Here is a 144,179-nt window from a genome sequence, read left to right on the forward strand (position 1 = left end):
TATTCTACACTTTAATTTTCCTTTAAAATGTAAGTATAAAATACTACAGCGTTTACATTATTTACCTTTTAAAGTGATTCTTCTACTTAAATGAGACTTAAAGGTCTTACTTTTAGAAGAGATCAACCCCGTTCTTGGATTCAGAATTTCAAGTCTAGTTTTTCCCCGTTTATGGTTTTTAGGTCACTTTCCTGGAAGTTCTGTCTATTGTACAATTAAGTGCCAATTAACCATACAATGTTTCTGATTCTATGAGAATAGGTCGCAAGTCATAAGTGCTTTAGTTAGTAGAGAGGAAAACTCAGTCTCTCACAAATGGATTACGAATTCTTTTTAGTTGGAGCACACAAAATCTAGTTCAAGTGCGTGAACTTTACAATCCCATCACCCCGTACAACTTTATCACACAAAATGTAATAATCACAGTAAGTGGAACACTGATTCTTGAGTCAAATTTCTGAAAAAAAGTGTACCGCGGACAGGGTTTCCACCTCTTGATTTAACATTTTTCTTGGCAATTAGATCTAAAGGTAATAGGCAGAGATGTCTCTCAGTTGGCAAAACACACGCATAAAACATGAACATTTTCCTCCCCAGGATGACAGCAAGATATCAAGGATGCCAAAGAGCATAGGAGTGTTAACCTAATCCAAAGAGTGAAAGATTTTAAATTAAGGTATAACTAAAATGTTCCAAGAAAAAAAATACTCGCTGAGATTCACTATTTTAAAAATGTTGGCAAATGTTGATGGGCTTTTTCAGATGTTTTACTTGTTACCAAGACGATCCAGAAGCAGGGAATAATGTTTGTGCAGCAAAATGATTATGTGACTGGATTTTTTTATAAAAAGGATTCTGCACTTTTGAATATAGTATATACACGCCACGTATTAAATTAAATATACTTTAAGTGCCTGTTCTTCTTCTGTGCCACTGGCCAGAAGGAAAGCTCTCCTCCTAGATGTGAGGTGAATTGAGATTTTTTTGTTTTTGTTTTTAATGCCTGCCTCCAGGGTACGTAAAAGCGGGAGATGGATTGGAAACCGGGGGCTAAGGGGGATGGGACCGACATGGCTCAGACAGAGTGAATCTATGAGCTCAAAGTGAGAAAATCCTCCTCCAGCTACGGAGGGGGTGTCTCCCCCAATACCAGCTCCCTCCCTCCGGGCTCGTGGGGCGGGTCTGGTTTGCTCTGTAGCAGCGGCGGCCGCAGCAGCAGCCCTGGGGCTGAGCGGCGGCGGCCTCCAGGCACTGCAGGAAAGCGGCGGCTCTGAGAGCGCAAGGCCCTGGGGAGATCCGGCTGAGGCTGCCACCAGGATGGAGGAAGCGTCGAGTGGAGCCGAGCCACTGGGGACGGATTTCCTCCCCAGCTCAGCTCCCCTACAGCTTGACGGGGCCTGTTCCGAGCGCCTGCGAGGTGGAAGAGGCCTGCGCCTCGGATCTGGCAGCGGCAGCCGGCGAGCGAACCGGGCACAGCGGGGTAACTGGCGAGCCGTAGCCGCTTTCGGGAACCTACGCCGCCACGGCCGCTCATTGTCTCTCCCCTTCCACCCGGGGCAAACAGGAAGCGCGCCGCCTGGCCGAGCGACGGACGGGCGTCCTGGCCAATGAGCACTGCCAACGTAGAGCGTGGTGGCGAATGAGCGTGGAGAAGAGGGGCGGGATTTCCGGGCGGGCTGTCACCCTCTTCCCCCCTTTTGGGCTGGAGGCTCCACCTTTTGTGTTTCCCGCACAGTCAATCAAAATAGGAAAAAAAAATCCCCGGACCGCTCCGGCCGTGTCCGCCGCCGCTTCCCGCATCCTCTCCCGCCGCCGCCGCCTTCGCTCCTCACCATGTGTAAGGCGGCGGGGAGCCCCGCCTGAGGTGCCCTAAACACACTATGACCGGTACGTAAAGCCGAGAGAGAGCAACCCTTGCTGCTGCTGCCGCCGCCGCTGCCGCCGACCACAGCCAGCCCCGGGCCGCCGCTGGCGGCTCCCGGCCCCGTGTGTGCGACCGAGTGTCTGTGAGAGGCAGAAAGCCGCACTCCCCTCCGCCTCCTTCCCCTCCCCGCCAGCTATCGTCCACCCCTCAAGCCCCAGCAACGCCGTGTCCCCGCCGGGCCCGGGGCGGGCGGCCCGGTCCGCCGGGAGCGCATCCCCCTGTGTGCGGGCGCGGGCGGCGGGCGTGTGAGTGACTGACGGTGCGAGAGGAGCAAGCGCGAGTGAGAGCGAGCGGCGCGAAGGGAAAGGGGAGGAGAGGAGAGGGGGCAGGGGCAGCGCGGGGAGGAGGAGGAGGAGGGAAAGAGGAGGAGGAGGAGGGTTACAGGCAGTGGCGGGCGGGGGCAGCAGCAGGAGGGGAGGAGGGAGCCGCCGCCGCCGCCGCCGCCGCCGCCGGGGGGCGGGTGGGGGAGGGGAAGGGGACTCGGTCCGGGCTTTCGGAATAATTTCGCCACGGCCCGCGGGCCCCCTCCCTCTCCTCCACCCGCCTTCCTCCCCACCCCCACCCCCCCGCGCTGTGCCTGCAGCTCCCGAAAAGCCTGTGAAACAAGAGGAAATGGCTGCCTTGGACGTGGACAGCGGCGGCGGCCACGGCGAGTATCTGCAGCAGCAGCAGCAGCAGCAGCAGCACGGAAACGGCGCGGTGGCGGCGGCGGCGGCCCAGGTGAGGAGCGGCTGAGCCCCGGCCCGGCTCCCCCCTCGCGCCGCTTTCTCCTCCCCTCGCCTCTCCCCTCCCTCCGCGCCTCTCTCCTCCCCTCCCCCCGCCCGGGGAGCTGCCCGCCGGAGGCGCCAACGCTCCGACCCCGCCCGCGCTCCCCCTCCCGCCGCTTTTGTGTGTATGAGTGTGTGTGTGTGTGTGCGTGTGTGTATGTGTGTGAGCGAGCGAGAGTGTGTGTGTGTGTGTGTGTGTCCGTGTCCGCGCGCGACCGCGCGCGCGCGCGCCCTCGCCCTCGCCCTCCCGGGGGTGGGTTCCGGGCGGAAAGTGGAGGCTGGGCGCGCAGCCCGCCGCCCGCTTTCCCGGGGACGGCGGAGCTGGTGTGCGTGCTAGCGGGAGGACGCGAGCCGGACTCTAGGAGGAAGAGGAGGAGGAGGAGAGCGCGGACTGGCGCTCGCCGGGGCGCAGCCTGCGAGGAGCGAGTCGCACTTCCTGTGCGAGCGGCGGCCCGGCCCTAACCGCCACCCCTCCCCCTGTCTCCCTCTCTGAACCCGCCCATCGGGGGTAGGACACTCAGCCGTCACCGCTCGCTCTGCTGGCCGCTACCTGCAGCAAGATAGGGCCGCCATCGCCGGGCGACGACGAGGAGGAGGCGGCCGCCGCAGCCGGGGCCCCCGCCGCCGGAGCGGTAAGTCTCGCGCGCGCGGCCCGCCCCCGCCGAGGCCCAGCGCCCGCCATCCCGGGCCTGCAGCGCGCCGGCCCAAAAGGCCTCCCGGGCGCTCGCGCCTTCCCGGATTCGGACGGATCGCGCAGCCAGGGCGCCCTTTCCTGCTCATCCGCCTGCCTGTTTAGATCAGGAGCCAGCCCAGGCTTTCTCTAAATTGTCACTGCGGAACCTCGATCCAAATTCACTACAAAATGAAGTCTAAGAGGGCGGGGGGTAGAGGACTCCAAAATGGATGTTTGAGCAATTCATATCACTGTTGAAAACTCCTTCGCTGAACACTACAAAATTTTCAAGCACAGCCTATCGGCCATAGATAGTATCAACTACAGAGGCAGTGACTTGAGTTTTAGTGTTTTTGAACCTGGAGCTTATTTTGCTGGAAGTTACTAGATCTTACTGATTTAAACCGTAAATCGTTAAAAGGAATGGTTTACTCTTCGAATTATCCTTTTGTATGTAGGAGTGGGCACTTTTTGAATGCTTTTTCAGTGGCCATTCTAAATTGTTGAATTTTAGTTTTTGCAGACTCCTTAATTTTGCAGTCATTTTTCATAAGTAGAGTAAGTGAAACGTTTAATTAGCGACCGTTGAAATCGGTGAAGTTACTTAGATAATACTTTGGCTTTTGAAATTGAGTATGAATACCAGTGTTAGAAGTAAAGTACATGTAAGGAATTGGCAGAGCTGTATTTTCATTTTATTATGATTGCTAGTTTGATAGGGTGGGTGGGATTCTTTTTGTAGTGTTTTTAGTGTGCCTAGGGCAGGGGGAGGAGCTGGCCTGTGTTGTGTGAGGGCTTACTACAAATGATCTAGGAACAGTTTTTAGGACTGCTGTGAATTTTATATTTGTTTGAATCATCGATGTTGCATTAGTTTTACATGTAGATGTGTTTGCTTATTAAAATGAAACTTTTCCCCATTCCGTTTTTTGAGGTGGATTATAGGAATTGATTTGTGGAGTGATTTTTGAATAGTCACTATAGACTAAGTTTGGTATTTGATTTGATATAGTATGCAGGAAATTGTTAGTATATTTAGACTTTAAACGCGAAGCTAAAGTTATGTTGTTAAATGTATTTTAATTTTAGTGCTTCGAATTATACTGTAGAGGGATGTGAATGATTTTAGTGTCTTAAAAGTATGATTTTAGGTTTTGTAAGCAGGTTAAAATGTAAAAGTATAAAATTATGTTTGTGTGAGGCATTGCTACTTTTAAACAACTTACAGATTGGTAAGCCTTTTTTATGAACTATATATATCCCTCTAGGCTCACAATGCCAAAACAAATTGAAACCACTGCATAAGTAAAATTGCAAAGCAGATTGTTTCCACTTACCTTTTTAATATTTTTCAACTGGAACAAAAACTTCTTGTAACTGCAACTTACCAAGTTTAGGTATCAGCTCACTGATGGGGGAGGGGAGAAATGAAAGAGGAAGTAATGGGTGAAAAATAGGTGTTATACATGTATATGTGAATCTCAGCCCCAGGAATGGAGTATTACCTCCAACTTTAGCCTGCTGTGGCTGTTCATCATTTGTAGGAAAGTTACTTTCATGCCTTTTCCCCTCCTCCTCTGAACTACCAGATCTCTACTGACATCACATTGTTCTCCAGATAAATTTGAACTAGAATCAGTTGGAGAATTTTTTTCCTTTGTGTGTTTGATACCTGTGCATAAAACTTTTCACTGAGTAAAATTGGTAAGACTAGCTTGAATGTTTGCCTTAGCAAATGGGAAAATTATTTCCAGTTTAAATGAATTTCAGACATGTATATCTCAAAAAATGAGAGAATTTTAGTGATTTTATGGGCATTTTTTTCCACTTAAAAACGTGCTTAGATAATCTTATTCAAATTACTGGGAATCATGAGAAGTCTATAGTGAGTTTTTTTTTGTAGCTGTGTTTTTTTAAAAATTTTATTTTGGAAGAATTTTATATTTACAGAAAAGTTGCAGAGCTAGAACTGAATTACCTTATACCCTTCACCCAGCTTCCCCTAATGTTAATATAACCATGCTATGTTTTTCAAAACTGGGAAATTAACCAATGATACAGTATTATTAACTACAGATTTTATTCTGATTTCACCAGTTTTTTCACTAATGCTCATTTTCTGTTCCAGGATCCAATCCAGGCTACCACATTGTATATAATACTGTTGTATTTAAAATCAAGTGAAATACACACAGTTCAACTTTATGCCAGCTTAGTTTGGTATTTTTAAGGTTAAAAGGTCATTGAAAAGCCAATTTGCTTTAAATATTTTGAGTTTAGAATTTGTTATAATAGGATATGGGTTCATCCTGGATCCTGGCCAAGAATGTTTGGTTACTCTCAGTACAGTACTGAATAGTTCTAATCACAAGGCATCCTCACTTCTATTGCCCTATAACACGGACTTCCAAGATTGATTTGATGGCAAGGCTTTTTTGTACTTTATTATTAAAAGTTGCATAGTTACATTTTGTAATAAATCAGGAAATGGAATAAAGTAGACCTTTATGCGGTATTAACTTGTCCATTTTGCCTTTGTGTGAAGTTGTGGATTATGAACCTATAAGTAAGGAATAACAACTTATTTAAAAAAAATAAGGTTATTTTTACTCTTACTTAAAATAAGACCTACATTGTCATTGTAATGAATTCATTGGGTAATTGTTTTTATTTGAAGTCTGTTTGAGTTCTTTAGTGTTCCTTGATGATTTTAAGAAATTTGAGTACATACTTGCCTAAGAATGGTTTTTAGTTTATTTCTACCTAGCTTCACACTTGTTCTTCTTTACAGTTATACTCCTTCCTTGCCTGTTTTTGGCTTTCATAAAGTCATTTGTGGGAACTTGAGAAATTACTATCCTTTTAAAATGCTATGCAGTAAGTGGTATGACTCCCCCCCCCCCATTCACAGGTATTATCTGAGAAGACAACCTCTTTTTTTCTTTCCTTGCACCCCTCCCCCCCCATTTTTGTGCCTGGTTGTAGTGAATTCCCTTGTAATGAATTGCTGTAGCAACATCCCAGGGCTACTCTTGGTGGTGGTCCTTTTCACTGTGTGATTGTGTTTATACGCAGAGGGAGACTTAGAGTAGCTTCAGTTACAACTTTTTACAGTAACGCCAATTTCCATGTTAAATGGTATTTTGCTTGTTAGTTGTTCAATGAGAATGTTAGAGTTACTGAGAGAAACTGGTGGATTTTTCTTTTAGTGTGAAACTTCTGTAAAGGGTCATCTTGAACCTATGCCAAATACTAGTTCATGCCTGGGTTATGTGTTTTTATGTCTGTTTTCCTTTTGCTTGTATATATAGTGTTTCCAAATAGCCTAACTGCAAACATTTTTACAACTTTTTGGTTTCAGATGATTTACTCATTTATCCCTTTCCCATTTTGTATTTAGTATACAAATACAAATCTTTTAGTGGCATGCTGCTGGTGAAATTTCTCTTACAAATGAATGGGCTTAGTAGGCTTTGTTATTTGAAATATTTGGGGCTTATTCCTTGAATTATGGAAATAAATAGGTTTAAAATTGGTGTAGAGTTTTTCATAGAAGACTCATTTCTCCGGGTTAGTTTTATTGATACATTCTATCATTTTCTTTGCAATGATTTTAAAGTATAACACCTGTAACTATTCATTCAGTTGAGTACTGTGTTTCCCCAAAAATAAGGCCTAGCTGGACAATGAGCTCTAATGTGTCTTTTGGAGCAAAAATTAATATAAGACCCGGTCTTATTTTAGTACAGTATAGGACCGGGTCTTATATGATGTAATATAATATAAGACTGGTCTTATATAACATAATATTAGGCTGGCTCTTAATATTAATTTTTGCTCCAAAAGACGCATTAGAGTTGATTGTCCGGCTAGGTCTTATTTTTGGGGAAACACGGTATTTACTGATCTCTGTGTCAGGAATTGTGGTAGGCATCTAATGGATTCTTTCAAATCTGTCCTTATAATCTTAGTAATAATGATATTTTAGGATTCTACAGTGCTTTATAGTTTATAAAACTTAACACTTGGTTTTCATAACCCTGCAAGGCGATATTTTTCCCATTTCAACATAAAGAAATTGAATCCTGCTCTAAATCACACACAATTCTACAGTTCTACCTAGGATCAAAACTCAGTTCTGAGAGTTCTTTCCTTTCTAGTGTAATATGTGTGCTTTCCCCAAGCATAGTCTTAGCTTAAGTCATGAAAGTCTAGTAGTTTTCTGATTGTGTTTTTTCCCCTTTTAAAAAAAATTAACACTTAATAAATCTTTTAAACCTGTGAATTTATTTCGTTAAAGAAAAATCTTTTTTGTTGCCTGGTTTGTTTTTTTCCCCTTAAATTATCTCTTGCTGTTCCCAGTCTCCCCCTCCCCCAGGCTTGTGCTTCATAAATATTTTTTGTATATGCTTTTCACCTTAGGTTTATTCAAAAAAGTTCAAACACATCATTTTGTCCTAGGATTTCCTTTCAATTAATGACTTGCATTGTTGGAAAAAGTGATGCTACAGTTTATTTTTATTTAGTTTCTGGAGAGGGAGGGGCATGCTTGGGTGGTATTTACTCAGACTTGTCATTTGAGAAGTTGTATTTATTTTCAAGGAATTTCTTGATTAGAAAACTGTTCACCAATGGTTGAATATCTGTCTTTATTACTATTTTGTAAAAAAAAATACTTTAGATGCCATAAATTAACCTTTTTTAAAGATAAAAATGGGACAAAATGCTAGTATTGTAAAACTAATTTGTATCTGAGACACTATTTGTTGATATGAGTGGAATAATTGTAAATTTAATGCTGGTCAGAAACAAATTCAACAGTTGATTCTTTAAACGTGATCCGTAACCTTAAGAAGATAAGGAGTAGATTTTAGACATTGTAGTTTACTGTAGATTTCAGTATGAAGTATAAATTTAAATGTCTTTAGTTTATTTAAAATGCCCGGAGACTGACATGAATATTGTTACTCTAATATTGGGAAAGATGATTTAAGCTTGTAACTTCCATATCAGCTAGAAGTTGAAGAGTGGTATGTGACTTCAATGTCCAGTGCTTCATTTTAATAGTTTAAGTTCGATAAATTTAAAAGATTGTATTTAAAGTGTTATTATTTTAGTTCAGACTTAGATTTTTTTTACCGGGTCCCATAGTTGGTCTGCCGTAAGTCTCTTCCGCCTTTCTTTCAGTCTCCTTAACTGGGCCTTAGTTTATCTTTATAAAGCACAGATCTGATTGCACCACTCACTTGCTTAAAAAGCTTTTATAGCTTCATTCACTATCTGCAGGATAAAGTCCAAACTCCTTAGCAGGATCTACAAAGCCATTTACTACACGCCCTGATAAAAATATCTAGTCTTGTTCACCATTACTTTATGAATGTGAACCTTTTCTAGATCCCCTCTTAAATACCAACTACATATTAATTTTTAGAGTTTCTTTTTGTCTGTGACTTTATTGTTTCTATACCTTTATTAATGCCTCTGTCTCTATTTCCTAATTGCCCACAGTGAAATCTTAAATTTTATTATAAGATTATTTTAAATATCGCCTATGTGAAATCATTTTTTTTCAGTCTTCTATGTTCCCAAGTAGGGTTTTGATCGTAGGGCTAGTGTATACCACTATTCACACAGTAGTAGCATGTATGTGTCTGTCTACTGGGATAGATTGTGAACCATTTGTGGAGAAAGATTGTGTATCTTATGGGCTTACTCATGTGCTTATTGCATCTTGGCAGATATGTGTAAATATCTTTTGAGTCATTAAGGGTTTATCCATTGAAATATATACTTTTAAACTGCATCTACATGAAAATTAGGTAACGAGTTTCTTTAAGAAACTTTTAAGATCTTCTGGTTCCACAGTATTTATATTAAAAATGTGGAATGGTTTACGTTGAGATAACAGTATTTGTCTTAATCTTTTTCTGTGGTCATGAACCCCCTTTGAGAATATGATGAACTGCTCCTCACCCCCCGCCCCCCCCACAATTGCACTTTCTCAGAAAGTTGAAACACTGGTTTTAGAGGATTCAAAGATCCTTTGAAGCCCAGGAGAGGATTCAAAGATCCTTTGAAGCCCAGGCGTGGGTCCTAGGTTGAGAATGCTGGGCTAGATATACATATGCTCTCATTGTCTACGGATATGTGGAGTTTTAGGAAATCACATACACATCAAGAAGGAGTAGAATAGGAATGTTTTTATTTTGATGGTGTGTAATTAAGGTAGGGTCTCATTTCCCATGTCTTTAACCTTTGGTCTTAGTAGGAGACAAGTATGGTATAGTATTTAAGGGCCTGGGTTCTAGAGTTAGACTTGGCCTAGTTTTAAATCTTGACATTGGATATCTGTGATTTTTGTCTCTCAATTTTCTCATCTGTGAAATGGGGATAATAGCAGTACGTACCTCCTAGGATTATTGTAAGGAGTAGAAGATAAAATCTTATAAACCCCTAACATCGTACTTGACATATAAAAGAACAGCTCAAATGTTAGACATTATTGTTCTTATTTCCTTAAAAAGAATCTACCCTTTGACATTGACATACAGGGTTTTATTGCTGTCTGCTTTCCTACATTGGTATTTTTCCAGTCTTGCTTAATCTATAAAATATGGGGATACTGGAGATTCTAGCAGGTCACAGAATGCAAAATGTATATGCCTGGCACTCAACCACAGACTTAAGTAGAATAGTAGGTAAAGCCACAGTCTGTATCCTTTAGCTTTTAGATTCTAGAAAAACTTTTCAGGATTTGCCATATGGTCACAGGGCATAATATTTCGTCATTAAATTTTTAGAGGTCTGGTATTTTTTAAATTAGTTCATGGGAAAAGTAAAGAATTGCTAATGGAATAGCCCTAACCATGAATTTGGTCTGGAGTACATTAATACATGCCATAGAAGAGTAGCTTTTAATTGTTTGATTTAAGGTTTATACCAATAATACGCAAATCTCCGCTTTTCTAATTCAGATGACTTGATAACACTACACTAATGGTTTTTTTCCCCTCAAATATAATGCACCTGGTTTAGTGATACATTTTTAGTGAGTTGTATACTTTCTGAAGTCTCTTCAGTGTTTGAGGTATGTTTGGTTTGAGCTATCCATAATCTTTTCTAGCCACTTCTACTTTATTTTTAATTGTATACCATTAGAGATCATAGATGAGGGATTAGGAGATCAATTTGTGGTCATAAAACAGACTATAGTGATTGAAGTCTTTTTTTCCTTCTCAAATAGCATGGGTTATCTTTGCAATAACAAAATGGGAAATGATAATTATTGTAGTTTGTATAGTACTGTATTTGAACTCTTGTGTTATTAAGAGAATTTTTATTTCACGTAGTAGGATATATATCAGTTTTCAGAGTTTTTTGACGATTGGTTTAAATATACCACAAATACATATCACATAGTATTTTTTGTTTTCTTCATTCAGACAGGTGATTTGGCTTCTGCACAGTTAGGAGGAGCACCAAACCGATGGGAAGTTTTGTCAGCCACAGCTACAACGATAAAAGATGAAGCTGGTAATCTAGTACAGATTCCAAGTGCTGCTACTTCGAGTGGGCAGTATGTTCTTCCCCTTCAGAATCTGCAAAATCAACAAATATTTTCAGTTGCACCAGGATCAGATTCATCAAATGGTACAGTGTCCAGTGTTCAATATCAAGTAATACCACAGATTCAGGCAACAGATGGTCAGCAGGTTCAGATTGGTTTCACAGGCTCTTCAGATAATGGAGGTATAAATCAAGAAAGTGGTCAAATTCAGATCATTCCTGGCTCTAATCAAACCTTGCTTGCCTCTGGAACACCTCCTGCTAATATCCAGAATCTCATACCACAAACTGGTCAAGTCCAGGTTCAGGGAGTTGCAATTGGTGGTTCATCTTTTCCTGGCCAAACCCAAGTAGTTACTAATGTGCCTCTTGGTCTGCCAGGAAATATTACCTTTGTACCAATCAATAGTGTTGATCTAGATTCTTTGGGACTCTCGGGCAGTTCTCAGACAATGACTGCAGGCATTAATGCCGATGGACATTTGATAAATACAGGACAAGCTATGGATAGTTCAGACAATTCAGAAAGGACTGGTGAGCGGGTTTCTCCTGATATTAATGAAACTAATACCGATACAGATTTATTTGTGCCAACATCCTCTTCATCACAGTTGCCTGTTACTATAGATAGTACAGGTATATTACAACAAAACACAAATAACTTGACTACTTCTAGTGGGCAAGTCCATTCTTCAGATCTTCAGGGAAATTATATCCAGTCGCCTGTTTCTGAAGAGACACAGGCTCAGAATATTCAGGTTTCTACAGCACAGCCTGTTGTACAACATCTACAACTTCAAGAGTCTCAGCAGCCAACCAGTCAAGCCCAAATTGTGCAAGGTATTACACCACAGACAATCCATGGTGTGCAAACCAGTGGTCAAAATATATCACAACAGGCTTTGCAAAATCTTCAGTTGCAGCTGAATCCTGGAACCTTTTTAATTCAGGCACAGACAGTGACCCCTTCTGGACAGATAACTTGGCAAACATTTCAAGTACAAGGGGTCCAGAACTTGCAGAATTTGCAAATACAGAATACTGCTGCCCAACAAATAACTTTGACGCCTGTTCAGACACTCACGCTTGGTCAAGTTGCAGCAGCAGGTGGAGCCTTGACTTCAACTCCAGTTAGTCTAAGCACTGGTCAGTTGCCAAATCTACAGACAGTTACAGTCAACTCTATAGATTCTACTGGTATACAGCTACACCCAGGAGAGAATGCTGACAGTCCTGCAGGTGAGTTTTAAGTCCTGTCATACCATAGACAGATAAGTTCAGGGATTTGTTAATACGTAGGGAAATTTTTTTGTTTTAGGTGTTTATCAGTATCTAGCTATCTTTAAAGCCTTGTTTATATGAAAAGTAGACATCAAAGAGTCTTCTAAATTGTTCTTCATTGAAAGTTAATAGTTTTTGAAGTCAAGGATTCATTTCTCCATTATGCCAGTTACATTCGTAGTTTTTCCTTACTCAGTTATATATTTGTTTTCACATCTGATTGGTATTGTCAAGCATTACAGAATTTTTATTTGGCAGGCAAGGTGTCTTGGTCATCTTTGGTGTGATGTAAATGAAATGTTTTATGCATTGTATTTGGTTGGGGAATCTGCTTGGCATAGTGAAAACATGGTACTGGGAGTAAAGACTATTTATACTGTCTCAGCCAGTAGTACCTAACTGTGTGATTTTGGCCAAGTTACTTTTTTTCCTCACAAACTCAGTTTCCTCATCATGTAACATGGGGTTTGTTGGACTAGGTAACTATATCTACAGTAACTTCCAGACCTAAAATTCTTTGATTCTGTGAGTTGTTTTTTTTTTTTAATTCATTGCGGTGACATTGGTTAGTAGAATTATATAGGTTTCAAGTGTACAGTTCTATAGTACATCATCTATATGTTGCATTGTGTGTTCACCACCCAGAGTCAGTTTTCCAACTATTGCCATATATTTGATCCTCTTTTCCCGCTTCTACCATCCCCATCCCCCTTACCCTCTGGTAACCACTAAACTGTTGTCTGTGTCTATGAGTTTTTGTTTCTTTGTCTGGTTCTTTGTTGCTTTCAGTTTTATATCCCACGTATGAGTGAAATTATATGGTTCTAAGTCAGACAGAAAAGGTCAGGATAATTTATTCTTATAGGTGTGTAGTGGGCATTGAACTTAGCTGTGCTAGATGTATTTATGTTATTTATTTATTTAGATAACATTTTATTGAATGTTTTGTTGTGTATTAAATCCTTTTCTCCTTTTATTTGGGTTTTTGTGGAGATTGTACTATTTTAACATTCCAGTAAACCAGTGATTCTAAACTTTTAAATTGGGACACTTGAATTTATTGAAATAATTTCTATCACAGTAAAGACTACCTTTTTTCTCTTGAGAAATTTGTGATATTCAAGGTGTGATCAAACAATACAGTGAATGTTTAAATTAAAAAAATTATTACAGTAAAAGACACATTGCCATTAATCCCCCTCAGAATATTCCCTCTCGCTTTGAACACACTTAATCCCATCGTTCTTGCCACTTTCTGAAGTAGTTCTGGAAGTCCTCTTTCGTGAGTGTCTAGTTGTGCTGTCGTGGCTGCCTCGATGTCCTGAATCATTTCGACTTGGGCAAAGAGCCAAAAGTCACAGGGTGCTAGATCCAGTGAATAAGGTGGATGAGGACACACTGTAATGTTTTTATTTGACAGAAATTGCTGTATACCAGAAGCGATGTGTGACACGGAGCCTTGTCATGATGGAGGACGATTTACGGCGCACTTTAAAAACACACCTTCTCTCAACCATAGTTCACACTAGACTGATTGCACTGAACAAGTTGAAACTTGTCACACACTGTTGTTACTAAGGTTCGACACCCTGCTTCCCATTTTGAAGATCCCTGCCTTCCCGTTGGATGGCACTTGGCAGCTGAATTCATTGTATTTTGTGATCACAACAGGAAAGGCTCCGTGTCACACATCACTTCTGATAATACGGCAATTTCTGTCAAATGAAAACATTACAGTGTGTCCTTATCCACCTTACTTACCAGATCTGGCACCATGTGATTTCTGGCTCTTCCCCAAAGTCAAAATGACCATGAAAGGTAAACGTTTTGTATCAATTCAGGACATCGAGGCAGCTGCAACAGCATAGCTAAAAAGAGGACTTCCAGAACTGCTTCAGAAAGTGGCAAGGACAATGGGATAAATGTGTTTGAAGAGAGTGGGAGTATTTTGAGGGGGATTAATGGCAATGTATCTTTTACTGTAATAAATTTCTTAATTTAAACATTCACCATATATTTTGGTCACACTTCGTATGCTAAGAAAATTGAAATTGTCTTGAAGCCTCAGGTCTGTCCTTGGAAAGGCTTTAATTGCATTTGAGTCTTCTACAGCTATGGTTTAGAACAGCAGTTCTCAAAAAGTGTGGTCTGTGGATCCCTGGGGTATCTCTGAGACTTTCAGAGGTCCTTGATGTCAAACTACTTTTCATAATAATGCTGAAGTTACCTGCCTTTTTCATTGTGTTGACATTTTCACTGAAGGTGGCTGAAACTGCTTCAGTCTTAGCACAAATCAAAGCAGTTGCACAAAACTACTAGTAGTTGTATTTTTCTTGACATTGCACTTGAAATTAAAGAAAAAAGCATTTCATTGAAGAGTGATCTTGATAAACCAGTCAAAAATAGTTGTTTTTACTCAATTTTGACTTTTTTTTAAAAAAGATTTTATTGGGGAAGGAGAACAGGACTTTATTGGGGAACAGTGTGTACTTCCAGGACTTTTTTTTTTTCCCCCAAGTCAAGTTGTCCTTTCAATCATAGTTTAGCTTCAAGTTGTTGTCCTTTCAATCTTAGTTGTGGAGGGCGCAGCTCGGCTCCAGGTCCAGTTGCCGTTGCTAGTTGCAGGGGGCGCAGCCCACCATCCCTTGCTGCACTCGAGGAGTTGAACCAACAGTCTTGTGGTTGAGAGCCCACTGGCCCATGTGGGAATTGAACCAGCAGCCTTTGGAGTTAGGAGCACGGAGCTCTAACTGCCTGAGCCACCCGGACGGCCAACTCAATCTTGACTCTTGATTGCTGCATGTTTTAAAAAAACAACAACAGGTTTATTGAAATATAGTTCACATACCATAAAATTCACCCTTTAAAGTATATGACTCTGATTTTTTAAATAAAGTCACAGACTTATGCAACCATCACCATGATCTAATTGTAGATAGTTTTCATCAATCTTCTCCAGGAAACCCATACCTTTAGTAGTCACTCCTCATATCCACGCCCACCTTGGCCCCTGGTCACCACTAATCTATTTTTTTTGTCTCTCTGGATTTGCCTTTCATATCAATAGAATTTTATGTCATATCAATGGAATTACATAATTAATGGCTTTTTTTGCATCTGACTTTTATTTAGCATAATATTTTCAAGATCTTATTGTAGCCTGTATCTGTATTTCATTTCTATTTGTGGTTGAATAATATTCCATTGTATGGATATACCACATTTTATTCAATCATTTGTTGATGGGCAAAGTTTCCACCTTTTTGGCTATTATACATAATGCTGCTGTGAGCATTCTGTGTACAATTTTTTTGTGTGGACATGTTTTCATTTCTTTTGGGTATATATTTAGGAGTGGATTTGCTGCATTGCATGGTAACTCTGTGTTTAACATTTGAGGAACTGCCAAATTGTTTTTCTGAAGTTACTGCACCTTTTACATTCTCACCAGCAATGTATGAGGGTTCCAATTTCTCTACATCCCTACCAACACTTAACCATTGTCCTTTTTGATTATAGCCATCCTAATGGGTACAAAGTGGTGTTTTTGATTTGCAGTTCCTGCTGCATGTCTTTAAATATTTTTTTGTGTGTGACAAAAAGTATGCTTTAGTAAAGCATTTTAAGATGATTACATTTGAAAAAAATGCTTCCCCTCCAATTTTGTAGTTGTGTGAGCTGTAAGCTGAACTAGATGCTATTTTAATGAAACACGTTTTACTTGAAGGAATGATTGACAGACTATGGTTATTGAGAGATTCATGTATTTAAGTGACAGATATTTTCTAAAAAAAAAAAAAATGAATTGAGCATTACTTAAAGGAAAGAAACCTGGTGTTATTTGCTACCAATGATAAAATTTGGGCTTTGCAGTGAAAATTAGAGTTTTGGAAAGCTTGAATCTACTACTATGAACTTGACAACTTATTAATAATTAAGTATGTTTCTGATGAGATGGGTAGTGATATTAATAAATAGGATTTTTTTTGGATACTGTTATAATAAAATGTGCCAACATTTGAGGTTGGTGTGATTGGAAGATTGGTATGATTGCTTAGTGAACCAGTAGTTTTCAAATGACCAACTAATGTTACAAAATCATGCATGGGTAAAAGATCCAGTCAGAGTTAAAGGTAGACCATTAACAAACGTATGGAACATTTACCAATATGGTTTCAGATGCTACGCTGTAACAGACTTTTAAGAAACTGCTCCTTGTCAAGTTTGGTGTAGTATCAAAAAAAGAATACCCGCAGTTGGCTGAAAGGCTATCAAATTACTCCTTCCTTTTCCAGCCACATATCTTTGTGGGACTAGATATATTTCATATGCTTTTTAAAAATAACATTGATCTTTTACATATTTATCTTTTTTTTTTTTTAAATTTTATTGGGGAATATTAGGGAACAATGTGTTTTTCCAGGGCCCATTAGCTCCAAGTCGTTGCCCTTCAATCTAGTTGTGGAGGGCACAGCTGAACTCCAAGTCTAGTTGCCCGTTTACAGTCTTTAGTTGCAGGGGGCACCGCCAACCATCCCATGTGGGAATTGAACCGGCAACCTTGTTGTTCAACAAGCTGAGCCATCCGGCCACCCTATTTCATATGCTTTAGCACAGATCACATATTGCAACAGAATGAATGTAGAAGCAATATTAGACTCCAGCTGTTTTTCAACCTAGACATTAAAGAGATTTGCAGAAATTTAAAAAAAATGGCTTTCTATTGAAATTTTATTTATATTTTTGGAAAATAGTTGTTTTTTATTAAATGCTAATTTGTGTTAACACAATTTACTATTTTTAAATGAATTAAAATTTAAATTTTCCTTATAATTTCTAATACAGTAAATATCCAAATCTATGCCCTATATGAACGAAAGCTTTTTGGGGACCTCAGTAATACTCGTATTTTAAGAGTTTAGAAGGTGTCCGAGACCAAAAAGTTTGAGAACTGCTGGTAGATTGACAGACTTCTGAAGACATAGCAGATAGTTTTTAGAAACCAGTTTTTAAAGCTTGTACAAAGTTAAGGTTATGGCGTTCTATATATGTTAGAAAAGCATTTCTAGAGAATTTGTGATTTTGTGGATTTACGTTGGTCATGACATTAGAGTGGTATAGAGCACCAAATGTTTCAGTACAGTAATTTCTAAAATACTATCAGTATAGCAATACTGTATGAATTAAATACAAAAGGGAATTTAAAAAGTGGTAATTTAAATTACTGAATGTGGCAAGGAAGGATAAAATAAAGAAGCACTCCAGAAGGCCATTACATTTGAATTTTGTCCTAATTTTAAGGAATTGGGAAAGAATTTGAGAAAATGAAAGGTAAAGTAAATAGAATAAAAATGCTGCAGTGTACACAGCAGCATATTTAGCAATAAACACCAGGAAATTTTAATTTTGGGGATATTTGGTAATAGGAAAACTATCTCTTGGTGCACTGTCTTTTTAATTGGCAAGACGAAACATAAATTATCTTAGGATTTATCAGAGTAAAAAAAATATTTTTAAAATCTATTAGGGCATAGTGTACCCAGATGAAATGCTTTTTAAAACTTTGACCTCTTTTTTTTTTTTTTTTGGTAAATATGGAATTAATGTAACAATTTTCCAAGATACATGGGAACACTTTTATTTTTAACCTGGACTCTGGAATTTCTTTGACTTCTAAGCTCCCCTTTAATAAAAATGACCTCTACTTAGCCTGTTTTAAGCAGTGAATCTGACTCTGAGCTCCTCCTCATGAAGGGTATGTTAAGTGCCTCTTATCCTTAGAAATTCAACCCCATCTTTCTTGCAACATAGAGCTCATCAGGCCCCAAACTGCAGCCCTGCTCACTGCGTTTTTTTCTCTTTCTTGCCCACTGAGAAATGCATGCTGTTTTAGAGAACTTGTTTTTGAAGTTTTATTTTTACTTTTGTCATTGCTCTGTATTTGACGCTGGGAGGGAGGAGACAATATGAATTTACATATCCTTCCAATGTGTTTTCTAGTTAGAAGATTTTCCCCAAATTCAAGCCAACACTTATTCTCTCAAATTTTAGTCTTCTACCAGAATTTGATCTAAATACAGAGTTACCCTTCAAGACTGGCAAGGTTTAAAATGCAGTCAGGTATTTGAGGTAGGAAGAAAGATTTACAGAAGTCATTACTTATTTAAAACAAAAACCTAATGTTTAGAATTCCCATTATCCATGAAAACTGCATAGTTGTGGACTACTTGGTAGCTGTGCTTTTTAAAATTACTGAGAGAATAGAAGCACTACAAAAAATTGTATTTTAGAAATTTTATTTAAATATTGAAGGACAAAAAGGAGAGATCTCTTAATGTACTACTGTGTCAGGTTCTATTTAGTTTTTAGAAATATCATCTTACATAATTCTTTCTTGTAATAATCCTATTACTATTCTGACATTTGGGTAGGGAAGGAAACTGTCCCAAGGCTTCACAACTAGTCTTAGTTTTTTTGTTTTTCACTATATTACACTGACTCGGTGTTCTATTTAATTTACATCAATAGTGTGTTTTTCTTCCTTTTTTGTTTTGTTTTGCTTCAGTATTTTGCATTTTGGGAGGAAGGATACTAGCCTTATGTATTTATTTTGTTCATGGTAAGTGAAGGAGATGTCTTCTGAAGCATATTGATTGGTGATTCTAATGAAATAAAAGTAATAATCTTTATTGGTTTTACCTAAGGAATCAGATGCCAGAACTGGCTGATCGTAGAAATGTACAACCACTACTAACATGCAAAACCTACTGCATGAAAAGCAGAGTGTATGGTGGAAATAGTCTTTATTTTTATTTTTTTACTTAAAGTTTATTGGGGTGACAGTTGTTAGTAAAGTGACATTGGTTTCAGATGTACAATTCTGTAATACATTATATATCACACTGTATGTTCACTACTCAGAGTCAGTTCTCCTTCTATCACCATGTGATCCCTTTTACCCTCATCTACCACCCCTCCAACCTCCCCCCCAACCATTAAACTATTGTCTGTGTCTATGAGTTTTTGTTATTCCTTATTTTAATTAAATTTATTGGGATGACATTGGTTAACAAAATTAGGTTTCAAGTGTGCAATTCTATAATACATCATCGGTTTTTAGCATTGTGTTCACCACCCAAAGTCAAATCTTCTGTCGCCATATATTTGACCCCCTTTACCCGTTTCTACTCGCCACCCCCTTCCCCTCTGGTAACCACAAAATTGCCTTTGTCTATGAGTTTTTGTTTGTCTTGTTCATTTGTTGCTTTCAAGTTTTATATCCCACATAGGAGTGAAGTACAGTTCTCGACTTTTTTTCTGTCTGACTTATTTCTCTTAGCATGATATTTTCAAGATCCATCCATGTTGTCGCAAATGGCAGTGCGACAACATCTTTTCTTTTGGCTGAGTAATATTTCATTGCATATATGTTACACCTTCTTTATCCAATCATCTATTGAAGGACATTTTGGTTTCCATGTCTCAGCCACTGTAAATAATGCTTCAGTGAACACGGGTACATACATCTTTACTCATAAGTGTTTTCAGATTTTTTTGGGGTAGATAAACCAGAAGAGGGATTGATTGCTGGGTCATATGGTAATTCTATTCAGTTTTTTGAGGAAACTGTATACTGTTTTCCATAGTGGTTGTACCAATTTACATTCTCACCAGTAGTGTATGAGGGTTTGTTTTTCCCCACAACCTCTCTGACACTTGTTATTCTTGTCTTGTTGATACAGCCATTCTATTAAGTAAGTGTGAGGTGATATCTCATTGTGGTTTTGATTTGCATTTCACTAATAGCTAGCTAGTAAAGGTGAGCATCTTTTCACATCTATTGGTTGTTAGTATGTCTTCTTGGGAGAAGTGTCTGTTCAGGTCCTCTCTTTTTACAGCTAAAAAGTGGGGGTAGGGGTGGCTGGTTAGCTCAGTTGGTTAGATCATGGTGCTGGCAGTGCCAAGGTTGCCGGTTGGATCCCCTCACGGGCAACTGTGAGCTGTGTCCTCCTTTTAAAAAAAAAAAAGTGGGGGTAAATATGAATATACCGTGTTTCCCTGAAAATAAGACCTCACTGGAAAATAAGCCCTACCATGATTTTTCAGGGTTACAGTCCCTGAACATAAGCCCTAATGGGTCTTTTGGAGCAAAAATTAAGATGAGACCCGGTCTTATTTTCGGGGAAACACGGTAATCTATACTGATTTAAAGTAACTGGTAGATCTTTTAGCTCTTTTACACAAATGGAGGACCAATGGAACTATTGTTTTACGTAGACTTAAAGTTTTACTGTTAACCATAACCTGAGGACATTTTCGTTAGGTATGGTACAGTGTACGGAGCTTTGTTTCTAATTCTGATCTCTTCATTCGGTAATCCCTATGATGGGGTGCCAAAAAAATGTATACACAAGACTTGTATTCATCTTTTTTATTGAGTATTACAATTTTAATATAGTTTTTTTCTTTCTTAAAACCCATATGGATTTTTTGGCACCCTCTGTATATGCATGCCACCAACATAAGAATTTCAGAAAGAGAATAGTAAGGTGAATGAAGTACTGAAAAAAATAGAGCAATATTTGATGAGATAATCGCTGGCAATTTTCTCGTGTTGAAGAAATATAGTCTACAGATGAAAACTTTACTTCAAGTATTAAGTAATGTAAATAAAAATAAGTCCACCCCTGACTTACAGTAAAATTACAGAGAAAGAGATAATCTTAAATTTTTACATAAAGACAGATTACTAAAAAAGAAATTATAGACCTACAAACTTCTATCAGCCACACATATGCCAGAAGATTGCTTAATAGTATTTTCATAGTACTAAGAGAAAGTAACCAGCATTGAAAATTCTATATGCAATTAAACCCCTAGTCAAAAATTAGGAAATAATGAAAACATTAAAAATATTCAAGGACTGAGAGTTTATTATTCCAAGACCCTTGCTAAACTAACTACTAAAGGATTAAGTAGAAAAATGGATCCAGAGGAAATGAAGAAATAATAGTCATCACAGAAATGGATAAAAAATTAATGATTTAACGGACTGTAAAATACTGGTAACTTTTCAATGTTATAGAAAATTTCAAAATTACACAAAAGCAGAGAAATGTATAATGAACTGTGATGTAATCACCTCCTAGCTTCAGTAGTCACCAACATTCTGCCATTCTTGTTTCCTTTATTACTACCATTTACATTTTTATTTTTGCAGGAGTATTTTAAAGCAGATCCCAGACATTGTATAATTTTACCCAAAATTCTAATGGAGTGGTTTTTTAATGTGTGGTCTGGGAGTCCCTGAGGCTCTTTCATGGGTCTGTAAGGTCAAAGATATTTTCATAATAATACTAAGATGTTATTTGCCTGTTCCATTCTCAGACAATGTACAGGTAATGTACAGTGGAGTTTTCCAGAGGCTACATGTGTGATAACACAACAGATTGAACACAGACAAGCCAGATATTAGAGATTTGCAGAAATGTCAAACTATTCTCACTAACTTTTTAAAAAATACATTTTTCATAAAAAGATGTTACTTATGTTAACATTTAATAAGTTTATTCTAAAATTAATGCACTTTAAAATTTTTCTCAGTTTTGATTTCTAATATTATAAATGTTGATAGATATATGTACTTATATACACAAAGGCCCTTTGAGGTCCTCAAATTTTTGAAAAACAAAATTTTGGCACAGTTATCACCACCACAATCAAGATAGAGTATTATTTCATCACCTCTACGGATTCCCATGCACCACTTCAACCATTCACCCTCATACTGGTTCTCTGGCAAATAGATATAACTCACCTAAACAAAAACTCCTTGAATTCCCAGTAATTTTTAAGAGTTAGAGTGATCCTGATATGAAAAAGTTTGAGAACTGCTACTCTAATGAATAAGGGATTTTTAAAAACAAGCACAGTAACTTTTGTTTTTTTAAACAATTTTCACATTTGTTTACAATATACATTTGTTTTTAAACAATGTATCCAGTGCGTTTCCCCACATCAGTAGTTTTATGACTGGTTTCGTTTCTAAGTATTTTTGTATGGGTGTTCCATGGTTTAATCCTCTACTATTATGTGTTTAGGTTATTTCTCATTTTTTCTTTGCTCACATTTCTAATTATTTCCGTAGGCAAAAGTACTAAAAGGGAATTGTTGAGTAAAGAATGTTACTTTTTAAGGCTTTTATTATATATTGCAAAATGCTCCTTAACCAGCATTGTATGAGAGTATAGGTTATCAAATGGACAAAGTTTTGGGGGTTATAAAGAGAATATAATGCATTCATTTTTTATTAAGGAACTTGAACATTTTTGCATGTTTATTGGCTGTTTGTGTTTCTTTGGTCAGTTGCCTTTCATGTTTTTTGCTTGTTCCCCCCTCCCCCACTACTAATTTGTAAGACATTAAAAAAGGAGAAACAACTTTATATGTTAAGGGCATTAATGTTTTGTCACACACCATAAATATATTCTTCATTTGTTTGTCTTTAAGTTTTGTCATGGTGAATTTTAGTACATGAAGTTCTTACTAGACTATTTTTGAAGCAAAACTGAGTTTAGAAACTTGGAAACATAGTTCTTGAGTTTAGTTTGTATTGATATACAAGTCATCTGATGCAGCTTAACAGTTTGTGGAAGAAATTGGAAATTTCAAGTTATTATGACTAGAAAAATACCTAGAATATATCATGTGCCTTCTAAAATAAAATTTTAACTGTATGTTTTTGGTTACTCTTGTTATTAGTATTCTCTGGAAAAATAGTGCTCACAAATCCCTGAGTAATTCTTTGAGAATAATACTTACTTCTTTGAGAATAATACTTACAACAGTCTCAAATATCTAATTTAACATTGGTAGAAATAATAACTGTTATTCTGACTAGCAATATGATTTCAACCATGGAACCTTGGAGAGGGTCAACTAATTAAACTCATTAGGTGCATCTTCAACAAATGACTGCTCACTGTTTTTAAATAACTTCTTTGTAATTTGTTCTTTTATTTCCCCTCACCTTTTTGTGAATTTATTTTCTGAATTAGTATATTCAGTTTGTGGTTAACCACATTTACTCTACATAATGTACCGTGTTTCCCCAAAAATAAGACCTCGCCGGACAGTCAGCTCTAATGCGTCTTTTGGAGCAAAAATTAATATTATAGTAAAATAAGACTGGGTCTTCTATTAATTTTTGCTCCAAAAGACGCATTAGAGCGGATTGTCTGGCTAGGTCTTATTTTCAGGGAAACAGGGTAGTGAATAATAATGCAAATTAGAATTCTAGATGGAAACAACAAAATGGAAATTACCTAATGTATGATTTTCATTAGAATACTTTCTTTGATACATTGTTCTGTAGTGCCATATTACTACATATAATCTAAAAGAATAACTATTATAAAGCTAGTCTCTAAACTACTTGGTCATTTTAGTGGTTCGTGGGGACATTTCTTGCATCCAACTTTATTTTATAAGGGTACTTGACATATGACACTTTTCATAAGTCTCAAAGTTTTCTTCAGATGAATACTGCCATTACCCTTCCAGCAATCTGGATTAGAGAATTCAGTAATTTATTCAGCCAACAAATGTTTGAGGGTATACTACAGTATTCCAGGAAATGTTTTTTATGATCTTTGCAACAGTGGAAGAGACAAAGTTCCCAATCTCTTGAATTTTGTGTCATAATGGATGGAGACAAATAAGCAAACAGTAATTTTAGAGTGTTAATGAAGAAAATAAAGAATTATGGAGTAGTAAGGAATATGGAAAAACCATGGTGGATGGTAGTTATTTTAGGTAGGATGGTTAGGAAATGCCTCCTCATAGGGAGGTGAAATTGAAGTACAGATCTGAACGCTGAGAAAGGAGCCTGTCATACTGAATTCTGGAGGAAAGAGTATTCCAGGAAGAGAAAATGAGCCAAGGTGGCTGGAGCTTAGTGAAAGAGGGGTGTTAGGAGAGACTGGAAGTAGGCAGGGGCCATGGTAAGGAATTTGAATTTTATTTTCTAATAGGAAAACATTGGAGGGGTTTGAGTAGGGAAATGACATCATTTTATTTATGTTTGAAAAAGATCCCTGTGGCAAATGGGGATGGAGAAGTGGAGGTTGGAATGGCAAGAGTAAGCACAAAGCTCATGCGGAAATCCTGGCAAAAATGGATACTGAGATCAGCTAGGCTAGTGATAAGGGAAGTCTGGGGAAGGTTGGGATGAAGGAAGAATTAAGATTTCTGTTTTGGCTTTGTTAAATTTGAAATGCCTGTTCCCAAGTGGATGGTTCAAACCAACAGTTGGATATCAGAATCTGGAGCTCAGGTTGGGTTAGAGAAAATTTTTGGAGTCATTAATGTAGATAGATGTGACCAGATAAAACTATTTGGGTCATAGCTTTTCAACATTTGGCTGCATTGTAGAATCTCACAGGGAACTATTTATTTATTTATTTATTATATTGGGGGAGCAGTGTGATTCTCCAGGGCCCATCAGCTCCAAGTCATTGTCCTTTAATCTAGTTGTGGAGGGTGCAACTCAGCTCCAAGTCCAGTCGCCGTTTTCAACCTTTAGTTGCAGGGGGTGCAGCCCACCATCCCATGCAGGAATCAGACTGGTAACCCTGTTGTTCAGAACTCGTGCTCTAACCAACTGAGCCATCTGGCCACCCCATCACAAGGAACTTTTAAAAAATGCCAGGAACTTGTGTTCACCCTCCCCCCAGTTCTAATTTTATGGCTTTGCATGAGGCCTAATTAAGATACCTTAAAAGTCCCCATGTGATTTTGAAGTAGGGAAAGAATATAGATACAGATTAGAAAAATAGTAGCATTTTGAGCCTCAAATTATTTTTCTAGGTTTTTCAAATGCAATGTCCAGCGCAAATCAAAGGTAATCAGGCATATGAGGAGATGAGACACCATGAGTGAGAGCCAGCAGAAACAACAGAGAACAGGACTTAACTGTAACTCTAAATACTAGAATTATCAAACATAGACTAAAATAACTGTTGATTGTAGTCTAAAGATAAAAGCCAACCTTGAAAAAAATTTTAATAGAATTGGAGACTATAACAAAAATTACATAAACAGGAAGAGCTCCCAGGAGAGAATGATAATCCTGGAAGCCAAAGGAATAAACTACTTAAGAAAGCAGGATAGAGTTCTTAACTTTTCAGATATTGGGGAGGGTATATAAGATGATAGAGAATGGGATTCTGGTTGTTGGTGAAAAGTGGTTTCAGTGGAGTGCCAGGGAGGAAAGCCTGGGTAGAAAAGGAGACTAAAGGAAGAAGTAGTAACAGTAATTAAAATATTTTAAAATTTTGTTTTTGTTTGTTTTTTTCCTATTAAGAAAAGGAACATTGAAATAGGAGATGATGGTAGCTGGAGGTGTACTTGAGGTTGCGGCAGGGTTTTTCTGGGAATGTCTCCATAAAGTGAGAACTTGGTGATCCAGGAAGAAGGTATACTACAGGAGTTTTTAAGAAGGCAAGCAAGATGAAATAACAGGACACTGGTATAGGGATTGACCACAGGTAAGATTGGGGATCATGTTTTTAATGGGAAGGGCATAGGATAGAGCTTTGCAGATGCAGATATGTTGGTAAGAAGATAAAGTAATTCTTGTCAGATTGCTTCTAATTTCCTTTTGTAGTAAGCAAGCTGAGATAAGTGAGGAGGGCAGGTGTTAGAAGTTTAAGAAGGAAGAAGGTATGAAATGGTCATCTGAGAGAATTGGAAAGTGAAATTACTGTTGAGATGTAGAATTGCAGGTTTGGGTGCCCACTGGAGTACTTAGCACAATTGTGTTTTTGTCTCTGGTTACTTTTAGCTCACTGCTTGGATGCAGGTGCAGGGTTAACTCTTTTCTGTTTCCTGGTAGAAAGTTCCAAGTCCCTTTGGTTTGGTTTTATCTCGGCTATATTTTTGTGATCTTTCTTCCTCTCCGTTCTCATTTTGTTAGTCTGGCTTTTACTGTTCTCCTAGGCTATGGTATTAACATTTAATCTGTTTTTCACGCCTCTCTTTCCTTTTTCCGGTGCATATAAAAATTCTTTTTAAAAAATTTATAGTAGTGTCCCCTTATCTGAAGGGGATGTGTTTCAAGACTCCTAGTGGATACCTGAAACCATGGATAATACCAAAACCCTGATATATATACTATGTTTTTTCCTATACATACATACCTATGATAAAGTTTAATTTATAAATTAGGCACAGTAAGAGATTAACAATAACAATAAAATAGAACAATTTATAACAATATTCTGTAATAAAAGTTATGTGAATGTGGTCTCTTAAAATATCTTATGTTTTGTACTCAACTTTCTTATGATGTGAGATGATAAAATGCTTGTGTAAGGAGATGAAATGAGATGAAGGACATAGGCACTGGAACGTAGCGTTAGGCTACTGTTGACCTCAGGATGTGTCAGAAGGAAGAGCATCTGCTTTGCGTGATCCTAGATCATCAGACGATGATGATGTTGATGGTTGGGGAAATTTAATATTTTCAGACTGCAGTTGACCTCAAGGTAACTGAAACGCAGGAAAGCGAAACTGGGTGGGGAGGGGCTACTATATTTCTTGAATACCTGCACATGGCACAAATTCAGAAGGATAGTCATTAAAAAGTTAGTCTCTTTCCTTCCTTATCTTAATTCCTTAGTTCCCCTCCCTAGAGTTAGTTGTTGTTACCAGGTTTCTTTTGTTTTTTTTAATGTATGGAATATCTGCTGGAAGGATTCATTTACTAACATTACGGTACCTATACTCTGCCATTCCCTGAAATTGTATGATACTGTACCCATTCTTCTGCATTAAACTTTTTTGTTGGTATAGTGCTGTCTCATTCTTAGCAATGGCAATAACAATATTCTTGAACAAATATTTTGCCATTTATTTAATAAGATCCTTATTGATGGGTATTTTCAATTTTATATCAAATGATATTACAGTGAATATCCTTATACACCTATATTTTCCCCCGTTAGAGAAAGTATGTATATCTGAAGGGTGTATATCTAGAAGCAAAATTCCTGGGTTAGAAATTTTAATTTTGGAATATACTGGAAATTGTTACTATAAAACCTTTACATCAATTATCTTCCCTAAACACATTGTTGCCTTTAAATTTTTCACTAGGTCTTACATTTTTAAAAAATTTAAGCCTTAATTTTTCATTTCAGCTTTATTGAGGTTTAATTGAAATATAAAATTGTATTCCATTGTCTTTAACTTATGGTCAGTTGAGTCTACAAATATGTATAGAATTTCTGCTGTAACAGATGCTGGGGATACAAAGATAAATATGGTAGGCTGAAGTTGTTCATAATCTAATGTGAGACATTGAGTGGCATCTGTCACTTTTACCCACGAGATGCCAGTAGCACCCCCTACCCTCCATTTGGGACAATGAAAAATGGCTTTAGACATTGTTAAGTACCCCCTGGATGGCAAAATCCCCCTCTTCCCTTTGAGAGCCATTGGATTAGATAGACATGTAGGATATTCTGATACAGTGTGGTAAATGGTACGCTAACATTGAACCCCGTTGTACTTCAGGAACAAAGAGGAGTAGAGGATTAACCTTGACATCTTTCAAGGCTTAGTTCAGATGTTGTATGTCTCTTCCTGTAGCCTCTCCTGACTCCTGCCTGATATAAATTACTGTTTGTTTAATAGCACCTGTTTCCTTTGTTTTGTGTTTTAGTTAACATGTTTCGTCTCCTTTTGGAATTCAGCAATCATTTCTTATTCATCTTTCTATCTGCTTTTTTTGGAGAATGAATGAAGAAATACAAGTAATGGATAAAAAAGAAACAGATTTGTGTGGTAACATATAATGTAAATTTTGCCTGTTGATTTCTGAAACTATTAACTTTGTTCAGATGTGTGAGATGCATGATACCTGTTTATTTCATGCTACTACCAGTGGTGTGATTGTATTAAATTTGTAGCTTTTTAAAGACTCCTGACACTTAGAATTATGTTTCAGAAACCAATGTATAAACCTGTGTGGGTAAAAAAAAAGTAAGAGAAGCGAAATAAATTTTAGATTTAGTCTTGCCTGTATATGAGGGAATTTAGAATTAAATGATTTCCCCCAAAGTCTTTTTTAGCACTCTAGGTTTCATGAATTTAGTCTAAGAATATCATGATGACAGATTTTTAAAATGTAAGCCCAGTACATACTGAAATATTCGTGGATGAAATGATATGTGTGGGATTTGTTTCAAAATAATATAGAATCTGTGGGATAAAGCTGAAAAAGAATTGTCCCAGAGTTGATTGTTAAAGCTGGGTGATGGGTACATTGGGATTTGTTATATTGTTCTAGTTTTTTATGTATTTGAGGTTTTTCTATAATGAAAAGCTTTTGAAAGTGTAGGTTTTTTTCCGTTTACTGTTTTTGATTATGTGCATTTCTGATTGTTAATTCTTTTAAAAAATTTTAATATACAAGTAAGATTGAACTTTAATTTTGGTGTCAAAATCCTCTGTAATATTTGGGTTAGTGAGCCTTGTTCATAGTTAACAGGTTAAACAGGTGTGAATACTTGGTTGTTTTACAAGTGTCAAGAGGATTTTATGGTTGTATGAAAACCTTGAAGATGGATTTTGACTGCATAGATTACGTATTTCCCTGCTTTATCACCTATAATATGAAGAAGGTAGTTGATAAATCTCAGATCAGAAAATAGGCAGTCACATTAAACTGCAGTGATGTACTCAAATTCTTGGTTTTTCTTGAAGGGGAAAGCTGTGTGTGTGTGTGTGTGTGTGTGTGTGTGTGTGTGTGTGTGTGTGTAATTTTTTTTTTAAAATTTTGTTGGGGAACAGTGTGTTTCTCCAGGGCCCATCAGCTCCAAGTCGTTGTCCTTTAGTCTAGTTGTGGAGGGCGCAGCTCAGCTCCACGTCCAGTTGCCATTTTCAATCTTTAGTTGCAGGAGGCGCAGCCCACCATCCCATGTGGGAATTGAACCGGCAACCTTGTTGTTGAGAGCTTGTGCTCTAACCAACTGAGCCATCTGGCTGCCCCTCGGAAGCTCAGCTGCAGCTCGTTGTCTTCAGTCTAGTTGTGGAGGGTGCAGCTTACTGGCCTATGTGGGAATCAAACCGGCAAAACCCTGTAGCTCAGAGCTCGCCCTCCAACCAACTGAGCCATCTGGCCACCCCTAGATTTTTTATAAATACCCTTGGTGCTTAAATTTTGGCAGCTTTGTTTGGGCAGAGGGATGATAAAAGCTCAAGAACTGGAGAGAGGAGAGTAGTTGAATAAGTTTCTTAGAGTGGAACTATATTTAGTCAAATAAATAAAAGAATTAGCACTTTTTTTGATATTTTATGGTCTGTAAGAGAAGCATGTATATGTTTATATTCCTAAGAAGCTTACAGATTTGTTGGGTGTATTTAAAGCAGACACATGGAGCAGTAATCAACAATATAAAGCAATGTGTAATTGACAGTATATGTAATTGTAATGTTACTAATTGCGTGGTATACAGGTAATTGTGTAGAAGTTCAGAGGAGTGGAAAATCAAAGAGGGCTCCAGTTGTCAGATAAGACTATAGAGAAGGGAGAACTTCAGTGGAGGAATTTAGATTTGTATAGATGGAGAGTTGTTTACTAACAAGGCAAAGAGCAATATAATTGAGAATAGAGGCAGCGTATTCCTCCAAAAACGGTTTTCAAGATATTAATAGGTATTATTAAATATGTTATGAAAATTCTCATTGTATTAAAGTATCTGAGAAACCTCTGACTTTTTAAGGGAAGGAAACAGCATCCTTTTTCTTTTTTATATTGTACATCTCTAGAGATTAGTATTTCATTGGGTTAATTGTAAGAAACCCTTTGGGAGATGCTGTAATACTATGAGTAGAGAGGGCTGGGATGCTGGTTGGGGACTAGGATTAATGGCTGATAGGACACATTTAGGTAAGACAGTGGAGAGCACTGAATACTACTGGTGAGGATTTTAATATTTTTAACTTAAGGAGCCCTTAAGTTTTTTGAACAGATGAATAACGTGAATAAATCAGTGTTTGGAAGATATATATCAGGAATAGATTGAAATGGGACGAAATAGCACTTAAGAAGGTAGGCTGTTTCAATTAAACAGGGATAAAGGAAGTAAGAATGCTATATATCTCAAAAGATGAATCTACAAGATCTGGTGATTAGCTACTGGGAATAAAAGATGAGTCCTTTGTTTTAGAAAAGGTCATGGCATTGGCTGAGTTGGGAAGGGAAATTGATGAAGAGGAGGCAAACGGATACCCGTTTAGTGCCTTGAATTTGTGGAGCTAGGTCGAAATGACTGTTGATAGTAGAGATAGAGGACTGAGCTCAGGACAAAGGACTGAAATTCTGTGGAATAGAGGTGATAGATATAATTGAAGTCATGAGAGTAGATAAACTGAACAAGAGAATTATAATTTTTTATAAAAAGAAATGTTTTAGAAGATTTTGGGGGATGGGGACTATAATTAGCTATCCTGTTAGCATCAATAAGACATGGAGAAAAATGTGTACTTTTTTTTTTTTTTTTACCCTTTTTAAGATATTCTTTTAGGATTGTAAAGTTTTAGTGGGTAACATATTTCTCTGGGTAGCAGGAAAACAGGTATTTTTTTTGTCTTCTGACATCAGGCATGGCAAGTTTAGTTTGGACTTATTAGTTAGTTTTGGTTATGTTTGTTTTATTGGTTGGGATTTAGTTTTGTCTTTATTTTTCTCTCAGAAAAGCATCCAAGTGGATTGCGTATCAGTTTGAGATATTATCATTTCTGCTTTATTTAAAAGAGCTTATTTTATCCTAGAATCATAATAAGTTAGAACACCCAACTTCAAAACAAAGATTTTGTAGAGAGGAATTAACTGCTGTATGAAACCAGCCCACACATATACCAGTACATTTATTCCCTAAGCAAACTTTGCTGTTTTATTTACATAAGCCCCTTCTTGTGAAACTTTTTTTATTGCCTACCACTTATATCTAACTGGGATACTCCTTAATTCCCAATACTTCATGTAATCCAGCCATTATTTTGGGTAATCTAATATGCTAAAATTCTTTGAATGCTTAAGTGAAGGTAGGATAGAATTTAAGCTTTTATTTTTAGAAGAAAGGGGTTTCAGCCTTTGACATGTGAAAGTAAAGCTTTACGCTTTGAAGTATTACCTTATATTTTGGATAACTAAATGGACCATTGATTTTAATTTTACAGTGTTAAATGGCAGAAAGTTAATTTATAAAGGCGGTAAGGAAATCTTTGTGAAAGATGGTAAAAATATCTAGTTTTTTTTTTCCCCCCAAAGATTTTATTGGGAAAGAGGAACAGGACTTTATTGGGGAACAGTGTGTGTGCTTCCAGGACTTTTCCAAGTCAAGTTGTTGTCCTTTCAGTCGTAGTTGTGGAGGGCGCAGCTCAGCTGCAGGTCCAGTTATTTTTGTTAGTTGCAGGGGGCCCTTGCGGGAGTCGAACTGGCAACTTCGTGGTTGAGAGCCCGTGCTCCAACCAGTTGAGCCATCTGGCTACCTGGGAGCTGAGCGGCAGCTCATTGCTTTTATTCTAGTTGCAGAGGGCGCAGCTCACAGGCCGGTGTGGTAATTGAACTGGCTGCCCCATTGTCCAGAGCTCAGGCTCTAACCACCTGAGCCACCCATCCGCCCCAATATCTTTACATTATTAATATTACTTCCCTCTTCATTTTCCTCTATTTTACCCCACTTTTGAGGAATATATTTGCTCTAAACCCCTTCTATTTGATTTTCCTTAAGCCTGTACTTGTTTCAGCAGTCGTAATCCTTGGAAAGACTTGGTAAAAGAAATTAAAGAGGATTTGAAGAACTTGTTTGCTAAAACGAAGTAAAAGGAAAGGTGTTTGAACTCTGTTCACATCTTTTCAATTGCTCTTACCAAATAAATCTTCAGAAACTTTGTTGAAGAAAAAAATTATGTTCCGTAGTAAAGAAACTACACGCGTCTATTAGAGTTCCTATTTCAACTGGTGAGTAGTGGAAGTACAGCTGAACCTTGAGCAATATAGGGGATAGAGACACCCCCCCCCCCAACACCCCTCCCGTGCAGTTGAAATCCATGTATAATTTCTGACTCCCCCAAAATTTAACTACTAATAGCCTACTATTGATCAGAAGCCTTACCAATAACAGTCAATTAACACATATTTTATATGTTATGTGTATTATATACTGTATTTTTACAATAAAATAAGCTAGAGAAAAGAAAATCATAAAGAAACTACATTACAGTATTTGTTGGGGAAAAAACACCACCTGCACATAAGTGGACCCATGCAGTTCAAACCTGTGTTGTTCAAGGGTCAAATGGAATTTACCATTTTATCATTTTGTTTGCTTTTGAAGTAGGTGTATATTGGGGAAAAAAGGAAAATTTAAAAAATATACTACCTTGAAGACATAATTTGAAAGTTTTAAATTGCGATTTAAAAATGGATATGGTAGTCATGATTGCCATCTACCTAATGTTTCTGGTTTTCTTTTTTGGGCAAACCCAGGTTGGGTGTAGCTATGTAGTAGCTTGCTTTGGCCAGTAAACTATGCATAGTGCCTACTCTACCGCCTTGATTCCCTAAGTGAGGAAAGCATGCAGTACACCGCTGCTAACCTATGATGGGCATGAATAAAAAATAAGCCTTTGTTTTAAGCCACTGAGATTTCAGAGGTTGCTTGCTACTGCAGATTAATTTTACACTGCCTGTATGGTCCAATATGGTAGCCACTAACTCCATGATGCTCTTAAGCATTTGAAATGTGGCTAGACTGAATTAAGATGTGATTATGTGTAAAATACAAAGTGGATTTTTAAGATTTAGTATGAAAAAAAGAAAATATCTCAATAATTTCTATATTAATTGCAGGTTGAAATTAATTATTTTGGGTTTATTAGGTTAAATGAAATATATCACTAAAATTAATTTCACTGTTTCTTTTTAATGTGACTGCTAGAAAATAAAAAATTACTCATGTGACTCGCATTATATTTCTCTTGGGCAGTACCTATGTAGCCTATCTTGACTGAAATCAAAATTGATACAAGTTGGGTGCTCTAACAAAAAGCCTTAAATGTGACAATGGCTGGAGGATCAGGCAGCAAGGAAACTGATATTAGAGGGTGGGAAGATGCAATACAGGGAAGCATTTGGCAATAAATTGGAAAGAGAGTAATGTAATGTACCCAATGCATTTGTAACTTTAGAGGATGAGGTTTGAAAACATTGTATTTTAGCTGATAATGATTCCATTTGACAAAATACACAAGTTAAGAAAGAGATGAGCTAGAAAATAATTGGCTGATTTGCAAGTAGGAATGAGAAGCAATAGAGTCCAGAAATTTGGGATTTCTAGGATTGGAAGAAGCAACTTCTTCTCACCTTTGGTCAGTAAGAAATGAAACCGAGAAGCCTTTTGAGTAGGTAATTAAACTCAGTCTCATGGCAAGAATCCAGCCAAGATTATAATGATCACTCATTGTTAAAATATCTGAAGGGATTAAGGTGACTCAGAATAAAGGTCTACTAAGGGAGTGGTACCTTTCAATTTGGTTAGGGAAAAGAGACTAAAGCTTTGGATTCCTTACGAAAGCCAGGTAAGCCCAAGATACTCACAATTTAGTAGAGAGATAGACACACAGTTCTCATGGGGCACGAAAGCAAAGAAATGTAGTAACTCTAAGAGACATATCCAGAAAAAAGCTGTGGTTCTAGATAAGTTACTTGGAACTGGCTAGAATCAAACAGATAAGAAGTCTTCTAAGAAGCCTTCTGCGTTTTTTAGGGAGTTGTGTAACTAAAGAAACCACAAATGGTGGAAAAAGTGTAACTGCTTGAGAATTAATGCCTCCTAACCTTCTACCAGCAGGCTGAGAATTCTGCTTAGCCAAAGGGGCACACACTGTCCACTTCACTTGTGCTGGATGGTAACTAACAGAAGAGGAAAAACCTTCTGGGGGATAGAGCCAAGAGGCACAGAGAACACTGGACTGAGAAACTCCTTTCCGCGATCAGTCAGAGCATCCCCTCGCCCCAGAGCTGAGAGCCCTCGCACTGTGTTCAGCTGGGTTTATGAATTACTGTGAACCACTGACTTACGTCAACCAAACTGTCGTCAACCAAACTGTCGTGTCTCCTGTTCTTCCTCTTTTGAAAGGGAGTGTTCATTTATGTTTATACCTACCTTGTTTTGTCATGGTGGGTTATGTTGTGAAGGGAGATAGATTACTTGTTTTAGAGGCCACATCTGGACCTGATAGGTAATTTCCACGTTACCCATAGATCCTTGCCTTTGAACTTAATGATGTAACTAGATGGGATTTTCGGGTTATCTTCTGCAGGAAGGAGACAGGTATATTTCGCTTGTGGGAAGAAGAGTAAATTGAGTATTTCACTAGCAAGGAGATTCGGGAGTCATGAGTTTTGATAAATAGTCCACTTCTCTTCTTCTAAGCATATGATAGGATTGCCCATTCCTGTCACTTTTGAAGTCAGGCATGGCCATGTGACTTACGGTGGCCAATAGAAAGTGAATGGAAGTTTAAGAGCAGGATGTGATTTACCACATTTCCTTTTATCGTCCTTGGCAAGGCAATCTTGGAAGCATGTGTCAAGCGTAGCCTAGGTTCCTGAGGGACTGTGATGAGCCGCTCTCCCCAGTCAGTCCTAATTGGACATGTAAAATTAGTGAGAAATAAACTTCTGTTTTGTCAAGCCATGGAGATTTTGGGATTGTTTGTTATTGTAGCACAACCTCACTAGTCCTGACTGATGTTTTCATAAGTTATAATTTTAGTCACAGTAGGTGCTCAATAAATATTTGAATTGAATACATTGAAATTTGAGGGCAAAAGAAAATGTACAAATTCTGAAACAGCCAAGATATAACTTTTTGGCTTATACTTCTTAATATAATAGCTAGCCCACACAATGTCTAAGTCCCTTTTATATAGGTAACATGGCAAAGAGATTATGTAGGTAGAAGGCACAGAAGAAATTAGAACACAACGAAACTTGTAACATAACTAGAAGTAACTGTTCAAAGCTGTTCAAAACTGTTCAAACGACACATAGGTGTGGTTTACTGGATCATTGAAAGCACTGTTTCCTGTTTCTAGTGATAGCAACTCTAAGATTGTTGCGAATCCACAGAAAGTGTTGTGAATAATCCTTAGAAAAAATAATATGCATTTCTAACACAGTATTGAGGAAAGGGAATCTTGTTTTAAGGGAGTACTTTTTAAAATGAGGGGGTGGGGAAAAAAACTCCAAACCATTATTTTTTCTAGCCATCGCAGCAGTGGCAGCGACATCAGTTTCAGTCTAGTGCTAGAGTAGAACCCTTTCCTCAAGTGAAGTCTCAGGTAGAAGCCCAGTGTATAAAACTGATCTTATGAGGCTGTTCTGATTTACCTGAGGACCTGGGACCCCATGTAGTTAGTTAGTCATCATCTCTGCTGACACATTGTCCTTTAAGGAAATAGTTTGAAAGTCTCTACGCTGGAAGCAAGTACAGCCATTTGTGGCCATCTTCATTTTTTGGTGTTTGGGTTTCTTAGGAGAAGTCTCAGGTTCTTTTTTTTAGGCCTAATTTATCTACTATTTATATACAGTTTTGATAATCCTGGCTGATTTCCAACTTCAAACTGGCTTGGAAGATACACGTTAGAAGGCACGATAGGTGTGGTGGCCTAAGAGATGGGAGATGGAGAGAGTTGGTATCACCAGGGTTAGGAAGAAGGCGGAAAAACAAGTAGATAAACTAGAATTCTGGATGTTTTTAGTGCAGTGTTTTAGGGCTTGTCTAAATACCATAAATTATTTTTAATAATGCATTGGAGTCATTAGACAAAGATTAAATAATATTCTGAGCTTCCTGTAGGTAAATACGTAATTAATTCTGGAGAGATTTCCATTCAAAATATAGTAACCTGCAGTTAACCATCCTAGAAACAACTCATGCCCTGAAGATTTTGAATTTTCTGATGTATTTTTAAAGTGATATACAAATAACATTGAAGTAATAGATACTATTATTTTCCAATGTGTAGTTTCAAAAAGTTTTTATAATTAAAACTTAAAAGAACCCCAGGTTATTTAAATTTGACAGAATAAGTTTATATTATGCTATTATGCCATTGCCATTGTATTTTTCCCCCTTCTTCTGCACCCCCCACCCACCCGCCCACCCCTATGCCCACTCTGGTTCAAGCTGTTGTTTCTTAAGTCTAGTTGTGTAGGACACAGCTCCCTGGCCCATGCTGGTATTATGAGCCTTGCGCTCCCCCCGGCTGAGGCAGTTGGTCACCAGTCGTTGGCCGGCCACTCACAGCAGCTCACCGTGGTTGCTGGCCACTCACGCTGGCCACCGGCTGCTCGTGGCAGCCCATGGCAGCACACAGCAGCTCATGCCAACCTCTAGCTGCCCACGGCAGCTCAGCTCCAGAGAGAGCTGTTGTTCACAATCTTAGCTGGAGAGGGTGCAGCTCACTGGCCCATGTAGGAATCGAACTGGCGACCACGGCGTTAGGTGCACAGCGCTCCAACCAACTGAGCCACTGGGCTGGCCTGCCATTGTGATGAACTCCTTTAGCTTTTTCTTGCCTGGGAAGCTCTTTATGTCTCCTTCAATCCTAAATGATAGCCTTGCTGAGTAGAGTAATCTTAGTTGTAGGTCATTACTTTTCATCACGTTGAATATTTCGTGCCAGTTCCTTCTAGCCTGCAAAGTTTCTGTTGAGAAATCAGCTGACAGTTATAGGGGAGCTCCCATGTATGTAACTAACTGCTTTTCTCTTGCTGTTTTTAACATTCTTTCTTTGTTTTTAACCTTTGACATTTTAACTATGATGTGTCTTAGTGTGAGCCTCTTGGGATTCATGTTGTTTGGGACTCTCTGCATTTCCTGGACTTGTATGTTTATTTCCGTCACCAGGTTAGGGGAGTATTGTGCCATTGTATTTCAGTAAATTATTTTAAAGAGCGTTTAAAGGCATGAACACCATCCAGTTTTGAAGAGAGTTTTTTTGTAATGTGAAATTTGAATGGATTAGTGATACAATTAATGTAGAGCTATTTTTTGCATTTATGGTAACATAAACGTATGTATGTATGTACGTACGTATGAGGTATGATCAAACAATACAGTGAATATTTAAATTAAAATGTATTATAGTAAAAGACACATTGCCATTAATCCTCTTCAAAATACTCCCCCTCGCTTCTAAGACACTTGTCCCATTGTTCTTGCCATTTTCTGAAGCAGTTCTGGAAGTCCTCTTTCGTGAGTATCTGTAGTTGCACTGCTGTCATGTCTGCTTCGATGTCCTGAATCATTTTGACTTTGGGGAAGAGCCAGAAGTCACACGGTACCAGATCCAGTGAATAAGGTGGATGAGGACACACCGTAATGTTTTAATTTGACAGAAATTGCTGTACCAGAAGCAATGTGTGACACGGAGCCTTGTCATGATGGAGGACGATTTACGGCGCATTTTAAAACACAGCTTCTCTCAATCACAGCTCACACCCGACTACACCGAACAAGTTGAAACTTGTCATTCACTGTTACTCAGATCGACATGTCGCTTCACTGCTTCCTATATTGAAGATCCTTGCCTTTCCATTGGATGGCACTCAGCAGCAGCATTCACTGTACAGTGGTACCTCGGTTTTTGAATGTAATCTGTTCCGGAAGACTGTTCGAGTTCTGAAACGTTCGAAAACAGCCGACAGCTAGGCCTCAGGATCTTGCATTCAGTGGAAACCATGTGACATGTTCGACTTCCGAGGCGTGTTTGAAAACCGAAGCATTTACTTCTGGGTTTACAGCATTTGTAAACTGAAATTGTCATCAACGGAGACGTTCGAAAACCGAGGTACTACTGTATTTTGTGATCACGACAGGAAAGGCTCCGTGTCACATATCGCTTCTGGTATACAGCAATTTCTGTCAAATAAAAACATTATGGTGTGTCCTCATCCACTGGATCTGGCATTATGCGACTTCTGGCTCTTCCCCAAAGTCAAAATGACCATGAAAGGTAAACGTTCTGAATCAATTTGGGGCATCGAGGCAGCTGCCACAGCACAGCTAAAGACACGAAAGAGGACTTCCAGAACTGCTTCAGAAAGTGGCAAGGGCAAGGGGATAAATGTGTTTGAAGTGAGGGAGAATATTTTGAGGGGGATTAATGGCAATGTGTCTTTTACTGTAATAAAAAGTTTTTTAATTGTTTGATCATATCTCGTATACAGACGGTGCCAAAAAACTGTACAGTACTACCTCGGTTTTCGAATGTTTCTTTTGATGAACATTTTGGTTTACAAACGCTGTAAACCCGGAAGTAAATGCTTTGGTTTTCAAACATACCTCAGAAGTTGAACATGTCACGTGGCTTCCGCTGAGTGCAAGATCCAGTGCAAGGCCTGGCTGTTGGCTGTTTCCGAACGTTTCAGAGCTTGAATGGTCTTCCGGAACAGATTACTTTCGAAAACCGAGGTACCACTGTATACACATTTTAAGAAAGGAAAAAACTGAATTAAAATTGTAACAATCAATATATACCGATAACAAAAGATGAATACAAGTCATGTGTATACATTTTTTGTCACCCCTGGTATATGAACCTGGAAGAAGATATGTTTACATAGGGTACATGGTATGAAAACAGAATAGGCTTGTGAGAGGTGAGGTTAAAAAATCATGTATAAGTTATTGCTGTTTTTGTATGTTTCTCCTCCTTGGTTTTTCGTGAAAAATGAAAAACAAAAAAACCCCAACAGTATATTTTGTCCTCAGGTGCTTAAATTAGGGTGTTTGCTTATTCCAGCGATACAATGTTTAGAATATTGGGTGGTGGTGGGGTAAACTACTGTAGGATGCAGTTCATATTATGTTCATAGTTTGTATTGAATCGAGCAATATTCTGTCTCCTGGTTTAAATACTATATGACTTCAGATCGTCTTTAGTTGTCTCTAAAAATTGAATCTACTCTTAGGATGAATGTTTGGTACTGTTAGTATTTGAAAAGTGAGAGTTGTGATAGCTGCTAGTAAGAAATCGATTTCTCGCTGTTTCTTAGATAGCAGTCAGGGAGTATTGGGAACTGGGGAAGTGATGGAAGAAAACAGTATTTTATTTTTTTTTAAAACTTTATAGTAGCTTTAAAGTAGTCTTTTTTAATCTGAAAGAGAGGGAAAAACTAGCTTATGGAGGAAGGTGGGAGCCTTAGGAAACAGTAATGTCTGCAATAATTTTTTATCTTGCTGTGTAGTCTTCGTAGTTATTCTGAACTTCTTACCTGTGACATTGAAGATTTTATATGTGAGGTTCCTAAAATAAGTCCTCTATGGGAATGGGAAGCAACAAGAGAGATTTTCTCCAGATTTTTAAAAAAAATTGCGGTGAAAAACATAACATTAAATTTACCATGTTAACCATTTTAAGTGTATAGTTCAGTGGCGTTAAGTATATTCACACTGTTGTGCAACAGATCTCTGGAACTTTTCATCTTGCAAAACTGAAACTCTACCCATTGCCCCCTTTTCCCTCTCCTTAGCCTTTAGCAATGACCTTTCTACTTTTTGTTCCTATGATTTTGACTGTTTTAGATACTTCATATTGGTAGTCAGACAGCTTTTACCCTTTTATGAATGGCTTATTTCACTTAGCATAATGTTCTCAAAGGTTCTTCCATGTTGTAGCATATGACAGGATTTCCTTTTTAAAGGCTGCACAATATTCCATTCCATCCCATACCAGCATTTTCTTTATCCTCCCCAGATTTTTAAAGTTACATTATTTTGATTTGCTCAAACTACAGTTAAAATCACATGTTCTTATGTAGGGTGGCTAATTTACAGCTGCTATTCCTGGGGACTAGCCCTGGTCGGGGACGGATCTATAGTAATACTTGCAATATGGTTTTGTGTAACTCTTTGTCTTATGTCCTGGCGTCCATTTTCAGTTGTGTGACTTAAGGCAAACTATTTAACTGCTTTGTGTTCTCATCTAGAAAGTAGGGAAAAAATACTACCAACCTTAGGATAGTTGGGAGCATGAAGTAAGTTAATATATGTTAAGTGCTTATAATAGTGTCTGACAAGTAGTAAATCTTATGTGTAAATTATCATCACCATCATCTGATAGAGTAGAAGAACACTGTTCCCTTAACAGGGACTTACCTAGTATTTCAGACTAAAGTGAAGTTAATATTTCACTACTTACAGGGTATTATTGTAAGTCACATAGTCTTTCTCATGTATTTGTGCTATGACTATAAAATGAGATCTTTTATATAAGCCATATTAGAAAATTAGTTGTTTCCAGTTACGTTTATATCTATGTGAGTATTCTATAAATGCTTGTATTGTCTAGATTTAATAGGAAGAATAGTCCTATTAACGTACACAATCTCCAATTGTAGAAAAGCTTTGAAGATAATTTAGAAAACTGCTGTTAAGAAATAGAAGGGGGGATTTGAAAAAGATTAGTAGAGATGAAATTAAAGATTAATTTTAAATGGGGAGAAGGGAGCAGTCATAGATGAGTAATGATCCAATCTAAGGAGATAAGGTTTATAGGAAAGAGATTGCTGAATGTTAACAGAGAGGATAGATATTAGGTTGGTGCAAAAGTAATTGCGATTTAAAAGGTTAAAAATAATTGCAAAAACCACAATTACTTTTGCACCACCTTACTAGATAGATAGATAGATAGATTATATTTGATAAAAGGAATAAAATTTGGTTTTGAAAATTTTTCCCTAAGTGTTTTTTCCCTAACTTTTTTCTAAGTGTTAACATCTTTTGATTAGAGTGGTAAAGTTATATTTTTAGGAATCCATGTCTATAATTTTAGAACTATCCCCTTGAAAGAAAAATTGGAGGGAAAAAGACTTTTGGGAGCTCTGAAATGTCCATGGAAACCTGAATAGTTACGAATGTGAAAATCTAATTAAAATAATATGTGACATCATGTAGGATTATCCTGTTAATTCTGTTTAGGTGATTTGTATGACAGGTAAAACATGAAAGGAAACAGGTAAATAAAATCAACTTTAGAATCAAATGAATTAATTTCATTAATTCTTAAAAAATTGAAGAGACTGAAAGCCTTTGATAAGAACAACAAAATCCTAATGATAAGCTATTGATAAAGGACAATATCTCATTTTATCAACAGTACTGTAACTCATATTGATCTAGTGTTGTTTAAATTAAATATGTACGTTCCAGACTTAATAAACCAGTTACAAATTTATCTTAAATAGTCTATTAACTTTATTGAAAAATAATTAAAAATTAGTTTTAGGAGGAAGCATATAGCATTTTCTTGTAACATTTTTTTTTTACTTTTTTAATTAAATTTTTTTTCAATTACAGTTGCCTTACAATAATAGTATATTTCAGGTGTATAACACAGTGTTTAGGTATTTCTATAATTTATGAAGTTATTTAGAAATTAAGGCATGCTGTGAATTATTAGTGAGTAGCTAATATTGATTATACCGATTGCTGTTGGTGCCCTCACTAATTCCATGTTAGCTGTGTTTGTATTACATATGATATGACCATGTACTCCCTCACTTTTTGTACCCTTGTAGCATGTTGCTACCTATTACTGTTTATATAATTCTTGTATTAAATGGATTACATTTTCTGATTTTAACTGAATAACTCAGAGTAGACAGCTTTAATATTCACGTAAAGAAACCATGGATTGAATGGGGAAAAAAATGCAGGTACCACTGAAACAATAAGAAAATAGTAGACACTTTTCATCTGTTAAGAACATCTAAACTCAGCCTAAATATTTTGTTGTGATGTGTTATCTAATATTGAGTTATTGCAATTAGTAATAGTTAACATTGTTTCTTATATATTTATTTGTGTTTTATAATATTTCATAATCAATTAGAATAATGTTACATACGTGTTTAATTAATAAACACATTTACTCATGGGGTCCATGTTTAAAACTTTATTACTGGTGTTGAGCAGTCAGGAAGATTTGGAGATCAGTGGCTTCATCCTCTTCCTAGTCCACAAAAGTAGCCAAACGCTGTGACGTGAGCAGTGCTGTTTAGTGGTGACTCTGGGAAGTTGGTTCCATCTGAACCCTCACCACCACACTTATACCCCAGGAGATGGTGCTTCTATCACAGCCTCCTTTTTTTGATATTTCTCTCCTTAAAGTGTTCTAGAATATGTTAAGCTATATATCTTTTTACAATTTTGTGTTTGTCCATTAGCTATATAAGAACATTAGTCTTCTTAACCATATTGTGTGTGTGTGTGTGTGTGTGTGTGTGTGTCTGTGTGTGTGTGTGTTCTCATCGTTTAAACTTTGTTTCCCTCTCTTTTCTTAAACTCTTGCCCAGGCATGCAGGAAATTTTTAAAATTTTTATATATCTTCCCAAACTTGTTTTATTGGGGGTAGGTCTTGAAAACAACCATAATCATACTGTCATATACCAGGGCAGATGAAAAGGAAATTTAAACATTTTGACATAGAGAGTTGACATAATAAAAAACAAGTGCTGTTAGTTTATAAAGTTCTTAAATGTGTACACAAATCTCCTTGAGGATTTGTATTTCCATTGCTTACTTTTTTTGCATTTAAACTCATTTTTTCCTTAAGTCAAATAAGGATGTTCATTTTTCATATTGCTAGTGTATGTTATTCTGGTATTGCTACTGAATGTAAAGGTTAGTTTACACTATTTCAGGTACTGTTTTGTGTTAAATCGACCTTTGTGGTCTAGCTTAGGAACTTTAGTGCCATATTTATAATACTTGCTTTCCCAACGAAACTCTTGGAAATAGTTGTATATACTTGTTTCCATTTCATCTCCTTCGGTTTTCTTGAATCTACTCTAGGCAGGGTTCTGTCCTCATTTCTCTACTGAAACAGCTCTTGTCAAGATCACCAGTGATTACCACATTGTTACGTCCAAAAGTCACTTCTCAGTCCTCATTTTACTTGACTTACAAGCTTTTGACACCTATAATTATGTTCTTGAAGGGACTTCCTCACTTGGCTTCTTGACACCAGTTTTCTCCTATCTCACTGGCTGGTTCTTTTAATATTCTCTGCTTGTTCATTTGAGGTGCCCCAGTGTTCCTGCCCATACCCCCCATTCCGGTTGACTCTCCGTACCAATTACTTGGATACATGCTGACGATGCCCAGATTTATATTTGCAACCCATACTTCTGCGTGAACTCCAGACCCATCAAACTGCCTATTCCGCATCATCATGTGGTATTTCATAGGCACTTCAATAGTTCACGTCTCAAAATGCGCCCCTGATTGGCACCCTCCTCCCATAATCTTTTCAACCTGCAGCCTATCCTGTCCCTGGTTCATGGCAACTTCTTCTTTGTAGTTGTTGTTCAGGACGAAAACCTTGGAATTGTCTGTTATCAAATCTGTTATCAAACATCTGGCTCTACCTACAAAATATTTCCTGACTCTGACCATCCCTTATCACTTCCTCATCAACACCCTAGTTTTAGGCCACTGTCGTCTTTGTTTTGGTAATTGTAGTAGCCTCCTAATTTAATTAGTCGCCCTACCTCTCTGCCCTTGCCTTCCCGCAGTCTCTTTAATACAGCAACCAGAGAGATCTTGGATTTATTTTAATAAAATATAATTTAAATTATATCACCCCTTTACTCTTAATCCTTCAGTGGCTTCCCTCACTCCGAATAAAATGTAAAACCCTTATTATACTGGTTTATGAGCACCCTTCTTCCTGCGATCTTATTACTGTTCTTCCTCCAGATTCATTCCTTTCTAGCCACACAGGCCTTCTTGCTTTTTCCCTTAACCCACCAAGCGTACATCAGACTAGCTTTTCCTTTTGCTTGGAATACTTTCCCCCACCTTCTTGCTCCTTTACCTCCTTAGGAGTCAGTTGTCAACATACTGCCACAGTTTTCTCTGACTGCTCTATTTAAAATAGCAAGTACTTCCCTGCTTTGACTTCTTGTCCCTCCTTACCCTGCTTTTTCCCCTTAACACTTAATCACCGCAAAAACACTGTGTATTTACTTGTTTATCTTCCCCCAACTAAAAAGTAAACTTACTAAGGCATGAACTTAACTCTTAACTGTTTTATCGTTAGAACCTAGAACAGAGACCCACACATCGTAATCATTCACATATTTGCTGAGTGAGTAATATATATTCTGAACTTCAAATTATGGACATAATTTTTGGAGCACACTCATCTTGTTATTTTTTCGTTTTAAATTCCTATGGTGGGAGGAAGGTGCTAGTTGATTATATAGGAACTAGAGATGAAGCCACAACAAAAGAAGATGATGGTCTTTAATAGAACCTAAGTAATTTCTTATAGATTACTTAAAATTTTCTTCATTAGAATAATCTTTGTATTAATGTATAATATACATTCAGAAAAATGTATCAGTCATACGTGTATAACTTGATGAATTTTTACGAAATGAGCACAAAGGAAAAATTAGCACCCAGATCAAGAACGGATATATTGACCAGTAACCCAGTCAATTACCTTCTTAAAGGTAGGCAGTCACCATAGAGTAGTTTTGCCCATTTTGAGATTTATATAAACGGAATTTGTATCTCTGTATCTATATATGGTGTGTATGTGGCTTCTTTTGTTTAAAATTAGGTTTGTGACATTCATTCCTGTTGCCTATAAGTTGTTAATTTTCATTGTTTTAGCATATTCCATTGTACAAATGAATATATCACGATTTGTTTTCCATTTCAATACTAGTGGATATATGAGTTGTTTCCTGTTTAGGGTGAAATTTTGTACTTTTTGGTGTCATGTGTACGCATTTCTCTTAGAGTGAAATTGCTTAGGTTATAGGGTATGCATGGATTCAGCTTTAGAAGATACAGTCAAAAGATTTTCCAAAGTTGTTATACCAATTAACACACCCACCTGCAGTGTGGGAGAGTTTTCACTGCCCTGCCAACAATTGGCCAGGTTTGTTTTTAAAATTTTAGCCATTTTGGTGGGTGTGGAGGATAATCTCATTGTGATTTTAATTTTTTCCCCTAATATCTAATAACATTGAGTACCATTTAATACTCTTATGAGGTTTTGATGGATTATTACTTCCCTTTCTGCTGAGCCTTAGTAAATTTCTAAGAATAACTAGGGACCACATTGGATACTAATACAGCACAGTAAAAAGTATTTTCTTATCATCTGTGCTGAGATGTTGAGGAAGATGTAAGCTTGACTGTCTAATAAAGACTTACTTTTAAGGTGTTTGTAATAAATTGGTATGCAGTTGACAAAGGGGAATTATTTAGAATTTACGAGATTAATGGATTTCATAATTAAGATTGTAAAATATCCCAGATGTGTATGAACAAGTGAAATGATTAAAAATTCGGTATAACACTTGCTGGACAATTAATTTATTGTCTTTAGTGAGCAACTTTGTAGTTCTATGCATATGAACTAACTTAATCTCATAAAAATCTTGTCTTTATGTATTATTTGCAGATAGAAGGAGCGTAGAAAAATAGAGGGCAAAGGTTTTTTTGTATTTTTTGTGTTTTTTTTTTTTTTTTTTAAAGATTTTATTGGGGAACAGTGTGTACTTCCAGGACTTTTTTTTTTCCCAAGTCAAGTTGTTGTCCTTTCAGTCTTAGTTGTGGAGGGCGCAGCTCAGCCCCAGGTCCAGTTGCTGTTGCTAGTTACAGGGGGCACAGCCCACCATCCCTTGCAGGAGTCGAACTGGCAACCTTGTGGTTGAGAGGACGCGCTCCAACCAACCGAGCCATTCGGGAGCTCAGCGGCAGCTCAGCTCAAGGTGCTGTGTTCAGTCTTAGTTGCAGGGGGCACTGCCCACCATCCCTTGCGGGAGTTGAGGGATTGAACTGGCAACCTTGTGCTTGAGAGCCCACTGGCCCATGTGGGAATCGAACCGGCAGCCTTCAGAGTTAGGAGCATGGAGCTCTAACCACCTGAGTCACCGGGCCGGCCTGAGGGCAAAGTCTTTTCATGTAGATTATTACCTATATTGGAAGCTCTTCCTTAGGAAAGGTTTGTTCATTTAGATAGGTTGTATTTTCTAAGCACTTTTGAGTGGAAGCATTTATTATCTAAAGGGACGTATGGGCCAATAAATATAGTTAATTCTTTCATAGGCATGTATAAAGGAAATGACGTTTGAACTAGTCTTAAAGGATAAATCAGAGGTTAGTTAGATGAAAAAGGAAAGTGTTAGGAAACAGTCTAGGAAAAAGGCACATACGGGAAAGAACCTGTGGGGGCGGCCAGATAGGTGCTCTTAACAACAAGGTTATGAGTTCGATCCCCACATGGGCCACTGTGAGCTGCACCCTCCACAACTAGATTGAAACAACTACTTGACTTGGAGCTGATGAGTCCTGGAAAAATACACTTAAATAAATAAAAGTTAAGAAAAAAAAAAGAAAAGTCCTGTGTTCTGAAAATTATGAGAATGTGAGTGTATTAATACACAAGTTGGAAGAGCAGGTTGGGGCCAGGTTTGAGAATGTTCTTGAATACCAAGTCAATGAGTTTAGACTTATACTATAGAAAATAGGGAATTAGTGCAAGTATTGAATCAAGAAAGTGATGCCATTGAATTTTTACTTACGAAGAAAATTCTGGAACCTGTATAGAAGACAGATTGGCAGAAGAGAGATTAGAGACTGGGAATGGACTGACAGGACTCACCTGAAGTAGCTAGTTTGAGCAGTTAGGTGGCTTGTGATGCTATTAACTGAGGGTGATACAAGAAGTTTTGACAGGTGGAGAAGATGTGTTCAATTTAGACATATTCTATGAGCCTATGTTGTATTTGTATTCAATAAGAAAGAAAACTAATTTGTAAGGATCCATATCCATGACATATTCTTTAAACATATTTTGTAGGTTCCAGTTAGAGAATTAGCAATAGGAGCAGGAATGTCCTCCAGTATCTTCATCCCCTGTTTAAGGTTGCCCTCTCTCAATTGCTTTTTTTGTTGTCTTTAAATCTTCTCTTTTTCTATATAACTTTCTCCATTCTTGATATTAGTATTTTGTCCTTTTTTTACCTGCTACCTTGTTACAAATAATGTAAGGTGAGCAGCTTTAAAAACATTTGATAAAATTCCTCATTTTATGGACTTAAAATCAGCCAACTCTGGATATGTGATATCCACATGCTGTGTCTTTTGTTTAGATTGTAAAAGCTAATACTGTAATATTTGTGCAAGTATGTAAATGTTTTGTGATAATGATTATAAACAGAGGTTAGCACTCATTTATGTTGTCTGTCTGAAGGAATTTTACATATATCTGATTCTAATGTCATTATTTCACTGAGGAAGTAGAAACCAGTTTCTTCTTAATTACCAACCATCACAATCCCTCTCTATTTGGGGTCGAGCAAAATTCCTGGCACACGTAGCCCTTCCTTGTGTAACAGGAAGGAAGAGGTAGGTGGCTGCTCCGTCAGCTAAACCTGTAAGTGATTTGGGTCATCTTCTTGTCCTGATTTCTTAGGCCTTCACACCAGTGTTTTCACTTTCTTCCTCTGTAATCGATCTTTCTCATAAGTATTTAAACACGTGCAAGTCTTTTCTATTTTTCAAAACAAAACACTCCTTCCCTCCAACTCGCTTCCTTGGTCCCCTTTAGCCTCTGCCATGTTAGCCGCTGCCATGTTTCTGTCTCTTTCCTCAAGCCAGATTTCTTGGAAAACTATGATACTTGTTAAATACTTTCTTCTTGTCTACTTTCTTAAGTCGTTTTCTTTCTTTTTTTAAACATTCCTGACTTAGATGCCTCTTTTTTTTTTTTAATTGGTGAATATTGGGGAACAGTGCGTTTCTCCAGGGCCCATCAGCTCCAAGTCGTCCTTCAATCTAGTTGTGGAGGGCACAGCTCAGCTCCAAGTCCAGTCGCCGTTTTCAATCTTTAGTTGCAGGGGGCGCAGCCCACCATCCCATGTGGGAATTGAACCGGCAACCTTGTTGAGAGCCTCACGCTCTAACCAACTGAGCCATCCGGCCGCGCCAGTCATTTTCTTTCTTGATTTGTCTGCAGGATTTGATGTTGACCACTTTTTCTTGAAACACATTCATTCCTTTCTTTAATTTAGCACATTTTCCTGGCTGCACCAATCCTTTGCGGGTCCTCCTGATCTGCCTGTTCCTTAAATATTGGGCTACTCGGCCACTTGCTCTTCTCATTCTACTCATAATCCTTGAGTGATTTAACCTCCTTCTTTGGATGGACTCTTATCACTTGTGTATGTACTGATAACTTCTATATCTCTAGCATATGCCTCTTTCTGAGATCCAGACCTGTAGGTCTAGCTCATTTTTCTTGTGTGTCTCACAAAGAGTTTAGACTCCATGACCTTCAACCTTGAACTCATTAACTGTCCTTGTTTACCTCCACCTGGATCTCCTCCATTATTTCCTATGTCAGTGAGTGCCACCACCATCTACCCTGTTGCCCAGGCCAGAGTCCCCTTTCCCCACATTTCCCCCGATTCTTGGTTGTGATTATTCTAATAAGCTAGTTTTAAACTGTTTGAGCCATTTTTCTTGATTGTTGGTTATACAGTCTAGTTTGACCAACATTCAGGAGTTATTAGGTACATTTGATATTTTTAGGCTATTTGTGTCCCAATTATTAGTGACTGATATAGATCTAAAATAATAAATTTTCATTACGACTTTTAGTTTACATAAATCAGAATAAAAATTTGTGGGAATTTGTTTTACCCAAAGATTTTTTTATATTCATTGTTTGTTGTAAATCATGTATTGTTACTTTAAAAAAGAATCCGTTTCTGAGATTTAAAAAAAAAGCCCTCTTAGTTTCTAGTAGAAAATGATGTTGTATCATTACTCATATAAATAAAGATGTTTAGCTCTGCTGAGATAATGACATAACTTTCTGCCATATTCACTCTTCCTCACCATTGTTCATTTTGTTTCTCAGCCTGGTTAATAATAAAACTCCTTGAAAACAGAAACTGTCTCTCATATTTCTACACCATGTACAGTGATGTTGTGACCAGTCTAGATATTTTTGTAATGATTGACTTTAAAGCTTATGTTTGTGACAGTTTTAAGTGAATGGCAGCTTTATTTTTGCATTCACATAGTACCTGTAGACAGGCATAATTGATACAGGTTGTGAAAGAGAGGTTTAAGGTATTAGTATTTGTTCCAGTCTGAATTGACTATTGGACTTATTGATTAATCGAACAATTATAATTATAATTGAAGTTTCAAGTTGTTTATGACTCAACTTGCTCAAAAGAAGTTACTTGTTTTTCTGTTGAATTTTTTAAAAAGCAACCCTTTGTGCCAGCTTTATTCCCTTTTTGGCTTAATCTCTGATATTTACAATAAAATAGAATTGTTTTGAAAGAATAAGCCACAATAAGGAGCAGTGATTATGCTTCACAAACAGATAATTTTTGACTTTTACACAGTATTCACTTTAGTGAGGCTTAGATCTCCTGCTGCTTTTTTGGGCCAATGGGCTGCTTCTCATCTGTATTTGTTTTTTTTTTCTTTAGATATTAGGATCAAGGAAGAAGAACCTGATCCTGAAGAGTGGCAGCTCAGTGGTGATTCTACTTTGAATACCAATGATCTAACACACTTAAGAGTACAGGTGGTAGATGAAGAAGGGGACCAACAACATCAAGAAGGAAAAAGACTTCGGAGGGTAGCTTGTACCTGTCCCAACTGTAAAGAAGGTGGTGGGAGGTATGCACACATGAAACATATTCTTATTTTTTTAAGACTGCTAATATCATTACTCTAATTTTTGAAAGATTGCATGCCATGTCACTTAATGGGATATTTTTCATTACATGATCATTTTGTTTGTATGCCTGTATGAGTGTGGCAGAAAAAGTTAAGAGAACAAAATATATGGAAACAAAACTTTCAGGTCTAAACACCCTTTTTAAAACTAAAATTGTTTAGTTTGCTTTAAAAACAACAACAATATAACAGGTGCCATTTAACAAGCCCATATCAGAAATTAGCCTATTTGCAAACTAGCCATGGGATTTGCCTAAATACAAATAAAAAGTTGATTCTTAGCTTGAGAATAACAGTTGTACAAACATAAGAAGTTCAGAAATAGTTGATAAGCATAAGCATGTCCATTTTTAACAGAAATGAATAATAAGCCTTAATGGTGGAATTAAAAAAAAAAAGAACTGTAATATTTCAATTCAGTGTTTCTAAAAACAAACATTAAGATATTAACATGATAGGAATAAATTCAAAACAGATGGATAATTAAATGGGGTTGGATTAAGTTTAATAATTAAGGGACTGAGACTCAGGTTGTATTTCAAAAACGTAGAATCCAACCTTATGTTGATTATAAGGAACACCTCAAATAAATTGGTACAGGAATGTTCAAGATAAAAGCATAGAAAAAAATTTATTACACAAATGTTAGCAAAGAAGAAAACTTGGATAGCAATGTTACTATCAGGCAAAGTAGAATAAAAGTAAAAATCATCAAATGGGTAGATACATATTTCTTAGTAATACGAATTTTTCATCAAGAAGTTTTAATAGTTGTCGTACCTTTCCCCACACTTTGAAATTAGAGAACTCTAAAGACATACTAACTAAATCCCTAGTCATAGTGAAAGGCCTTAATGTACCTCTCTCAGAAATGCACTATTTAAATAGACAAAAATGCTATTAATATAGTTAATGAGCTTGATCTATTAGAGACCTTCTACCTGCCTTTGAGTTGATCTTATTAGTTGGTTTGCGTATTGGTCAGCCCGTTCGCAATAACAGCAATGAATAATAACTGCCAGCATTGAGAGCTCTAGACAGTCTTATAGGTGAAACGTAGAGAGGTGAGTGGTTCATAAGAGCGCACACAACAGGGATTTGGACCCAGTTTCCTACTCCAGAGCTTTACCACTATACTGTACTGTGTCCCAACTGGATTTACTCCTGCATCTGATAACTTAGGTACTTGTATTTACGAGTAATTATTCAGTTGTTTGAAATTTTATTATTTGAAATGTTTTGGTCAATTTATATAAGTAAGTGGAATTCTAGTTAGGCAATAACTTCTGAAATTTACTCTCATTTTTAGAGGAACTTTGAAGATAATTGTTTATGAAAGTCAGATCTAATTGAGGATCAAGGTCTGGCCTGTTTTATCTACTCTTTAAAGTCAAAATCTTAAAAATACATATTTAGTAAACTAATGCATGTTCATAAAAATTCAGAAATATAGAAGAGTATTATAGAATACCAAAATTCTATCCCACTTCAGGATAACCATTGTGACACTTTACATGTATTTTAAAGTAGAATCATCTTATTCTCACTGTTTTACATATCTGCTCTTTGAAAATTTTTGTGACCATATTTCCAGGTCTGTGTAAAGTCTGCATCATTTTTTTTAAATGGCTGTATAGTAGTCTGTTGTATGGATGCATAACAGTTTAACATCTTTTTTGTGTTTTTTTTGGAGTTTATTGTTGTCATTGTAATCCTTATACATACATTTTTTGCACATTTGTCTGATTATTTCATCAGTGTAAGTTGGTAGAGTGGGATTCTTAGATCAAAGGGAATTGTCTGCTAGAAAGGCTGCACCAATTTTTACTTCCATCATTGGTGTATGAGAGTATCTGCTTTCCCACACCCTTGCCAATAATGGTTTTTATCATTTTTTCAAACCTTTTTAAGTCTGACATATGAAACATAATACCTCAATATTGTTTTATTTCATGTTTTTTTAAATTACTTTACAAGATTGAAGACATTTTTGGTATTTTTTTTACCATTTTAAAATTTGTGAATTGTTTGTCTTTTTGATCTGTTAATTTGTGTGTTTAACTGTCATATATGCAGATGTTTTTTCTGGTTTTACATTGCCTTTCAACTTTTCTGTCAGCAAAATGCATTGTTACACAAGTAAAGAATGAGTTTCATCATTTAAAGTTTGTAGCCTTTTCTAAGCACAGAATTTTTTAGTTGGTCAGTCTTTATAAGATGCCTTGTTATCATGCTATTAAAAATCTTCCCTATCCTGAGGATTATAAAAATACCTAAATTTATTTCTAGAAGTTTCATGAGAATTTTAAAATAACTTATTGTAAGCAATCAAAATTGAAGTTCTTTAGAATAAAAACTATTATTTCTTCGCTCTCATTTGAACAGAATTCAGCTAGTATATATATATATAGTAGACACAATTGTATCATTGAAGATGGCTGCGTCTAATTAATAAAAGTATAACACATATAGTAAATCCAAGATATTCCAAAGTATTTTGCAAAGGTGACATAGGTGGTACCTTAAAAATATTAGAATATTGGCCTTTTTTTCTCGGCCATAGTCTTAAAAAATATATATGTATAAGGTGGCATCTTTAGAGAACTAAATTTCATTTTTTTACTCTTTTGAGCACAGTATAAGATATAATTAATGTAAAAAATTATTCATTTGGGCTTTTAGCCAACAATATTAAACAGAACTAGCCTTCAGAAACTTTTTACTCTAGTGGGAAGAGACAAATAACTTTAATACAGTAAAATTCTAAAGGCATTATTGTAGGTTTTGTGTGGATTATACATCAATCCATATTTTAAAAATTAAATTATTTCGCAAAATCTGTTTTCTTTGTCAGTATTTCAGTTTGTGTCCCGTTTCTCCCATCCCAAGCAAAAGAAAGACTTGATTTATTTAACTTCTTAATTCCTCTACTTTTCGTATTTATTTTGTGTCTTGTCATTATAAAATTATTTGCAACATGTTTAGGCACTCAAGAATAGCAGAAACGGAAAATTGTTAGTTTTTGCAGGATATATAATAAGTATTAGTGGAATGATTATGAAAATCAAGAAGAATACTTATAGCTAAATCTTTTAATACCTGAAGTTTTTTGAGAAATTCAGTTCTTTTCCTTTTTTTATATGACGTCGTAAATTTGCATCTAGCATGTCTGGATCTAGAATAAAATTTCCCTTTTAAATGGAAACTTGGATCTGAGTATTGAGCTTTTCCCTTGAATTATATATATGTGTGCCCCCCGTCTCCATTTTTTCCTTTCTTAGATGCCTCTCGTATTTCCAAACAATCATCAGTTCTCATTTCCTTATAATGAGGAATATCTTTAATTTTCCCTGGCTTCTTGGTTTTTTGAGAACCCAGATTTGTTGCTGTAATATTTTACATTCTTATGCTTTGTCAGTGTTCTCAAGTTAAATGTTGCTAAGTTAGTAAAATAGCACTTTTGACTTTATAAAAGCACATTGATTCACCTGAGTGGTAGGCTTAGAAGAGAGGCAAGAAGTCAGAGTACAACAGTGCACTGAATTGGGTTCTTTGTGAAATTGCTATGGTGAACACAATATGTAAAATTGGATTGTACACGAGTGGCCAATAAGCATTTCTCTTTTTATTAGGACTATTTAAGAATAAAATAAATTTAAAAAGCTAAATTAAATGGAAAGGATATTGGCTTTGGTTAAGACTTTGGCATTGCAGGTGAGCCAGAAACACCTGTTTCACTCAACTCAGCTCTTTGAAGAGAGTTGTAGAAATTGGGGGTGGACTGGAGCAGAAACTAGAATTGTGTTAGATTATGACATCCTTGCCCTTGAGACAACAGCATGACTCCTCCTTGTCTTTGCTTATGCTATTCCTCTGCCTGGAATGCCTTCCCTCCTTTCTATCTAAATCCTACCCACCTCCTCCACGAAGCCTTCTCTAACTACTGGAGCCCACATTGATGTCTCCCTGTTCAGAACACCTATGGCATCTAACAGCCAGCACTGCACCGTTTAGCACTGTTTGTCCTATGGCAATTTCACATGCTACTGAGTGTGAGTACATTAAAATATAAATGTGGGGAAATATGCATTTTTCCAGTAAAATTTGAAAAACAATAGGTGTATTATATACAAGAGGATTTTCAGGCTTATGGAAGGTCTATAGGCTATAACTAGACTGAGATTGGGGGAGGCGGGGAAGTTGGAGGGGGTCTTAAATGTACTTTTTCTAATCTCAGAGAAACATTGCAAAATTTATGATGATTTTGACAATTATTGAATCTAAAATGTCTTTTTTTTTAACTCTCTTTTATTCAGTAACTAGCCTATTTTTTTTTAAGCTTGAGTATTAACATTTTCAGAAGTGTTTAATACTATTTGAATATCAGTTCTGGAATCAAAAAAATTTTCTTCTTGCTTAGGCTAAGATACCTCTTTGACCCATCTAAGCACATACTTCCCAAACCCTGTTCGTGGTATCAAATACTGAAATGTAACAAGTGTCAAATTTTGCGATGTGGAGAACCTGTATTTTATTATGTTTCTGATGTATAATTTGGGGGTATCTTTGCATGGTTAATATGAAGAGAATTTTAACGGGCAAGATAATTTTGATTTATATGTATTTCATATAGGCTAAGGGAGCTAAGATAATAACTTTGTCCCGATTTTTTTCTTTGACTCCAGTGTATATTCAGGATGTGGCCATACAAGTATATGAATAAATATGCTTAAATCATGTTAATTAAAGTCTGCTTAAGGTGCCTATCTGCCTTTTAATTGTACCTGTGATTAATTATGCCTTCATGCTTGGTTTATTTACTTTTTAAATTAGCTGGCATCATGATTTGGAGTAGAGCATATAGTTTCCCATACCACTAAATTGGATTGGACCTATGCATAGAATTTGTGAATGGTTCTGACAGAATAATAAATAGCTTTATTATACATTACATATGACATGTCCTTTTAAATTATTTAATACTTGAGCATACTTATATTTGGACAGCAATTGCATTAATTCTGGAGTAAAATTATGTAAAACTTCTATGTTTGAGATATACAAATTTTTACTTAAATTGATTTTAAATGATCTTGGTTTCTGACCTCATGGTGATGATGTTCTTCTGTTTGAAATTCAGTGTGGGGATATATAAGTGGTAATGTCCATTTGAATATTTTCATGTAAGTGTATATTATTCTGTGTGTGTTTTTTAGAGGTACCAATCTTGGGAAAAAGAAGCAACACATTTGTCATATACCAGGATGTGGTAAAGTCTATGGGAAGACCTCACATCTGAGAGCGCATCTGCGTTGGCATTCTGGGGAACGCCCTTTTGTTTGTAACTGGATGTTCTGTGGTAAAAGATTTACTCGAAGTGATGAATTACAGAGGCACAGAAGAACACATACAGGTTACTAATATTTACTTTTAACAGACAAAAATGAGTTACAGGGCTACATACTACCTTGAAAGTTTTTGTTTTTTAGCATACCTTACTGAACTGAATTTTAAAAATATGACTGAGCACATCAAATTTTTATCTTTAGTAGCACCAATTTAAAAACACTAATTCCAAACAAGCCCATATAGCTTATTTTGTAAAATAACATTTTATTTTATGCAGACTTTGGTTAGCTTTTTTTTTTTTTTTTTAGTTAGCTTTTTTGTTATTTTGACATTGAATGTTTTAAGCCACACTTATACTATTACTGTTTATTATGTTTACATTTTAAATTAGTTGCCTGCTTTTACTCTTTGATCTTACTCTTTTTCCCTGTTATGTAACATTTTAATAAAGAGTAATTCCTTGTCCTCTGATGAATTTAAGCATTTCCCCTTTTCTCGTTTTAATATTTGTGAGGTAAGCAAGACATCTCATTGAGGAGTGTTCAAGGCGTTGTTGATGTCAGGATTCTTTCATGTGATTGTTTTGTGTGGTTCTTATAAGAAATGGACCTAGATATAATAACCAAGACTGAATCCTGTAACTTAGATATAATGTGTTTATAGTCCCTAGAGAGCTTAGAAGGAAGAAGCATGGTGAAATGAAGGACGTTACGGATTTTGAAGTCTCCTAGATCTGAATTAAAATGTTAGATTAAGCAAATATGCTGTCTCTGACTCTGGTTTCACACCTCCTACATTACTTTAAATATTACATAAAGTAACGTGAAGTATCTAGTCGTATAAGTATTAGATGCTCTACTTGTTTTTGTTTCTGTCTCACTCATCAGGTGGGTAGATAGATGAGCTGTTTCTAACTGCAACAAGCAATATAAGAAAGGAGATCCAGTGTGCGCGGGGCAGAGATCGCTATTGCTTGGAATAGTGAGGCATTGTTGGCCAGTGGGCTGGTAGAGTAGACCTTAAGGTGGTCCTATAACAGACTTTTCCTCAGTGGAATTTGAATAGCAAGATATAAAAAGCAATGTAAAAGGGGAAAGAAAAGAAGTTTGTGATCAAATAAGTGTGGAAAATACTAGGTTAAGGAGGTTTACGACACGTGCCTTTGAGGCAGCACCTCTTAGGCTATTCAGTTGAATGTTAACAAGCACCACACCTCCCTAAGTCGGGGGCATGTAGTGTGGGGAGCATTTCCCAGCAATCTGCGCATTTTGCCATTTGCTATGCAACATCTCTCGGGATTAATTTTCCAAGAGAAACTTTGGGAAATACCTTCCAGAAGAATATAATACTATGTGATTACAAGAGGTCAGAGACCATTTGACATGAGTGCAGATGGGATTTTATAAGTAACACATTTCTGTTAAATAGGATTGAGTCACAAGCCTGGTTATCTGCAAGTTAGTCTTGCACTCCCATACCACTTATTACAATGGTGAAGTTTTATACTGTAATAAAATTTGGTATTTAAGAAAGATTTGTCCGGCATTGATTTGTCGGATTGGAGAGGGTAAGACTAGGGTGTCATTGACGTCTAGTTCAGGCATGAGGTTACGTGAGGAGCTACTTAGGGTAGAGGTGCTGGAACAGGAGTTATGTAAGACATTTGGAAGAAAGCACAGTAAGAAAATGTTAGATTTGTTTGTAGATTGACTTCACTCAATTCCTTTTAGGCTGGCCTTTTGCCTTCTAGTATTCCTCTTACACGGTAGGCCTTCAACATAATAGAATTCAGTCTGTCTTGTGTATTAACAATATTTTATTTATGTTGGGAAATGAATTTAGGCATCAGGGTCTTACTAACTTTAATACGATGATATTATTAGGCTTGCTCTTGATTAGCTGAAATCAAGTTAGCTAGCCATCTCCATCATTCTTAGGATTCATCAATCTTATTGGACCTCAAGCTTGCATCTTTGCTTAAATCTAGAAGTGTAGTTACTTGAATTTAAAGTTAAGAGTTGAACGTTTAGTATCATGGGTATGACGTTAATAATACCTTAAATATAGCTTAAGACAGTATATACTTTTCTTTACAGAAGTACAGTGAGTCCTCACTTACCATCATTGATAGGTTCTTGGAAACAGATTTTAAAGCGAAATAACGTATAACGAAACTAGTTTTACAATAGGCTAATTAATATAAACAAAAGTTAAGTTCCTATGGCATATTTCTGGTCACAAAAACATCACCAAACTTCTAAATAAAGACCCAAGACACTCTTAATATATTAAACATCGAAATACATGTGATGTACATATATAAATATATATATAAAGAAAGATGAGTAAAACAAGTAAGAGGATTGTTTTCCAACCCGCTTGCCCCAGTTCAGAGTTGGCGGAGGCCAGAGCCTCTCCCAGGGCGCAAGACAGGAACCAACCCTGAACGAGGCCCTCCTATTACAGTTTGCACCGCCCCCCCCCACTCAGAATGGACTATGTAAACACACCAGTTCACCCCACGTGTACATTTGTGGGATATTGGAGGAAAGCAGAGTACTTGGAGAAAACCCATGCAGACATGGGTAGAACATGCGACCTCCACACGGTGGCCCTGCTGGGGATCAGTTTTTTCCTCATTGTTACAACAAAATGACGTTGAATGAAATGCTTTTATTCGAGGACCTGCTGTGTTACAGATGATCATTTTTTAGCTGACATTTTATAACATGTTTCAAAACAAACTATTAGCCTAGTTGAGGTATTAAAATCTTATCTGAATATCAGTCTATAATAAGTTTGAAGGTTGCTTTTCATCAAAAAGTAAAGATGACATTCAATTTGAGAAATACTCTGAGGAATTTGCAGAGGCAGCTCATGAAACTAATACAATTTTAATTGAACTCGGTTCTCTGTCCTTCACTGTCAATGTTGGATTATTTTCTTTCTCAGGGAATGTTCAGTCTATTAATGTTGAATTTTAAAAGCTAAGTAACTTAATTTTCTTCCTAACAGGTGAGAAGAAATTTGTTTGTCCAGAATGTTCAAAACGCTTTATGAGAAGTGACCACCTTGCCAAACATATTAAAACACACCAGAATAAAAAAGGTATTCATTCTAGCAGTACAGTGCTGGCATCTGTGGAAGCTGCACGAGATGATACTTTGATTACTGCAGGAGGAACAACACTTATCCTTGCAAATATTCAACAAGGTTCTGTTTCAGGGATAGGAACTGTTAATACTTCCACCACCAGCAATCAAGATATCCTTACCAACACTGAAATACCTTTACAGCTTGTGACAGTTTCTGGAAATGAGACAATGGAGTAAATATTACACAAATACTTATTCATTGTGGTTATTTTTATACAGTAGTGAGAAGAATATTGTTCCTAAGTTCTTAGATATCTTTTTATTGATGTGCAAAAATTTTTGGATTGACAGTAACTTGGTTATACATGACACTGAAATGCCTTACTTTGTATGATATTCCATAGTATATTAAAAATGGTAAAATTGCATGGGTTTTGTAGGTACTTTTGGAATCTAGAAGAAATGAAATTTTACCAAGTTATATAAAGAGAAAATTGAATTTAACAATGCGAATGGTAGTCTAACCAAATGCATCAATCCTGTGTGGTTTAGTGTAAAAATGAGAACATGTTGGTATTTATCTATTGTAAGATAAAAAAGTTGGTGGGTGAAAGAAATCATGTTATGATAAAAATTTTTTGTAATTTTCTTGATGACTGGAATTTTTATTATGCATAACTGACAAATCAAGTTTCCAAGCAAATGTTACATAGTGTAGGCTTTACTTAGCTTATCAATTTGTCATTTTGAAGCTAATTATTTTAATTAGGTTAACTATGTACAATATTTTAAGCATTACTCTTGTAAGATTTTGAAAACTACATTTTAACATGGAACTCTAGGGATAGTCACCTTTTAAATCCTGTTGAAAAGCCATGTTTAAGATTTAATTTGCCAAAATAATGTCTTGTTAATATTCTTTCAATAACGAAGTTGGGCAATATAACCAATGTTTAAAAAAGTTTAAAATGTATAGGTTGAGGCATTTGGGTGGTAAGAAAATGTTATAGTGGAATACCCCCTTTCTTGCATATTGGAGGACCAAAAAAATAAGGTGTATTGCGTCTTAGCAGTGATTTTTTTATCCAATCTTGTTTCCAAAAACCATGTCTGCCAGGGCCTTAAAAGCCATCATGTAAGTTACCAGTAAAGTATAACAAACATATGCAAACCTAATAAAATCACTTCCATAGTGACAATACTCCAACCATATGGATACTAGTCATAGAAAACTAGCGATTTTATGATATTTTTTTAACTCTTTTTTTTGTCTAGGTAGTCAGTCTGCACTTAAATATCAACCATTTTCCTTTTTTGCTTCTTCCCTTAAAATTTATATGTATTCAGTACATTTAATTGAGAAACGTATGTTTTTTATTACGCTGTATTTTCTTTTTATTTTTAATTATTGTTTATATTTTCAATTATTAAAAATGTACAAAATAAAAGTTTCATTGCTGGTCTTGTAAGAGCTATACGATTTTCTTAAATGTATACCTATAACTGCAGCAGTTCACCTATTTCAAAAATTTGGAATTCTGTTCATTTGTTACTCTTAAGACCACCTCAAATTTAAAGGCTACCTTATTGTACGTTTAAAGTGTATTATAACAGTGTGGTAGTTAATAAAACACTATTTTTTTTTCTTTTGAGTTTGTTGTATTCCTATGCATTTAAAATGCAGTGGTATGGGGTAAGAAAATCTGTATGGTTTATTTTCCTTCAACTTACACCTTTTTTTTTGCAGATTGTTGACTTCAAACATCGAAATTATCTTAAACAGGCATATTTACTTAGAAAGGGAAGAATAGAGGAACCAGCAGATTACTTCTACTTTTTCACCTAAGAATAAGCTTATTAAATAAAGCTTTTGAAAAAAATCTTAACTTTTAGCCCACATTGGGTCATATCAATTTTATTAGTGCCATTTTGCAAACGTTTTTTGTTTGTTCCCACAGTTAAAGCAAAGCAGAATATTTTGATTTATCAAAAACTTGAATTTTCATGAAGATTCTTGAAACTGATAATATAAGACAAGCTTTGGTAACAATATAGCAAGAGTTATTTGAAAAAGATTATGTTTTGAACTTGTGTAAGTCTAATGATAAAGGCAGGGTAGGAGGCAAGGAAAAATTAACAGAATATTAATATGACTATATTTTAGATTGTTTTAAATTACAAATCCAATAACTGCACATGTAATACAGTGGGGGGCTAAATATTTTCATCGTCTTTTCCCAGGCTCAGTCTGACACTTGTGAATAATATCTTTGAATGCATAGGACAACTCTAGTTATACATACACAAAGTTTTTCTAAATGTGAGATTTAAGCTTGTGATGTGAAATAGGACTTGGAATTATAGAAATTAATGGAATGTACAATTATTTTGAAGTTACAAGGATTAGGATTTGAATCTTCAAACTCCTTTAGATAATTTAAAAACTTAACTTAGGATGTATGAAGAGGAATATGTTAGGAAGTTGCTCACTTGAGCAAAATACCATTTAATCAGGAGATTAAAAAACTTTAGAGTGATAGTAGAGATGTTTTTAAAACTGAAATTTTACAGTACGTTTATAAAGCGTTTTTTTTTTTTTTTTTTTAAGATTTTATTGGGGAAGGAGAACAGGACTTTATTGGGGAACAGTGTGTACTTCCAAGCCTTTTTTCCAAGTCAAGTTGTTGTCCTTTCAATCTTAGTTGTGGAGGGCGCAGCTCAGCTCCACGTCCAGTTGCCGTTTTCTAGTTGCAGGGGGCACAGCCACCATCCCTTGCGGGAGTCAAACCGGCAACCTTGTGGTTGAGAGCCCCCTGGCCCATGTGGGAATCGAACCAGCAGCCTTCGGAGTTAGGAGCATGGAGCTCCAACCGCCTGAGCCACCGGGCCAGCCCCTTTAAAGCTTTTTTGATCCATGAGTTTCCAAGCATATTTTATCAGTTCTTAGAGCAGGAATGCAATGAAGAAAGGAAGTAGTCTTGAAAATTATTTAGAAAAGTGTTTTTGATTTTGTTTTGTTTTTTTGAGTGCCTACTAGAAATATACCAGTGAACTTTGGATCTTGACCTAACAAAGAAAGTATTCGACGTCAGCCCAAGTGGTTTTTAAATATTTCTATTTTTGTATTTAAAAATGTTGACTATACTCTGGAAACATAATATTTGAAGAATTACCCTGACATTTTTTTCTAGGTATAAAATCTATTAGTATTGTGTGTGAGCATAATATATCTTATTGTAAGTATGCTCTTTAATAGTTGTTTTCGTCAGTTGCTTTGTTTTTGTAAAAGTTCATGTATAGTCAGTATACTTACATAGAGATAATTCCTGTTTATCAAAACATACTCATTTAGTGGAGTAGGAGTCTAAAGAAAATACCACTTAAGAAAAAATTTCATTTTCTGTTAATAATTTTGAAAAGTAACTGTTAACCAGAAAGCACATAAAGCTTTAAAGGAGTACACCTATTGCAAAAAGTCTGGTGCTCTGAAAGTAGCTTTTGACAAAATAGTGAAAATGCTTAAGATACTTAAAATAGTGAAAATGATTAAATAGTAAACATACATACAAGTATAAGCTAAAGGCATGTGAAACATATTTCATGGAAAATAGTTCTTAGCCAGTATTTATCAGAAAGTGCTGGGAGCATTTTAAAATGTTCACAGGTCTAGCTTAATCCTTGACCTACTAAACCTACATCTCTGAGGATGGGGACTATATACGACTATGTATTGTGTAACAGCTTCTCAAATGACTGATAAACACTCCTGCAACAGAATAATCATTTAAATAGAGCAGGCATTCCCTTAGCATCTTAATTGTAGTTCAGATCTTAATAATGAGTACTCATGATCCCAAAGTTTGTTTTATTAAAATTTTTATTGTACTCAATACTGTTTGAAATTTGGGGTTAGAATGTGTAAGTTGACATGTTGGCCATGCTGCCTATTAGACAATTTGATTTTTGATTTTAAGTTGGTAAGAATTGTTCTCAATGTAAAAGAAATATTTGTTTCACTAAATAGTATGTTGAAAACTTTTTGCCATGAATGAATAGTAAGTCTTTTGTTTGATAATGAGCACAAAACAAACTGCTTGATATCATGGGAACAAGATTTGATATTTTAGATCACCTCCTTTATTTAGTGTTGGAGATACAAAGATGCATTGATTTGGCCCCTTTCCTGGTTCAGATAGATTCACATATAATCAAATGTATTGTGGTAAATTTATAGTAGTGGAGATACAAAGTGCTCTGCGAACTTAGAATTTTTCGTGGAGAAGTTTTGGGGACAGGAAACAGCATTAACAAAGGTACTGTGTTTTGTTGTGGGTGACGGGAATTTGTGAGATGGAGTGGCAGAGTTGTGGAGGAGGGGCTGTCATTTGTAAAGCAGTACAGATTTTAATCTTTACCAGTGCCTCCTAATCTTTTGAGGAGGATCATAGATTTTAGAAAAATGCACCTTAAATTCAAGTTCAGGGTTTTCAAACTCCCTGTGGTTCTGAGCTTAGGTTTGAGCCTTGGAAACAGCCACACATAAGGAACTGTTGGAGGAAGGAGTCATTAAGGAGATTCATACAGAAACTATAGAAGCTTCAAGATGGTAATGAACACCAAATGCAGCAGTAGAGAGGGTAAGTTGGATGAAAAGAAATGACTTGATTTTGGGAATAAGGAGATGCCCTGCTGATCTTTGCAGTTGAGAGTATTTTGGTAAGGGACTGGTTGAGGGTACAGGAGAAGAGGCTAGGGAGAGAGCAAGCGTAGAATATTAAATTTGGTGGTGGTGAAAAGAAAGATGGACAGATGCATAGCTGAGTCAGGACTGAGAAATGTTTCTGATTATAAAGGTGACACAAATTGATGAAAATCAAGAAGAGTATAGAAGAATTTAAATTCTGAGCTACCCAGAGATAACATTGTTCCTTTTTAAAATGCATAGCAAAATTGGAGTGAAGTTTAAAAAAATGCATGATATGCTGTCATGTAATACTATTCATATCATTTCATTATATATATGTATATGTAATGAATATATACATATATAGTAATATATACATATTTATAGTAATTAAAGTTCATTGGGATGACTTGTTACTAAAGTTATGTAGATTTCAGGTGTACGATTCTGTAATACATTATATCTCACATTGTGTGTGCACCACCCAGAGTCAGTTCTCTTTCCATCACCATATATTACACCCCATTTACCCTCTTCTAGAGCCCCCCTCCTCCTTTATCCTCTTGTAACCACTAAACTATTGTCTATATGAGTTTTTGTTCCTTCATTTGTTTGTCTTGACCTTTTGTTTTCAGTTTTATATACCACATATCAGTGAAATCATGGTTCTCTGCTTTTTCTGTCTGACTTTTTTCGCTTAGCATTATATTCTCAAGATCCATCTATGTAGTCATAAATGGTACTATTTCATCTTTTCTTACCGCCGAATAGTATTCCATTATGTATATATACCACAACTTCTTTATCCATTCATCTATCGAAGGACATTTTGGTTTCCATGTCTTGGCCCCATAAATAAAGCTGCAGTGAACATTGGAGCACACAGGTCTTGATGGATAAATGTTTTCAGATTATTTGGGTAGATCCCCAGGAGAGGGATTGCTGAGTCATATGGTAATTCCATTCTTTCTTTTTTGAGGAACCTCCACACTGCCTTCCATAGCGGCCGCACCAATCTGCATTCCCACCAACAGTGTATGAGGGTTCCTTTTTCTCCACAAGTGTTTCAGCCTCTTCAACACTTGTTACTATTTGTCTTGTTGATGACAGCCATTCTGACTGGGGTGAGGTGATATCTCATTGTGGTTTTTATTTGCATTTCTCTGATGATTAGTGATGTTGAGCATTTTTTCATATGTCTATTGGCCATTTGTATGCACTCTTTGGAGAAATGTCTCTTCAGGTCCTCTGCCCATTTTTCAATTGGATTGTTTCTTTGTTGTTGAGTTGTATGAGTTCCTTGTATATTTTGTATATTAGCCCCTTATTGGAGGCACTGTTTGCAAAGATCTTCTCTCATTCAGTTGGTTGCCTCTTTATTTTGTCGATGGTTTCTTTTGCTGTGCAGCAGCTTTTAAGTTTGATATAGTCCCATTCATTATTTTAACTTTTGCTTCCCTTGCTTTTGGACATTATATATTTAAGATACAATTTCTTTGATGTTACAGATGATGTGCTGAAAAGGGGTCTCTTTCCTTCAGCCTTTCCTACTCACCTCCCAGCTTTTAGCTCCCTTGGTTCTCTTTTCCATCCATACTAACCTGCATACTAGATGTGTGATACTGCGTAGGTTTCTTACCTTAAAACGTAGTTTTCATCATCAAAAAACGGGTGATAGTACCCATCATAGGATTGTTGTGAGAATTAAAATGTAAGCATTTAGCATAGTGCCTGGCTTCTAGTAGGGACTCAAATGGTATGTTTTTTTTTCTCACATCTGTTTATTAACTCTGGGGATTTCAGTTTTCTGTAGTGAAGGGACCAGTATTCTGGAGTTTACATTGTTTGGTTCATGCATTGGTTTTCTTTTTCAGAATGAGGAGGGTTTTATTTTAAATGCCAAATTGTGGAAAGCAACTACAGAATCTAACTTGAGAGTGGACAGTGTGTCTGAAGTGACTACCCCTTTAGAAAGGATGGAATAAGAAGAAAAGAATGAAGCACAGAAAAGTGTCTTTTCTTGAACAAATTATATCCTGATGAAGGATTCTATTTCATCATTTCTAGGAGCCAGCCAAAGAACCTTTAGGTTCATTTCGATTGAAAGATAAAATTGAGCATTTAGTGGTTCCAAGCTTAACGTTGGAAAAGACCATCAAATAAGTGCAGCTTATTTCTCCAAAAAATGTCTAAGCCTCCAATTAATAGACAACGGAAATACAGGAAGTGTTAGAGTACATAACTTGAAAGATATCTGCCAAATTTATGTCCCGTTTTTGGAATATTCCTCGAGGATGAGCTGTTTAAGATGATTGGACAGAATACACATCTGGTCAAATTTGAGCCAATTAGATGATTTCTCCTAAGAATTTGGAATCGGAAAACTGATGTCTTTGGAAGTTGCATTTGGAACATGCACGTGAAGCAGAAAGAGAATAAAGCAAAGATGAGAGATATACAACCCCAGAAGAAAAAAGATGAAGAAATTGGCTGCCTTAATTCCTGATAACTGCAGTTTTTGTTCTAGTGTTTTGTGCCTATTTGCAGTTCCTGCTCCTGGGTTCCTTAAGGTACCCATAAAACCTTACAAAGAGACTGCCCCACTTCCGCTGCTAGTTTTTTCCTTAAGTTCGAGAGGCTGTTACTTGCTACCAAACAATGCCAGCTAACGCGTCTGAGATACATACAATTCCTTCTCCCATAAAATACAGTGGTTTGAAATAGTTGATGACTTGGTCCTGTAGAAAATCACAACAAAGAGTCATAGTTAGTGCCAGATGAGTCAGGTGTAGATGAGGGAGAATTTACTGTAGAGTCTGAGTGAGGTTGGACCTTGAAGGGCCAATGAAATGTGCCCAAGAGAACTGATGAAAAGGCTTAGAAGTCCGTCTACAGTCTGAGCACTCTTATCAAGGTGCTGTCTCTGTGTCTGCTTGGTCTTAAGGAATACTTTCTGCCAACATTAACTTGATAGTTAATATCTCACTACACTGTCTTCCTTTATATTTTCATTAGGTATTTGGACTCAGGTTGGGTTTAGGGCCTCACTTTTAACTGTAAACCTAATTACTCAGTCTCCCTCACATCCTGATCCTTTGAAAATTCTTAGTTAATTGGATCTGTCTCATTTTTACTCTGGCTTTTTCATCTTGAATCATTTAGTAGCCCTTTCACAGTATAGTGTAGTGCATAGGTTTTGGACTTTGGTACACCTGGGTTGATGTCCTGGCTCTGGGGCTTACTAGCTATGTGCTTCTGGACTCTACCTTTCCATTCGAGCCTGTTTTCTAATCTGTAAAATGGGGATAATAGCATCATTTTCATAGGGTAATAAAGAAGATTAAATAAGTTAATGCATGTAAGCCACAATGCCTGGCATATAGTTAAGTATTAGTAAATAAGCCTCCTACACTTAGAAATAATTATCCCCATTCTGTATTAATGTGTGTATTCACTTTAAACTTTAATCCACCTATTTATCAGCAAACAGTTATTAACAAAATTGCTAGCATTTGTTTTGTGCCTTTTTTTATTATGAAGCATTTCAAACATACAGAAAAATGTATAGACAGTATAACAAATCCCTGTCCACCATCCACCTTTTGCACTCGTAATTTTATAATATTTGATTGTTTTCTTTAAGAAAGATAAGATTATAGCAGTAGTTGAAATCTGTATAGTCCTGTCTCATTCCATTTCCCCTTCACCCACAGTGGTTTACTGTTGCTCTGAAGGTGATGTTTCTCAGAATGATACCATGAATGGTTTTAAATGCTTATTATATGTACATATATAGGATTGTTTTCATGTTTCTGAAACTTTCATATAAATGGTATCATAGTGTATGTAACCTTTTCGGACTTGTTTTTTCACTCACATTTTAAAGACGTATGCATGTTAACGTTTTTCTAAATTACTCATTTTAAACACTAGCTCATTGACTATGACAATTGATTTTCTTGATGCACATTTGAGTAATTTTGAATTTTTGGTTATTATAAACAGTGCTGCCGTGAAGTACGTGATATGTTTCCTTGTGAACATGTGTGTTTCTCTAAGGTATGTATCTAGAACTTCACCATCACTGGCCCGTGAGATATTCTTGTCTTCAGATTTACCAGATACTGCCAAATTGCTCTCCACAGTGTACATACCAGATTGCACTCCTACCAGCAATGTATAGGAGTTCATATTTTCCCACATCCTCCCAATCCTTGGCGTTGGCAGATATTTTTTCCCAATAAAAAGAACGATTTTATTTTGGAGTTTGACAAAATGATTTAAAATTCATCTGGGGGAAAAAATAAACCAGAAGCCATGTGTGTACATAAAGAAATTGGTACCAGTAGGCATAACCAAACGTTCATTAACTATAGCAAAAATAACGCACGTTTTTCTTACTGGTTCCACATTTTTAACTCGCATTCAAACCCTGCCCTGGTATAGTGCTCCCTCGCTGCAGGAGTCTCTTCACACACTAGACAGCTCTCTTGGGTCAAATGTAAAGAAGGCTCCAGCCAGCTAGCTCTCTTCGATGGTGTTTACTTCAGGGGTTGGAAGTCTCATAAGCTACTGCACTGTGGCCTCTTGTCTGTGCCCTGTTCTTTCCAGTTCTTCCTCCATCCCACCCTCACCCCAACTCAAGTAATCATTGATCAGCCAGGCCGCTGAATAAACCGACTTCAAACTGGGGAAATAGTTTGTTGCAGAGACCGCCAGTATTGCCTCTTACGTATGTTTATGTGTGTATACATACATACATACCATGTTTCCCCGAAAATAAGACCTAACTGGAAAACAAGCCCTAGCATGATTTTTCAGGATGACATCCCCTGAACATAAGCCCTAATGCGTCTTTTGGAGCAAAAATTAATATGACCCGGTCTTATTTTCGGGGAAACATGGTACATACATACATACATGATGGATGTGAAATGATAACTCATGATTTTGATTTCTCATTTTCCTGTATGCTGGTGAGGTGGAGCATATCTTCATTAAGTTTATAATCCATTTATGTTTCCTCTGAAGGGAATTGCCTATTTGAATTCTTTGCCCACTTGCTTTTTTTATTTGCAATTTTTATTGATTTTTAAATGTTCTTGATAAATTCCAGGTACATATTATTTCAGAGACATATGGGCTGATAATACCTTACGTAGGCTAGGGCTTATCCTTTAACTTTGTTTATGGTGTTTTGTGTGTGTGTTGGTTTTATGGTGTTTTGTTTTTGTGTGTGTGTGTGTTTTACAGAAGTTTTATTGAGTCTATGAGTTGGAATTCTGTCTTTTTGAAGACATTCTCTGGTGTCATAAAAATATTTTTCTCAAAAAATTTTATGATTTTGCCTTTTCATTTAGTTTATTTACATTGAAAGAATTTTTGCTTATAGTCTTAAGTCTGTATTTTCCATATGGATAACCAGTTGTCTTACCACCATTTATTCAATGGCCCAGCTTTCCTCTACTGGTTGTAATAATGCTCTTTGTCAGTTATCAAGTTTCCATTTGTGTGTGGGTCCATGCCTGGATTCCTTTCTGTCTTCCCTGTGCAGAGACCATACAATCAATACCATGGCTTTCACGTTTTGACCTCTAGTTAGGCAAGTTTCCTCTGTTTACCCCTTACCTGTCCTTCAAGTTTTGACTTCTTGAGCCCTGGATCTTTCTATAAGTTTTAGGATTAAATTGTCAAGTACCACTGAAAAATCATGTTCTGGTTTTTACTCAAATTACATTGAGTTTATAGATTAAATTGGAGAAAGAAGGTTATCTTCCTACCCATGGACATTCTGTATCTCCATTTATTCAAGTCTAATGTTTTTTATAAAGTATTTTTTCTTTGAAAGGTCTTACATGTCTTTTCATACATTTATTCCTATGTAACTTTTTTTCAGTTGTTGCTATGGGGAATATAGGCTTTTTAAATTGAATGTGTACGTTGATCAATGCTGGTCTATATAAATGCTTTTGATTTTTATAAATTGATTTTGTCTAACAAGCCTGCATACTTCTCTTGCTAGTTCTAATAGTTTGCCTATAGATTCTATTAATATAAAGCTTTCTACGGAGACAGTCATATTGTCCTCAAATAAGAAAAGGTTTGTTTCTTCATTTCCAATTTTGATACTTCTTTTTAAAAAGATTGCATTGTCAGCTTGATGTTAAATAGACGTGGTGGTAACAGATATCTCTGTCTTCTTTCTGACTACCATTTACTTGTCTTTCCCACATATTACCTTATTTGATCCTTATGCCATTATGAGATAGGCAGAATAAGCACTATCTCCATTTAAAGTTCAGACACGGGGAAAGTATCACGCGGTCATAGCTAGCAAATGCCAGAGAATGGGGACTCAAATCCAGATTTTCTGACTTCAGGTCCTGTGTGATGATCCCAAATACCATAGCTATCTTCACAGAATTTATAGAATCGATGGCAGTGTTTTCCTTCCTTCAACAAACATTGGGTGTGTGCTATATGCTAGGTCCTTGGGATAAAATGATGAATACACAGTTTCTGTCCTGAAAGATACAATCCGAGGCTGATGATATCCTCACTACAATTACCTTTCTGACTTAAAAATAAAAACTTACCTGGTTTCTCTAGTTTCCTGTACTCTTTCCATTAGACAACACATTCCCCTTTATTTCAAAGTTTGGAGAAGAGTAGTTTTTTGTTTTGTTTTTTTTTCCCTTAAACACGATCCTCTGAGAGCTACAGCACAACCCTGCTAAGTGCCCACAGATGTGACATCTGGAACGCCGTACTCCAAGCATGCAAGAGCCTGAGTGAAGGCTCTCTGTCTGCTTGGCACAGGATTATATGCATGAGGGCACCTAATAAACCTTTTATGATATTCAAAGAAAGAACATAGCTCAGGCTCCAGTGTTCAGCTCAAGGGTTCCTTACTTGATAGGCCAAATTCAGGATAGGAAAGAACAAAGTACGAGAAGTTGCTTATGGGGGTCTGTCTGACCAAGTCTCCTTAAATCCACTCGAATACTGGAGACAATGAATGAGTCCACCCTGAAATGGAAACTAGAGACGACAACCAACTTTCTAATCGCAGTTGGTGAAGAAGGAAAAAGCACTGTTCTGCCCTGTAAGATCATTATTTGATGATGCACAGGGAAGGGGCAGTAGGTGTAAACACCACCCCCAGCCAGGGCCCTTGCATTTTCGGGGCTCCTCCTTGTTGGGCTGGTTCCTTTTTCAATGGGCAGAGGCTAAAGGGACGGTTTTTGGGATACTCTTGTCCCAGAATTTAAACTTAGGGCACGGGGAGGAGAGGCTTGCAGGAAGGAAGGAAGCAGTTAATAGCGGCTGGAGTGGGGGAATGCAGAAAAATCAGGCGGGCTCAGCCTTTAGCTTCGGGTGCTGGGCGTCTTAATCTGTACATGAAGAAGTGCTGGCGTTGTCGGGAGGCAACTGCGTGCTGCTGGTACAGAGTCTTGACAGTGTTTGAAGGGGGCCTTTTGGACTATGACCCGGTGGGATCATACCTTCTCTGTTCTTGAGGCTTCGCCCCACAACTTGAGAGCTGCTGGGGAGCAAGCAGCACACTTAAATTCCTCTTTGGTTTTGCTCTGCAAGCTCAGAGAAAACTTCCCTTTGCAAACAGTCATAAAATGAACAGGATCATGGCCTGGCTTCTATCAGTTTGCTGGACAGTCAGGCTTAGGTCATGCTTATCACTGATCTTGAAGAATTAGCAGCACCAGGTTGCTAATTCCTTTGTTTGGGGCAAAGTTTCTTCTGCCTAATTTCCCTCTTGCCATGGGTGGGCTGCTAGGGTGAGTGAAATCAGGGTGTGGCTTCTTTCATTGTCACCTACTCCTGACCTTTACAATCAGCTTATTGAAAGAGTTGTCCACACTCTTTCCAATTCCTCTTCTACTTTCTTCTCAATATATTCTCTGGTTTCTGCCCCATCGCTCCACTGACAATGCTCTTGAAAAGGTCAGCGATAACCTCCATGTCACTAAACCACAGAACATTTAAACATTCACATCCTGCTTGACCTCAAGAGCGTTCGGGTCAGCTGGCTGTTGTCCCCTTCTTGAAACAGTCTCTTTCTGTGATATCCGTGATGCTGACTTGCCTTCTGCCTCTTTTCACTTCTCCTCTTTCCTTTGGCAGCTCTTCTTCTTAACCTGACACTTAAATGACAGGTTTTCTCAAGGCGTGATCCTGAGCTGTTGTCTCTTCTCACTTTACACTTTTTTTCGCTGGATGATCTCATTCATTCTGAGGATTTCCTTTTACTCCAGATATGGACAACACCCAAATTTTCTATCTCTACTCCACTCTTCAGTTACGAGTTGTAGCCAAGATATTGAACTACCTATTTGGCCCCTCGATTGGATGTTTCACAGGTGCCTCCAACTTTGTGTTCAAAGTTCAATTTCTGAGTGTCTGCCCCTAAACCGGTATTTAACTTAATGAAAGCATCATCATACTTATCTAGGTGCTCATGCCAGAAATGTGCGATTTAAGTGTGACAGCCCTCTCCTTCTCATCCCCCATATTGGTCCTTTATATATTCCAAGTGTCTCAGAGGCCGTGAATCTCTCTACATCTCTTCCAGCAACCATCATTTTTTGTCTGAATTATGGCGATGTTCTCTAATTGGGGTTGCCGATAACGACGTCTTGATCCCCTCCCTACTGGTCCACTCTCCACATAGCAGCCCACAGCGATCTTTTAAAAACTGCAATCTTCACATTTGCTGTGATGCCTCTTAAAACTCTACTGGCACTTCCAGGAGCATCCTGTTTGCCGTGGCCTGGCTGGTCCTGGGCTGACGTCATCCGCCGCCTCAGATGAGTCTGTCCCTCGTTTGCTGTGCTCCGGTCCCACCACCTTCTCTCGCTCCTCACGTAGCTCACGTTCCTTCGGGGTTGCGTCTGGGCCTTGTGTATTCTGTCAGGGCTGCAGTATGACTTCCGTGGGCCCTAGGCACTTCTGCCTTGTGGGCTCCTTCGTAACATCTTTTAAAAATTACGTTTTATGACTGCATTGGTACAAAGATTCATATAACCCAGGTTGGATGGGTTCATTTGTTTTCTTTTTCTACATAACATAAAATTGACCATTTTAAAACGTACAGTTCAGTGACATTTAATACAGTCACCATGTCGTGCAACCACCACCTCTATCTAGTTACAAAACTACCCAAAAGGAAACCCTGTACACAGGTAAGCAGTGGTTCTCCATTACACCATCCTCCCAGCCCCTGAGAACCACTAATCTGCAATCTGTCTCTCTAAATTTACTTCTTTGGGATGTTTCGTATATGAGTAAGTGGAGTCATACACTGTATGACCTTTTATGTCTGGCTCCTTTCACTTGCATAATGTCTCAGAGGTTCATCCACATTGGAGCATGTATCAGTTCTTCCTGACTTTTTTGTGGCTGAATAATATTCCATTATATGGATATACCACATTTGTTTATACGTTCATTCACTGATGGGCATTTGAGTTTCACAATTTTGGTGTTGTCAATAGTGCTGAGATGAATGTTTGAATGCTTGTTTCCGTTATTTTGGATATATACTTAGAAGTGGAATCACCGGATTAATATTCTCCTGATTCTAAAAGAAATGAAAAATATTTTCATGGGCCCTTAACCGTATTGTGAGCTGAGGCACCGTGCCGACTGTGCCTGATGACTAAGTGGACGCTGCATGCTAGTCCTTCTGTCTGAGAGGCTTCTGTTTCATTTTCACTGCACGAGGGGAGGGGCAGCACCAGCTAGCAAACGGTCCATTGGGAAGACCTACTGTGCATGTGCATCGGACAGCAGATGGGGCCCACTGAGTAGGACAGAGAGTGGATCTATTCTCACTTCCCATCCCAGGGAGAAATACGAATTGATGGCAAAAATCAGTCTGAGCTCAAAGCAGAGAAGTGCCCTGTGCATCTGCAGAGTCAGCTGTCCTGGCCCCTCGGTAAGAGTCATCCTCTGTCCCCACTCCTGGCGGCAGGGTCGTCTTGGTTCTTTCTCATGCTTTCACCCCATCTCAGCTACCTCCCGTTGGGGAATCTGACTTTAACAAAAGAAAAATAACCAATCCCTCTAGTCTTGAGTACAGCAGTGATGGTATTAGACAGTAAAATATGACCCAGTTATGCTGACATCATTATTTTTTCAAGACCTTGGGATTATATTCTTGCGTTAATTGGAAAGTCTTGAGTACAATTTGAACTTTATGAAGAAAGAAATTCCAGGGAGAATAAAGGCTAACAGAGGGTGGTGCTTTCCCTAGCACTATCACAGTCTCCTCGGGTGCTTGTGCAGCAATCTGACGGGAGCAGAAGACGGAGAGGAGAACCATGTTTTATTTGAACAGGTCTCTCTCTTTTTATGTTAACCTCAGGTTTCTTTATTTTCTTTCTCTTTCTTCCTTCTTTTTCTTACATATTAAGTCAGCTACAAGACTAACGGGACAATTATCGGACTTTTATCAAAGGGAATGAAGTACCTAATTGACTAGCCTTACCATCTGTCTTTCTCACTACTCGTCTGCATACCAGGTGGTTAAGAGGGAGAGAGCCCGGACAGGTCTGCCATCGTTTCCTGTTCTTTTACTTCCTTATGCTGACATTAGTAACAAGAGAAGATTATAGTCAGTCAGGAAAAGTCCCTACCCAATTTTTTTTTTCAGTCAAACCCACAATATTTTCCATTCCCCCTTCTAATTACATTTGCTCTGTGGTTTGGGGTAAGCAGACCACATTGCCTGCTGCCTAAATTATTTTCCAACTACCAAATTGCTAGGTCCCTGAACACATCACCAAATCATCTCCTACGTGTTTTCAGAAGCTGTTTTAGGACATTGAGTTATATAGCCTTTACTACGGTATATAATCACAGCATCAGTGTCTATACATCTTTTTTACAAATATATGCTGATTATTTTTTCCTATTTAAAAATTGCTAAAGCATTAAAGGGCACTGTCGACAGAGTAAATATTGAACAGAAGATTGGGGGAAAATCCAAGAAAGCAAAGTTTTCATAAATTAACCTAATAATTTCATAGTTGCCGTGATGCCTCTTAATATGCTTTTGACAGTAGTTGGTAGATTTCCCTACCTTCCTTTGATTATTTTGTGAAATCTTATGAGTCATTATGAAGCCTACATACTCAGTAATCTTATCATGTCAAAGTGAGCTCCATTTGGAGATGTGCAAATGGTATTTGTCAGTACTTAGTGCATGGTTTTCTGTGCTGGAAAATTGCCTCTACATTTGTCAAGAGCTCAAGATGATACTAACAACCATCGTAATACAGAATAGCAGTGGGTCTGGGAAACCTGAGAACAGAGGCCAAGATCATCATGGATTAAGGTAAAATGCAAGAAGGAGAAAGAGTAAAAAGGGCTTTCTGAATCCTAGATACTGTGACTTTCTCCAAGACTCCATATTTCATGAGATAAACTAGACATAAAAGGGTTTTCTTAGCCTATTTGATAAATTTTCTCCCCTCTACTTTAGTTTCACTTTCATTTTACGTCTTTCACTATGATATATACAGGTCTGATTTTAATTTCAAATTTTGAACATGGAACATGGGCCCTTGAATAATCTTAATTCTCAATTATAAGCTCTATTTATCGAAATAATTCTATTTGGTAACCCAGGAATGTTCAGGAAGACATAAGAAGGTACACTGTGAATCTCAAAACTAAAATCTGGGCTAGGTAAGTCTGGTAGCAGGCAGTCTAGTTCTTTTGCTCATCAATACTGGACACTTGGGTGAGGACAGCAGGAGTCTTTAGGTGTAGTGTCTGTGACATGCCTAATTGAGATAATAAAGCAGAGCCTATCAGGGCTTTGCCAGAGTTAATTAGTTCTTCCCATTATCTGATGTTTCATTACCTTCTAAAGTTTCTTATGGAAAGTCTCGCAAGAGGTATTTTATGAACAAGTTGTAACTGTTTTTATGGATTTTAGTGATTTAAACCGGATTCATGATCCACAACCACATTTGCCATTCTGAGCAATATAGACTTCACTTTTTCCAGATTTTGTGCAATGAATATCAATTTTTCCCTCCTTTGAGTAGCATTTAGAATGATGTTTTAAGAGTTATTTTATGTGGTTCTTTACAACTGAAATGAAAATGAAGGGAGATTTTGAGATGTAAACTAACCTTTGCCCCTATTTGAAATCTGGGAACCGGGAGTGTTTGTGCTCGGCGCCTTCAGGGTGTGCACAGAACGTTGTGGGGGAACAGAAGAGAGTCATTTCAACCAGAGTTGGGGCTCACGGAAGGCTTCCTGGAGGAGTGACAAAAACTGAAGATGGAAAAAATAATTGGACAGATAAGAAAGGCAAGCGAGACAGGGGACTGCACCACACTTTCCTCTGGGCCCAGCAGAGCCCTGCTTAAGTATAGTAGGCAGTTACTAAATATTTGTTGCACGAGTGAGGAAAGGGCTACTCATGTGCTATCCTTTGGAAGTATTGTGCTTGCATTCAGCAGGGCTATTTGGAAACATGATACCTTATCCTTATGCAAATATTTTCGGCAGGAGCAGACTATTGGGAGGAAAAGCTTAAGGACAGATGATGTCTCAAATGAAAAGCTCCTAGGTGGCTGCTTCCTCTACTTTCAGCACCTGCATTATGTCATTGATTGGAAATACTGAGAGAAAAAAAAACACAAGGAAGTAAAGGCTAAAGACAATCTCCTAGGCTCCTTTACGAGTGGAATTCCGGCTCTCATCTGGGCTCACTAAGCGTGTGTGGCGCTCTGCGGAAGTGGCAGTGCTTCTGGGGAAACACCAGATGACTACTGGTCCACGTGAGCCTCAGCTTCCATCAATGACCAGAGAAGAAACTGCAGAAAAGAATTTGGGCAAAACCAAAACGAGCATTTGCTCATTATCTTCCTCAGGTAAGATACTCTAAGGCCAGACGGGATTTTCTGCGAACCTCTCTCTACTGCTCTAAAGAGAGATGTGCTAATTTGTCCCTTTCTCCTTGTCACATATGTTAGAAGCCATCCTGCAAATTGACACTGTCCTGAAAGCAGTAGGGCAAAATAACTGACAAGGCACAGTGATTCAGCGATTTCCCTAACTTGGACTCCATTTTTTTTTTGCAGTAAATAATGTAGCAGAAAATAGGGTAAAGATGTTACATTTTATATGTTCGTTGAATAGTATTCTGGTGGCTGGAAGCTTCCTCAGTTGCCCTTCTCCTCTAACCTCTTCAAACAATAGATAACCTACATCCATGGTTTCTAGTAAAAACTTTGCTCCAGTAGCCCTGTCATTGGAAATAATTTGATAACTGCTGTGAAGTTCTTTCCTGAGCAACAGCCTCCTGTCCTCTGCTTTCTGCTACCTCCAAAACCAGCCTGAGTGTCAGGAGGGTGACTGGGGTGGCAGTGACCTGGGTGCACAGTTGAGGTGGAAGGCAACCAGGTCCCTTGTCACATTCCCCAAAGTGGACGAAGATTTTGATGCAGGCCTGCCACTGCAAAACATTTGCACCATTTAGAGAAAGGCATCTCACTGGGCAGAGGCAGCCCTTTCCAGGAAGCAGGATGTGGCAAGAGGAGCTTGGGCTGGAACAACCTGCATGACTGTGCGCGGTAGCCCTGATCTGATGTGCACCTTAAACGGTGCCTATATTATTACTGCAAATGGCGGCTGCCGATAGGAATCGTTGGGAGGTCTGTGCTTGGCACGGTGGCATTCTTCTTTCCCTGTTCCTTTTCTCCCTGCTCCTCTCGCCTCTCCACCTGGTACCTTTGAGCTGGACCTCACACATCAGCACGCTATCCAGGTCTCTCCGGCTTTAAATCCTTCCTCCCTCCTAGTCTTCCATTAAAACTTACTTACCCTCTGTCCCATTCCTCCAAAACCCTCCTAGGGGGCAGAAATCAATGTGGTTAACAAATTGGTGCAAAGTTGCTAATGACGGATAATATATTACACTTCCACATAGAACCTGGATGAATATTTATAGTTGTGATGCCAGGATGTCATATTCTGGGAATGTTGATTTAAAGTGGTATTTACTGACTTTCTCCAATGAAAAGTTATTCCATCTCCCTTTGTAATTAATAAATATCTTGGGGGATATACTTTGAGACTACACAAATATCTCATTTCTCCTCAAACTTTTGCCCACTGATTTTAGAAACCATTGGTGAAATTGCCTGCCACAATTATTACTGTATTATTCTAATAGTAATTTTCTGTTTCCCTCATTTCACCTACATTGTTGGTTGGAATTTTTCTGTAAGAAGAGCTGTCTCTTCTCCTTTCATTTATTCAATTATTTATTTATATCATTATGGACTCATGGACCTTTATTTTATTCTAAGATTATAATCCAGTACTCTCATTATTTATTTTGTTGCTCAAATTGTTCCAGCTTTAGCTAGTGGGAGTTCATTCATTCCCTTTGATATGCCTCTCCCTTTTTTTTTGAGCCCTCCCCTACTAGCTAATACTGTGAGATACCTCAGACTCGTATTTGTCTACTTCAGACTTGGAATCAATCACTTCTCCATGGAACCCTGGTTCCTTTTACTAGAGAATGATATTTAAAACCCAAGATCTGGGAGCTAGGCGTGCTTGTCACTACTGGGGTGCTGTTGCATCTAGGTGTCTCAGAAGATGAGGCCAGGAAATATACCAACCCATGCGCACACACATCTATATTTATTTCTGTGTCTATCTGGGTATATAGCAAAAAACCAAACAAACCATGAATTCATAATAGTACCTCCAATTCCAAAACAAAATCTCAGGATCATTCAGTTAGCCTCCACGCTTTCCTTATTTTTATACTTCTTTCTCTGACAGTGAGTCACCTGGCTCTCTCTCTCTCCAATGTGTTTCCCTATTTGCTTCACCCCTAGGAAAAACATAGAGTCACCAAATTGCTAACCTGTATGCCTGTAGGCAACTCCCCTCTCTGTTGGCTACTTCGTTCTGTGTAAGCCTCTCTCTCATCTCAGGCAGGCTCTCTCCATGTGGAGGCTCCCAGCATCTTTGAGCTTACATTCTCTCCTCCTAATAACCCTTGAAGAAAGATACTTTTTCTTTCCTAGGAGTTTGACAAAAAGCTCCAAGATGGGTTCTTTCTGGACTGACTGGGTTCTGTGGTCATCCTTGATCCATTTACTGTGGTCAGAGCAATGGAACAACTTGACTGGTCAGGCCTGAGATACGTGCCCACCCCTGAGCCTGGGAAGGGGTGACTGACCCACCCAAACCATGGGGAATAGTATATATAAGGTGTGGTTCTCCAAAGGAAAATTAAAGTCCAATTATCAGAAGAAAGAGAAATAATTTGGGGCATGTTAAAAACCTTCGTGTTTGTTGCGCCATCAGATGGGACAGTACCCGCTTTGAGAGGCACTGGGATGGAGGAAGACGTGTAGGTACACTGCATAGATGCGAAGGACCACACAAAAAAGGTGAATTTTTAAAAATGTATGTGTACTTGGTAGGAAAAGGAATATTGTTCCAATTTAACAAGAGTTATTGCCAGGCATGTTAGCTTGACCTAATTTAAGAGGAAGTGAAGAGAAGCTTGATAACTTAAAGGCTTTTTGTCCAAATTCATGCAGAAACTCTATGCTATGGCCTCTAAAGTCTGTTTGGTTCCAACAGGTGACTCAACCCAAGATTTGGGCCGCTCCACCTTGTGGTCAGGACTGCCATGAGATTGGAGGAGCCAGGTGAGCCTTCCTGAGTTGCTGTCTGCCGATTGTGAGATCACTTTTTTATGTTACTGATCAAATAACTACAGCTTAAAGCTTCTATACAGTAGAAAACCTTCAAAATTCAATCTGTTTTTGCAGGATTGGAAAGCTACAGAAAACTTAAATAAGATGTAGAGGGTGTTGCTTGTTTTTCTGTTTGTTTTTGTTTTGTTTTGTTTGTTTTTGAAGATGTAGAGTTAACAGTTGCTTTGTAGTTTTGGGCTGTGAATTTACTCTAAATCTTTCCTTCATGAGAGACTTCTTTGGGATTTTGCTTGCTCTGATCTCCAGCCCTAAAAAGAAACCAGTTCTGAGTTTGAAAGAGAGAGTTCCAGGAATCAACGTGGGGCTCTGTTAGCCTCATTTTAGGCAGAGCTAATATTTTCCTTGTTTGCTCAGTAACCATGCTGCTAACTATCCCTCCCTCTTTACTGCCTTCTGTCTAATTAATACATTATTTACATAAAAGGAAACTAATTAAACATTGTATTTCATTAATCTAGGATTCTTCTAAAAAAATCACATTTTAACAACACTATATCTCCCAGCCCCTTTTAAAGGCATTTGCATCTTTTAGGGGGCTTGTCCCTTTTTCTCTTCTGAGTAGTTAGAATGTATCCACCATAGAACAATAGTTTTTATGCAGCTACTCAGTGGTTTAATCACCATCCAGAAACAACATTGCTAATCTGACCAATCTACATGGATGACAACTCATTGAAATAACTATCAATTAACAACATAATTGTCACTTATATGTTGCCAACATTAAAATAGGCAATTGTTACTTCTATGAGGCTTTGTGCATTTTTTTTTCTTCTCTCACAGGGTGTGGATTTAGGGCAGGAGCCTGGATTGCAAAGTTTAAACTGATGACCAAGTTCATTGTTGTTTTAATCATTAGATCATCTTTCTTATAGGTCATTCCAAAGTGAAAACAGTGGTGCTAGTTATAAAATTTCACTGCAGGCTTTCCGGCTCAACCCTGCTTTGGAACTGAACTGTCTATAACATCAAATGTGTTGCCAGGTCAATGTTCTCTTTAATAGGGGGCTATTGTAGACAGAGCGTGACATGTGATTCTCTCTATTTTGTTCCATCACGATCATGTCAAAAAAAACCCCCAGCTTCTGTATGAAGGCGAAGTCCACTTTTGCTAAAGCAGCTGAAAATATTTAGCTCAGCCCTATTAGGATAATGGCCTCAGTGTCTTCCTCTCTACGCTATTTCAGCACAGAGCAACCCCCAGCCTCTGTGAGAGCAAAAAGAGCAGAAGGAAAGGAATCAGATTCGGTGGAGGAAGGGTACCGTGAAGATGAGAAGTGCCGCGACCACCTTATGTGTTGCATCTCTCACTTGGCAGAGGACAGGGTGAAACCATTTCCTGGTTGTGCAGGAATACCTTCAGGAAGAATGGCCTACAGCTAAGACCAACTCGTGCTTGGGCACAGATCACTTCCTGGAACTAGCTAAAATAGGAAATAGGACATCACTCCATTGGCTCTTTTGCATTGGGCCAATTCACCTGCACTTCTTCAGGTGGTACTTCTCCATTGGAAGACAAAAGTTTGACTTGGAACTTGCCAGGAGCCACTCTGTCCTTGGGGAGCACTGCACTGGGATGGAGAGAAAACAGGCTTTCCAGCCAATCTCCGGGAATTGGAACAGCAGTGTTTGAGTAATTGCCGAGTGTGGCCAGGCCCTTTTCTTGGATCTTTAAATTTTCACCTCTAAAATGATGAGGTAAACAACCCATTTTGGGGTTGTTTAGGGGATTAAGTAAATTGTCGCACGTAAAGTGTAAGGTACATTGTTGGTACTTCCAGATGGCTGGTCACTATTAATTTAAAGAGACAGCAACAAAGACTATTACTGATCTAAAAATATTTAAGTTAATGAAGTAGCTTTGTTTCTTTGATCTTAATGAAAGGGAATTTAAATTCTTAAAAAAAGAATTTTAAAGTCATCAATTAATGTTTACATTTTAAAACTCACTTTTAAAACTCAATGGACTATAATTATTACTATGCATAATAACTTCATTAATCATTAACTTCTGAATGAAGTTTTTCTGTGCAGTTCAGTAGGTGAGCCAGTTTTATAAGTGAGCCAGTTTTGCAAAGAGGCTGTGATATGTACAGGTGGCATTTAATAATAGTATAGCAAATATCCTTTGTCTTCCCCTTGTCATCCTGTGACTGTTTATAGTATAGTCAGCATTCCAAAGGCGCAAGAGCCCTCTGCTATCCTAATTTAACAATGTCTTACTCGGAGAAGATAGGACTCTGCTTTTTATGTCCATCGGCTTAGGGTTGTGGGGGACACCTTTTAGGTGCTAAAGAACAAGGTTTCCATTTATTCAATGTTTTGCATATTTTCCTTCTCTAAATGCCTCCCTCAAGCCAGCCCTTGTTGCGCTTGTCACTGACTGCTGCCGTGATTCTAGAAGTGTGTCTGTCTGCTTCTCTGGCTGTGTGGGAGATGCACTTCACCTCGTGGCTCCACCCTTCAAAGGTTACATTTGCTGCATGGAAGAGCAGTTGACTCTGATGATAGGGAATGTCTCATTGTACCCCTTTTCCACACCATCTGTCTGACCTGGACCCATTCCAAACACTACGGCTTTGCTGGCAGAATGGTCTTCCTGCTACAGAAGTTTTGTAATCTACTAATTGACAGGGTAAGGAAAATTTATATTTGGGTTACAGCTGAGAAGTTGGATGTTTCTTTGATGGGGCTTTAAATACTGACATATGCTGCATTGGATTTGATTTTAGGCATTTCCATTTGTGCACGATCACGCACTCTCCCCTGTGTTCTCTGCCTCATTGAGAATATGGCATCCTTTGGAAAAGAACATCAATATGATCTACCAGGGAATTATCCTCTACTTAGTTTACTCATTAAGCAATGATTTTATTATTATTATCTCTTTGTAGTATGAGACAGATGGCTAAGAAGGAGTTTGTTGTATTGAACAAGATGCAGTTTCGGGCATAGCAGGTCTCCCTGAATGGTTAATATCTTTAATAGTCACTCTGTCTAATAAGTATCTTTACTTTTGTACAGGGCCTGTTCCTACACTCAGCTCTTAGTTTAAGTACAAAGTTATTATCAATCCTCTTTTTCTATACATAGGCTGAGGGCAGAAGAATCCCAGAGAAGGAAGTACCGTCAAAGTCATGCTGTTCAAGTTGGCGTTTGTGGCTGTCCTCGTCTTGAAATTGTGCTTTAAAATTCAGAGTGAGTCAACTCCACGTCGGTGAGTGTGGTCGTGCTTACTGATCCAGATGGCAGCCCCAGAGCCTGGGCCTCTCCGCACAGAAGCTACATGCACACGTTGGGGGCAGGGCACACGTGTGGCGTGATGCTGAGCCTCTGGCCTCCACAGGCCCCTCTCTCAGTTGCAGCCCCTTCAACTTGTGCTGAACAACGCCCGGCATGAGGAACGATGAGAATGAAAGAGGATTTCTTCCCTACCTTTGAAAACTTCAAAGAAATTTTCCCCAGTCTGGTTCTGATGATCCATGTCTCAGTGCAAAGCATACATAAAAATCTGAAATCCGCACGCTGATCAGAACTAGTTTTTGGAAAGTCGGATTTAATCCCATGAGCCAAATGATCACTACCAACAGCGATCAGGAAAAACCAAAGTCCACAGCAAATTTTAATTTGGCAAATGCATAAAATGTTCAAAAGAGCAGAGGTCTCATTTACATTCCTCCTTCTTGTATGGGATTTTCTTCTATATTAGTAATTAAAGGATGCAGGCTCGAGAGCGCAACTATATCACATAATAGCCACCGGGGACACACTAACAACTTCCTTGAAGTAACGCACACGAGGGTGTTTATGGTTCAGTGTCACATGGACTCTCTTTGATCTAAATTAGGATTCATTGGCAAACTCACAATAGGCTCCACATGTACCCCTCTCAACCTCTTTCTTTTAATCATGGAAATTAGAGATGGAAAATACCCATTAAGTCGCTTAGTCCACTTCCCTGCCAGGGTGAAATTATTGTCTATGATACATGGGTAGTGCTTGGTCCAGCTTACATTTAAATGTCTCAGGGATTACATAGGCTCCTGGTTTTATAATTTTCCTCTTTCCCTGAAAATTCAGGAAGGGGAAAAAAAAAAACAAAAAAGAAAACAGGAAGAGATTTCCTCTGCTCCTGATGGGTTGGAGGTAATGTCAGTGGGTCGGTGAATATGTTCATAGGGTGTCAGCTTTCTGGAAACCACACCTATTGCTATGGCAGTTTCATTACTCATAAGGTACGCAGTTAAATTCAACCCCTGTCCCCAGCATGTTTTACTCTTCGGCTCAATGGAACTCTCCAGATTCCTACAGGAATTTAATTATAGGACTAATCCTGTAAACTCAGGAGAACAAGTACTCCAGGTTTGGTGAGGGAGGTGAGGCCCAACAAAGGAGAAGCTGCCTCTCAGAGACTTCCTGGTTGATTGGTTATAAAATGCACACGCCCTCCTGCTTAGAGTGTGATGTCACTCCTGTGCTCTGAGCTCATGAATGGAATACTGCCAGTATTATTCTGGTGAGTGACCAGCTGAGGTCACTTTAAACATTTGGCATCTGAAAGATGAGAAATGGGTGTTGTTGCACAACGAATTCTCTCCCTCACTCTTGTTCAGCAGCAGAAGACTGTCATTCAGCATCTGACCATATCTCCTGCTGTTGAAGTCAGTTGATGGGAACGTTGCAAATATCTCATGATCATCTCCCCCGTGGGATTGCTACGAGACACACAGCAGCGGCTGAGATGGGACTTCAAAAGGGAAATGATGACCCGTTATGAGATTTGCATTTTGGGTTTGTTTCAGAGACTTTCTTTTAGTCTGATGCAATCCCTGGTGAGAGTGCACTAATTTAGGAAAATCTGATAAGTGAACATTTCAAATTCTGATACGGATGTGTTGGAGTGTGATTATTCACACTATAAGATGGAAGTCTTATCCCCCTCCCCCAGATTCACTGCAGGTTTCATTAAATAGCTAACTTTCCTAAAGCATTTGCAGGAGGATCAGGTTTGCAAAACCTGACGTACAGTAACGTCTTAGGAAGCTACCTAGTGTGGTTTCTGTTAAACAGGAAAAGTCTTTGGGACTCTCCATATTAACTTTGTATTCACAGAGACATTTTCAGGGCTTTTCAATGTACAATGTATTCCTGGGAGGATTCTTACTTTAAATACCTCTGGGTGGTAATAGATAATGGGTCTTTGGATGGAAAAATAAGATTAGAATCAGTTATACATTGATGGTCTAGAATTAGAATTCTGCTGAAAGCCGTTCTAACATTGGGACCTGAACTTTGCAAATGGAAATCTCCAGTTTTAAAGCAGATGTGTCAGAGACTGCTTGTTGTTATCCCTGAGTTTTAGTGCCTATGTGTCCCACCCACCTGTATGGCCATCACTGTGTTCTAGCCAAGGTGACGTGAGAGAAGTGGTGTGAAGCCCTCCCACCGTGTGTGCTCACGGGCATCACCCTTCCCCCTCTTTCCTCTTACTGCCAACCCAAGAAACAGACATGGTGGTTGGCGCTCCAGCTTAGGTCCCAGGGAGGAAGAGCACATCCTAGAAGTGACTGGAGCTAGCTGTGTCCCCGATGACTTCATGCAGCTGCCAAGACGAACCCTACAGGATCTTCCTCTGGACTTCTTTTGAAATGAAAGAATAAAATCTAACCTGTTAAAGTCACTCTTTTCCTCTCACCAAACCTATCCTGATTGGGTAGATACTTTACATCTTCTTAAAGTCTAAATATTTGAGGTTCAGGCAATAAGCAATGCCAGCTCATATTTAGTCCTCCGAGCATGACCTTAAAATGTTTAGAGAGATAGCTGCATGGAATAACCCAAAACCTACAGATTCCCAAACATACAATTAGCTAAAACAACAATATGGACGTTGAGGAAAAGAGTTCTTGTTCAATTTTTTGTATCCATTCTGTACACTCTCATTCCATAAAGTATTTAATGAGAACCCAGGTGAAAAACAATGGTTAGTACAAATAAAAATAGAGTGAGGGCAAAGAAAAAACATGAATAGGAGGTCAGGGCCAGGAAAAGGTAAAAATGGACAGAGGTACAGAAAGATTGTGTTGGTTCCAAAGGGATGTGTGTACATGAGACTAATTGAAGAATGGGAAGGAAATATATTAGAATGTTAGAGACATTTTTTCCATCCTAAAATGAGGAGCGTTAAGATTTAGTACTAACATGCACTTGTCACTGCTTCCCTTGGCCCGCCCATGGCACTTCCAGAAGGCATCCTGAGGAACTCTGGGCAGATGTCCACACCCAGACAGGCCGCAGAGCCTCTTCATTTGCTAGGTTGCTTTCGGCAGGCTGTGACATCTTGCTTCACGCACGTGTCCCGTTATGTGGGTTTCTGCTTATGTCATCCATATTTAAGTATATTCTTAAATATACTTAAAAGGAAGATAGTAGCTTAAGAATATTCTTGCAAACAGACTTCTTATTTTGCTTGTCATTCTCGTCTTACCTTCAACTGAAGAAGAAAATGGCCAAGCTGGTACTTCTCGTGCTCCTTGGACGAGCTCCTCGGCAGCCTCATTAAAAGTAAATATAATGACAGTCCAATCTAGTCAGTACTGAGAGAAGAAGCTAAAACAATTTTGAAATTATTAGAAGAGCCTTTGAAATATGAATTTATATCCTCCGTCATTAACAATGAACTTTGTCTTCTGGTACATTATGCTTTAAAATATCAGGTAATAGAAAATCAAGTACACACAGACAATTTATAAACAAACAAACAAACATTTATTAGGGGGTTGTCCTTAAAGTTTTCCCTATGAAGATGATGAGATTTAGGAAAAAGTTTTGAGGCCGCTGGTATAGGCTATAAAGGCCCATACTGTATTTGAATTTCAAGTTTGACTCTGAGCTTCTAGAAGCTTTAAAAAAAAAATGGAGGGAGACAGAAAGAAAGAAAGAGGGACTGTTAGAACATAATTCTTATCCTCAGAAATGACAAAACATACTATTTCCTCAAGGTAAGTAAAACTTTTCTCAGCTTACAAAAACAAAAAGGTTTTTTTGTGAGGAGTTTCCTGTGGGGACTGAATGATACAGTGGACAATATTCCCCCCATTTTTCCAATGGCAGATTCTATAAGAGTGCTTCACAAAGGATTTTTGATAAGTGTCAATAGCAAAATATCCAAATGAAACTCAAGGGAAGAAATTCTGCCAGGGACCAGGACAACACAACCCAGGTATTTTGCTTTCTGGGGGTCCATGTAAATGCAAGGATTGGATGTAGAGTGAATATATCTTCCTGTAATGGTCACTTCCTCCAGCAGGGGTTTGGTTGGAGTGGCTGGCAATCAGCCTGAGCTTAGGTTCTCTGATGAGGGCTAGAGTGCCTGCTGGGGGCAGATCCACATGCTGGGAAAACTAAACACAGAGGCTATCTTTTTGCAACAACAAAGGGGATGTCCTGACCTGGGTGGAGAACCCTTCCACTTGTGCCGAGAGGGTGATTCCCAGGGCAAAGCCACACATGATACATGGGGGCCCCAGCTCATACAGCAATGATTCCAAAGGGTGTGCTTCTCATCTGTTTCTGTGATTTCTGTGTCCCTAATGTGGACAGCCAGATGGGCATTTTCCCCGTTCATGACTTTGATCAGATTTCAGGCAGTGAAATTCTTTAATGCTTTCAAATCTCAGTGACTGCTTTCCCTCAATGCCGATGTGTGTGTTTCTTAGGCACTTACTGGCTGGTTAGGAGCATGAGTCCCAGAACAAGACTACTGAGTTTTCAACCCTGGCTCCACCTCATATTAAATGTGAGATCTGGGGAAATTTACCTCCTTCTCTGTGCCTTAGTTTTCCCACTTGTCACAAATAAATAAATAAGTAAATACATACATACATAGTATATCATAACAATGAGAGTAAAATGAGATAATACCTGTAAACCACTTAAGACAAAGTGTCTGGAACATAATAAGTGCCCAGTAAATATTAGCGATTAACATTGTAAGCAAAAGGGCACATACATACACAGAAGTGATGGGCTCTGAATCAGGCTGCCTGGACTCGAACCTTGACTCTGCCATGTCCCACTGTGTGGCCTCCTTAGTTTGTCCTTTGTTACATGGGACTGGGGTTGGCACTTTGCATGTGGGTTGCTGTACGGATTATATGAGGTGGCATCTGGAATACGGTCAAGACAGGTGCCGCACATACTGAGTGCTCCGCAAGTGCTGGCTGTCACTACTGTAAATGCTGTGCTAATAATGGGACCTTTGCAGTGCTAACCTTCAGCTTTCAGGTGAATTTTACATCCAAAGAGCTCAATTTTCACTGTTACCCTATAACTATTGACTGGTGGTTTGATGTTTGGCTTAAATTCAAACCAGGGCCCCTCACCCATTTGTTTGACGTAGGATACCCCCTTTCCTTATGTCCTGAGTCCTTTCAATCTGTGCAAAGTGATTGCCAGGGCATTGCCTAAACAAGATATATCAGCCCATATTTTTCTTTACAAACTTTTTATTCCATAATTTGGTTAACATCTCTGAAGCAGCAAACTCGTGATTTGTGTTCACTGTATTCCCCTGAGACTCACAACTCTGTTGCAATCTTCTGACTTTCCTGTGGGCCTCTTACCCCCGCCCTCGTCCCTCCCTCCTCTTCTTTCCCCCTCTTCCCTTCCCCTTTTCCCTCCTCCGTCTTCCCCCTCTTCCTCCTGCCTCTTCCCTCTCTCCCTCCCTCCCTCTTCCTGCTGGATGACCTGTTTCTCAGAAGTTGCCAAAACCATGATGCTCTTGCTTAGCAGGCTGAAAACTTGCAACACTGAAGCAATGAGCTGCTCCAGTTGGTTATATGTTGGGTGTGTTTTTCCCAGCACAAATGTTAAGTTTGAGATAAAGTTTGGTAATATTTTAGGAATCGCTTCTCCTTTCTCCCTACCCTTCTACCTGCCAAGTTCTTCATATGTAACAATTATTGGCCTCAGCTTCCAAACAGAGCCCCAGGATGGCCGTCTGGTGGAGGGAGGGAGAACCGTGATGCAGTTCGAGCACTCATGCTGGCCAAGTTGAGACATCTGGGACCTCATTAAAGATGGGTTAAGGAGGATGCCAAAGGGCTTTTTAAAAATTTAAATGTCCTAAACCACATAAAACCTTATGTTCTGTATCTGTACTGTATCTGTGCTGTGTTAAACCAGAACTCATATTTTGCTGTCACACTGATGTACATACTGGTTGTTTGAACATAGAAATCTGTCTGTACCCATTGGTAGATCTCCCTGCCCCCAGCCTCTGTGCCATGCTCTCTTCCTCACCACGGCTGCTCTGGGTCCCACAGGAACCCCCTCCTCGTGTCTCCATGACCCAGAATATCACACCTGGATTAAATCAGATGGTGAGGTTGATATTTGAAGTGCCTCACCATGCTACAGATCTGGCCCCAGCAAACCTCTAGAGTCCTCCATCTGCCCTCTTATAGTCTCTTTCTTGTCCCCTAGTATCCTTGATCCCTTGGTAGCCTTCACATCTGGACTGGTGAGTGCTTCTGCCACTCACAGCTGGTTCTGGGGACTCTTGGGAGGGGCTCTGGTGCAGACCCAGGTTAACCACTGCCTGTAATAGGCTGAGGACTACCTGGTAGGAGCTACAAAGCAATCTGTGGTTGTTTGCTGCCTGTGCTAAAGTTGGAAATGCATGGGAGAGGCCATGCTGTGCACTGAGGACATCTGTCACCGGTACCGGGCCTGGGGTAGCTCCGCAAAAAGCCTGGACAACCCGAGTCCTGCTGCCACCTCCTGGCTCCCTTAAGGTTCAGTCAGTGATAAAGCCTTGTGTGGTGTGCAAGTTGGGTGAGGCAGGGTCTCAGGGAGTCACTAGAGTGGGAAGAGTTGTGGTCACCAGGTTAATGTAAAATTCTGGTTTGGTGCCAGTGCTGAGCCTGGAGCTACTCAGCAAAAGTCTCAGAGCACACTGAGGCCAGTTGCTGCCCACCCGGGGCCTGCAGACTCTGATAGTTTTCCAAGAAAGAGAGCAGGTGGGGCTGGCTGCTCGCTGAGAAAGTGCCTCCAGTGCTGAGGCAGTTGGGTGAGGCAGGGTCTCAGCAGAGCTCACCAGGCCAATCAGATTCAGATTTGGCCTCTTGGGGGAGGGCTCAACACAGGAAAGATGGCGCCCACCTGCTGGCTACATGGGAGAAGAACCTCACACAGGGAAAATTGTGACTGTCCTCCAGCCCTCCCTCTAAGGCCACACACCTCGGTCTGTCCCCCAGTATACTGCTGACACCCCCGAGTCACCATCCCTCTGCCGGAGCTCAAGGTAAGTGCCTGCGAGTGAGTGAGTCTGGGTGTGGACCCTGTAAGAGGACATCTGGGTTTCCTGCAGCCTTCCATCCCACCCAGATGGTCAGAATCCCCACTGTTTTTCATAGCCACATGTTGTGGGAGCTCCTCTTCCCAGCACTAGTACTCCAGGCTGGGGAGACTGGTTTGTGGCTTGGGTCCCTCGCTCCTCCTGGCTGAGATATTCCTTCTGATTCTCAACTGCCACACAGAGGTTTGGGGTCAGCCCATTATGTGTCTCTACCCCTCCTACCAGTCTCAATGTGGCTTCTTTATAGTCTTAGTTGTAAAACTTCTGTTCAGCTAGTCTTCAGATGGTTCTCCAGGCTGATTGTTTTATAATTTAGTTGCAATTTCAATGTGTTCATGGAAGGAAGCAGGAACAGTGATTATTTACTCTAGCATCTTGGATCTCTTTCTCTATCCACTTCTTGCTGACTCTTGAAGAATATTCAAAAGGATGAGTGTGTTCCCAATTTTCCAGTGACTTTTTTAAAATTTAATTTTATTGGGGAATGTAGGGGAACAGTGTGTTTCTCCAGGGCCCATCAGCTCCAAGTTGTTGTCCTTCAATCTAGTTGTGGAGGGCGCAGCTCAGCTCCAAGTCCGGTTGCTGTTTTCAATCTTTAGTTGCAGGGCGCACAGCCCACCGTCCCATGGGGGAAATGGAACTGGCAACCTTGTTGTTGAGAGCTCACGCTCTAACCAACTGACCTATCCAGCTGACCCTCCAGAAGCTCAGTGGCAGCTCTTTGTCTTCAATCTAGTTGTGGAGGGCACAGCTCACTGGCCTATGTGGGAATTGAACTGGCAACCCTGCTGTTCAGACCTCACGCTCTAACCAACTGAGCCATCCAGCCGCCCCTCCCGTGACTTTTGGGATGCAGCTTTCAGTCATTTAATCCCAGAAAGGACAGTCACCCTGCCATGACTGTCCTATGCCATCCCAGTCTCTTGTTTGCATTTTGTATTTCTTATCTTTTTTGGCAAATCTGGTCTCGGGCTTTGTTGGATGGTTTGTCAGTGGTTCCTAAACTTTTCTACACACTGGAATCACCTGAGTACATTCAACCAATACTGATACCTGGCTCCCACTCCTGGACATTCTGATTTGACCTGTATGGGGCACTAACTTGGCTTTAAAATCTCCCTGAGTCTAATTGATTCTAATGTGCAGCAAAGTCTGGGAACGATTGTCACAGCAACCTAACACCATGTCAGACACAGGGATACTAGATAAATGCTTGCTGAGCTTTTGAGTGTGGGTGGGGTATGGGTCAATGAGTGGTATTTAGTTGTAATAAGAAACTTTTGTCACTTTGTTTATCACTTCCTAAAGGCAGTGGTTCTCGACCTTTAGTGTGTATCAGAATTATCTGGAAGGTTTGGTAAAACCCAGATTACTGGGCCCCACGCCCACAATTTCTGACTCAGTAAGTGTAGCGTGGGCCCAAGAATTTGCATTTGTAACGAGTTCCCAGGTGACATTGATTGCTGCTGGTACAGCAACCACAATTTGAGAACCGCTGCCTTAAAGCCGTGTTTCACTTCCTTGTCCAGGGCACTTGTTCAAGTACCTGGGTCAGAGACTCCAGGGTCCCCACACCAACCTGCTGAACCTGACACCCCAGGGGAGGAGCCTGGTCTTAGTGTTGTTAACAGGCACCTAGTGATTCTTACCTGGAATGTTTGGAAATGGGGCCTTAAAACAACACCAAGTGACACCCAGACTCACAAGTCTATAAATTAGAATAACAAATATTTGAGTTTGAAGTTTTATAGTTGCTAGTGGTTTTGCTGGTAATTAAAACCAAGCAAACAAAAAAGGCTAAAGTTGGTATATTTGTAGAGAGATTCTGAAAGCCTTCCTTTTTCATGTTGTGGAACTTTCCCCTCTTTCTATCCCACACTCAACCTTAGATATTAGTACTGGATCTTCTAATGGATGGAATGGCTTTGTTTAGGCAGTGGTTCTCCTGCCAAACATCGGTGAGCATTGTAGTGCCTTATTTTATAGAATATAACTGATCTGAACTTATTTTTGAACTCCATTCAGCAGATAATTTGAGGACTAGGGAAGAATTTAAATTTGAAAACTGAAGACAGATGCCTCTATGTTCTGGTTAAAACAGTAAATGTAGCTCTTTCTGGTAAATGCTCAATCTTTGGGAGTGTCTCCCCCTATTTCCTTCTCCTGAACAATCTGGTTTCTGGTACAGGGGCATGCTTGTGTGTTCAGTGTATCAAGGGAGAAGGGAATACACCTGTCTCCAATTCTGAGGGTCACCTGTCAGTGGTCTCGATGGCCCGGCCCACATTGTCATGATTATCTCAACAGCCCTCAGGCCTGCAGGTGATTTTCTCCTGGGGTGGCAAGTCTCGTGTTAGATTGACAATGGGCCCATGACCTAGACATTGCAAATGGATACTTCATGAGCCCTGTAGGAATTTGTTCTGCTGATGAAGAGAGGGAATCTGTATATACATTGGTGGATGTCTATCATGTTTCCCCGAAAATAAGATCTAGCCAGACAATCAGCTCTAATGTGTCTTTTGGAGCAAAAATTAATGTAAGACCCGGTATTATGTTATGTTATGTTATGTTATGTTGTGGTATTATATTATTATATTATATTATAACCCGGTCTTATATTAAAATAAGACCAAGTCTTATATTAATTTTTGCTCCAAAAGATGCATTAGAGCTGATTGTCCAGGTAGGTCTCATTTTGGGGGAAACACGGTATGAATTTTCTTGGGCTCAGGAAGATTCAATGACTTGCCCTGGATCACAGAATTTGTGTTTTGTGATTGACTAGAACACAGGTCATGCAGTTCCTGGGCCAGGATGTGGGATGCTTGTCCATCTCCTGTCCCCATCTCTACCTCTGTGCCTGGCCACAGCTTCATGCCATCCCTAATGACATCTTTTTTCATTCTATTTCCATATGCTGATCTTAGCTTCTCCCAGATTCATGAGACAATTTGTTATAAGAATAACTGACAGGGTTGAGCCAAAATCTGCTGTCTTTAGACTTAAGTCTGACAGAAACTTCAATTCCCAAAGACTAAAAGTGGCAAGCTATATAGAAAAGCATTCTATTCACTCATCCATTCATAAATTCACTCATTCATGCATGTATTTATGGAACCTCTACAATGTATGGGCATTGTTCTGGGTGCCAGGGAACAAATACACAGCAAGGCCCCACACATAGGCATGTAAAAATTAAATACAATACCAGGCAGCCCTTTGATTAAAACCAAAGTATTGATGCTATAAGGAAGAACTTAGGGGAGAACACGCTTGTGTGCAGGAATAGTAAAAGAAGCCTTCTTTGAGGGGTGGGTCCTGGAGCCAGGATCTGGGCTGAGTCAAAGCTCAAGGAGCGGGCAGGAACCTGGCAGGTATTAAGGTTCAACTGTACAAGATGCCACCCACCTCAGATAATGTGGAGTGTGGTCACTGTCATTAATAGCCCACGTGTGTCTAGGGAAATGGGGACCTAGGGTAGGTGAGTTCTAGTGAGTTGTCAGATATGAAGGTCATTTACGAACTGGGGGGGCGTGCGGGGGGGTGCAGAAGACGTGGGGACTATAGAAAAAAGGGATGAGGAGCAAGGAGGGGGGTGGAGTTTGATTCTGCGCCACCATGAAGACTTTACGTTTCATATTATTTTATCAAGAACAGATGTTGGTGTGAGTCAAATTGATTCAAATGCAAAAAATGCCAAATCTTAGATGCACAAAACTCTTTAAGCTTTAGGAAAACTGGAAATTTTACGATCTCTTAATTTCAGTGCTCCATTGGTGTAGTAAACTTACCTAAGGAATGTATAATACAAAGTTTATTTTTCCTTTCATAAAACTTCAGGATGAAACGTATGAAGGAATACAACATAAGGAATATTTTTGTAGGACTCGTAGTCCATTCAAGGTATTGTTGCACAGCTGGGTATGTTCACTGGCCTGACTCCAAAAACTTATAAAAGGAATATGAGCAAAGGCAGTTTTTGCTCCTCAGAGTTCATCAGAATCCAAATCTTTCACCATTCTTTTTATGTGGGCCCTCAAATGTTACTTGACTGAAACAATCTTCTCCTCGATTAGCAAAGAATGTCTCACAAGTTACAGAGTAATTGGTCAACTTGACATTCCAGGCTCTTAATAGTTAATTCTGTGCCCCCTCCCTCCCCCACCTCCCCGGCTTCTTTTCTAGAATATGGGTCTTGTGGGTGACTTATGGATGGGAATGACTTAAGGTTCAGTTATCTTCCTTTTAACAACTCCTGTAGTGCCTCTTACTCTCAGAATTGTATCGCATTTCCCACTCAGTCCCCTGTGCTCCAAATAATTTTCCTCTGTACTTTAACATGCTAACTTCTTTCTTGACTTTGAGACTCACCTTGAAAGAAAAATGAACACTTATTGATGCTTCCTACATACCCGACATTGTACCAGCCTTTCGACGTTGGTTATTTGTATAAAATGATCAACAGCTCTTTGAAGAAGGTATTATTTTTGACCCCTTCTAATTTTTTCATGTTACAAGGCTCAGAAAAGTTAAGGAACCTGCCCATTGCCGCACACAGGGGTCGATGTGAATCGGGGTTACTCGGGGCCTCAATGATTTCTCCTTTTCGGCGAAAAATCTCTAATACCCAGAGGTAGGAGAAGGCACCTGACCTTGTCAGAGCAACCAAGTAATTCCTCGGGGGTTTTGCAACTGGAATTGGGGAGAGGCAGCCAATCTCTCCTTGGTGGTTAAGCTGGGGATAAGAAGAGCGCATGGTTTCACTGTGTGGACAAAGCCAGCCTGAGAGAAATAATGCTGCCCCACAGAGAGGTGAAGAGAAAAGAAAGCATGCCAGGAGCGTGTGGGCCCTGGTCCCAGCTGTCTCTGATGGCCAGTGGCCTATCTGCTCTTCCTAGACGGGGATGTAAGCCTCTAATAATACCTCCCTTTTTGCTCAAGCTACCTGGGGTTTCTGTCTTTTACAATTGAGAGTCTTCATTGTCCTAGGGAGCAGGACAGAGATTCTAGAACATATGCTTTTTCTGTCTGCCATATGACATGCATGCGGTTGTCTTCATCTCGTGGATACCCTGTAAGTGATTTCCTCTGGTCACTCCTGCCCTGCGGCGTTCTTGGGGAAACAAGGCAGGGCAAAAGTGTGACAATACAAACCCCCACTGCATGCTATGGCCACAGTGAGTGCTGTGTTCTGTCCCACGTGAGCTACGTGACCACTGAGACCAAGACTTTTGAATTATTACAGAGGATAATAGAGCATCTTCATTGTAAACACCCTGACTGATGTGACTTTGAAGACTGAATCTAAATGAAGTCTCGGAAAAGAGTCTGGAATAAGACCTGTTTGTTAGGTCTTGGAGCTAACAAACAGGAAGCACACAAATTCCAAGCTCACAGAGTGAAAACAAAGCTCATTATGGTTGAGTGAGGAAAAACAGTCATTGGAAAGGAGGTAAACAATAACAAGAGTGTACGGAAGAATGACTGAAAGCCCAGGTCTGGGCCGTGAGCATTCATCGGCCTTGCAAGTTCCTGAGAACTGGAGGAACAGAACATACAAGGCAGAGACCTCACAGGAAGGAGTTCTCAGTGTATTTTGACTAGTAGGGCAGCAGTTGAGAAACATAGATTCAACAGACAGGCTCAGTGCTGGGAAGGTGAGAATGGAGAGACCTCAAAAGGCTGGACCTTCTCACCTCCCTTGACAACTCCCTTAGCCATGGGCTCTTCTCTGTAGTCATAGAACATACAGTCATAGAAGTTTCCTTCCAGCTCTAACATACGATTACTCTGTGGCAGGCCTGGAAAGGAAGCATAGCATATGCAGTTTTCTAATGGAATCCCGGTAGACATCTGCCGAGACAATGTGGATCTCCTAGAAAAGGCAGAGGAGACTCGATTCGTATTGCTTCTCTGCTCAGTTGCGGCTGATGGAGGAAATACACGATGGGAGCCAGGGAGACATTGTGACTCCTATTATTTTCCATGACTGAGTTGTCTTTGTCATCTGCTTTTAATTAAAAAGAAAAACAATCTCCCCATCCCCACCCCTGGCCCTTTATAAGAGGTAAAATCAAATCTAAAAATAACAGGAGGGGGCGGGCTTAAATCGACAGACAAGGAAACCCTGGAAAATCTGAAGTGGAGTCTAGAAGAGTTTGAGCTGGAAGCATCTGCACAGGAATTGCCTGCACTGGAATGGATGACACAATATGTGAGATTATCCTGGTGACCTCAATCAAGACTGCATTTGAGATGTTGGCTGATTCCTTCCTGGTAGAAGAGAGAGAAATGAAGAAATATGAGTGTTTAATTATAAACAGAGGGAGAAAATAACACCTCCAATAGGTACTGAGGTGAGTCTCAGTCTGCTTTTGAGAAAAACTGGCTGTAAATTGAATTCAGTCTGTGGGTTGGGGAGAAGCCAGGAGGCCCACTAAGGACAGAGAAATTTCCTGAGGGAGCTGCTGTCTGGGCATCAGCTTCCTGGGCGGAGAGGCCGGGAGGTGTGTCCTGCTCACACAGGGATTGCCAGCAATTGTCCTCCCAGAATGCCCATGAGTGGGTTTGGGAATCACAGGAGAGGTGTGTTAGGCGGGCCAGACGAAGGTGGTGTTTCTTGAGCAGAGATGAAAACTTCAACTAAATAATTCTTCAAAGAGATCAAATACTTTGTGTACAATCGAAATCCCCTGAGAATGCATAGTGGTACAAAGTGTGTAAGCGCATCTGTTTACAGTTGCACATTTCTAGCTAGAAGCCTTTGCCAATGTTTCAAATGTTACAGTAATTTCAGTGTAGTTTAATGTTACAGTAATTTCAGCGTACAATAATAAAGCAGTGATTGAGACATTCTACCATTTGGTGGTTTTGGGTTGTTTTGTGGATTAGTAAGCAAATATTCTACATATCACGTCACACCATTCTGATGTTAATGCATTGATGGTGTCTGGTGAATTTAGTCTCAGTGAATCTATTTTTTTTTTAAATTAACCATAACCGTTTAGCAAATATTTGTTGTTCTATTTTGCTGATTGAACCCATTTACTATTTTTCTAATGACTTAGAAAAGTCTTCTGTACCATTCAGTTAAAGCTGATAATGAGAATGGTCACTTCCTATTGTGTCCTATAACTTTATAAACTTTAACTACAAGAATTCTTTCAACACACATTTATTGAACACATCCTTCATGCCAGCCCTACAGACCCATCATTTCTAAGACCAAAAAGAAAAAAAAAGAAAAATCTAGAAGACTTAAAAAAGTGGTCCCAGAGTGAGGAAAGAAAGACTTCAAGAAACAATACAATTATTTCAGAGCTTCAGAGCAACTTGAAACATTTACCACGAGGAAATCAATCACAGTCTAAAGGGTGTTAGGTTGCCGCCTTCCTTATGGGACTTGAATGTATATCCGACAGGGTCATGTCGCTGTGAGGCTGATGCCTGTGAGGGGGCGGTCTCTTTCTTCTCACAGCATGACACCCTGAGCATATTTCCTTTGGCGTTGGAGTGGAGGCTGGGGCTGAGATGACTCTCAGCCATGCATTCTAGGAAGCATGAAAGATTGTCAAGGGGTTGATGGGCTGGAAAACAGAGGTCACTGACATTGATCTATATTAAGGTTATTAACTGAAAATAAAATATAACCCCTTCTCACATCATGGCACCAACTAAACCCACAATATTCGAGCAGCACAACTAGGGGAGGTGCTGTGCATGTGACTGTAGCTTATGCTCTGGAGGCAGATGCTACACTAAAGTCTTACAGGTCAAAACAGTCATTAGGAATTTAGGATGTTTCCAGAAAGAGCTATACAAGTCTTGTTCAAACTTAATTTCCGTAGATATATAAGAAACAGTTTCAAGGTTTTCTCTCTACAAGAACTAGTGGACTGCCTCGATTTCTCAGCCTGCCTGTAGCCACTTGTGGCCCTCAGTGATCTGCACGGCATGGCCCCAGAGCTCTGCTGTGATGGGGGTCAGGAGGGTGGGGATCTTTGTTTCAGTTCTGCCCTAACTAGCTGTGTAACTGGCTAATTGATAGACTCTTTTACACCGTCTGTAAAAACATTTAATTGATGATGTTTTAAGGATCCCAGTGCTGAAACTGTGTGATATAAGCCCATTGTTCTTCAGAAGGCTGTGCATAAATTCAGTGATTTTTTTTTTTTTTTTTTTTTTTTAAAGAGGACAGTCAGATTTGACTGTCAGGTGGTCTTGGCATGTTCCTTGTTGATTTTCACGAAGAGGTCTCCAACTGCCAAGAATGCTCAAAGGGGAGGGGATAGTTTCTTTAATTTTCCCAATGGTGTTGGGAAAACTGGATATCCACATGCAAAATAATGAAATTGGACCCCTACTCACTAAAATTAACTCAAAACAGAGTAAAGATTTAAACATAAGAACTGAAACTGTAAAACTAGAAGAAAACATAGGGAAAAAGATTCTTGACATCAATGATTAGGAATGATTTTTTTGGATATGACACAAACTAAAAGCACAAGAAACAAAAGCAAAAATCAACAATTGGACTACATCAAACTAAAAAGTTTCCACACAGCAAAATAAATAATCAAAAAGATGAAAAGTGAACCTACAGAATGAGAAAAAATATTTACAAACCATATATATGATAATGGGCTAATATCTAAACTATATAAGGAGCTCATAAAACTCAATAGCAAAAACACAAACAATCCAATTAGAAAATGGGCAGAGGACTTGAATAGACATTTCTCCAAAGAAGACATACAAATAGCTATTAAGTACATGAAAATGTACTCAACATTACTAATCATCGGGAAATACAAATCAAAACCATTGTAAGATTTCACTTCATACCTGTTAGAATAGCTATTATCAAAAAGATGAGATTACAAATGCTGGCAAGGATATGGAGGAAAGGGAAACTTTGTGCACTGTTGGTGGGAATGTAAATTGGTGCAGCCCCTATGGCAAACAGTATGGAGTTTCCTCAAAAAAATTAAAAATAGAACTGTCTTATGACCTAGCAATTCCACTCCTGTACATTTATCCAAAAGAGATGAAATCACTATTTTGAAGAGATATCTGTACTCCCATGTTCATTGCAGCAATATTCACAATAGCCAAGACATGGAAACAATGTAAGTGTTCCTCAAGAGATGAATGGATAAAGAAAATGTGATATATATATACACACACACACACACACACACACACACACATATATATGTAATGGAATATTACTCAGCCATAGAAAAGAAGAAAATCCTGCCATTTGCAACAACGTGGATGGACCTAGAGGGCACTATGCTAAGTGAAATAACTCAGACAGAGAAAGACAAATACCATATGATCTCACCTATATGTGGAATCTAAAAGCATCGAACTCATAGAAACAAGAAGGTAGAATGGTAGTTGTCAGGGGCTGAGGGAAATGTGGAGATGTTAGTCAGACGGTGCAATTTTTCAGTTATAAAGTAAGTTTCAGGGATGTAATGGACCACATGGTGACAAAATTAACAATACTACATTGTATATTTGAAAGTTGCTGTGAGAGTAGAACTTTAATGTCCTCACCATAACAGCAACAACAACAATAAAAGGGTAATTCTGTGAGGTAAAGGATGTGTTAACTAACCTTACTGCGGTGAACACTTCACAATATATATGTGTATTAAATCATCACATCGTACACCTCAAATTACACAATGTTGTATGTCAATTATATCTCAGTAAAGCTGGAAAAAAGAAAAGGTCTCCAACTTCCAATCAAGCCCGGCCACGTTGTGCCCTGGATAGGTCTTCTCCTGGCCCTACTGGGGACTCTGTAAGCAGGGAAAGGCTTTCCTCAATTGTGACTGAAGAAGCCGAGCACCAAATGGCATTAACTAAAGGTTTGTTCTGAGAGTCAAGACACCGCCTGACATCTCCAGGCGGCGTGACCAATAGTGCTCACCCGGATTCCTGGGGAGATCCAGCCCACAGTTTCCATCAGAGAGATGGATCCTCACTGTTGGTGCCCAGGGTGATGTACTAGCCCAGAGGCATTTGGTGCCAGCTCACTGTTGACATTTGGCAAGGACATGGTAATCCAATGTTCTCGTTTATCGTTTTAAGTAGGGGAGGAGGAAACACCTAACTTAGCTTTTCCAACCAAAACTAAAACCCACTTGCTCCCAAGACATGTGAAATGAAAACACGACACATGTTTTTCCTTGAGCGCTTTGCACCATGCTCTGTTACACCAGATTCTTTTGTTTGGCCTGCTTCGCCTGCGGTCTTCCCCATTTCAGATGATGGCAACTCTATCTTTCCAGTTGCTCAGGCCAAAAACCCTGGAGTCATTCCATGTTCAACAGGCCGGGAAATCCTCTTGGCTCTATGTTTGCTCACTATCCAGAATCCAGCCTCTCCTTACCCCGGCCTCTGCTACCGCCAGCTCCGACTCCCGATCGTCACTTGGCTGGATTCTCTCAGCAGCCTTCAAATGGCTTTCCCTGCCTCCGCCTATCGTTAACAAAGCAGCCAGAGTGATCCGTTACAGCATAAGTCAGACCACATCATGCCTCTGCTCGAAACCCTCTTTGCTTTGCCAACTCGTTCATGGGAAAAGCAAAAATTCCAATTGTGTTCTGTAAGGCCCAACAGGACCTGGCCCTGTGCTGACTCTCTGGCCATCTCTCCCACATTTGTTCATTTCTCTCCAGTCATGCAGAGCTCCTTGTTCCTCGAGCAAGCCCGGCACAGTCCTGCCCTAGGGCCCTTGCCCTGGCTGTTTATTCTGTGTTCTCCCAGAGAACAGTCTAGCTCCTTTGGGTCTTGACTTAATGTCACCTTCTCAGGAAGGCCTACTGGGCTTCACTATCTAAAAGTGTAAGCTAACACTGATATTGTTCACATCCCGTCCTGCTTTATATTTCCCCATGGTACTTAGACTACCTAGTAAAGTGTATGTTTTTACTTATTTGACTTATTTTCTTTCCCCATTAGAACATAAGCTTCTTGGAGGCAGGAACTTTTGCTTATTTGGTTTACTGTGGTTTTCCCAGCAGGTAAGAGAGTGCCTGACACATAGTAGGTGCTCAGCAATGACGGGATGGGGAGGAGAACACTGCTCCAGGGCTGAAGGATACCCGGCAGGAATGCCCTGCTGCACAAGGCTGCACACTCAGCGTGGCCTCCCGCTCCCGTCAGAGAGCATCATGGAACCGTCCCAGCCCGTCTCTCTGCTGCACTTTGACTCTTAGACTATGTCGGAATTGTTGACTCAGACTTGAACACTTCTTGTTCTCCAGAGGTCGATGCCTTGATGAGAATCACGAGTAATGAGACTGTAGGCCCTAAGTGACTTTGAGGCTTGAACAGCTGCTTTGGGGTTGGGTATTTTGCCTTCTAGAGCAGTGCTTCTCACCTTCTGATGTGCACATGACTCATCTGGGGTCTTGTTAAAGTGTCGATTCTGACTCAGTGAATCTCAGTGGGGACCAGAGTCTTCCTAACAAGCTCCTGGGTGAGGCCGCTGCTGCTGCATCGGGGCCACCTCATAAATGGTAAGGTTCTAGCGTTCTAGGGCACACTCTCTCTCCAGGCAGGCTTTAGAATCCCCCGCCTCCCGTATGGGACTCCCAGAATCGCCATTTAAAAAGACCACAGCTCTGGGGCTGGGTCTTGTTAAAGGCCCCTGGGGCTACCTGAGTATTAGCAGCACCTGTCCTGGGAGGTTCCCATCTGGATTAGGGCAGCACCCATCACTAGCCTTTTTCCAGCCTTTCGGGGTCCTGGGCCCCTTCTCGGGAATCCTTAGCCTCTCGCTTCCCCACTGTCACCCTCTTCCAACTCTTTCACATAAGCCAAGCTTGGCTTTTCAGAGAAAATATAGGTTGTCAAGTCTCAACAACCTCAACTTCCTTCCTCCCCCAGCAACTCTAAATTATTTATTTATTTATTTTTTTAAACTCTAAATTAGTTTACCTTCTCCATGTTCCCTCTGGTCTCAGAGGAAGAGGCCTAGACTTTCCTCTCCTCTCTTCTGGCCTCGCCAGCATCTCGCCCCAGCAAGAGGCAGCAGAGCAGAGCCATTTAGGGGATCTCTGACATCCGATAGCCAGAATCTTACGGGCTGGATGACCTTGCCCATCTCCAAGCCTCACCTTACTCAGCTCTAGAATGGGAATGATGACAGTGTCTACTTCATGGGGTTGTGAGGATGCAATAATTAATATCGGAAAACTGTTTAGAATAGTCTTGGCAAGTCAGTTAAAAGTTCTTATTTTGTTCAATGATCGCTACCCTTTTATCTTCAGTCTTGGGTGGGAAGAACAATGGGAAGCATTGAATGTTGTCTCTATTACCTTGAGAGTTCGGGGAGAGCTTAGTGTTCTCTTGTTCTTGAAACTGAAGAGATTCTTCACAAGTTTCTTCAGTCTTTTGTTGGGAGGTGTCCTCAAGGTCAATAGTGGGTGATGGTGAATGGCGTCTGCTCTAGTCCATCCTGTTTTTTAAACCAAGTTGACCATTGGGACTACCATTGGGGTCACCACACCCTGGGCTCTTCATCCCTTTCCACAGCAGCAATTGTTCTGGGACCTTCTTTCCACTTCCAAAACCTTGCTCTTGACTTTCCACTTAGTCCCTGATTCTTCATGGCCTTCTTATTTTTGTTTCCTATTTCAGCCTCTATGCTAGTTCTTTAACTTCGATGACAGATTTTGACTTTTCTACCTCTGACCCTTGACCCCCAAATGATACTTATTTCCTCATTTTGGGGCTCTTTCTACTCCTGGTCACTCTGGGATTGCTTGCCAATTGAGCCCCAGCCTGCACGAACCTCGTGCTATGTCGGGTGGCCTGGCCAGCTCACTCAGTCTGTTCCCCCAGAGAGGACTGAATAGTGGTGCATGATAACAAAAATGGTGATGATTTATATTTGTTGAACACTTATTATTGTCTTGGGTAGTTTAAATTGGTTGTGGCATTTTATTTTAACTGTAAATCTGCCAAGTCTTATTCTCATCTTGGAGATGAGAAAATTGAGGCTCATTGAGGTTAAAAATCAAAACCCCACATGTGGTTGAAAGGGATTAGAATACACCACCCCAAAATATGCCAATTTAGCACAAGGATTATTTTGAGTTGAAGACAATCAAGAGTCAACAGATGCAGAAAAAGTTCTCTGCCCTCCTTTATCTGCCTAAAACGAGGACATCTATTTCCCTTTGTGAAGGTACCTGACCCCACACCAGAAAGGGAAGAGCAAGATGGGGAGCTGACACCGAGATAAGCTTGCATAAACAGAATTTACTAAAATAACTTCTCTTCCTTTAGTTCCCCTGTATATTTCCTAGTCACTTCCCCATGATTTATCCTCCCTTGGAACCCAATCCTGTTTTCTTTTCTTAAAATGGTACATAAGACTCTGAGTCTCACTGCTTTTTTTTGAGTTTCACTCTTTTTCTGTGAACTCCTATGCATGTAAATATTAACAAAACTTGTCTGTCTTTTCTCCTGTTTATCTGTCTTTTGTTAGTTTAATTAACACAACCCTAGGCATTGAACCTAAGAGGGTGGAAGAAAAGTTTTTCCTCCCCAGCATGATAAATGTAATTCAGTTCATGGGCCCTGGGAAAACCTTTTCCTCCTTCAGTAGCACCTGTCCTCTCTCTCCCTTGCCCCTGCCACTGCCTTAACCCAGATCCTCATCAGCTTATTCTACTTTTAATGCAGGAGATTACCAATGGCTCAGTGTCCCTGCCCTCAGGCCCTTTTCCCTGATCCAGTCTCCACCAGGGAGCTTCTATAAGGCAGGTCTGAGCATGCCTACCTCCTATGTGAAGCCTTTCAGAGGCTCGTCCCATCAACAGGAGAAAGCCCTGATACCTTTCTCACTCTCACCAGACTTCCTTTCTCAGAATACCCTGGACTCCTTTGGCATATGCTCAGATTTTCTTTCCTCAAACTTGGCCATCTGCACAGATGATTTATTGAACTCACCTTCCCAGGTTTGTCTTGGACAGTGCTTCCTCTGTTAAGCATCTCCCAGGGTGAGTTAGTCACTTCCTCTCTTCTGCTTCTTGTCTGCTACCCTCCCAGAGCACTGGTGACATTACATTTTAATGATCTGTTCATGTACCGGTCTCCCCTCTGCACCTCCAGCCTGTGTGCTCCTTGAGGATGAGGACTGCAATGTAGTCATCCTGTGCCCATGACGTCTGGCTCAGAGGGTGGGAAGGGGCCATGTAAACGTTTAATAAATGAGAGACTGACAACTGGTTTTACTCTAAGTGATAAAAAAATGGCTCTAACAGTTTTCTGCTAGAATTAGATCATTTTGGAACTGGAAAATGCCTTAAAGTTTTTCCTTCTAATGCATTCTTCATTTCAGTTATTGTGTTCTTCGCTTCTGACTGTTTCTTTTTTATGGTTTCTATGTCTTTTTTTTTTTTTTTTTTTATGCTTTCTGCCTCTTTGTGGAAGTTCTCACTAGGTTCCTTGAGCATCCTTATAACCATTTTTTTGAACTCTGTCTCTGGTAGGTTGCTTACCTCCATTCTGTTTAGTTTTTTTTTACTGGATTTTTCTCCTGTTCTTTCATTTGGGACATATTTCTCTGTTTCCTCACTTGGACTTCCTCTCTGTGTTTATTTCTATGCATTAGGTAGATCTGCTATATCTCCCAGTCTAAGCTGTGTGGCCGTATGTAGTGGGTGCCCTGTGGGGTCCAGTGGCACAGTCTCCCTGGTCACCTGCTCCCAGTGCTTCAGGAGTGTCCCTTGTGTGGGTTGTGTGTGTCCTCCTGTTATGTGGAGCCTTGATTGCTATAGGCACATCATTGAGTGGGATTGACCGTTAGGCTGACTGACTATGGGATTTGGCCATGTCCACAGTTTATGGACTAGTGGGTGGGAGGCTTACCCCACTGAGTGGGATTTGTCCCAATGGGCTCTGGTGCCTGTTGAGACCACCCTTTGTATGTGCTGCTTGTGGGGCTAATTGGGTAGTGTTCTGTGGTCTTGTAGAACCTCCAAGTATGTTGGCCTCTTGGGAGGGGCTCCAGTGGAGGCCGAGGTCCCCACTGCCTGTGGCTGTTTGCAGACTATCTGGTAGGAGCTACAAAGCAATCTTCAGTTGTTTGCTGCCTTTGCTAAACTTGGAGGCACATGGGAGAGACCACACTATGAATTGAGGACATCTGTCACTAGTACTGGGCCTGGGGTATCTCCACAAAAAGCCAGGACACCCCAAGGTTTGCTGCCACCTGCTAGCTCCCTTAAAGTTCAGCCACTGATATAGCCTTGTGTGGTATGCAAGTTGGGTGAGGCAGAGTCTGAGAGAGTCACTAGAGTGGGAAGAGTTATGGTGACCAGGTTAATGTAAATTCTGATTTGGTGCCAGTGCTGAGCCTGGAGCTACTCAGCAAAAGTCTCAGAGCACACCAAGGCCACTTGCCACTCACCAGGGGCCTGCCTGACTCTGATAGTTTTCCAAGAAAGCGTGCAATGCGGGGTGGGGGTGGGAGTGAGGGTGCTGGCTGCTCACGGAGAAAATGCCTCCAGTGTTGGAGGAGTTGAGTGGGGTGGAGTCTTAGTGAGTCAGCAATGTGGAGCAGTGGAGGTCACCAGGCCAATGAGATTCAGATTTGGCTGTGTGAGGGTGGGCTCATCACAGGAAAGATGGTGCCCCCCTGCCAGCTGCAAAGGAGAAGGACCTCACACAGGGAAAATGCCAACTGTCCTCCAGTCCTTCTCGCAAGGCCATGCACCTCAATTTGTGCACCCTTGCCCCTGTATGTCTCCGGCGCCTCCCGAGTCACCATCCCTCCACTGTGAGCAAGTGAGTCTGTGCATGGGCCATTTAACAGGATGTGTGTGTTAACAGGATGTCCTGCAGCCTTCCATCCCACCCTGATGGTCGGAATCCCCACTGGTTTTTACAGCCAGATGTTGTGTGAACTGCTCTTCACCAGTATCCAGGCTGGGGAGCCTGATGTGGGGGCCTGGGGTCCCTCGCTCCTCTAGGGGAACCTCTGTGGCTGAGATATCCTTCCTGATTCTCAATCACCACATGGAGGTTTGGGGCTCTGCCCTCCTATCAGTCTTGATGTGGCTTCTTCTTATATTTTCAGTCATAGGACTTCCGTTCAGCTGGACTTCAGATGGTTCTCCAGGTTGGTTGTTTAATAATTTAGTTGTAATTTTAATGTGTTTATGGAAGGATGCAGGCACAGTGTTTATCTACTTCGCCATCTTGGATCTCTCCGAAGTTGCACTTTTTAAATTTGACCTCAGCTCCCTGGCATTGTGTTTGTCCCCGGGAAGGAAGTTGGTACCAGCTTGGCCAATCATAGCACCGTATTCCCTTGGCAACACTGATTGGTCTGAGAATGGGCATGTGTCTGAAACTAGGCCAATCAAAGTCTTTCCTTGTCACTTTTAAAAACTGAAACTAGTAGAAAGAAAGAAGAGGTTCTTTACTTTCTTGCCTTGATCTTATATAGCTGCAAATACATGAACTACAAATGGCTTTGGTTCTAGCAGGGTAGGTAAAGGCCATCTGTGAGAATGAAGCTGGCCAGCAGAGATAAGCAAAGAGAAGGAAGAAAAGAGGGAGGAAGACAAAATCTCTGCCAGTGTTGGAGAGCCTGGTTTAGTTGTTCATGAGGTGCTCCTCTTCCTGTGGTCTGGTATTAGTCCATGATATAGCTATATTTTTCTTTTTTGCTGGTTTGTGTTTTGAAGCTTTGCAAGTGACCACCGAAAATATTCTACCGCATGCAGATTTTGTTATGCATTGTTACATAAACAAGTTAAGCAAATATGCCTTCTCTGCCCTAGAATGTAGATCAATCACATTGTCTGTGTGAAGAAGATATTTACAAGCACGTTTTATTATTTTTTTCTAAGTTCTCTCTTACCTCAACATTTACTCTATATCTTTATGTAATAGGTAATTAGAAAAATAAAGTTTAAGAAATGTATCTTGCCACCTGGCTAAGCTCTTCCAACTGCCAGGCAGTCCAGTTGGCCAGACAGACTTTAATCTGGAAAATTAAAACAAATGAATGAAAATACTGATGAGTTTGTTACACAAGTTTTTTTCACATGCTTTATAGTATGGAGAACTGGCTCTTTCAAGAAGCAACCTATTTGTAGCAGTTAATACCTTTGAAAAAAATTTTTTATCTTGAGCACGTGATCAAAAGTAATAATAGAGCACTGAATAGATATATTAATTGAATAAAATATTTACATTTTGTGTTAAATTTTGGCAATTTGAAGGCGGGACAACTGAAATGGATTTCAAGGAGCATGGCATAAATCACAGAGTTCTTGATGTGGCAGGAACTTAAAAATAAAATCTCCATGGCTGTGGCTTCTTTGGGATTTTTTATGCAGAAAGAGTTGGGGTCTGGTGAGTAGGTAAAAGAAAATGAAAAGAATAAAGTCATTGCAAGAGTCATAATGCTGGCACAATGTGCATGGACACCTGAGAAAGATAGGGGCAAGGAAAACCATTTTTTCTCAAATACTGTCTATCAGCTTTTGAATTTATTCTTGCCTGAAGTGTTTCTTCCATCGGCAAAAGGAAAAACAGCAGAAAATGAGAAAATTTCTATCAAGTTATGCAGAGCCAAGGGCAAACCAGTACTTAGATCCATTGACTCTCAGATTTATTTTCAAATTTTTTAGTCTCGTTCCTCTCTGCCCCCACTTGGGCTACCATCACCTTGTTCTCTGTACCTATGGATCTGTTTTTGTTTTGTTTTGTTTATTCATTTGTTTCGTATTGTTAGAGTCCACATATAGTGAAATTATAAGGTATTTGTCTTTCTGTCTGACTTATTTCACTTAGCATAATACTTTCATATTTAAAACTTTATTTCAAATGTACTAGTGTTAAGGAGGTTGATATGATTTTGAAGGTAAACAGAAATGGAGACATACACTGAATTTAAACTCCCCTGATGGATAGCTGGCAGGAGGTTTGGATGAAGTCACCAAAGAAACTCTGACTAGTGACTCATGATTTAAGTTTATGTAATTGTTTTGGCAAAGTCAATATGTTACTCATGTGTAGAAATAGAAACAATGAGAATATTTGGATTGATGCCATTTCTGATTTTTTACAGGAGCTGTAGCAGATATTTTGGTCTTAAATAAATAGAATGGAGATTGAGACCCAGGGAAGACATTGGGTGATGACATCCATTGCTTAACTAAAGTTTTAATGAAAATTGGAGTCTTTCTGGAAAAGAAATTCAGTCCCCTAAAAACAATGTCATGAAGAAACAGCAGACTTTTTGATAACTGTTTCATTTGTGAATATTAAAAATATATTGTAACTGAAAATTGTTTTGTAAATAAAAACTTGCAATTTTCTTGATAATGATCCCTATTTAGGTGTGTATGTAGCTGTTCATAGTTACACCTAATTTACCAATCTTTCTCAATTATCTGCAACTTAGCTGAGACCCAAAAAGTGAGAAAAAATTGCCAAACTGCTCCCAATTTTATTAACTTTGTATTTATTCATGGATTTTCTTGTGATCTTCTTTTAGTGTTTTCTGTCTTGAGTAAAACAGTAGAGCGCCACTATCCATCCATTTGCATAAACTATACCCCCGGGAACTATCTCAGACACCTTTCTCTCCTTCACCCTAACACACCCATCCAGGTCATGCCACATTCACCTTCTAAATAGCTCTCAACTTTCCCTCTCCCCTTCACCCACAGGGGGTCTTAACTTGTGGAACCTATGGGCCCCTTTTTGGAATAAGACTTAAATTCATTAAATAAAATACATAGTGTTACAAAGGAAACCAATTATGTTAAAATATAGTTATCAAAATATTTTAAAAATAGAATTATAATAATACGTGCTTCTTTACTAATGCATTGTGTCATATCATATAGTGACAGGCCTAACAACTATAGTAATTTTCAAGTAGCAGTGAGGGTAAATGATGTATTGATACATCTGCAGCAACTGCAATGTGATCTGAAAATACCTGTGGTTCCTCTTGGCTGCAAACTCTACTGTAGTTTGTTGTCTACATTCATCATGGAAGAAAATACTAAATTTCACTCAGAAGGTGGTATGAGTAAAGATGTGCTTGTTTTCCCACCCAAGTTCACAGATTTCTGTGGAGCCCAGACCGAGAACTCCTGCCTTTGCCTAAGCCGCCATCATTTCTCAGTAGATTTAGTGCCCCACTGTCCTATTGGTTGTATGCGGTTGCCCATGTCCAAACTGTCCTTCACTCTGCAGCCAAGGTGTTATATCACCTGTCGCCTACCCACTTATACCCCATCCGCCTTCCATTGCTGTTAGAATAGTGACCAAAAGTCCTGTGTCTCACACACAGAGGTCCAGTGTCGTGGATTCTCTTTGTTTTCTTCCACCACAGGGCATTTGTGCATGTGTTTTCCTCTGCTGGGAATGCTCTCCTTGCCTTGTGCACCAAATTAACCCTTCAGGAAATCAACCCAAACGTCATTTGCTCAGGGAAGCCTACGCTGGCTCCCTGACCAGTTCTGGGTTCTCTATTGCACCATTGCCCTCTTGTACCTCAGAGGTGATGTTGCATTTATTTGTGTGATTCTTTGACTGATGTCTATCTGCACCCACCGGCCGTGGGTTCCATGAGAACTGGTTTATGTGATTCCCAGGACAGTCACTGGCACGTTGTAGAGGCTCATTAAATCCTTGTAGAATGAAGAAATGAGTGACCGAACAGTTCCAACAAGCATTTCAGAAGCAGAAATGTAGTAACGTGGTGGGGGTTGGGGCGAGGAAGAAAGAAGAGTGTGAGAGGCAGACATATGACAGAAGGGAGAAGTGACACTCTTTCATTCTCTCCTTGGAGGAGACAGAAATCCTCAAAAAGCAAAGAAGTATGCCCCTGATTGAAGCCTTTTAGTATAACTAAAACAAGGGAGTCCTATGTACATTACTAGGCCATGGGAGTACCACAGTGTTACAGGGGAGAAAATTCACGTGTGTTTCTAAGGTCAACCCTAACTAAATATTGAGAGGAGGTTACTGTATTCACATATTAAAAAAAAATGTCATAAAAGTGATGAAAACCCAGATTTGCTCTTGAAAAGAAAAGGTCATTGGAAAATTAATGTATGAGATCAAATGATGTGTGTGTCTCTCTGTGTAATATATATGTGTGTGCATGCATATACACACACACATATATATTTATTTCCTGGAAATATATTCTTTGATGCTCATATTTAGATATTTAATTTCCTTATTAGATCTAAAACATTCTTTCTATAATGTTAGATGACATTACTGAGGCCAACTTATGGATAACTTTCTCATAAACTGAGCGAGGATATTGCGTTCTGTGATGTACAGGTTTCATTCCCACCTCCATCTGGACATGGTGCAAATGGAGGCCTAAGGGATTGGGTAAAAGTGGATGAACGGATGGTATAAATCCATCCTCAATAATTAATAAATAATCCACTGTTGACTTACATAACACAATTTTGAGTACCTACCATGTTCAAGGCTTAGCAGTTGGTACTGGGATGTGTGGGAATCCCATTATAGTCTTGGATCTATTTTCCTATGTGAATGGATGCATCATTACTGAAGTTGGACTATTTATTGTTTGGGGACTCATTTTACGGGGAAAGATGTGCAAATGTTAGTCCTTGGTTGGCAAAAGGCAGATCGTTTTTATTCTGAACCTCCATAGCGAAAGATGGTCATTAGGCACTCCCCATGTACCCCTTCAGCCAGTGAGGCAAAGCTGGGAGCTGCAACTCCTCAAAGGCTGCCTTCTCCGTGCTGTTCCAGGGAGCACTTCCTATAATTTGGGGGAGCATCTCGAGAACATTGCCCAGGATGTAGATTCAAACAAAAAGTTAACTGATTGGCTTATTTCCATATCAGTTGCTCATCATTTAGTTAAAGCAAAACCACATACAATCCTCCCTCTTGTGGACCAAGGTGGCAAGTCCAATCTGGAAAAGTGATCAACTGTACCTGCTGGGGCAAAAGGCTCACGCTACAGCCATCAGTGACCCTTAGGCCTATTTTCATTCCCTCTTTTCTACTGAGTTTGGACTCAGCTGCCTGAGACAATGCCTATGAAGCTGTCACACTCTGTTGTGTCAAAGCAAATCCAGCACCTTTGGGCTGGAACCATTGAAATGATGGACTGTTATGGTCTTCCCTCTTAATGCTCATTTAATGCCTATTCAGGGAGCACTTCATTTACATATCATTTACATGCTAGACAATGCAATTTGGGGTGAAAATTCAGTATTACTCTTCCATGGGAGCCAAGATTTATTTAAATAAGGAGCTCCTTTTACCCTAAGTGGAGGTCTACACATGTATTTGTAAACTATTTGTAGTAAGACTTATCATGGAATTGCAACGCAATTTTTAACCAAAATAATGCTCAGATTTCAAAGGAGGAGAAATATTTTGAAATAAGAAAATATTCATATTTTGCTTATGGTAATTCTTAAGAATTCATAAGAATTATAGTCTTATGTAATAAGCTTTAGCCTAGAGGTTTATTACCTTATCTATGAGGTGTGATAAAAAATACAGTTAATATTTAAATTTAAAAAATTTATTATAGTAAAAGACACATTGCCATTAATCCCCCTCAAAATACTCCCCCTCGTTTCAAACACACTTATCCTATCATTCTTGTCACTTTCTGAAGTGATTCTGGAAGTCCTCTTTCGTGAGTGTCTGTCTTTACTTCATTCTCCATCATGACAATGCTCCATGTCACACATCGTTTTGGGTATGGCAATTTCTGTCAAGTAAAAACTTTATAGTGTGTCCTCATCCACCTTATTCACCAGATCAGGCACTGTGTGACTTCTGGCTCTTCCCCAAAACCAAAATGACCGTGAAAGGTAAACATTTTGAATTGATTCAGGACGTCGAGTCAGCTATGACAGTGTAACTAAAGACACAAAAGAGGACTTCCAGAACTACTTCAGATAGTGACAAAAATGATGGGCTAATTGTGTTTAAAGCAAGGGGGAGTGTTTTGAGGGGGATTAACAGCAATGTGTCTTGTATTGTAATAAGTTTTTTTATTTAAACATTCACCGTAATTTTTTATCACACCTCATATGTCTTAAGTTTAGAGATAGTAGGAATACAAATACCAATGTAATACAGATCTTGGAGCAGTCAGTCAAATGATTATGTACTGTAGGAACTGGGGAGTTGTGGAGATTGTTTATAAATATTGTTTCTGATTTCTGTGCCATAAAATTAAATAGCATAAAAGGTGGCTTTTTGTATATACACGAATAATTTAAATTTAAGATTAAAAAAAAAAAGAAGACTATAATGGTCCATGGAGATCTCATCAGACCCAGATATGGAAACAGAAGAAAATTCTTTTTCAAGTCAGGGTTCTATTATGTTTGAAGAAATGACTGGGGGCACATGAGGTCTCTTTCCTTAGAAGTTAAATAAATAGAGACATGTATTTCACTTATTTATGGTGATTATAAATGACCAGGGTGAGAATTTTAAAGTCATTACCACAAGGATAATATTCATCACTTTTAATCCATTACTATTTTTTAATGGGTATGGAAAGCAAAGAACATGTAATTCTTAGATAGTTCTTTTAATTAAAATTGGAAATGAAAGCGTTATTTGGGGGATGTTGCTCTGAAAGAAGAATATTGATATTTTTAATTGAATTCTGAATTGAATTGCCAATAAATTGAAATGCAGGAATTATTTTAGCAGATTAATGACTGATCAAGAGTCAAAAGGACTTGAAGCAACTTTTGATGTGAGAAAATGAGCTATTGTGTTTCCATTTTAAGAGTTTATTCAGCTGTGGTTTGAGATACATTAACGACAAATAGATATCAAAGTTAGAAGGTTGATATCACCAATTTATAATGGATGGTGTAGTTGGCAATTATTTAGCCTGTATAAGTAGTACCTCTGTCCTCTGCCAACCTCAGTTCCACACCTATGTTTGAAATGCTGTTTCCCCTCTGTAATTATGAAGCTGAAAATGACTCTTTGCACCTGGTTCAGTTCTTTGTACCTTTCACAGTCTTCCAGGGATATAAAACCCTGGAGTTTGGATGATTTGGGCGACTGTTTCATTTCTGGTCTACACATCTTGAGACAGCTCTTGTAAATGGGTCTCTATTTTATAAAGACGACTGAAGACCGTGAGGGGATGTGCAGTCCCCATAGGAAAGGTTTTGTAAAGCAGCAGAAGAAAAATGGAAAATACAAAAACCAAAAGAAAATTCCTCAAGTAGCACAACAAAAAGGTTTTCTGTAGCCTTGGAGAGCCCTTCAGTACCCCGAATCCCACGGGAGTGATGGTGTTCGCACAGCTCATGAATAGGGGCTGCAGAACTGGCTCTGGATAAAATAATGGCGCAGGTCTCTGATTTGTCTTTTGCTTGTTCAGCCCCCCAGATTGGCACCATTTTTCTTTCAGGAGCTTCACTTCCACTCTTCTTCTACTTCAGGTGCTCAGCATCCCTTGTGTGCTTTTTATTCTCATTTAGACAGCAAAGTCTGTTCTTCCAACAGCCTGATCCCCTCACACACACCCAGGAGAACAGAATCCAGAGCCATTATTGCTTAGCCGGGAGATGCAGTGGAGTCTGTGGAATTTCACCTCATCTGTTGTGTACTTTGCTCATTTAGGCTATAATTTCGAACACACCCTTTCAGCTCACATCAAGCAAAAGAACTGATGGCTGGAAGTTGGAGATGTGGGCACTGAGACCATGAAGAAAGAAGCAGAGATGAAACTTTTGTTTGTGTATTCTTGCTTGCTCATCTTTTTAAAAATTGTTTTTACAAAGAGTTTGTTCATTTTAATCTTGTCATAGAACCAGCATTTGTCTTTGTTGATTGTCTCTATTTTATTTTTGTTTTCTATTTCATTAATGTCTGCATTTATATTTTTATCATCCTCTTTGTTTTTTTCTAATGTCCTAAATTGGATTCTTAGCTCTTTAATTTTTAGGTTTCTTTTGATTATCTAACATAGGCATTTAAGGGTATACATTTCTCTCTATGGACTATTTTTACTACATTCACAAGATTTACTATGTAGTATTTTTATTATCATTAATTTCTGAACATAACTAAATTTCCATGATTTTTTCTTTGAGTTATTAGAAGTTTGTTCTTAAAATTTTCCATTATGTGGGCTTTCCCCCACAACACACCTTTTTGTTATTGACTTTTAATCCCTTACAATTGAATTATTTTGTGGTCAGAGGACAGATTCTAGTTGACATGGATTTTTTTGAAATTTGTTGAGACTTTCTTTGTTGGCCTAGAATTGTAGTCAATTTTTGTAAATGTTCTTTGTGTGTTTAGAAAGAATCTGTATTGTTTAATTGTTGCATCCAGGGATCTATATTCATCCAGCAAACTAAACCTGTAAATAATGTTGTCAAATCAGCCATCTCTGTGCTAGGTCTTCTCCCTTTGCCTCTCCAGATTCACATCCTAAGTTTCTTCACCCTGCTTTGTGCTTCAAAAGGCTGACCTGTATGAAGTATATCAAGGGCTCTCTACCCCTGGCTTCCTTGGGCTCAGCCAATGAGAGGTAGGGGTAGAGGATGGAAGGAGGTAGAGAGAAAGGTCAGAATATTAACTCATCCAACTCCCTCCTGCCGGGCCAGTTTGGCAAAGACTGCAATCCTCTGTCAAAGGCCACAGAGCTTGTCCTTTAGCTACAGCTGTCACTGGTGTTGGTGACCAAGCCCTCTCCTGCGCCTTTTAGGCCTATGGGTGGTAACCTGCTCCTGTTGCCACCTGCTAGCCCTGGGTATGCTTCTCCATCCATCCTTGGGAGGGGTCCCTTAACTTCACCTATACCATGTGAATGTTTGATTAAACCTTCTCTCTTCACCACATCTGAGTGTGGCATCACTTTCTGCCAGAACCCAAGTGATAAAATCTCTGGACTCATTTTTGCCTGCTTGACGTAACAATAATTGAGAGAGATGGATGAGATCTTCCATTATGATAGTGGATTTGCCAGTGGATGTGCTTTATGTATTTTTGAGGCTATTTTCTTTTAAGTGCATACAAGTTTAGAATTATTGTATCTTCCTGGTGAAGTGAATCTTCTATCATTATATAGTGGCCTACTCTCTACATTTGGTCTGAGGATCTCTTTACATTCTTAAAAATTATCAAGAACCCCAGAGAGATTTTGTTCATATGAATTGTATCTATCCATATTTACCATGTTAGAAATTAAAACCGAGAAAAGATTTAAATATTTACATATTAATTCATTAAAAGATAATAGTAATAAACTCATTACATGTTAAATAAGTAACATTTTAAAAATTAAAAAAGTTCTATTTTCTGAAACAAAACAATAGTGAGAAGCGTGGCATTGCTTTACATTTTTGTTAATCTCTTTTATGTCTGGTTTATAAAAAGACAGCTAGATTCTATATTTGTTTCTGCGTCTAATCTACTGAGATATGTTGTTTTGGCTGAGGTTAAATTATGTGAAACAATCCAGTTTCACATAGATGTGTAGTTGGAAAGGAAGCAGCATTGCAACAGCCTTTTCAGATGATCATGGAGATTCATCTTAGGGACTACTCTAAAATTCAACAAGTGGTGTTTCCTTAAAGGTTAGTGATAATACGAAATCTGAAAAGAGATGAGTGAAATTTTCATATTCTCATACATTAAAACCCATTGATCTACTTTGTTCATTGTATGGATAAGTAGCTGAGAATCAGAGAAGTTCCGTGACTTGCCCAAGGACATATATTGTGTGAAAGGCAGAATTGGGTTAAAGCATTCACTTTCTGAAGCCAATGTTTGCTTCATTATATTGTCTCTCAAAGTCCATTGGTGACATTTTGAGTATTTTCAAAGGGAAGAAGAGAATGTCTATGTATTATTTTGATTTTTTAACTTCTAAGTTTCTGAAATCATTGTCATCTGTTTTACTGATTCTTTCTTGGCAACCTGTTTTTGAATTTGGCAACACACTTGCAGGTCAATACTTCTTCAAAGGGAGAAAAACTGAAAAATTTTGAAAAGTTTTTGACAGTCATCACATTTGCTGACTCAGCATCAAATGCTATTCGCATAGAGCTGTTAACTGGCAGGGCTACACTAGCTTGTAAATTCGTAAGGACAAAGGTCTAGTGAGTTGCATTGAACATGGGCTCTCTCTTCCAAGCTGGATTGACATTGCACTATACCTGCTTCCTTCTACTGGCAGGAACTTGTACCAGACCCCAGGCTGCATACTATGACCCATTCGGCTCAAGATTTTATCTGGCAGACATTGCCAGTATGTGTTCTCAATTACACATTGATCGGACTTTGATGGTACCTTTGGCAGGGTTCAAGGTTCACCAGGGTTCCATGCACATAGAGGAGACCGAGTGGGATGCAAGCAGTTGCCATAGTGATAGTCCTACAGGTGTCAAGCCCTGCCTCACTGCCTCTGCTTCTGAGGGATCAACTCCTTTCTGAGGAATCATCATGAACTTGTAGAAACTGTCCTGCCCTGTCTCCTGAACCAACCAGGATATACAGCCAAGGGTCAGTATCACCCCTCCCCCACTCCCTTGCCTATTCAGTATAACTTAAAATTAATTTGTTTCTTCTCTGTACCAAGATCCAGTGGCTCAGATGCAATCAATCAGTCTCTCATTTGTTATTAAGGCACATTCGCTATCAGTCAACTCTGTGGCCCCCAAAAGGACCCCCAGGTATCTGAGTTGCTGTTGGACTATCTTCTGCATGCCTCCCCTGCTTCACTCCCAGCCCCTTTACACAACTCTGTTGGCCTCCTCTGGACCCCAGTGTAATATGTAAGCGACTGATTTCTGCCTTAATTTTGCTGGTACTACTGTCTAGGGCTAGAATCTTAACCTGGAGAATAGGTTAGGACAAGGAGATAAGGTTGGGTGGGGTAGGAGGTATGTCATTGGGAATTTATCCTCAGATGTTGATTTATTTATAGAGAAGATGTCGAAACCCATATTTTAGCCCCAGTGAAATATTCTCTAGAATCATTCCCAGAACCCCCCTCACACACACACACACACACACACACACACACACTCACACCCACATACACACACACCTTGAGTTTTGCCTAAGGGGTAAGCTATTTCTCTAATGGTATAAAAAATATAACTTGGAGCAAGAGAACACATTCTAAACTTTAGCCCTAAGACTAGACCCAAAATTAATATGCTTTCCCCAAAAAAGGGTAAACAAACAAAAAGTCCCCCCAAAACAACAAATCAACAAAACAAACTCACAAACAACACAACAATTATCAGGTTCACAGACTCATTCTGCAGCTAATGATAGAAATACCAACCAAATCTGACTGAATCGAGACATCCATTTGGATACGGGAGATCATATACAATGTAAGAGAAACTGAGGATAAAATAGCCACCAAATTATTTGGAGAGAAAATGAGCCAAATGCCCAACCAACCAAACAAACAAAAATATGGATGGAAAAGAAATGGCTGAATACACTGAGTTATGTAAGAGTCTGAGAAAGAATTCATAGGGTTTCTGGAAACACAATTTCATCAAGAGCTGAAGGAAAATGAAAAGGAAGACAGCGGGCGTAATTGCCGTGAGCAATTGTTTCCTGCTGAGACAGAAGAGTTTTACCATCAGCTCCCTTAGAATACATCCAGGCAAATACAGAAAACATGGCAATAAATACTTCTCATAAAATCAGGATGGGAGGACAAAAGGGCACCCAGAGACAAGCCATGTGTAGCAGAAAAGAGAGTGGGCAAAGGCCAAATAAGGTGATAATAGAAAAAGAGAAGTGAGAAAATTACATCCCTGTGGGCATCATTAGGGTGAAGGAAAGCAGGCAAATGGAAGACTCTTAAAATGTAACACAGCAAAGCATCCAGAGCACCCCAGGTCAAATCCTGCTAGAGCAAATAGTGTCACAAAGAAAATCTCTTTATAACAAAAAAGGGAGGAGTGTAAGTACAGGAGGAAAAGTGGCAGCCAGAAGTCAGGAGAACTGGGTCATAATTCTGGTTCTTTTACCACCTGGCTCTATTTTCTTGGGTACACTTGCTAACCTTTCTGGGTCAGAGCTTTCTGGTCTGTAACATCAAGGACTTAGCTCAGAGTAGTGATCTGTAACTTTTTGGCATTGTGGCCCCTTTTGAAAAACTGATGAAATCTATAAATCTTCTTTCCAGAAAAGTTTACTTGGGCTAATACTAGATTTTTTTCATACCATTTCCAGAGAGTCAAACATACTTTGAAAGGAGACATTGGACTTTAGGTTTAGAATTGTCACCTGACCTGGTTTCATATATCACTTCCAGCTTGGAAAACCTATGGTTCTATGATTTCCAGGTGTTTACATGTCTACTTAGTTCAAACAATATTTAATTCGACACAACTCCAGTACGAGGTGTATTGTTGGAGCTTGTGTAAAGGGGGTTTACCATTTGGTAGTGAAATGTAGATGAGAAAGGCAGTGAGGGGATTGCTAAACTGGTCTACAACATTTTGCCCTTTCTCATTTAGCTGTGCTGGGTTATTTTATCCACTAAGCATGGCAGAGAAATTTAACCTAACGTATTATCATGGCTTGTTTGGGCTTAATTCTTTTTATTTTGATTATCTCGTGTTCTTTGACTTGCCCCATGTTCTCTCTTTCTTTTCTCTGACCCTCACACCTCATCCTCCTTTATCTGACATTTTTTTAATGAAGTGATGAAGTGATTAAGGCTAATGCTTTGAAGGTGGATGACTTTAGAAAGAACTTTTCATGCTCCAGAGGTAGTGCCAAGACAGAGAGAACTATAAGAATTATGAGACACAATCTCTGCTCGAGGATTTTGTAATGTAGTTGGCAAGATAAGATATGAACACATGAAAAGTGAAATAATCATAAAGGATTAGATTACAAAGACAGAAGATTACAGCACAATAAGTGTCCTCAAAGAGTATGTCTGTCATGTGGGTGAGTCTCATGGGTCATCAATACTATAGGTTTAAAGGAAGATGAAATCAGTGGGCCTGGCGAGGCTTCTTGGAAGACATACATCTTGGGGTTGGGCAAAGGCCAGGTCTGGAGGGATATATGTGGTTTGAATGGTTGGAAAATTTCAATGGAGAAGGATGTGAGAGGACATTTGTTGTAGTCATTTTGGGCTGCTATAACAGAATACCACAGACTGGGGGGCTTATAAACAACAGAAATTTATTTCTCACAGTTCTGGAGGCTGGGCAGCCCAAGATCAAGGAGCTGGCAGGTTCAGTGTCTAGTGAGAACTGGCTTCCTGGTTCACAGACACTGTCTTCTCACTGTGTCCTCATATGGTGGAAGGGGCAAAGGAGCTCTCTGGAGGCTTTTTTGAAGAAAGGGCATTAATCCCATTCATGAGGGCTGCACCCTCATGACCTAATATCACCTCCTGAAGGCCCCACCTCCAAATAGCACATTAGGCGTTAGGTTTCAACATAAGAATTTTGAGGGGACACAAGCATCCAGTCTATAGCAACATTCTTATCCAAATTCATCTTCCCTCTTTCCCCTTCCAGGGCCCCAAGTGGAAGCACTGCCTCCCAATCTATAACTCAAATTACCATTCAGAAGATAATCAACATGGTGGGGCCACATAAAATGGAGCCAGTATTTGGACTAAGGAAAAAATACCCACCCCTTCTGCATTTACCAGAAACGAAAGAAAAGTTGGAGTGCCTATTTTTTTGGAAAACTCATGCATTCATTTATCAATAAATACTTATTGAGCACCTACTATGTGCCAGGCATTGTGCTACAATGTGGATACAGCGGTCAACAAGACCTAGATGGCCCTGACCTTTTGGAGCTTAGTGAAGGCAAGCCAGACACCAACTTACACTGCATGCTGGTGGCTTCATGCTCAGAGGACAACTGACTAGAGTACTGTTGCCCTGTCTGGTTTCAGGTTGATTTAGAAGTCTGATACAACCCACCTTCATTCTATCAAGATCTATTCTATTATTCAGTTGGTGGTTGGTTGGTGGGGGCCACCATGAGCAGTCAGTTGTCCAGGAGCAGAATCTCTGATTCCGGAAAATGGCAAATACACTGAAAGAACAAAAAAAATCAAAACAGTGGAGTTTCAGCATTCAGTTCCAGGTTAATGAAGCTAGCAGCATGGCAAGAATATAACGGAGAAATCTCGGAGTTTGGGAGAAGTACATTATAGCGATTGGTGGTTTTACCAAGAATACAAATAGCAGGGAGGAATGGGTCGGGCTTTTGAAAAAAATGCCCCAAACTAGGTAGCACAACAGAGATAAATAAAATACACAGTAAAGAGGCAAAATAATAAAATACTGTAATTTGTCCTCACAGCATGAAGGAGGGAAGCTGAGACTAGAAGAATGGATTAGAATTTGTGAGTCATGTGTTTGGTTTTGAACTGATGGAGCCTGGCTGTTTGGAGATGCTGGAGCCAAGCTGGTTGTTCTCCCTTCCCATCCTGATCCCTGCAGAATGGACACACTCTCTCATTTTTTCTTCTACAAGCCTAACTTTTTAAGCAACAATCTTGGGCCTGGCACTGTGCTAGGTGTTCACGTGCATTACCTTTCATCTTCACAATGGAAGGAATGTATAAGGAAATGGGGTCTCAGAGATGTGGAGTGACTTGCTCTAAGGTAACTCAGCTGGTGGTGTGGAGGACACAGCTAATCCCAGTCTTTCTGACTATGTTATTGGCACCCGTTTTACAGCAGTCTAGCATTTCTCGTGTCATCAACCCTATTTCCTTGCTCTCCCTGAAATATGTGCACAACAGTTTTCATTGTGAAGGGCTTGTTACTGTGAGTCTCTCTAGGTAGATGACACAAATAACACATATTCGGATAGGCACACAGATGTAAGAAATAGCAGTTGAACCTAGTTCAACGTTTTACCTTGAGATACAAATGGCCTGGGCTTGGTCTGATCCTCTCTTCTCTAAACCCTTTCGCTAGGTGGTGTTGTGATAGTTCCCTGGTTTTGTTTTGGTTTTTTACATGTGGTGGTTGTTCAGTCCAGCCTTCTGAAGGTTGGGTGCTAAACCAACTTCTTAGATTTTTAGGTACTTTTAAGTTTGTGTCACTTGTGGGATTGCCAGTCCCATTTTCTGACAGTAACAGGACTCCCTGTGGAAGTCTCTTCCCGTTGGTTCCCTTCAGGCCATCTTTCCTGGGCCTGGAAGCCCCTATTGGTATGTTTTGGTGGTCCCTGTGGCATCAGATTCTGGACGTCCTCCCTGGGCCCACACCCTCTTCTCTCTTCCCAGTTTGGTGTGTGTCTAACTTAGCCATGGGCAAGTTGTTCATGTTTTTCCAGTCTTAGGTGAATAAGGCCTGCTCCTTCAGCTATTTGTTTTGTAACATTTTGAGGAGCCCAGAGGGATTTATGAATAACTGCTGTTGCAAAATGACCCCAGAACGGAGGTAAGGGAGGCTAATGGTTAAATAAGTGGGCTCTGGAGTTCAATTGTCTGGCTGTGGCTGGGCTCTACCACTTAGCAGCAAGGTGACATTTAGAACTTTACTTCTCTCTTTAAAGTAGGGAAAGTAACATTAACATACATGGTTATAAGGAAGAGCAAACATCAAGTTCTCATAATAGGACCCTGTTTGTGGAAGGTGCTTGATCAGCGTTGGTTGTGATTATCCCCACTTTAGAGATGGGGAATCTGAGACCTTCAGCAGTGAGGTTGCTTACTCATGGTCACCCAGCTGGGAATGGAGGAGCCGAGTTCCAGACCCATGGAGGGCTGGCTCTGGAGCCCTCACTCAGCCCCTGTGCAGTACCAACTGACGATGGATGCCATCATCTCGCAGGCATGACCTCCAGGCGCCCCCTGTCATAGCTCCCACATGGCCTTCTGGCTCTTTTGCATGTCGCCTGGCTCTCTTACCACCATGTTGATCAGATTTTAGGGTGACTTGTGTCCAGCTCACCCGAATGGCAGAGTCCACTGGCCATCCAGTGCCCTCTGGCCGAACACTCTGTCCACACACTTGCTTTGTTCTCTGGGATCCATCACTCTGGTACATCTCTTGCCCTCAGGGTAATGCTCTTTAGTAATACAAAAAGCTTCAAACACACAGAACAATAACTGATACTATTTCCACCAACGGAAGGGTGGGTTCCTTTGCACAGGTATGGGCAAACCACTTCAGGTGCAAGAGAAAGTCATTTGGGCTTTCATCCAAAACTCAAACAGAACACACAAGCACTAATTTATTTTTAGGTTTCAAATTGTTCAGGAAACAATGTTCCAGTTTCCCTAGCCTTGATTATTCGGGTTTTATCCAGGTTCATAAGGAAATGTTTTTGAAAGACCACAAGAAAGTCCGAGTTGGGGAAGAGAGTGCCGAGAGGAAGGCGTGGGGGAGAGGGATCTTTTCTTTTTGATGACTGATGAGCAGGAAGGATGGGAGACCTTGGAACCTAGCCGACCTTGTCATATTTCTGGCCCTATTGTGAAGCCCAAGGTGGTTTGGCTAAACATCAGAATGTGGGGGTGTTTCTCTGAATCCAGCTTTATTGCATAGGGAACATATAGGAGAAATTTCAGTTTCGTGAATTTCAAAAGTGTGATTTTTTTTTTTTAGAGTTCTAGCATTTTGTTAGAAAGGCAGCATAGAAACAAGTAGGAACAATGACTCTAGGAAAGCTGGGTTCTTGTGCCGGCAAGTCCCTGAATGCCCCAGAGGCGGAGTTGCTGGGGCATGTGTCTCATAAACGGGCACAGCAGGCAAATCCAGTGCAGTAGCCTTCTTACTATCTCGTTTCCGGGACACCTATGTCAGGAACCAGAGTCAGGTACGATGAAATAATTTGGAATTTCTTGATGGATTTCTTATCATCATAATGAGAAACACTTTCAGAACAGGAATGGGGCCTGGTCCATTTCTGGCACAACTTGAGTTGAATGAATTTGATGAGAGAGTGCAACTGCTACTTCAATCTTTTCAATGGGGACCTGTTACTATAGTGGACATAGTTGGTAAAAGGTATTACTTGTTGTTTCTTAAAAAGCTTTTTAACAAAATATTTTATCATATTTACAAGTTTTTAAAAAAGCATACGTAGTACAGTAGTACTTTTTTATATCTAAAAATTTTTATTATGGGTATTTCAAACATACACAGAAAAGTAGAGGGAATAGTAAAATGAACTCCTGCTGTGGACTGAATGTGTCCTCCCCCCCAGTACATATATTGAAACTCTCACCCCCAATGTGATGATATTAAGAAATGGGGCCTTTGGGAGATGATTAGGTCATGATGGGATTAGCATCCTTATAAGAAAAGACAGGCGAGAGCTTGCTTCCTCGCTCTCTCTACCATGTGAGGACACACTGAGGAGATGGTGTATGCAAACCGGGACGAGGGCTCTCCCTAAACACCCGATCTACCAGCAACTTGATCTTGGACTCCAGCCTTCAGAATTGTGAGCAATAAAGGTTTGTGGTGTAAGCCACCTAGCCTATGGTATTTTGTTAAAGCAGTTTGAATTAAGAAAACCTCACGTACCCATTACCAGTTACAATTAAGATCTCTTGGTCAATCTTATTTCCTCTAATCACTCTCATACTTGTTCTGCCATGTGATTTTGAGGCAAATCAGACATTGCATAATTTTATCCAAAAGTTTTTCAATACATGTCTCTAAAAGATAAGAACTCTTTTTCTCCAACATTTTGTTAGGAAAAATTTCAAGCGTACAGCACAGTTGAAACCTTTTGCTCAACTGCCTAGATTCTACTGTTAACATTTTATTATCCTTGCTTTGTCAATATCTATCCATCTCCTTACACCTCTATCCATCCGGCAAGCCATCTTGTTTTATTTTTGATGCATTTCAAAGTAACTTACAGACATTTGTACACTTCCCTTTAAATACTTCAACATATATGTCATTACCTAGAGTTCAATATTGTTTATAGTTTTTTTTACCCAGGATATAACATTTATATCAATGAAATATACAAAGCTGAAGTACACATTCACTGCATTTGACAAATGTAACCCAACCCCCATCAAAATATAGAAAACTATTATATAATAATCAAGAAAATAAGAATCAAGGCTATGGATATAGACACAGAAAATCCTCGCCAACATTTCCCCATTTCATGTTTTTACACCGTAGATTAGTCAAAACAGTATTTTTGAGGATTTATCTTGTCTGCTGTAACAGAAAATTAGCATAATATACACTTTCTTAGGAAAGATTAACTTGTTATTACCCTTAAATAACAAGGGTAATAACAAGGGTCTTGGGTTTTAAGGAGTGCTTCCCAGATTTGAGGAGGAGGCTTCATATTTGCAGCCTCATTCCACTGTGTGGTTGGTTTAAGATTTTGTTTGAGCAAAGGGGTCTATTGCTAAAGGAAGTTTGAAAACCAGTGCTCTTGTCTTTTCAGCTCCAAGTTTATGGGCATTTGCAAACCTATTTGGCCACAGGGTTTCCTGGGCAGTTGTCCAATTAGTAGTGCCCAGAATTAGCTTGGTCATGAGAGCCATCTGCCTAATCTTTTTCCTTTGCAAAGAAATCCCGGGGCTTTGAAGCTTCTTTGGAAGTGTAGCCAGAGGGTATTCTGTTCAATTATCTTCTTATCCCCTTCTCCAGCTGAAACTCCGAACTGAAAACCTCCTTCAAATAATAATCAAAAAGGGGTTTGAGACCCTATCTTTCCTCAAAATCCCAAATTACTCTGTAATCCAGACGTCAGTGGCCATTTCTTGTCCCCTGAAATTCAAATGAAATTAGATTGATTAGATTGAATGCTGTCTCAAGTGCAGGAGTTATCTCTGCCCCTGACAACCTCTGTGGGTATCCTGGAAGGAGGTTTCTTTTCCTTATCACTTCTGGCCTGAGCTCCTACATTTGCAGTGTTTGGGTCACCTTGTTCTCCTATGTATTTTTTTTTTTTGGGGGGAGGTGTCCTACATCAACCCTGAAGTGCCGTTTCAGCCCGTTTACTTAGATTTCCACTAAAACTCACTCCAACAAAAATTTTTGAGTATGTAGCACACATTTCTAAAGATTTAAGAATTTGGAGGTTTACATCAAAGAAATGCAAAAATGTTTAAAAAATTTTAATTCCTGAGATTCCCATTTCTAAAGAATCTTGTATCTACTTGCTCTTATTATTCAGCTGTGCACTCTTTTCTCTTCCCTCTTCCTGAAACTCCTATTTGTTTTTCATGCAGATAGTTTTTTTCCTCTCTTTTTGCTTACCTTCTTCCAAGTGGCCGTCACCCAGCAGGCTTCTCAAGACTATTTTTCTTCTTACTTCTTGAAGAGAAAATGTGGTGCCAGCATTGGGATTTTACATTTTATATATACATACATACATATATGTATATATATGTATGTATGTATATATATATACACACACATATATATGTGTGTATATATATACACATATATATGTATATATATATACACATATATATGTATATATATACACATATATATAATGTAAATGTGTGTGTGTGTGTATATATATATATATATATATATATATATACACAAAATCTTGATTTTAGCTTTAGACAAGACCTTAACCTTTCTGACTCTATACTCTCATTTGTAAAATGAAAATGGAGACGATGCTAGCTAGCATTAGTGAGGATCCAATGTGGTAATACACATGACAGCATTTCGTATACTCCAAAGTGTTTGTGCAAACAACCCAAATGTGCATCAATAGGTGAATGGGTAAAGAAAATATGGTATAAAAGAAAGAAAGAAAAAAAGAAAGTATGGTATATACACATAATGGAATATGATTCAGCTGTAAAAAAGAAAAGGATTTTACCAATAACCAATATCTTAATATATGTCTGGTAGTTGGCAGATGCTCAGTAGTTGTTTGCTGAATCTGAATTATTATCTTTGCTTAATAGATTAGTTGACAAGTGGCTATTGACTTACAAATCCATCCATTAGACTTCTTGTTCAAATTCAAATGATATTCTCTACACAATTGAGCAAGTTAAATTAGGAAGTGGTAGGAAATAACCTTGTTGTTAAGATGGGTTCTAAGCAAAAATTTGTGGTGGTAATAATAACAGCAACTACCATTTTTGAATGTTTACTAACTGCCCAGAACTCTGGTGATATTTTATGTATATCACCTCATTTAATCCTCACCATAATTCATCACAGTAGGTGCAATTATGCCTATTTTGTAGGTAAGAAACTGAAGTTCACAGAAGTTAAAAACTTTGCCCAATGCCATACAATCAGTGGCAGAACTCTAATTTGAACCAAAGCTGAGGTCTAAAAGCCTGTATCAACCATTTAGGGTGACACTAGCCAACCTATATGAAAGAGTTAAAGCCTCTTGTCCTCTCTCAGGCTCCCTACAGGCATCCCCCATACCATTGATTTTGCGGGATGATGCCCTGCCCTGACTCATACGTTTTAGCTTCTCATTGCTGCACTCTCAATTCATACTGTGTGGGTGGCCGCCCTGAACCTATGTTTAACTTTAAGCCTACTTATCCTATTCAACAGGGTAGATGGTACTTGTTAAAAGGTAGGGTCCTGCCTGGCCCACGTTGCAGTGAAGCTTGTAAGAGCTTCCTCTTCTGTGTCAAAAAGCTGGACTGGATTTTGGTTCCCATGATGCCCTTCTGTGAGGGCTGAGGAGGAGACTGGGGTGGTGAGATGGGAAGGAGGCCTCAGTGAAATAAGGTGAACGTAGAGACTGCTGGAAAATTAGGCTGGCAGGAGGGTCTTGGAGGGAAGGCAGGGACAAACGTCTTCCCTCCACAGCACCACAGAAGGCAGTCCAGTCCGTAGGGCCTCCAGCCAGTCCGGACTGGCAGCAGTGGAGCGAGACTGTGTGCGTGTGCCTTGTTCCTCTGGCTCTCTCTGGCCGTGGTTCTGAGAACATGGGGAGCAGTGTAACAAGCAGGAACTCTGTGAGAGTTCCAACTCACTCACTGCTATGGGCTGAATTGGGTTCCATCAAAAGTCATATGTGGAAGCCCTAACTCCCTGTCCCTAGAATGTGACCTTATTTGGAGAGAGGTCCTCTGCACAGGTTAAAATGAGGTTGTTAGGATGGACTCTGATCCAGTATGTCTGGACATTTGGACACAGATGCTTATTAGGGAGAACACCATGGGAACATATCTCCAGCCAACTACAAGTCAAGGAGAGAGGCTGGGAACGGATTCTTCCCTCAGCCCTCAGAAGGAACCAACACTACTGATACCTTGATTTTGGACTTCCAGTCTCCAGAACTGTGACACCATACGTTTCTATTGTTTAAGCCACTCAGCCTGTGGTATTTTGTTACGGAAGCTCTAGCAGACTAATATACTCGTTGATGAATCAACTTTTGGGGATTTGTGTATGAAGGAGCAGTTCTGATTTTTAGGGTAGTTGAAAAGCATTCTGGGCCACTCTCTGCTTTGTTTCTCTTGGTATGGAAGCAGTTTCATAGTAGGGCTTTTGTAGTCCCGGCTAAGCCTGACTTCTGACCTATGCTGACTATCTGTGGTTAACATCAAACGGCTTAACATCTCTGGTCCTCATGCTCCGTACCTACGTAATGGGGTTAATCGTGCCTACTCCATCTGGGTTATTGCAAAGATTTCATGTTGTGAAATGACCATGTAACATACCTTCCTACTCACAAACTCATTTAGTGGGAGTTACTCTGCTCACATGCCCTGGGCAACTGATATAACTCAGTTATACGTGACCCCGTCTTCTCCCCTCTGTACTCTCTGTAAGTTGACTGGAGCAAGAGTGACACCTGATCCAAGGGCAGCCAATCCAGTCCTGATCAGCTAACTGTGACCTGCTGTGAAAACAGCTGGGTCACTCAGATTCCTCTCTTGGGAATTTGGACTAGCAAATATTGAGCTGAGTAGCTATACAGGTTGGATCTTCAGCTGAAAAGTCACGAGGTGGAGTCAGGGCCCAAGAGGACATGTGAAAGCTGAAGGTATAAGGGGAAAGCAATTGTGGGTAATATGAGAGGCTGGGTGTTAACAGAATAAAGCTTCTGCCAAAACAGAAGTGCTGAAAGAGAGATGGGGAGAGGGAGAGTGAGAGAGAGCAAGCACTGCTGCTTCAGGTGCTTCTGGGTCCAGCTCAGGTCCCATAGGAGACGTAGGGAATATCTGCATCTCTCAGCCAGAAGATTATAGCAGAAACAAGGGAAATTCTATATATTAAAGGACAGGCACAGATGAGGGTCTTGTAGCAAGTGCTCAGTAATGTTAATTATATTCTCTTATCTCCTTCCAGGTTTTTCTTTGATCTCTACCTGTCAGGATAGAGCTGGGGGCCCAAAAAGTACAAGGGGAAATGAGGCAATTAAAAATAGATGAGGTGCCTGGAGGGCTGAGGATGGACTTTGATAGGTGGTCCCCCCACCCTCCCCACTTCCTTTCCTCCCTCCTCTTTCCTTTCCTCCTCCCCCGTCCCTCACTCTCTTCTTCTCTCTGTCCCCTTGTTCCTGTGAATTAAATATCTACTATGTGCCCAACATTGGTGCTGGAGATCCAGTGTAAGATGAACAAGCTCTCTGGGCCTTACATTCTAATGGGGAAGACAGAGGGTAAACACGCACACAAAGAAACAGCATGAAAAAATTAAAGCAGAGGATATGGCAGAGATGGGCTGAAATGGGCTTGCAAGTGCCCCCCTCACCCATATCTTCCTGGAGGTCACTCACACGGGGCATCGCTCTTGGTTTAATACTCTGCTGCCACCATCTTGAAATTCTTACTCATGTTTCTAACTAGGGGCCTTGCACTTTCATTTTGCACTGGCCCCATCTAAGAGGGAAGGGGATGATGGGGCAGAACCGCCTGGGCACTTCTTGCTGAAGCACAAATCACCCATTACGCAGAACCGTTTTCTAATGTGGTGGTTGATAAACGATGAGCTAGAAGAGGTTACAGATTTCCCTTTCTTTGAGGAGTTTTCAAAGTGGCATAAACCTTGCTCTTCTCGTTGTGCCTGATGACAGGTTCATGGACATTGTTCTTGAGGGACCTGCCTGCCTATCTACAAATCCTTTCCAAGTACAGAGAGCTTCAAGGAAGGTCAGGGAATCCACATGGCATTGGATGTTTTCTTTTCTAAGTTGTTACATAAAAGTTTTACGAAGAAATCATTTCCCCCTGTTTTACAGCTTGCCCTGAACTTCACAAAAACTTGTCAGTGAGAGTGTGAAATGATCTCAGGAGCCGTAAGGGAGTCTCCCTGCACTTTGCCTGTTCCATTCAGGGCTTGCGCTTGCTTGCCAGGGCTGCTGCAAACTGTTGTGGGAAAAGGCTGACAGCATTTCTGAACGCAGGCTCACACCGCATAGTTAAAAAGAATTCACAATGAGGTCGATTCTGCCCTTCAAGAAGTGCCTGGGTAAAAAGAAACCATCTGGTTTTCCAAAAATACTGAAGTGGTCATTTGTTTGCCATGATGAAGGGAGATGTAAGATATTCCTTCTAGAAACAGAAGTCCTCATTGCTTCTGTAGATTGCATTTCAAGGAACCAATTCCAGGAGTAATGGGTGGTTTATAGGATGTTAACTTTAATCCAGAGGTGGGTTGGATCAGTGTTTCAGTATATTGCCGTTATTATTGTTTTAGAAACTTTCCTCCTGTTGAGAAGGATAGGAGGACACAGTAGAGTAAAGAGACTTGTAAGTGTGAGCTCATACTAAGCTAGGTGTTTAGTGGCCAATGAAACAAGTTTTGACTGAATTTCTTACCTTTAGCTATATTTTCTTCCACATATCACATTGTTTGGTGTGCAGGTACTTCTTAGTTTTCCATTGGTTATTATTATTATTATTATTATTATTTGGTGGGGGGAGAGCTTAATATTTTGTTTCCCCTCATCTAAGTAGATTTGAAGTACATACCATAATGGAAGAAAAATTACTAGACAGAGGTTGAAGGGAAGCAGCTACAGACAATTATAGAAATCATGTTAGGAAAAAAATTACGTCTTCAAGAGACTCCACCTCTTATCTGGGTGGAGAAACAATTAGAGAACAATACGAGACAGTATATAATCAAGCGCTAAATTGTGTGGTACGGATAATGAGTGCTATAGGGATTCAGAGACAGGGAGCACAAGACTGTGGAACAATTCGCAGCAGTTTTGCGCTGACATTTCCCATTGCCAAGGAGAGATGTCTGCATTTTCTTTGAGAGTTGATTGTGAGGCTTGTCTGGCCCACTTTGTGATTCTGTCATTAATGGGCAAGATCGGGTCTTTTGTATGTTCGGTTGCGTATTGGTTATGATGGAGTCTGGACAAATGGGATGTGGAAACCAATAACTTAGAGTGAGTCCTCCGTCCAGGCGAGCTTGCTGCCAAGACAGTCTCTGCATGACAAGCACGGGCTTCAGTCTCCCTGACAACAATTTCTGCAGAGTTGAAAGCCATTAAGGGGTGGATCTCTACAGTGATAGCCTACATTTTCCAAGGGATAAATCTTTTCTGCTACAGAGGTTGGCAGCTGAATTTCGGTTCCCCTTGCCCCCCTCCTTCGCACTTTTCACAGAGCAGCTCAAAGGCTAGCCGCAGCTGATGGGGATGGTAAATATTTCTCGTAAAAGTGTGAGACGGTGGGTGGAAATCTCTCCTGATTTATAACAAGATAGCACCTTCTCTGTGTGAAGGGTTAAAATCAGTCAGGCTGCAAATGTTTGTAGCTTGCAGCTATTCCCCAGGAAGTGCAATACCTAGAGATTTTCAAAGATCCTGACATAGCTGAAGTTTTGACACACTTACATCCTAAAAGAAATTCTCCGCCAGGTAAATATGGACCATTTTCTCTGATAGATGGAGGTGAGAACAAAAAGCTGCAGGAGAGTCGAACTAGCCTGAGCAATCAGTTTGAATCTATATTCAATTCCAGCTTCAATGAAAGAACGATGAATTAAGACCTGTGTAGCCTGTTTGGACTGTTAAATTGTTCCTCACTGCGTGTCACAGACACCATTTTGGCTGAACATTGTTTATCTTGGGCATGACCTCAGAAGAGCTCCCACCCCACCTTGTTTTGCTTTGGTTTTGTTCTTTTCTTCCCCAAGTGTGGAAACAGGAGCAAGCACATGGATGCCCAGCAGACATTACTATGACCAAACTTTTATGTTCTTTAAAACAAATTCTTTTCTACCTCAGTGGGTAAAAAAATGTGATCAAGAAAAGAATATTTCACATTTACTGTTCAAAATTTTTTTTCTGTTTTTATATCAGGGCCTGAGATTAGTCACTGAGGGGAATGAGGCTGTGAAATAGCATCTTGTAATCAGGACTTCCTTGCCCCGCCCCTTTTGGGGCAAGAAGATTAGCTGGCAACTGGAAATTATAATGACACTTAACACTTCTTGAGCCCTTACCCTGTGCAGATACCATGGTTTCTTGTAATCATCACAACCATTATGCTCCTCATTTTACAGGTGCAGAAGCAAGACATAAAAGGTAGTAACTTGCCCCAAGTTACAGTAGCTAGAGAATATCGGGCTCCATCCTGTGCACTTTAAAGCCAAATCCATGCACTTGACCGTCGTCCTATTCCATAGCATGGTCTGGTTTGGCAGGTTTTGATGCACTGTAGACAAATCTCTTATAAACCTGAATATAGTTGAGAGCATGAACAACCAGGCCCAGAAATCCAAGGTCAAGGGGAGCCACTTCCGTGAGAGCGATGTTGGTGGAGCAAGATCCTCTTTTTCTGGAGGTGAATGTCTCAGGTGATCTGCTTGCCTTGATAGTGAAGAATGCATGGTCTGAATTCTCCATTCCCCAAGAATTTGAGCAGCTTATAGTTCACTGAGGGGTCTGTCCCCTAAAGTTTTGCACTTACCATAGAACAGAACTTGGGTCAAGGAACCTCTCCCTGAGTGAGAAAAGACAAAGTTGGAGATTTTTCCAAAGGAGTTGATTAAATATAAGTGTGGGCTGGATAAGTACTTCTAGTCACTTATTGGGGCCAGTGAAGTCATTTGTTTGATACTGTATACACAGTTAAGGAAGGTTATTCACAGGTCAGCCAATCAAGGCCCACCACATGCTTGAACAACACCACCATTATGGTAAAAGTCAGATTTGCCCAGTTATTATCTGACTTGCTAAATTTGCATTAGACTTCCCACATACACCTGTAACACCTCATCTTCCCTATAAACATATGCAGCAACTTGCATACTTGTTAAGCAAAAACCATTAAGTATTGATTTTCCTTTAGTGAATGTATCCCAGAGATTTTCCTTAAGGATTCAAGTAAAAACAGTAGAAATATGATTCAATGTATATTTCTACAAGGGTTACTACTGATTTTTATTAGATGCATAGGTAGAATTCCTTTAAGCCCATTTTTATTCTTCTTACAGGATTGGATCTGTTACGTGTTTACTTTCATGACTTAAAGGACTTGCTTGGTATGGCAAGAATGGATGTGCTACTTATTTCTAAAGAACTTGTCTTAACACTGGTGTGACCTACACACTCTAGAAAGATTTATGGTCTAGGCAGTCTTGTAATAGCTGAAGTGAAAAACTAGTTAAAAGGAAAGCCTGAACTCCTTTACAAATGAAGTGGCCAATTAGCTGGGGTGAAAAGGAAAAGTCTAAGTGCTTATTTCACTAACTTATCATTTTCAAGTCATTATCACGACAAGCAGAACTTACTCCAGTCTGATTTTGATGAATGGGAGTCGTCATTGTAATTACTTGGTTTTATGTGGGTTGTCTAGGATGCTTGAGGGTTTGTATCAGTATCAGTTAGAACCAGCATCTGATGGAACATTTCAAGACTAACTCTAAATCCATTCCTTTATTTGGGGCCCCTCTTGTCCTGAATGACAATAAGACGACTTTCCAAAATTGTTGTAACCATGCTGTCAATAAAAATGTCACTAACAGGAAAGAATGTCTCCTGAAGACTTCAGTGTTGCCTCATGTTTGAAGGAAGTTGTTAAACACTTTGGAAAAGATACTTGTCAGTTACAGCTTTTCTTACAACAAATGAGAGTTCTCCCTGGGGCATTTTCCACCAACTGCCTTTTACCTCCTTCATCCAAAACTTGCCAAGGAATCGTATATATAGGCAATAACTCACTCTTGTCTGGCATTGTTTTCTTGTCTCTGGGACTGAAGGGATTTATCAGCATGAATCTTGGAGAAATTCCCAGTCAATACTAAAAAGCAATCAACTAATTCAAACTGTTGGTAAAGTATAGGAAATGGGGAAGAATGGTGGTTAACTTTCTTCCCTCATGTTTTACAATAAACTCCACTTTTATTTGCCTGATATAAAATCAAATGCTGTGCCCTACATCTGTGTATTCATTTTTGAACTCCTTCTCCTTCACTCATTATCTCTTCCCATTAGGTTATTTTTCAGGGTCTAGAAATGAACCAAATCTGTGAACAATTCAATAAATATTTATTGGATACTGATTAAGTGCCAGGCACTGTGGAAGGTTAAAGATGACTGCAAGTATTTTAAATGTCTTCCATTGAGAAGTGGGATCTTTTCCTCCTCTCACCCCGCCTTAAATCTGCGCAGGCTTTGGGACAACTTTGAAAATAGAATATGGCAGAAGTGTTGCCATGCCAGTTTCAGGTCCCAGGCCTCAAGAAAGTAGCAACTTCCACTTCCTGTCTCTTGGAGCCCCCTCTCTGGGAACTCTGAGCTGCCATGAAAGAAGTCTTACTGTTCTGAGACTGCCATTTGGGAGAGACCACAAGTAGGCACGCTGGCCCACAGTCCTAGCTGAGCCCAGACATGTGAGTGAAGCTGTTTTGAACACTCCAGAAAAGCCCACCTGACAGCTGAGTATATCAGTATGTGGACAAAAGGCTCACCTCACTGAGCTTGGCCCAAATTTCCAATCCACAAATTCATGAGATATAATGATTATTGTTTTAAGCCATATAACAACCCAATGTTAGAATACATGTTTTGCTAAAATCTGAACTCTAATGCTGCTTTGAAAAGCGGAAGTGGCAAATGAGCTCATGTGGGTAAAGAGCTGGCACATAGTAAACACTCAGCAGGAGGGAGGTTTGTAAGTATTACTGTTATATCCCAACTTTTCTTCTTGTCCTTTGCTTTTGCCCCTTGGTCCCATGTTCCACATCACTGCTATAATCAACTTCCCAGAGCACAGTCATATGTCTAACATGGCAGACACTGCTAGTTGTTCCTCCGATAACAAATCCTGTCTTCTTCCTCAGTATACAGAACCTCTGAATACTACTTGGGCATATGGATGCATAGACTAAAGACTACATATCTCAGCCTCCCATGCAACTGGGTGAGGCCACATAACTAAATTTGGGGCAATGATAGGTAAACAGAAGTGGTGTGTGACTTCCAGGAACTGCCTGTCAAGGGCGAGCCCTTATGCTTTGTGCTGCCTGGAGTATAAATATATTGGCTGGAGCCCATCCGCCATCGTAGACCGGCTGGCAAGGGTCACGACCGTACGATGGAAGGAATAAAGCTGGAAAGAGTGTGGGATCCTGACTCATCTGTGGATGCCTCAGCAGCCTGGATTCTCAGCCTGGAGAGAAAAAAACCTTGTATATTTAAGCTTCTCCTTTTTCAATTTTTGTCAAATGTAGCTCTACTTAATTTTAACTAAAACACCTACTACAGATTAGGTGCAAACTATGAATATGAATAGAATGAAGCTTCTGTTCTTTGGGAATTCAGTCTTAAGGGGAAGGTGTGAATGAATAGAATAATAAAGAATGAAAGAATAATAGAAGAGATGAAAAATTATTTCATATTTTCTGTGTACCAGAGACACCTTTTCATTTATCATCTCACCTTGTCTTTACAATGGTCCTGTAAAATAATGGTTGATAATCCATTTTAGAGAAGAGGAAGAAGACTCAGAAAGTTTGGGTCTTTTTCTTAGGGTCATGCTAGTAAGAGGTAAACCCCAAATCTACACCCCTGTCTTCTGGCTCTAGTCCTTCACTATTTCTGCTGTATCACATTGCAGGAAGGAGGGTGTTACTGAGGTTCAACCGGTGAGGTTACTTTTACACTAGACTTTGAAAAATGAATAGATATTTGAAAAACACAGAGGGAAAAGGGAATTCCAGAAGGAAAGGACAGCATAAGCCAAAGTGTTACAGCCAGACATGACATGTTGGGAACATGGCAAGTTCTATGGGGCAGCTGGAAAACTGGGCAGGATCTGATTATGAAATGCTCTGAACTTGAACTTTCTTTGCTTTTGTACCATGCCTTCCTACTTTCTTGTATTTTTGTGCATGCTTTGATGTAAGCCTCATTTTTCTCTCCCATATAAAATGAAGATCGTAGTAACTCTCTCTATCAATCAGAATATTTAAAGCTAGCTACTACAACTCTCCAAATCCTGATTGTTTAACACAGTAAAAGTTTATTTCTTGCTCTTGCAAACCCTAAACCAGTCATTAGGGGAGCAAGGATATGTGTGTGTTTGTCATAGGAGGGGGATTCTAGTATAAGCAGTGACTCAGGTTTCCTTTAGTATGTTTTCATTTGTGGTACCACAATATTCTGAGGCCTCCTTAGAGTTCTTGCTGGATTCCTTGCATAAGTGATAAGTGATGAGTAAGTGTGGAGGATTACATGGCATTTGATGACTGTGCATGAAAGTGGCATCCTTCACTTCTGTCAATATCCCATGGATTAGGCAGAATAACACGGTTCCAACTCAACTGTAAGGAAGAAAAAAAAGGGATTAGAGGCCTGCAATCAGTCTTAGCCATAATGTTGCAACTTCTTCACAGAGGTGAGGTAAGGGTTTAATGAAGTTCTGTGTATTAAAGTACTCTATAAAACTCTTGGTGTGTAATTTACATTAAGTTTATATTCCTTCACGTTCACATGTCCAGATCCTACTAAGTTTTCAAGTCACCTTCTCCATGAAGCCATCTGGAATTCCACCCTCTTTCTCTCTTCCCACACCTCACTAGTTAAAGATTATCTCTGTCTTCTAACATTTTATTTCATGATTTGAACATTTCTAATTTGTTTTATATATCTTTCATCTCTTAAAGAGTCTGGCACAGTGTCTTGCATAGTTGTGCAGTTTTGATACATTATAATAAAAAGAACAATGAAAAATATTTAGCCTCTAGGGTAACTGGTGTATTTCCCCCAAACATACTTGAGTCTCTCATTACTTTTTTCTCCCAACTTGCTTTGTGAGGATGACGTAATGTTGAACCAAGGATGAAAATGGAAACCAAAACTATACAAATTGACGATAAACATTGGTTAGTTTAGTATGTTTCTAGCCAAGAGAGCAAGTAAGTACCGTAAGGCAGGGACATGCATGGTCAACACTGGACACGCATCTCTCATATGGCTTTGTCTTCCTCATGCTATCAGTCTCTTCACTGCTCCAGGGACTGGGGAGTAGCGTCTGGGTTACTTACAGTAAGGGCGTCATAAGGGGCTTTGGCAACAGTGGCAACTGGGGTTCTCTTGCCGACCGTGAGCTCCTGAGGTGGCAAAGAGATACTGTTGTCAGAGGGAAGGCTTTCCTTTTCTACCTACCACTCTGCTGGTGTCAATTGTGATGGTTTATAAATATTCATAGTGAAAAAATTCACTTCCCATTTATACAGAGACTTAATTGCATATTCTGCATTAAGAAGTCCAACATAGCTTCTGTTGTACTCATATTATTCTATTTCCGTTCTATTTCTGGTGCACTCATATTATTCTATGAAAGATAAATTAAGTGGATACTTTTTTCCTTTCCAAAAAAATTCTCTGCTTTACCAAATGATTTATGATATAGTTCTTCAAATAACAAGATCCTCTATTGTATGAATCTCTACAAATATTCAGTTCACAATACAGCATTTTGAGAACTTTTATTACATAAACACTTACATTTACCTGAGGTGGGTACTGGTTGGGCTTTGGAAGGTATAATAGCAAGTCTGGCTTCTAGTCCACCTTTAGTTCTTCCTGGTTTTAAATGAAATCATTGGCCCCACATACTCTTTTCAATGTTATTTTCCCATTAGAAAAGAACATGGCTCAGATGGACGTGTTAGAGGAAATGCACCAGGAAATCCAGAGCAGTCACTATTAATGCTCACAAGTATCAAAGCTGATTGAAGAAATACAGCTACTTATAAACGCGTGATAAAATTGAATTCATGAAGCAGTTCCTTCTCCAGGGCTAATTTCTTGGTGCTGAAGGACTAGAATTGCACGCAGACCATGAGTGTCAGAACTCCACACTGCAGGTAGCACACTTTAAAGAAGAGGTATTGAATTTTAGCTGAGTCTCACATCATCTTTTATTCCAAGGACAGCTGTTAAATCCTAAAATGTTATGAGATATAAAGCTCTTGTCTCTGAGAGATCTTGTGTTTATTTTTTATCAAAGATCAACATCTATGAAATATTATGTAAAGGAGTTGACAACTTTAAAAATCAGAGGATATTTAGTGGCTAGCTTCAAGTTGATATTAAACCTTTTAAAAATCAGTGGTGTCTGACTTATTTCACTTAGCATTACAATCTATTCATGTTGTCGCAAATGGCACTATTTCATCTTTTCTTGTGGCAGAATAGTATTCCATTGTGTATATATACCACAAATTCTTTATCCAATCGTCTGTTGAAGGATTCTTTGGTTGTTTCAGATTGAAAAAGTCGACAACCATATGATTTCAGTGATATGTGGCATATAAAACTGAAAACAACAGAGGAACAAGACAAACAAATGAAGAAACAAAAACTCATAGACATAGACAGTAGTTTAGTGGTTACCTGAGGGGAGGGGGGAGGGGGATGGGAGATGAGGGTAAAGGGGGATCAAATATGTGGTGATGGAAGGAGAACTGACTGGGTGGTGAGCACACAACGTGATATATAGATGATGTATTACAGAATTGTACACCTGAAATCTATGTAACTTCGCTAACAATTGTCACCCCAATGGACTTCGATTGAAAAGGAAAAAAATCAATGATGAATGTTTTAAAAAAAATGGGATTTGATGTTTAGGGAGCATCTGCTTCACCATGTAACTTGCAGGTAGAGTAATTTGAATCTGGTTGATTATGAAAGAAATTAAAATACCACAAATTATTTGATGAAGCCATCCTCATAGAATTCTAATTTAACTGAAATAATAAGTATTTTGGTGGTACTCCTGTGTTCTTATTTTTAGTCTCTTACTCTAAGTTACAAGAGCGTTGCTTTCATGCATGTGAAATGTAATTCTCTTCTTGTAAAAACTTGACACAATGCTTATCCATTTGATTTGATTGCATTTGCGTGTTCATTAATATAATTAAAACATGTAGCTTCCCCCAAGTTTTCACTGGCTCATCCCTAATTAACTGTTGGCATTTTCTCACATTACGTGTTAGTGTAACTGAGTTAGGCCAATTTACTCACGAAATAGGAAAAAGTTGAGCAGAGAAAGGGAAAGGAAGGGAAGGTCCAGCCCATTCAGTACTGACTGGGGGGCTATGGGCAGCTGGATGGTGCCAGGCAACAGCCCTTGAAATCACTGCTATTTTATTTGATGAATTCAAGCTTCCGGTAGAAATTTATATGGATTCAAGTGAAGTGACATGGACTCAAGAAAGAGGGGTTACCTCTAAGAGATAGTAGATATCACTCTTCAACTAGACCCCAAACTGCAAATCAAAGGAGACTTTTGGTCTCTTAAGTATGTTCTGTGTGTTTCCAGTGTCTATAGACTAGTAGTCATGATGTATTAATAGTAGAAAGATCTATAAACTTGGAAGGAGAAAACAGAGGTTCTAATCCTTATGTGGCCACTTTTGAGTGCTGTGTGATCTTACATGAGTGAGTTGATCTGAGTGTATTCTTCACAGGACTGAGGTTTAAACACAATAATTACCCAGTCATAAAGTATATGTTTGTTGAAATGCATGGCTTTTTTTGGGGGGCATATCAAAGGTAGGAAATAAAATGCGTGGAGGCGGTGGTCAATAAAACAGACAAAGGAGATTTAAATAGAGATAACTTTTTGAATCAAATAAAATGTTTCAAATTTTATTTTTTGTCCTTTACAGATTAATGTTAGGATAGCTGACTAAAAAGAATTAAAGAACCCCTACTCTTATTTTTGCTTCTTGCATATTTATTTGTTTTTCCATATGACAAAATTGGATTGGTTATAGTAACAAAACCAATGAGATAAATTCATAACAGTCAGGGAAACTTTCATTTTAAAAATACCACTTTTTATTTTAATGACAATAAATGAAGCGAATTTGGCTGACAAATTATGTAGGTACCCATTTCTGATTATAGCTGTATTCCTTTTTATCTTATAATGTTGTCCCATCATATGCTTATATTCTTTTGGAAGGGGTCAACTTAAACAATAAAACCAAAGTTCTCTCAGTGTTCATTCCTACAGAAGAACACATCTATCAGGGCAGCTGTGAAAGCAAGTGCAATCAGAGGGGTGATAGGTCACAGGGATTCTCAGGTCAGGGAGGAAATGATACCACATGTCAGAACTGGGCCTGTTCCAGAAAAACCTCAGCATCACAAAGATAGTTTACTCTGTGAACACTGGTTTCTCCTGAACAGTAAGTAACCACATCCTTATGTATATGTGAAGTTGTTGAAAATCGTTATTGGAATCAGCAGTTAGCTTTGGAGAAGCTGTGCTCACCAAGGAGGGATTACCACTACTTGTGAAATGTCAAGCCTAAAAAGCTGAGCTTTCTGTCGGGTGGTTTCACTCCTACCCTGGAAAGCTTCACTAGACTATTATCTTCTCCACACATATAAGTTATGGGGAAAACAACAAGTGCTGAATTCAGCTGTGTTGGGTCTATACGATACTAAACAATCTGTTTATTGCCTATTTTACCTGTTTTGGTATCTTGCAGACTTGGTATGAATTAGGTAATTCCTCATTATATGTGTTAGTATATTACAAGCAACAAGGAAATTTCTCCTTATGCTTAAGATCAATTAGTATATGTAATTTAAAATGTATTTTTGAGATCTGCATTTGAACTGTGGCATAGAGCATTCAAAGGGGGGTTGAGAAGGTTAAGAGTTATGCGGGAAAGTTTGGTATTTACACAGATACCTTCTAAAATAATTCTAAAAATAATTAATGAATAATTAATATAATTATTAATTATTGAAAACATTCACTTCACATTGTTGGCCCTCTAACTACCACCACATTTTTCTCACCTCAATTTTCTCAAGTAACTGTTTCAAGTATATTACATGAATTGCATATTTATCCTGGAGAAAAATGCCCAGAGGAAGGTCGAGGTTAATAGTAGACATAAAAAGGATAAGCGAAGTGGCAAGATTATCACGGATTATTCAGCAATTCAAACTCTGTTTTTGAACTTGGAAATTGTTTGTAGGAGCTGTTTTTTTTTTTTTTTCTTCTTTCTGTTTTTCATTTTATTTGCTAAGTGTGCCTCAGATTCACAGAAGCAGCAGCTGTGGAATTATAGAACCCTAAAGCTGGTATTCTCAACTATTGTTTCACACAAGATGAGTGATATGAATGAGTTTGGATCACTGAGAAATGGGATTCTAAGGAAGACAGGGCGGGAAGAAAAGGAGAAGCTGAAAACCATGAGCCCTTCAGCATCAGGAATTTAAACAAAGCTAATGTGAAACACTGAGGGAAGCATGGAAAAGAAAGGGATTTAAAAGGCCAGTATAAAAATGAGAAAAATAAGACTGCCTGTTCAGGAAGAAGCTGTGCTGATTGTTTTAAGGAATTCCAAGGTGGAAACACGAGTGGGAGAAGAACTCGTCAGAGCAACAGGTAAATGGAGTGCAATTATCTTCAACTGCAGATCTCAGTATCTCTGCAGGGTCCCCTGCCCCCTGTGGGTGTGTGGGGATCCCCTTGGTTCAAAGATGGAACTCTGCATTCAAATGGGAGCTGCAAGGGAGTTAGTTTGGAGATAATGGGAACATCTATATCTCAGCCCAGATGTTTTAGTCAGTGTTCTCCAGAGAAACAGAACCAATAACATATATATGGAGATACATATAAGAGGAGACTTATTATAGGAATTGCCTCACACGGTTATGGAGGCCGAGAAGACCCATAGGCTGCTGTCTGCACGCTGGAGAACAAGAAGGACCACTTGTGTAAGTCCTGCAGTCTGAAGGCCTGAGAACAAGGAGCTTTGATGTCTGAGGCAGAAGATGAATATCCCAGCTCAAGAAAAGAGAAGAAATTCGCTCTTCCTTCACCTTTTTGTTCTGTTCGGTCTCTCAACTATTGGGTGGCTCCAATCAGGCTGGTAAGGGTGGATCTTCCTTAGTCCACTGATTCAAATGCCAATTTCTTCCAGAAACACCCTCACAGACACACCCAGAAATAATGTTTTATTGGCCATCTGGGCATCCCTTAGACCAATCAAGTTGACACATAAAATTAACCATACCAGTGAAGGCTTAGAAGTTTGAGGAAATAATGTAAAATGCTTTGAAAAGTAACAGAGCTGGTGGATATAAGAATAGGGAAGAGGGCAGCCGGATGGCACAGGGTTGCGGGTTCAATTCTCATATAGGCCAGTGAGCTGCACCCTCCACAACTAGATTGAAGACAATAAGCTGCTGCTGAGCCCCTGGAGGGATGGCCGGATGGCTCAGTTGGTTAGAGCGCGAGCTCTCAACAACAAAGTTGCTGGTTCAGTTAGTGCATGGGATAGTGGGGTGTGCCCCCTGCAACTGGACTTGGAGCTGAGCTGCGCTCTCCACAACTAGATTGAAGATGACAACTTGGAGTTGATGGGCCCTAGAGAAACACACTGTTCCCCAATATTCCTCAATGCAATTTATTAAAAAAAAAAAAAAAGAAAGAAAGAATAAGCTCCAGATTTAAAAAAAAGAAAAGAAGCGGTAAGAAGTCTCTTTCAGGAGAAAGAGCATGTGAGCACTTTTGTCCTGGGTTGGGAGAGCCAAGGACATACTCCAAATGCAGAGAAATAATTTTTTGCATGAGCCTGAGAGCCTGGTATTCCAACCATTTGGTTTTGAAGTGTTAGAAATAAAAAGCACTGTCTTGGGAGCATAGATGTTGGAGGTGAAGCGGTCTGGTATTGAAACTTGGTTAACTGACTTTTAGTAAGTTTCCATCTATGAGTTTTGGTCTCTGCTTTGGAAAGTGGGAGCACTAATAACTTGTTGACTGGCATAAAAGACAAAATGTATGTAAAGCATATAGTTGGTGCTTAATTGTCACTATTAGTAAAAGAGTAAAAGCTTTATTCTTGGCTCTAGCATGACTCTGCTAACCACCAGCGGTGGGGCCTCAAGCCAGTGAGCTCAGCTCTTGGGGTCTTGGTTGCCTCATCGGGAAAGTTGACCAGGTTGGTGAGTGGGGAGTCTCAATCTTGCAGGTGCAGAGGAACCACTCAAGGATCTTGTTTCAAGGCAGATCCTGATTCAATAGGTCTGTGGTAGGGCTGGAGAGTCTGCAGTTCCAAAGAATTCCCAGGGGCTGCTGGTGCACGAGCCTCACTTTCCCTAGCCAGGGTCATCTGTAGTGTTGAACTTGCTATGAGTCTATAAAACATCAAACCAAAGTTAGACCCTTAAGGCTCTGAGAAAATGAGATAGTGTATTGTTTTAAGGAATGGTGAGGATAGCAGGGAGAAGTTGAGGGTGTCTGAGGTGGTGGATTATGCCCAGTAAGTGACTGACTCCTATCAGAAGGGAAGGTGAGAGGAATGGAGCTGGGAGTGGGTTGTAACAAAAACAAAGAGGCGTATGGAAGGCAAATTGCATCCAATTCCCTATTGTGTTTAGTTCTTAACTGGGACTCGGCAAAACAATGCAAACTCCATTTTCTTTAATACTTTTCAAGGGGAGCCAACGTAAAACTTCACTGTTTCTGAAATTAACCCATTACAGATTCCTATGCTTAATAAAACTATAACAATTCAACAAATGATATAATTGTCCTAACTACTGCTTTTAATATAGTTATGTATAACTCGTTGGAACATATTATTGCATTCTGTAATTACGACATGTAATGTTATCATAAAATTAGTTATCAAATGCACACAAGTAATGCAGTTTGTGTGTTACTTGGTGGTCAGTATTTGCATCTGACAACATCCAGATTTTTAAAACTAATAAGAATATAAATATATTTCTTCAGACAGTTGGGGGTAATAGATGGAAAGTAAGTGAGAGAGGTCAAGGTCATTGTTTCTTAAAGTGAAGCCCGTGCATCACCTGTATCAGAATCCTCTGGGCACTTGTTAAAATACAGGTTCCTGGACTCTATGGAGCTCTTATTGAATCAGAATCAAGAGGGCAGGAAATCTGGACTTTTATTAACCCTCTTTGGGGCATTCTTATGTACCCTAAACTTTGATGCTTTCTGATCTGGATCTTGCCCCTCACCAGACATCATCTGGACCTCATGTAAGGGTAGGTCTTGTGGGGGCGGGGACCCTTGTGACATCTATACACAGCTGTCCACCTGATGCCTGCATTTGTATGCCCTCTACAGTCTTCTCACTCAAGATGCCTTATACTTCATACCTGCTCCACCACCTCTCTCCCTTGCTCACGTTATGGCACCAGCGACCCATCCAGGTGCTCAGATGAGAGACCTGGGCATTGTTCTGACGCCTCGTTGTAAGCATTTTATCAATTATTGAATTGGGTCAATTTCACCTCCAAAGTCATTCTGGAAAATATCTGCTCCCCACTGTTTCCATCTTCTACCACCTTAGATTATGACATTCATTATTTAATCATTCATTTAACAAATGTTTATCTACCAAGCACTTACTGTGTTGTTATAAGGTAATAAGTTCTCAGGAGAAAAAGAAGCAAGAAAGAGGTGAAGGAAGTATTGGGGAGTTTTGGGTAGTGTGGAGGAGTGACCTGACTTCCAGGTGCTAAAAGATCCCCCTGGCTGCTGAATTTAAGGTAGACTGAAGAAAGGAGAGGCAGAAGCAGAGTGAATGGTTAGGATTCTATTGCAATATTCCAGGCAAAAGATGATACTGGCTTCTGGCAGAGTGGTCATAGTAGTGAGAAGTCATTGGACTCTGACTGTAGCCTGGAGGTGGAACCAACGAGAGCATTTGCTGATGGAAGGGATGGGGATGTGAGAGACAGTGAGCATTCAAGGGGTGCCGGGAAGGCTCATTGGCCCTAACTACTAACCAAGATGGAGAAGCTGTGAGGGAAATGGGTTTACGGTGGGGAGGAGATTAGGAACTCTGTTTTGGACCTATTTGGTCTATCATCTCTCACTGGACCAGTTAGTGGCCTCTTACTCGATTTCCGCGCCTTGAGTCTTATCCTCCCTTAATGGGGCTACAAGAGTGTTCTATATAAAATGCAAAACCAAAAAAAAGTTTCTGCTCCCCTGCATAGAATCCTTCCGTGGCTCTCTGTTATATGCAGGGTGATGTTTAGCGGAATGAGATAAATGGATCTTTCTCCTGCCTGCCTCTCGTTTTCTAGCTCTGCCATGATACTGATATGCTAGTAATTGCCTAGAGCATGGGGATGTCACTCTGATCCGCCTTTGCTTATGCCACACCCTCTGCTTAGAGTGCTCTTCCCTTGACTAGTCCTTGAGAGCAAGCCTGGTGTCTTATTCATCATTTTATCCCCAACAACTAGTACAGTGAACTGAAAGAAAATTCCCACTACAGTTTTCTGTGGGAGGATAACCATGATTACCTCTATTTCACAGAAGAAAAAAAGGTTCAGAAAAGTTAAGAAACTTGAACTGAATCTAAATTGACTATTACAAGGTCACAAAGTTGAACACGGA

At 39.3% G+C, this 144,179-nt stretch overlaps 1 protein-coding gene and 2 long non-coding RNA genes across 4 annotated transcripts; all 3 read left to right on the top strand.

The window, feature by feature from the left end:
- The first annotated feature begins 1,355 nt into the window (after positions 1–1,355).
- Positions 1,356–60,176, top strand: SP3 (Sp3 transcription factor). The gene is made up of 7 exons (XM_033111999.1): positions 1,356–1,887; positions 2,508–2,644; positions 3,204–3,323; positions 10,807–12,169; positions 49,828–50,020; positions 55,297–55,493; positions 58,445–60,176. Exons 1-7 carry the CDS (start codon positions 1,881–1,883, stop codon positions 58,759–58,761), a joined length of 2,334 nt encoding a protein of 777 aa, XP_032967890.1. The 5' UTR covers positions 1,356–1,880; the 3' UTR covers positions 58,762–60,176.
- Positions 60,177–62,116: 1,940 nt separating this feature from the next.
- LOC117026019 (uncharacterized) lies at positions 62,117–76,099 on the top strand. The gene is made up of 3 exons (XR_004423677.1): positions 62,117–63,161; positions 67,214–67,267; positions 75,752–76,099. It is a non-coding gene; the product is annotated as an uncharacterized LOC117026019 (long non-coding RNA).
- Positions 76,100–78,815: 2,716 nt separating this feature from the next.
- LOC117026112 (uncharacterized) lies at positions 78,816–82,634 on the top strand. Of its 2 annotated transcripts, none has more exons than XR_004423699.1 (3): positions 78,816–78,921; positions 81,352–81,625; positions 82,084–82,634. It is a non-coding gene; the product is annotated as an uncharacterized LOC117026112 (long non-coding RNA). The 2 variants fall into 2 exon arrangements; XR_004423698.1 differs by having other exon boundaries at positions 78,851–78,921; positions 81,348–81,625.
- Positions 82,635–144,179: the final 61,545 nt, after the last annotated feature.

This window comes from Rhinolophus ferrumequinum, chromosome 8 (genome assembly GCF_004115265.2).
Source record: "Rhinolophus ferrumequinum isolate MPI-CBG mRhiFer1 chromosome 8, mRhiFer1_v1.p, whole genome shotgun sequence".
NCBI lineage: Eukaryota > Metazoa > Chordata > Mammalia > Chiroptera > Rhinolophidae > Rhinolophus > Rhinolophus ferrumequinum.

Coding starts and splice junctions, on each gene's coding strand:
- SP3 (XM_033111999.1), top strand. Junction 2,645..3,203: donor TGGCGGCGGCGGCGGCCCAG/GTGAGGAGCGGC, acceptor CATCGGGGGTAG/GACACTCAGCCGTCACCGCT. Junction 50,021..55,296: donor TGTAAAGAAGGTGGTGGGAG/GTATGCACACAT, acceptor TGTGTTTTTTAG/AGGTACCAATCTTGGGAAAA.